This window comes from Aquarana catesbeiana, linkage group LG01, assembly GCF_042186555.1.
Source record: "Aquarana catesbeiana isolate 2022-GZ linkage group LG01, ASM4218655v1, whole genome shotgun sequence".
Taxonomy (NCBI): Eukaryota; Metazoa; Chordata; class Amphibia; order Anura; family Ranidae; genus Aquarana; species Aquarana catesbeiana.
This window is the reverse complement of record NC_133324.1, coordinates 192,001,603-192,145,781: the sequence shown is the minus strand read 5'-3', so window position 1 is coordinate 192,145,781 and position 144,179 is coordinate 192,001,603.

The window sequence follows — 144,179 nt, the reverse complement described above, 5'->3', positions numbered from 1 at the left end:
ACCTAACTAGTTCCTAGAATTATGTTTTTGTTTATTCTAATCTGAAGCAATACAACCTCAATTTTATGAGTTAACATATCTAAACAGTTACATATGAATAAAATATGTAATTGTTTACTCTAAAAGGGTTAAAATCCCAAAATAGTTCAAACTATCTTCATCAATACCAAAGTTATTAACAGTACCTTTCTAACTGAATTATTTAGCCTAGGGCAAGACTAACCATATACAACCACCCTGGAATAAATAATTTCAACAAAAACTATATTCTGCACTCCAATTAATGAAACATCATTTTGATGTCTTTTGACATAGCACTTCTCTCCTGTAAGCGGAAGATCCATGTACCCCCATTAGCCCTCCTCATTCTCCCAACCATATTATGTGGGAGTGTGACGAAGGAACTTATTCCCCTGAGAGAGATATTTATTCTCTTTCACGGGTAAATTGTGATTACTTGCAAAAAATAATTTATACAATGTATCATCTAATCTCATATGTTTTTTGTTTACTCTTTACTCCAGAATTCACTGGTTTCTTTTCTATCTATTCATCTCTTCAGTCCACACAGGTTGATCTGCGCAGTCAGCTCTGCATAACAAAAAGTAAGTCAAAACTATTTGATCTATTGCCATGGCACCACTGAATATACTTTCCCTGAATGTTCAGGGAATAAATGTCCCTCAAAAAAGGACCAAAGCCTTCTGTACTTTCCATAACAAGAAGGCTCACATAGTATGCCTCCAAGAAACACACTTCACCAAAGATTCTACTCCAAAATATATTTCTCCTTTTTATCAACAAATTTACACGGCTTCTGCCTGTACCAAGCAAAGGGAAACTCTAATTGCATTTCACCGATCCACACCATTCACCTTATCATCAGAAATTAAAGACCCAGAAGGTAGATAACTGATACTCATGGGTTATATAATGGATACAGCAATCACGGTGATTTCCTACTACGCTCCTAACAAACAACCTACACCATTCCTCTCACATATATTACAAGTGATTAATACACACAAAATAGGAACAGTGATAATGTGTGGGGATTCGAACCAGATCCTCCTCCCATTTCTAGATAAATCACCTTTTACACCATCCAAAATAACCTCTAGATTACCTTTTTCTCAACTTCTTTCCAAATACAATCTGGTAGATTCATGGAGAGAAAGTAACCCAATGAAAAAGAAATTCACTTATTTCTCGCACCCTCATCAAACCTTCACCAGAATAGATCATATTTTTCTAACAATAGGAATGATACCAGAAATTATTGCATCAGATATAATTCCGATTCCGTGGTCTGACCATAATGCAGTATACACTACTATAGCCTCAGCCATACCAAAAGCGCATGACCCAACGTGGTACTTACCGGACATAATGCTCAAACACCCACTACATCAGATGGCCATTGAACAAGCTTTAAAGGAATACATATCAATTAATAATACAACAGACATCTCCCCAATAACACTGTGGGAAGCTCATAAGCCTGTCTTGCGTGGTACAATACAAAGACAAATGGCACTATTTAAACGGGAACGCAAAAATCTAGCAAAAAAACTAGAACTCAATTTTAATGCAGCCTACATATCATTTCAAGATAATCCATCTCAGAGTACAAAATCTCATCTGGAAAAATCTAGATTGGAATACGATCTATTTCTCACTGAGTCAGTTGATAAATCCCTCAAACGCTCCAAACACAATTTCTACATGAATACAAACAAACCAGGTACATATTTGGCTCGGGCATTAAATTCAACTAACAAATCTTTCAAACCAATACGTTTGAAATTATCAAAAAATGTTTACACTTGTAATCCAGTTAAAATAGTCCATAAATTTCACTCACATCTCGCAACTTTATACAAGACAAACAATGAATTTAATCCTACAGAGGCTGAATCCTTCTTCTCAAAAATAACCTTACCTGAGTTATCTCAGAATCAAAAAAGCAGTTTGGATGAGCCTATAACTATAGATGAAGTTGCTAACGCCATAAAAGACCTAAAACTTAACAAAAGACCAGGCCCAGACGGCTACTCGGCTTTATACTATAAAACATTCTCAGAAATACTCTCTCCCGTTCTCACTAAAACTTTTAACAAACTTCTAGATGGACATTCTTTTCGGCAAGAAACACTAATGGCAATTGTTTGTATGATCCCAAAACCCCTTTCTGATGATACTTCCTGTGTGAATTATCGGCCTATCTCTCTGTTAAACCTCGATATTAAATTATTAGCAAAAATAATAGCAAAACGCCTCAATAGCATTATAGGAAAATTAATACATAGAGATCAAGTAGGCTTCATGCCAAATAGACAGGCAGGCGATAATATACGCAGGGCAGTGTTATTGGCACATATTGCTAAAAAACGGAAAATCCCTTTATGTTTTCAATCTCTCTTATATTATTATATTAAGAGGGCATTTGACACAGTATCCTGGCAATATATGCAATATTCATTACAAAAATGGGGTTTTGGACCCTACTTTTTAACATGGATCAAAGCATTATATAATAAACCCAAAGCCTATATAAAATATGCTGGATACAAATCTGAAGCCTTTAATATCGAAAGAGGTACCCGACAGGGTTGCCCATTATCTCCCTTATTATTTGCCCTTATACTCGAACCCATGGCCCAATACATCAGAACAAACCAAACTATAACTGGCATTGAAGTAGGAGGTATTACACACAAATTATGTATATTTGCAGACGATATATTACTTTTTCTATCATCACCACAGGTCTCTGGTCCTAACTTAATACCAGCTCTTGATGGATTTGCAGCCCTATCCGGCCTTATGATTAATCTTAAGAAATGCCTAGTGCTTAATATTTCACTCACAAACATGGAATTGATCCCGGCTAGGGCTGCACTCCCATTCACATGGGCAGAAAAATCAATCCCATATCTTGGAATTCATTTAACAGCATCTCATTCTGACTTATTCTCAACCAATTATCCTCCTGTATTAAGACAGATCACAAATCTAATAAAACAATGGTCGCAACTTCCTTTATCCTGGATGGGGAAGATTAATGCAATCAAAATGACTATTCTACCCAAATTGCTTTATCTATTCAGAGTCCTCCCTATTCCAATTCCTTCCTATTTTTTGAGAATAGTACAAAAAAGAGCAACTTCGTTTATATGGGGCTCTTCTAAACCACGTATACCTATACACACACTACATCTTCCCAAAAATAAAGGAGGCCTGGGATACCCTAATTTTACTAACTACTACAGAGCAGAACATTTGGCCAGTCTGTCCAAATACCATGCAAAACAGGAAATCCCATTATGGGTATTTATAGAAGCTTCAGAAAATGACTCTCTATTAATATCAAATTTATTATGGCTTGATCCTAAAGACCGCTTTAAAATTCATAATCCCATAACTAAACACTTCTTATCTCTCTGGGATAAACTAAAAACCAAATATCAGTTACAATCTCCACACAATCCTCTCCTTTCTTTTATCAGAAATCCGGCCTTTTATCCAGCATGGATCTACCCAAATTCTTTTAAAGCTTGGACAACATCAGGCATTCAGACACTAAATGACTTCATAGCATCTAAATCATTCCTTTCATTCCCATCGCTTAGAGAAAAATATGATCTACCAAACTCTGAGATATTTAGATATCTCCAAATCAAAAATTTCTATACACCATTCCTAAAGGGGGATACACCATTATCCCAATTATCCATTTTTGAATCAATCTGTACAAAAGATCCATTTGCTAAAGGTACAATTTCATCACTTTATAATCAATTATATGGAGTAGCAAATCTTAATAGACCCTCTTACGTTCAGAGGTGGGAGGAGGACCTGGGACGAACTTTAGAAGACACGGACTGGTCTAACATATGGCTCACATCTAAGTCATCTTCACCCAACATCTTGGAGACAAATTATAAAGTCCTAACTCGCTGGTACCTTGTACCCGCTAGAGTGGCAAAATATTCACCTAATACCTCAGCTCTTTGTTTTCGAGGATGCCCAGAAATAGGCACATATTTACACATATGGTGGACGTGCCAAGTAATCCAAACCTTCTGGAAGGAAGTCTTCGTGATTGCATCTAAAATATTTAAAAAAATAATACAACCAGATCCATATTTAACTTTACTTAATCAAAAACCAGAATGGTTAACACTCTCTCAATTCAAACTAATGATCCAACTAATAACGGCTGCAAAACAAACAGTGGCCAAGGCATGGAAATCTCCTACATTGGTACTAGCAGAAACAATTCACAGAATGAATAATACAATGTCCCATGCTAAGATGGTAGCCATCGATCAAAATCAAATTCCAAAATTTGAAAAACTTTGGCATCCTTGGATAAAACAACAGTTCCTGTCAAACTTCAATGACTCTGTCCTGTTGCCATGGTAACAGATTAAATGACTTACAGAGACACCCATTCTAAGGCTTCAAAGAGAACTAAAAAGAATAATAAACTGATGAACGGGACAACCTTGTGGACCATACCTCTACCTTTCAACCCTTTTTCTTCTTTCTCTTTCCTTTTCTCCACCTTACGATTAAAGCTCATTATCAGAATTTATTTGACCTATATACACTCTACTTGTAAACAATATGTATAGTAGGTATAAATCATTTAAATACCTACAAAAGTAACTAAGGAAATTATATATATCTTTAATTTAGGTTTACGTGAACCCAATGTTTAATATTTGAAATTTCATGATATTTACCTATATAAACCCTACTGTAAAACAATGAGCTTACTTTATAGATCCTTGTAAACTTACTTTATGTATCTTTATAACATTGTATACTCAATAAACTTCTTTTGACAAGGAAAAAAAAAAAAAAAAATGTCCTTGGGCATTTATTTTTGCCAGCAAGACCTATAATACCCCAACATTGGAAGTTCATCATTATGCAATCGTTGGCAGGATGGGCAGTGGGACTAGATGCATGCTATTAGCAATCTTGAATGTCTGATATCTCAGGAAAATGATAGAAAAGTTTTCAAAAAAGTGGACCTCTTTGTCCTTTTTTCATCTCGAGTTCAGCAATAACTAATGATACCATGATGTACAGTATCTCACAAAAGTGAGAACACCCCTCACATTTTTGTAACTGTTTTATTATATCTTTTCATGTGAAAATACTGAAGAAATGACACTTTGCTACAATGTAAAGTAGTGGGTGTACAGCTTGTACAACAGTGTAAATTTGCTGTCCCCTCAAAATAACCCAACACACAGCCATTAATGTCTAAACCAATGGCAACAAAAGTGAGTACAACCCTAAGTGAAAATGTCCAATTTTTCACCAATTAGCCATGTTCCCTCCCCGGTGTCATGTGACTCGTTAGTGTTACAAGGTCTCAGGTGTGAATGGGGAGAAGGTGTGTTCAATTTGGTGTTATCGATCTCACTCTCTTATACTGGTCACTGGAAGTTCAACATGGCATCTCATGGCAAAGAACTCTCTGGGGTTCTGAAAAAAAGAATTGTTGCTCTACATAAAGATGGCCTAGGCTAAAAGAACATTGCCAGGACCCTAAAACTGAGCTGCAGCATGGTGGTCAAGACCATACAGTGGTTTAACAGGACAGGTTCCACTCAAAACAGGTCTCACCATGGTCAACCAAAGAAGTTGAGTGCACTTGCTCAGCGTCATATCCAGAAGTTGACGTATGAGTGCTGCCAGCATTGCTGTAGAGGTTGAAGGGGTGGGGGGTCAGCCTGTCAGTGCTCAGACCATATGCCGCACATTGCATCAAATTGGTCTGCATGGCTGTTCCAGATGGTGTCAAGCATGTGTGGCGGCAACCAGGTGAGGAGTACAAAGAGAAGTGTGTCTTGCCTACAGTCAAGCATGGCGGTGGGAGTGTCATGGTGTGGGACTGCGTGAGTGCTGCCGGCACTGGGGAGCTACAGTTCATTGAGGGAACCATGAATGTCAACATCTACTGTGACATACTAAAGCCGAGCATGATCCCCTCCCTTCGGAGACTGGGTCGCAGGGCAGTATTCCAACATGATAATGACCGCAAACACACCTCCAAGATGCCCACTGCCTTGCTAAAGAAGCTGAGGGTAAAGGTGATGGACTGGCCAAGCATGTCTCCAGACTGGGCCGCAGGGCAGTATTCCAACATGATAATGAACCCAAACACACCTCCAAGACAACCACTGCCTTGCTAAAGAAGTTGAGGGTAAAGGTGATGGACTGGCCAAGCATGTCTCCAGATCTAAGCCCTATTGAGCATCTGTGCGGCATCCTCAAACGGAAGGTGGAGGAGAGCAAGGTCTCTAACATCCACCAGCTCCGTGATGTCGTCATGGAGTAGTGGAAGAGGACTCCAGTGGCAACCTATGAAGCTCTGGTGAACTCCATGCCCAGAAGGTTAAGGCAGTGCTGGAAAATAATGGTGGACACACAAAATATTGACACTTTGAGCCGAATTTGGACATTTTCACTTAGGGGTTTACTCAGTTTTGTTGCCCAACGGTTTAAACATTAATGGCTGTGTGTTGAGGTATTTTGAGGGGACAGCACATTTACCCATTTATACAAGCTGTACACTCACTATTTTACATTATAGCAAAGTGTAATTTCTTCAGTGTTGTCAAGTGAAAAGATATAATAAAATATTTACAAAAATGTGAGGGGTGTACTTACTTTTGTGAGATACTGTATGGTACCCACCCCTCTCCCCTCCCCTAAATATCTGCTTCTTTTTCATTTACACTATATTTAGGTAAATGTAATTCATATCTTGACATCCAGAGCTCCCAGCCTTATCTTCCTTATATCTAGACAAGATAATGATACATCCACCTTCTTCATATTCCTGGTATAGATCTTACTATAAAGGTTGATTTGGATCTATGTAAAACCTTGGGAGCTAATAAAAAAAGCTATTTCTTATAATGGGTAAATATCTATATTTGTCACATGTAATGAGTTCTGTTTTTGACCTGTAAGTTTTTCGTCTCCACTAGAGTGTACTTCCTATTAGGATAGGAAGTGATCAGAAATCTCTGTAATGGGGAAAGAGATTGCACCAAAAGATTTTTAAGACAAATGGGACAGAAAATAAGACCCTTTAAATAGGGAGCTTAAATACCCCCCAGTATAGTGGGACTTTGTAGGCGAACCATACAATTGAAATAGATAAAAAATATTATATTTATTTGAAAAAAGCGTAAAAACAGAATACATTGGACATGAATCTCAACAATAGTACTTATGCAATATAATTCACTTTCACATAACAATTTTGTATACTTCCATTTATAAATAAGATATTTTCTCTAAAGGCCTGACATGTTTCAGGACGATGTCCCTTCTTCAGAGGCGTATTGCAGAGAGAAAAATCGTGTATATAGGAGATACATTCTGAAACAACAAATGAGAATGATTTGCACAATATGACAATATGAACGGAAGAAAGTTCAGCAACCCAGCATACCACAGTGTCCACCATACATACCAGTGAGAAGTTATTCGAGAATGAAAAATATATGCATAAAATATGCACAGACATCCAATTTTGGATGGGGCATCAATTTATATCTTTTGGATAAATTAGGGAAGCTAATAAATTAAGAGAGAGACTCCTCGAACGAGGATACTCGCCCACATGCCTAAAAAAAGCATTTAAAAGACCCCGAGGACAACTAAGGCACAACATCTTGTTCTCCAAAAAAACCACCTCCACCTCCCAATCGGCTATTAGAGTAATTACCACCTTCAACAAGCAGCATGGGATTCTCAAAAGTATCCTACAAAAATATTGGCATCTACTACAAATAGACCCCAATTTAAAACCACACACATCCGCTACACCTACCATCACATTTAGGAAGGCCCGCTCATTAGGGGATTGCCTTGTAAAAAGTGAATATACAGGCACTTTTCGTTCAGATATATGCAAACGACTAGGAACTTTTACATGTGGTGGATGCTCATGTTGCCGCTACATGAACACACAAAACAAATTCAAACTACCTAATGGAAGAATGTACAGGCCGAGACATTTCTCCAATTGCAAGACCCCTGGAGTTGTTTACCTACTAACTTGCCAATGCAAATGCTTCTACGTTGGTAAAACCAAACTAGAGTTTCATAAAAGGGCGGCACGACATATCACCAGCATGAGGCAGGCGGACCCGGACCTTCCTCTGGGGCGACACTTGCGAGATCACCACACGGGAAAGTTTCCCCATGTCCACTTCACCATCCTCGACCGTGTCCATCCGGACACAAGGGGTGGTGATTGGAACAAGGTCTTGCTCCAGAGGGAGGCCAGTTGGATCGCAAGCCTCAATGCAACACAATTCCCAGTTTTGAATACCCAGATGAGCTTTCGTCCCTTTTTAGATGGCTTTGTCTCAGGGGGGTGTGAAAAAGAATGAAAGTTTAACACTGCACACCCGGCATAACGTCGGAAGTGTGTGCTTCTCGTGGGATGTCTCTGGGTTACCCAGAGGTAATGTTTAGTTGATCAGGTTTGATGATAAACTCCTTATAGATATCTCTTTATGATGTCACCTGTATTTATAGAATGCAGCTCCAACATAGCTGCACATTTATAACGATCGATCAAATATGCCTAGCATGTATATGTTTACTAAACATGTATATAGCCCTCATAACCTTTGCCATTTGACTCGATGTATAAAATATATCACATATACGTATTACATTATCTGCCATGTATGTTTATCCATTTAACTGCTTACCCAGCCATGTCCACCATGCCTGATTTACCAGAGTGATGTGTTTTTGATAATCACTTCATTTGGAGATAATTTGAAAAGGGCTTTTACCTAGTGGTAAAAAGCTTTTTTATCCAGTTTGTATACATTTTTTGGTTGCTCGGCTCTTGATCTGCCCTCGCCCGGCACACGTGGGCCACGTCGAACCATCTGTGATGACGGCGTGGCACCTTTTTACACTGCAGACTCGTCCGACGACGGGCTTGTCATGACGGTGTTTTCGTGCGTCGGTGGGGTGGACCTGCATGACGCTCCCCCAGCACTTCGGCTCTGGGTGGGCGCCGTGCAGACCCCCCCTGGGTCCCTCCCTCGTTCTGTTTTCTAAACAGGAAATGAAGGGAAATCAGTTGGGTGATTTCCATTTCATTCTTTTTATTTTTTATTTTTTATTTTCTATTTTTTTATGCAATTTTTTCTTTACACGATCGTTATAATTTTTCTATTTGCCTTTTTTTTTCTTTCTTTTTTTCTTCCTTTTTCCTCTATTACTTTGTTTCATCCTCCCTCTCCCCTTCCTTTTTTCATTTCTCCCCTTTCTTTTTTTATATGACCATGCTCCTTTTTGTCATAACAATGTTTGTTCCTCTCCATTGCTTTTGCTCGATTCCATGCAATTAAACAACATTAGTCTATCAGTATGTGGCTGCGCTCTGCGTCGTGCGTGATGACGCTATTCTCGGTGACGCATCTGACGCATGCGTGCTCCTCAGAGTGGCTTTCCTTCCTCTGCTGACACCTCTGTTATGGATCTCACTGCGCAGGCGCCGGTGGCTATTTAAGCCCTGTATGGACGTCCTGCTCAGTGTGTTATCCCACCATTCAGGCTACAAGGCGCTCGTTCCTCCAGCTGCCCATGCACCATCTCTGCTTCCAAAAAGTGAGTACTCTTGAACCTCTTCCCCCTTACTATGGGCGATACATCTCCCTATAAGATACACTCTATAAAAGACAGAAACAAGTAGACTATCTTGTCTCCCTATGAGAGACAAAAACAAACAAACCTCTTTATGGGTTTTTTTCATTTACTTCCCTTTCTATTCATTTGGTAAATCGGTTCAGCTGCCTAATAATTGTTCCATTCCTATTTATAGGCAAAAAGGCTTCCTTTCTCCTTTTCTTTCTTTTTTCTTTCTCCTTTTTGGTACCAGATGGTGGCACTATCAATCTCTTAAATTTAGCAAGTTTTTCTAAATGGCCTTTCCTGAATACTTGAAGTCTTTTAAGACAGTATGATCTTGTACCACATGAGATACTGGTCCTATACATATATATATTATATATACTTTTTGCTTAAGAATAAATGAAAGAGCAAGTTTTCTATGGTGAATGGGTAATAAAATGTCTGTACAAATAATGGTTTTTGAGTAAATTACTCAAAAGTCTTTCTTTTCTCCTTTTAAGGTCAATTTGGGACCCACCAGGGCCGTCCTTTCACTCGGGGGCCTTTGCGAGGTCATTTCCTGAAGCTGAGGGATAACCATTTCTTTACACTGGTTGGTCAGCCGACAGCCAGTGTTTTTTATCCAAAAGATATAAATTGATGCCCCATCCAAAATTGGATGTCTGTGCATATTTTATGCATATATTTTTCATTCTCGAATAACTTCTCACTGGTATGTATGGTGGACACTGTGGTATGCTGGGTTGCTGAACTTTCTTCCGTTCATATTGTCATATTGTGCAAATCATTCTCATTTGTTGTTTCAGAATGTATCTCCTATATACACGATTTTTCTCTCTGCAATACGCCTCTGAAGAAGGGACATCGTCCTGAAACATGTCAGGCCTTTAGAGAAAATATCTTATTTATAAATGGAAGTATACAAAATTGTTATGTGAAAGTGAATTATATTGCATAAGTACTATTGTTGAGATTCATGTCCAATGTATTCTGTTTTTACGCTTTTTTCAAATAAATATAATATTTTTTATCTATTTCAATTGTATGGTTCGCCTACAAAGTCCCACTATACTGGGGGGTATATAAGCTCCCTATTTAAAGGGTCTTATTTTCTGTACCGATCCGGGATGTTGGCAACCTTTTGAAGGCAACATATTTGACCTTCAGTGGTTCATCTCACTATATACTAAGACAAATGGGAGGTTAGCACCTATGTGATGTTATAATTACAGTCTCTGTCTTCCTGTGCTAGTGACAACAGCTCACATTTATTGTCCTGCTGTCACAAGGACAGGTAGTAATGTGGAATCTTCCCAATCAAGTCACAGGAAGCAATAATAACTTATCTGAAGCATGTACACTTCATATACAAGGGTTGGACAAAAATTTGGAAATACTACATGATTTGTAGGTGTGAAAGTGACTACAAGTTTTGCATTGAAAGTGGAAGTGATGTAACATTCTTTTCCTTCCACTGTGTGATGAGACTCCTAGCTAACAGGTGGGAAGCCTCATTTTCGGCATTTTCTGCGTGCACTGATAGTAATTTGAGTCATGTCAGACCTTGCTGAGTTTCAAATTGTTGGTGTCCCCTTAGCTGGTGCCTCTGTGACTGAATTTATTTGAGGTGTCGCGAGGTACAGTATCAAAGGTTCTGGCGACATATACAGTTACCGGGAAAACGTCTTCTGATAAGCATAAGAGCAGTCGACATGGTCAACTGACCAAAAGAGAGAAAAGGACATTGCGCGGGATGGTGACCCAGAATAGGAGAACATCTGCTGCAAGAGTGACTGCAGAGCTCAATCTCAGTCTTCCAAAGCCAGTGTCCGCAAAAACTGTGCAGAGGGAACTCCATCAGCAAAACATTCACAGGCGAGCTGCAATTGCCAAACCACTAGTGATGGATAATAATGCTCAGAAGAGGAGAGAGTGGTGCAAAACCCATAAATCGTGGACTATTGACCGATGGAAGACTGTAATATGGTCCGATGAATTGAGCTTCGTGCTGTTCCCAACCACCTGATGTGTTTACGTGTGGCGAACACTGTCCCAACCTTACGTCCGGGACTGTCTTGTGCTAACGGTAAAGCATGGTGGCGGCCCAATCATGGTTTGGGCAGCCATATCTTGGTATTCTGCAGGCCCCATCATCACCTTGAAAGGTAAAGTCACTGCCAGACTTTTGGCCGACCATTTGCCCCCCATGGTGAACGCATTGATTCCCGAAAACAGCGCCATTTACCAAGATCATAATGCTCCAATTCACACAGTTGGTGTTGTCAAATCATGGTTTGATGAGCATGCTGAAGAAATCTCGCGCCACCACTATCGTCAATTTTAGAGAACAAGGTTCAGGCTTGTTTTCCGCCCCTGGCATCTTTGCAAGAACTGTAACAATTTTTGCATGAAGAGTGGTATCAGATTCCATTATCCACCATCCAAGACCTATATTTGTCTATTCCCAGGAGGGTTCCCATGCCAAAGGTATTCCAACACCATATTTGGTAACGATTTCATTCTTGTTTCTATAATTTTGTCCAACCCCTATATGTGTAGGTAGGTGTCTGTTTTCTCCACTGCAGGTGGCACTCATCTGCAGCACCAGTGCAGAGGGAAAGGAAGTCAGGAGGAACATGGTCCCTCTATGGTTTTTTGTGTCACTGGGACAGTGATCCTGTTGGATGCTGGTCACCAATGTAACTCTGGTGGCCATCTTAGGTGTGACAGAAGCTATTTAAGACCCTGGCCCCTGGGTTTGGCGTGCATTCACATGTGGGTAGTGTTGGGACAGGTTTCCCATATGTCAGGAACAGTAGGGAAAGGTAGGGAAAGTTTCCACACAAGTGGGGAAAGCTTAGGGCTCCACAATCCATACCTTCCTGTTTGGGCTTGGGCCGGCTAGGTCACATTCCACCCCTCCAGACAGACGCTGTTAATTTAGCTGAAACCTGCTCCGTAATATGGTGTTGGTTTCTGTGAGTGTTCCTGTTTGGGCCTCCTTCCACCAGGTTTGTTGTGAACTGTTTTGCTTTACCTCAATACACGTTCCATTAGTAACTGTACTGTGTGTGTGTTATTGCTGCCTCACCATGCTGCACCCACCCACATATGTATTGAAAGCCAAAAAAAAGGCTTTGGTTGGAGTTGGTCTTTAAACAAAACATAATAAATTTTGGTAGTAAAACTCAAGTAACCTTGATATACTGGTAGACATGAGATGACAATCCTCCAGTAAAGCCTTTGTTGGCTAGTATAGACACAATAATAATGTGTCTATACTAGTAGACAAATGCTTATCAGCCACCCTCTTTATCCTATTCTCCACAGTTCTTTACTATAAAGAGCGATGTCAGTGGCAGGCAGGACATTTCTATGGGCAGCCTAGCTCAACATTTTCTGGTGAAATTGCTAGACCAGAGATCTCAGACCAGTAGCTTAGGTTCCATATCTACAACATAGCTCTGCGCTATCTTCGATGTAACTCTCAGGAGATTATTAGCCATTGCTTAGTTACCTTATGTAAACAGCTGATACTTGTTATATGTGGGAAACATAGTAGGTGATGTCTATTGTTATGAGCTAAACTTGCAAAGATCTTTCATACATGACATTATGATGTGTAGTATATTGCAATTTGTGTTTTTAAAAATATGCTCATCCTCAAATATACTATATATATATATATATATATATATATATATATATATATATATATATATATATATATATATATACAGTTATGCTCATAAGTTTACATACTCTGGCAGAATTTATGATTTCTTGGCCATTTTTCAGAGAATATGAATGATAACACAAAAACGTTTCTTTCACTCATGGTTAGTGTTTGGCTGAAGCCATTTATTATCAATCAACTGTGTTTAATCTTTTTAAATCATAATCACAACAGAAACTACCCAAATAACCCTGATCAATGGTTTACATTCCCCAGTTCTTAATACCGTGTTTTGCCCTCTTTAACATAGTTACATAGTTACATAGTTACCTAGTAGGTGAGGTTGAAAAAAGACACAAGTCCATCAAGTCCAACCTATGTGTGATTATGTGTCAGTATTACATTGTATATCCCTGTATGTTGTGGTCATTCAGGTGCTTATCTAATAGTTTCTTGAAGCTATTGATGCTCCCCGCTGAGACCGCCGCCTGTGGAAGGGAATTCCACATCCTTGCCACTCTTACAGTAAAGAACCCTCTACGTAGTTTAAGGTTAAACTGTCAATGACAGCTTGAAGTCTTTTGTGGTATTTGTGGATGAGGCTCTTTATCTTCTCAGATGGTAAAGCTGCCCATTCCTCTTGGCAAAAAGCCTCCAGTTCCTGTAAATTCTTTGGCTGTCTTGCATGAACTGCACGTTTGAGATCTCCCCAGAGTGGCTCAATGATATTGAGGTCAGGAGACTGAGATGGCCACTCTAGAACCTTCACTTTATTCTGCTGTAGCCAATGACAGGTCGACTTGGCCTTGTGTTTCGGATCATTGTCATGTTGGAATGTCCAAGTACGTGCCATGCGCAGCTTCCTGGCTGATGAATGCAAATGTTCCTCCAGTATTTTTTAATAACATACTGCATTCATCTTGTCATCCATCAATTTGGACCAAATTCCCTCTGCCTTTGTAGCTCACACATCCCCAAAGCATCAGCGATCCACTTCCATGTTTCACAGTAGGAATGGTGTACCTTTCATCTTAGGCCTTGTTGACTCCTCTCCAAATGTAGCTTTTATGGTTGTGGCCAAAAAGCTAAATTTTGGTCTCATCACTCCAAATGACTTTGTGCCAGAAGGTTTGAGGCTTGTCTCTGTGCTGTTTGGCATATTGTAAGCGGGATACTTTGTGGCATTTGCGTAGTAATGGCTTTCTTCTGGCGACTCAACCATGCAGCCCATCTTTCTTCAAGTGCCTCCTTATTGTACATATTGAAACAGCCACACCACATGTTTTCAGAGAGTCCTGTATTTCACCTGAAGTTATTTGTGGGTTTTTCTTTGCATCCCCAACAATTTTCTTGGCATGTGGGGCTGAAATCTTAGTTGGTCTACCTGACCGTGGTTTGGTTTCAACAGAACCCCTTATTTTCCACTTCTAGATTGGAGTTTGAACTCTGTTGATTGGTATTCTCAATTCCTTGGATATATTTTTACATCCCTTTCCTGTCTTATACAGTTCAACTACCTTTTCCCACAGATCCTTTGACAATTCTTTTGCTTTCCCTCAGAATCCAGAAATGTCAGTGCAGCACTGGATGGAAGATGCAAGGGTCTGTCAGGAGTCCAGAAACTCACTGACCTTTTATACACACACACACTAATTACAAGCAAACAGATCACAGGTGAGGATGGTTACCTTTAATAACCATTCAAACCCCTTTGTGTCAACTTGTGTGCATGTTATCAGGCCAAAATCACCAGGGTATGTAAACTTTTGATCAGGGTCATTGGGGTAGTTTTTGTTATGATTATGATTTAAAAAGAGTAAACACAGTCGATTGATAATAAATGGCTTCAGCCAAACACTAACCATGAGTGAAAGAAATGTTTTTATGTTATCATTCATATTCTCTGAAAAATGGACAAGAAATCATAAATTCTGCCAGGATATGTAAACATATGAGCACAACTGTATATATATATATATATATATATATATATATATATATATACACACACACACACACATGGCACTGGTATATACAGAACACACATACTTTAATAATTCTTTTCCCTGTAATCAGTTGTGGTGGACACAGCTACAATTCACAGTGATTTATAGAAGTCTTGTTTTACTCATTCTTTTAGTGGATGGAAATTGCCAGTCAGCAATTGATCCTCTGTCACAATAGTTTTTGCACTAAATGAATTCTTGATTGGCAGTGTAGAGTAGATTGCACCAGCATAGGCTACAGTGGCACAACAATATTTCTGACAGGACTCATTAGTGCATATCATTTAATTTACAGACAGAAGCCCAGCTCCGCTGAGATTTTCTATTAGCTACATCAGTTCTATCTTGACATATAAAAAAATTTTTTTTAAAACTATGTGAAATAGAGTTCTCTTCAGCTTCATGGCTTCTAATTTACCATATAAATCCTGAATGTGAACCTTGTGTGGAAGTTGTGTGGAACAATGACATTGTTAGGTTTCATATTATGCATGGAGTGTCTTATACAGTATTCCTATGGGCCTTACAAAATTCACAGAACTGCGTGTTACTAGTTACTACTTTTTGTTTTTTTATTTGTATTTATGTATATGATGCAAACAGAGTTGGGGAACCCTGACTGGCTACAATAATGCAATGATATCAGTTAAAGAGAGTTCATCTACACAATTTTCATGTTTTATACTATAGTATAGTTTATAGTATATACTGTATATTTTTTTACTAATGGAATCTCATTTACTGTTTAACCACTTGCCACCCGTAGGCCATCATATGACGTTCTAGCATTTCAGTGGTTATACACTGAAGGCATCATCACGGTAACAACATTTTTAGGTAGCGATTCTCATCGCCATGTCATTGATATGTCAAAACCCCCCTTCATGACCAGGCCATTTTTTTGCTAAATGGCACTGGGTTACTTTAACTGGCAATTGCACAGTCGCGTGACGCTGTACCCAAATAAAATGTAAAACAAATTAAAAAAATAATAAAAGAGTATGGGACTTTAAATGAGGCAGGTTCAAACACAAATTTGAGAGTAAAAATAAATATTTTTATTGTATATGAGTATCAAGTTGCGTAAAGTTATATATAACAAATAATTGCTCAATGCATATGCAGGAATCTTGAGAAGTATCTTGCATACATATAAACAGAGTGTGAAACATGATTGCCATAACAGGGGGACAATAATACATATTTCATGAGTATAACTTGTAATATACACTAAAATTCATAAAAATCTTGATGGAAATGTGAGGGGTTACATCCTCAAAAGCTCGATGCGTTTCATCGGTAAACCGACTCATCAGGAGCGGATGTTGAATATCTGTAAATAATGGAAATGTTCTAAATCAAAAAATGGGGCCCATTATATGGAAAGTATTGTATGTAACAAGATATATATAGAGCGAAGAGATGTATTATATACAATACTTTTAACTATCTTACAGATTTATTTGCCACTATTGGCACAATACCCACTATACTACATTTGTTTCCTGGTTGGGGACATTTCGGTGTGGGCCTTTGCTTATGGACAGACTTCTATACCTCAGCTCCCGGGGAGGCTTGATATAGTGACCCCTGCACACCAGGATTATTCGGAGTTCAGTGTTCCAATGGGATGTAAGTTTGTGGATTTAACCATCTCTTCGCTCTATATATATCTTGTTACATATAATACTTTCCATATCATGAGCCCCATTTTTTGATTTAGAACATTTCCATTATTTACAGATATTCAATATTCGCTCCTGATGAGTCAGTTTACCAATGAAACGCGTTGAGCTTTTGAGGATGTAACCCCTCACATTTCCATCAAGATTTTTATGAATTTTACTGTATATTACAAGTTACACTCATGAAATATGTATTATTGTCCCCCTGTTATGGCAATCATGTTTCACACTCTGTTTATATGTATGCAAGATACTTCTCAAGATTCCTGCATATGCATTGAGCAATTATTTGTTATATATAACGTTACACAACTTGATACTCATGTACATTAAAAATATTTATTTTTACTCTCAAACTTGTGTTTGAACCTGCCTCATTTAAAGTCCCATACTCTTTTGTTATTTTTTGAATTTATAATTAGGGATGGAGACGCACTACCCCCCTTTCCTAGTGCGCTTCATTTAAAGTCCCAGTATATGGAGATATACATTCCCCACCCCCTCTGTTCCAAATAAAATGTATGTCCTTTTTTCCCACAAACAGAGCTTTCCTTTGGTGGTATGTGATCACCACTGCACTTTTTTATTTTTTGCGCTATAAACAAAAAACGACCAACAATTTTGAAGAAAAAACTATATTTTTTACTTTCTGCTATAAAGCATATCCAATAAAAAAATTTAAAAAATCGAATTTCTTAATAAGGCCAAAATGTATTCTGCTACATATTTTTTTTACTAGTAATCGCGGCGATCAACAACTTATAGCAGGACTGCAATATTGCAGAACACATTCAGACACTAACTGACACTTTTGACAAATTTTGGGAACCAGTGACACTTTGCAGGGAAAGAAAATCTATTACTTCTGCACTGACAGACAGGGCTCTGCCTTGTTTACATAGACCTGTCCTGTGTAAATTCATGACGATCCTGGGGTGCCGGCGGTAATGCATTGGCCAGCACCCAGTGATCGACATCTTCTGTGTTTAATCACATCAGGGCCAGGTCCCCGGCAGCGCGCCTGTGATCCCCTACCCAAAAGTGCCAGATCACGTACTAGGTATGTGATCTGGTGCAGCCGAGGTGCCTTGCCTCCGTATATCTGGGTTATACAGTTGGCAAGTGGTTAAGAAATTAACTAATTCATTCATAATTTTAAAAAATGCTAACTAATGTGGCAATAATGTATAAGGTTATTCAAAAAAGATAGAGCAGAGTTCAACTTTTTATTTCAAACAAACTGTAAGGAATTCTGCACATCTGTGGGTAGAAGAAGGTTCAAAGTTTTATGGTCATTGAGGTTGTATGCCTTCAGCATGAGCACCATGTGTTGCGCAACAAACATCAAAACAATAAAAGTTACAGGGGGTACAGCCGGTAACCGCCAAGGAAGATGGGGGCACGAGGCATGATGTCTCCCCCAGGGTTGAAACGGGGGAACCCTCCAAGGACGGAGAATAGCGGGGGAGACATCATGCCTCGTGCCCCCATCTTCCTTGGCGGATACCGGACTTGGTCTTGAGGTTGTTAGTAAGTATCCCAATCTATCTCCACCTTGTTGGGACATAATTCCCCTGCCTCCCCCCTTATTCTAAAGATAATGTCATTAATCCCTGTCTTTTCTTTCCTAGTATATTACTTCATAACACTCCTGATGAATGGCTGTAACGCCAGGAAACGCGTAGAGTGCCACTAGATGCCAACAGTTACTTGTTTTTATTACATTTGTCTTTCAATCGATTTATTATACCATGTATATTTGCCATGTCTACTTTTCATTTGTATTGCATGCTATGAGCAGCATATTTAGTGTAAGTCTGGTGACTACCTATCTATTTGATACAAAATATCTGATATGTATTCTAGATTGTAATAAATAAATCATGTAAAATAAACATTTTTATGTTGTCACTTTTTCTCAACATGGCGTGTGTGTCAGGTCACGTCCATTTACTGTTGTCTATCTGTCTGTCAGATCTTAACTTCTTTCTGTGTCTCCTTCCTTCTGTGACCACATTGAAGAATTAGTAAGCTGAAATATATTAAATGTTTTGCTTCAGTGTTTAGATGAATCAAAAGTTAAATATATTGCAGCGTATCAATCCTTAGATAGCTTCTTAGTAAGTCTGTCAAAGATGAAATGCAGCGGCCAGGACTGGGATGTCATCACTCATTGGAATGAACACATTCACACACTATACTGACAATGTGGTGTGTCTCTTCCATGGACAAGATTAATGTATATACCTTAGTGCTGTGTGAGCACTAGTGTTCTGTCAGTGGTCTTACTAATTGTTTTTTAAGTTTAAAAAAAAGGTGGTGTAGCCCTCCTTTTTGCTTGGGGGGGTGAGAAATGGCCCTCCTTAACTACTTGCCGCCCGCCGGCTGTCATATGGCGGCCAGGCGGCGCGGCTCTTGTTCTGGGCGGGCGTCATATGACGTCCGTCCATTTAAACAGAGCATGCGCGCGATCGTGTGCGCGCAGCCATGCACCTTCGGTGGCGGCATGTCACGGAGACACCGCTCGGTACCGAGGGGGGTGAACAGCCATCCGATCACAAATGGTACCACCCCACCTTGCATGGCGCATGCCCAGGATTGCGAGCGTGCTGCTTGTGCATGTTGGTTGCGGCGTGTTCCCAGGAACACTGCTCGTCACCAACGCTGGTAAACAGCCATTGGCTGGCGGTTGTTTACCATGTGATCGCCTGTGATCCTTTCACAGCTGATCACTAAATGTAAACATAGAGCGGTAACGAGATGTTACCGGGTTCTCCTCCTCATATACCGATCGTGTGTGAGAAGGATATTGCGGTAACATCTCGTTACCGCTTACAGTATACACCAACACACAGTGATCCCCCCCCAATAAAGAGGACCTGTCACCACTCATCAAAGTACCTGTCACCACCCATCAAAGTACCTGTCACAGTTAATCTGAGCACTTGTCACACACAGTCCATCTGAGTACCTGTCACAGTTCATCCGAGTACCCAAGTACCTGTCACAGTTCATCTGAGTACCCGAGTACCTTTCACAGTCCATCTGAGTACCCGGGTACTTGTCACAGTTCATCTGAGTACCCGAGTACCTGTCACAGTCCATCTGAGTACCCGAGTACCTGTCACAGTCCATATGAGTACCTGAGTACCTGTCACAGTCCATATCAGTACCTGAGTACCTGTCACAGTCCATATGAGTACCTGTCACAGTCCATCTGAGTACCCGAGTACCTGTCACAGCTCATCTGAGTACCCGAGTGCCTGAGTACCTGCCACAGTTCATCTGAGTACCCGAGTACCTGTCACAGTCCATCTGAGTACCTGAGTACCTGTCACAGTTCATATGAGTACTGAGTACCAGTCACCAGCTCACCAGAGTGCCCGAGTACCTATCTGTAGCCATTCAGAGTACCCGAGTACCTGTCACCAGGCCATCAGAGTACCCAAGTACCTGTCACCAGTCCATCAGAGTACCCAAGTACCTGTCTGCAGCTCATCAAGTTACCCGAGTACCTATCTGCAGCCCATCAGAGTACCCGAGTACCTATCTGCAGCCCATGCCTCATAGAATATACGTTGGGGTGTTTGCTTTTAAAAATGGTTCATTTTGTGGGTAATTCCATTGTTCTGGTGCTCAAGTACCTTCAAAAGTGTGATAGGTAGGAATGAAATGAGATGTGTAATGCATGCTCCTAGAACGCCTGAAGGTACTAATTCAACGTTGGGCCTCTGTATGTGGACCGGCTGTGTAAAAGTCTCACACGTGGAATCGCCATGCTTGGAAAGAGTAGCAGAATGTATTTTGGGGTGTAATTTTTGCTATATACATGCTATGTGTTAGAAACATCTTATAAATTGACAACTTTGTGTAAAAAAATGCGTTTTCATTTTTTTTACACATTTTCCAAAAACTTCTGGAAAAAAAATGAACTCTTCAAAAGACTCATTATGCCTCATAGATTATATTTTGTGAGCAATTCCATTGTCCTGATGCTTCAGGGCCTTCAAAATGTAATAGGTGGTTGAGAAATGAGATGTGTAATTTTTGCTCGTAGAACGTCTGAAGGTGCTACTTCAATGTTGGGCCTTTGTATGTGGCCAGGCTGTGAAAAAGTCTCAGACATGTGGTATCACCATACTCGGGAAGAGTAGCAGAATGTATTTTGGGGTGTAATTTGTTGTATGCATATGCTGTGTGTGAGAAATAACCTGATAATATGACAATTTTGTAAAAAAAAAAAAATCTTAATTTTGCAAAGAATTGTGGGAAAAAATTACAACTTTAAAAAACTCACCATGCTACTTACTAAATACCTTAGAATGTCTGCTTTCTAAAAAGGGGTCATTTGGAGGGTATTTGTACTTTCCTGACTTGTTAGTGTCTCAAGAAATGAGATACACCTGATGTACTGAAGGCCTGATCAGATGTGATCAATTTTCATTGATTGGTACCATAGTTTGTAGACTCTATAACTTTCACAAAGACCAAATAATATACACCAATTTGGGTTATTTTTACCAATGCTATGTAGCAGTATACATTTTGGCCAAAATTTATGAAGAAAAATGACTGATTTGCAAAATTTTATGACAGAAACAAATAAAAATGCACTTTTTTCACAAAATTTACGGTCTTTTTTTATTTATAACACAAAAATAAAAAGCCCAATAGTGATTAAATACCATCAAAAGAAAGCTCTATTTGTGTGAAAAAAAGACGCAAATTTCATATGGGTACAGTGTTGCATGACTGAATAATTGTCATTCAAAGTGTGAGAGCGCTGAAAGCTGAAAATTGGTCTGAGCAGGAAGGGGCTGTAAATGCCCTGTATTGAGGTGATTAACCACTTGGCGACTGCCGCACGACGATGTACGTCGGCAGAATGGCACGGGCAGGCATAAGGACTTACCTGTACGTCCTTGCCTGCCTGCGGTCGGGGGGTCCGATCGGACCCCCCCCGGGTGCCTGCGGCGGTTGTATTATTGTCAGGGGTGATCAAAGGTGAAGGGGAGGCCACTCATTCATGGCTCCCCCCTCGCGATCGCTCCTGGCGAATGACAAGCTTCCTCGGCTTCTGTAATGTAAACAGAAGCGGAGGAAGTAATGTCATCTCTCCTCGAGCCGGTCTTTTCGTTCATGCGCCGAGGAGAGAAGACATCAATGTGAGTTTGCACAACACTACACTTACAGTAGAACACGCAGGCACACTTTTCACCCCCCAGTCACCCCCGTCACCCCCCGATCACCCCCCTGTACCCCCTGTCACAGTGACACCAATAGCAGTTTTTTTTTTTGGATTGGTGTCAGTTTGTGACAGTTATAAGTGTTAGGGCAGTTAGGGTACCCCCCTTTAGGTCTAGGGTACCCCCCTAACCCGCCCTAATAAAGGTTAAACCCTTGTTTACCCCCCGTCGCCAGTGTCACTAAGCGATCATTTTTCTGATCGCTGTATTAGTGTCACTGCTGACGCAAGTTAGGGAGGTGTAAGTATATAGGTTCGCCGTCAGTGTTTTATAGTGACAGGGACCCCCTATATATTACCTAATAAAGGTTTTATCCCCTTGATTGCCCCCCCTAGTTAACCCTTTCACCAGTGATCACCGTATAAGTGTTACGGGTGACGCTGGTTAGTTAGTTTGTTTATTATAGTTTATTATAGTTTCAGGGCACTCGCCGTTTATTACCTTATAAAGGTTTAACCCCCTAATTGCCCGGCGGTGATATAAGTTACGTTTTTAGGGTCAGATAAGGTCTGCGTAGCCCCAGGCAGCGTCAGGTTAGCGCCAGTACCGCTAACACCCACGCACGCAGCATACACCTCCCTTAGTGCTATAGTATCTGAACGGATCAATATCTGATCCGATCAGATCTATACTAGCATCCCCAGCAGTTTAAGGTCCCCAAAAACGCAGTGTTAGCGGGATCAGCCCAGATACCTGCTAGCACCTGCGTTTTGCCCCTCGGCCCAGCCCAGCCCACCCAAGTGCAGTATCGATCGATCACTGATACTTACAAAACACTAAGCACACATAACTGCAGTGTTCGCAGAGTCAGGCCTGATCCCTGTGATCGCTAACAGTTTTTTGGTAGCGTTTTGATACAGTCGCTGACAATCAGGAGCCTTTTTGCCTGTGAGTCTCACTAGTGTACCACTAAATTTAGAGCCCAAAATGGCAAATCGAAGGTACACTAGTGAAGAGGCCTACACTTTTCTGAGCATGACAGATAGTGAAGAGAAAGTCACTCATCTGTCAGATTCAGGCTCAGAATACGATCCTGTAGACGACAGCGCCTCCATGACAGATAGTTCTGACAACGGAGTTGTGGTCCCTGCCAAGGTCAGGGGTACCAGACCCCAAACTTCTTCTTCTGTCCTTGAAGTGCAAGAACCGCAGGGCTCTCGTATGGAGCAGAGCAGTATTACCGCCGCTATTCCTTCTGGTGAACTGGCAAGCACCAGCGGCCTACTACACCCTGGTCGTACATCCAGCACTGCAGTATCACGTGGTGACGTGGCGAGTCCCATAAGTGCAGTTCAATCTGGCAATGTGGCAAGCACAAGTAGTGTCCCGCTGCCACCAAGAAGACGAACACAGGCCCGTTGTGCCCATAGTGCCCTTCCTGCTGCATTCACCAATCCGAATTGGGAGCCCACCACTTCTGCAGCACCCGTACTTCCCCCATTCACTGGCCAACCCGGAATTCAGGTGGAAACAGGTGATTTTACGCCACTGGATTTTTATTCTCTGTTTTTCACCGAAGATCTCTATAGATCTATTGTGGACCAAAGCAATTTATACGTGGTCAACACGTCGCCACTATTCCCCAGTCCTCCCTTGCCAGAGATTGGAGACCAATTACGGTCTCCGAATTTAAGATCTTTCTGGGCCTTTCCCTCAACATGGGCATAACTAAAAAGAGTGAGTTGCGGTCATATTGGTCCACTGACCCAATTCACCATATGCCCTTGTTCTCTGCCTCCATGACCAGGGCACAATACGAGCAGATCTTGTGGTTCAGGCACTTCAACAACAATGAACTCTGTTGTCCTCGTGGAGACCCTGAATACGATCGGCTCTACAAAATTCGGCCCCTCGTAAACCACTTTAACCAACGTTTTGCAGACTTGTTTACTCCCCATCAAGTTGTCTGTGTTGATGAGTCCCTGATTAAGTTTTCTGGCCGCTTGTCAGATACGGGGTCAAGATGTATAAGCTCTGTGACATGGCCACAGGCTATACATGTAGTTTTATGGTTTACGAGGGCAAAGATAGTCACGTAGAGCCGACAAACTGCCCTGACTACACAGGAAGCGCTGGCAAGATTGTGTGGAACTTGGTGTCACCCTTATTCGGAAAGGGGTACCATTTATATGTGGACAATTATTACACAAGCTTGCCACTTTTTAGTCACCTTTTTGATCATCAAATCAGAGCATGTGGCACCGTGCGACCTAATCGCCGGGGCTTTCCCCAGCGGCTTGTAGATTCCCGTCTTAGGCTGGGGGAGAGAGCCTGCTTGCGGTGTAAAAATTTGCTCGCTATGAAGTGGAGGGACAGTAAGAATGTTTTCGTTCTTACCTCCCTTCATGCAGACACGACGGTCCAAATTACTACGGCGACTGGTGTTGTGGAGGAACCCCTCTGTGTCCACGAATATAACCAAAATATGGGAGGGGTGGACCTCAACGACCAGTTGTTGGCATCATACCTAGTTGCCCGAAAGGCCAGGCACTGGTATAAAAAAGTGTCTGTATACTTATTTCAATTGGCTTTGCTGAACGCTCATGTGCTATACAGAGCTACAGGACAGACTGGATCCTTCCTTAAATTCCAGGAAGAGATCGTGAGAGCCCTTCTGTATCCAGACGGTGCTCCACCTCACCTTCCCCAACCAAATGCAGTAAGCCGGCTGCATGAGAGGCATTTTCCTTATGTCCTCCCGAGTACCCCTACCCAACGAGCCCCCCAAAGAAAATGTTGTGTCTGCAGAAAGCGCGGATATAGGTGTGAAGCCCGGTATTATTGACCCTCCTGTCCTGAAAATCCTGGTCTTTGCATTGGTGAAGTTTTGAGCGCTACCATACACTAGTTGAGTTTTACAGCATTGCACAGACTAGGACACACTTTCACAGGGTCTCCCAAGATGCCATCGCATTTCGAGAGACCCAAACCTAGTACCAGTTACAGTTATAAAAGTTACAGTTATAAAAAAAATGTAAAAAAAAAAAAAAAATACACACAAAAAAATATGAAATAAAAAAAAACAAAAATAGTTGTCATTTTATTGTTCTCTCTCTCTCTATTCTATCTCTATTGTTCTACTCTTTTTTACTGTATTCTATTCTGCAATGTTTTATTGTTGTTATGTTTTATCATGTTTGCTTTTCAGGTATAGTTTACTGTGTTTTATTGTTAACCATTTTTTTGTTTACAGGTACGCCATTCAGCTGCAGCGCGGAATTATTTATCTTGACAGCAACAGCGTTTGCTCCCATGATACATAAAGCCGTGACTCCAACGCTGTCGGAGGTGATTTCACCACCACAGTTACATACTTCAGCATATATGCCAAAGCGTGGGGACAGCAGTAGGCGGAGGAGCGATTTGTTCCTACCTTTTGCGGGAGGATGCCCCCATGCTTCGGCATATATATATTTTAGGCACAGGTTGCATTAAATGTTTTATTTTTTACTATGTTTTTTGTATTTGCTTTGCAGGTATGGTAAGTCTTACTGTTATACTGTAATATTACTTTGTTTTATTGTTAGGCATCATTTGCTTAGCAGGTACGCCATTCAGTTGCAGCGCGGATTTATTTATCTTGACAGCAACAGCGTTTGCTCCCACGATACATAAAGCCGTGACTCCAGCGCTGTTGGAGGTGATTTCACCACCATAGTTACATACTTCAGCATATATGCAGAAGCGTGGGGGGGCAGCAGTGGACGGAGGAGCGATTTGCTCCTACCTTTTGCGGGAGGATGCCCCCATGCTTCGGCATATATAAACGGTGCATATATGCCCATCATTAGAAGTGGGTGGATGAAGGGAGGTATTCTAATGGTGGGCATACCCACCGATCAATCTCTTTTTTTCGTTCAGCCCACAGGCTGCATGAAAAAAAAGTTTACAATATATGCCCAACAAGGACCAGCAAGGTACTGGTATGTTGCTGGACTGGTGGTTATACCAGAATGATGCCTGCAGGTTTAGGTATCATCTTGGTATCATTCTTTTCAGCCAGCGGTCGGCTTTCCTGTAAAAGTAATCCTATCAGCTAATTAGCCTCTAGACTGCTTTTATGCCCCCCCACCGTCTTCCATGTTTTTCTCTGGCTCTCCTGTCCCAACAGGGAACCTGAGAATGCAGCCGTTGATTCGGCCAGCTGTCCATAGAGCTGATCAGAGACCAGAATGGCTCCAATCATCTCTATGGCCTAAGAAACCTGAAGCTATGATTTAGATTTCGCTGGATGTAAACAGCGCCATTGGGAAATTGGGAAAGCATTTTATCACACCGATCTTGGTGTGGTCCGATGCTTTGAGGGCAGAGGAGAGATCTAGGGTCTAATAGACCCCAATTTTTTCAAAAAAGAGTACCTGTCACTACCTATTGCTACCATAGGGGAAATTTACATTCCCTGAGATAACAAAAAAATAAATAAAAATGAAAGGTACAGTTTAAAAATAAGATAAAAAAAGAAAAAAAATAAGAAAGAAAAAAAAAAAAAAAAGCACCCCTGTCCCCCCAGCTCTCGCACAAAGGCGAATGCAAGCGTCGGTCTGGCGTCAAATGTAAACAGCAATTGCACCATGCATGTGAGGTATCACCGCGAAGGTCAGATCGTGGGCAGTAATTTTAGCAGTAGACCTCCTCTGTAAATCTAAAGTTGTAACCTGTAAAGGCTTTTAAAGGCTTTTAAAAATGTATTTAGTTTGTCACCACTGCACGTTTGTGCGCAATTTTAAAGCATGTCGTGTTTGGTATCCATGTACTCGGCCTAAGATCATCTTTTTCATCAAACATTTGGGAAATATAGTGTGTTTTAGTGCATTAAAATTTTAAAAAGTGTGTTTTTTCCCAAAAAAATGCGTTTGAAAAATCGCTGCGCAAATACTGTGTGAAAAAAAAATGAAATACCCACCATTTTAATCTGTAGGGCCTTTGCTTTAAAAAATATATAATATTTGGGGGTTCAAAGTAATTTTCTTGCAAAAAAAAATATTTTTTCATGTAAACAAAAAGTGTCAGAAAGGGCTTTGTCTTCAAGTGGTTAGAAGAGTGGGTGATGTGCGACATAAGCTTCTAAATGTTGTGCATAAAATGCCAGGACAGTTCAAACCCCCCCCCAAATGACCCCATTTTGGAAAGTAGACACCCCAAGCTATTTCCTGAGAGGCATGTCGAGTCCATGGAATATTTATATTGTGACACAAGTTGCGGGAAAAATATAAATTTTTTTTTTTTTTTGCACAAAGTTGTCACTAAATGATATATTGCTCAAACATGCCATGGGAATATGTGAAATTACACCCCAAAATGCATTCTGTTGCTTCTCCTGAGTTCGGGGATACCACATGTGTGAGACTTTTTGGGAGCCTAGCTGCGTACGGGACCCCGAAATCCAAGCACCGCCTTCAGGCTTTCTAAGGGCGTAAATTTTTGATTTCACTCTTCACTGCCTATCACAGTTTCGGAGGCCATGGAATGCCCAGATGGCACAAACCCCCCCCCAAATGACCCCATTTTGGAAAGTAGACACGCCAAGCTATTTGCTGAGAGTTATGGCGAGTATTTTGCAGACCTCACTTTTTGTCACAAAGTTTTGAAATTTGAAAGAAGAAAAAAAAAATACATTTTTCTTGTCTTTCTTCATTTTCGCAAACAAATGAGAGCTGCAAAATACTCACCATGCCTCTCAGCAAATAGCTTGGGGTGTCTACTTTCCAAAATGGGGTCATTTGGGGGGGTTTTGTGCTATCTTGGCATTTTATGGCCTACGAAACTGTGGTAGGTAGTGAGGAGTGAAATCAATAATTTATGCCCTTAGAAATCCTGAAGGCAGTGATTGGTTTTCGGGGCCCCATATGCAGCTAGGCCCCCAAAAAAGTCCCACACATGTGGTATCCCCATACTCAGGAAAAGCAGCAGAATGTATTTTGGAGTGTAATTCCAAATATGCCCATGGCATGTTTGAGAAATATATCATTTAGTGACAACTTTGTGCAAAAAAAAAAAAAAAATTGTCATTTTCCTGCAACTTGTGGCAAAATATAAAATATTCCATGGACTCAACATGCCTCTCAGCAAATAGCTTGGGGTGTCTACTTTCCAAAATGGGGTCATTTGGGGGGGTTGTGCCACCTTGGCATTTTATGGCCTTCAAAACTGTGATAGGTAGTGAGGAGTGAAATCAAAAATGTATGCCTTTCGAAATCCTGAAGGCGGTGCTTGGTTTTCGGGGCCCCGTACGCGGCTAGACTCCCAAAAAGTCCCACACATGTGGTATCCCCATACTCAGGAGAAGCAGCTAAATGTATTTTGGGGCACAATTCCACAAATAACCATGGCATGTGTGAGCAATATTTTATTTAGTGACAACTTTTTGTAAAACAATTTTTATTTTTATTTTTTTATCATTATTCAATCACTTGGGACAAAAAAATTTTAATATTCAATAGGCTTAACATGCCTCTCAGCAATTTCCTTTGGGCGTCTACTTTCCAAAATGGGGTCATTTGGGGGGTTTTGTACTGCCCTGCCATTTTAGTAGCTCAAGAAATGAGATAGGCAGTCATAAACTAAAAGCTGTGTAAATTCCAGAAAATGTACCCTAGTTTGTAGACGCTATACCTTTTGCGCAAACCAATAAATATATGCGTATTGACTTTTTTTTACCAAGGACATGTGGCCGAATACATTTTGGCCTAAATGTATGACTAAAATTGAGTTTATTGGATTTTTTTTATAACAAAAAGTTGAAAATATCATTTTTTTTCAAAATTTTCGGTCTTTTTCCGTTTATAGCGCAAAAAATAAAAACCTCAGAGCTGATCAAATACCATCAAAAGAAAGCTCTATTTGTGGGAAGAAAAGGATGCAAATTTCGTTTGGGTACAGCATTCCATGACCGCGCAATCAGCAGTTAAAGCGACGCAGTGCCAAATTGTAAAAAGTGCTCTGGTCAGGAAGAGGGTAAATCCTTCTGGGGCTGAAGTGGTTAAACAAGATTTTGCACTAAACTTCTAGGTAAATACATGGAGAAAAAGAAGAGAGCTGCTACAGATGGCACATCTTTGGATCATGTGGGGAACTATTAGGTAAGTATTTAGGAGGGGGTGCAATACAGATACTGGGACAATTTTTACCTTAATGTAGGGAATGCATTATGTAAAAAAAAATATCTAGCCTTTACACCCACTTTAATCAGTAATCTAAACAAAGTAATTGGGAGCAGATCAGCAGAATGACTAATGCAACCAGCATATAACATTAACCATAAGCATACAGATGCACGCTATATATATATATATATATATATATATATATATATATATATATATATATATATATTCACAAGCTTTATATAAGAAGGGATTAATAACAGTACATACAGTATCTCACAAAGGTGAGTACACCCCTCACATTTTGTAAATATTTTATTCTATCTTTTCATGTGACAATACTGAAGAAATTACACTTTGCTACAATGTTAAGTAGTAAGTGTACAGCTTGTATAACAGTGCAAATTTGCTGTCCCCTCAAAAAAAACTCAACACACAGCTATTAATGTCTTAACCACTGGCAACAAAAGTGAGTACACCCCTAAATGAAAATGTCCAAATTGGGCCCAAAGTGTCAATATTTTGTGTGACCACCATTATTTTCCAGCACTGCCTTAACCCTCTCGGGCATGGAGTTCTCCAGGGCTTCACAGGTTGCCACTGGAGTCCTCTTCCACTCCGCCGTGACAACATCACAGGGCTGGTGGATGTTAGAGACCTTGTGCTCCTCCACCTTCCGTTTGAGTATGCCCCACAGATGCTCAATAGGGTTTAGGTCTGGAGACATCACCTTTACCCTCAGCTTCTTTAGTAAGGCAGTGGTTATCTTGGAGGTGTGTTTGGAGTCGTTATCATGTTGGAATACTGCCCTGCAGCCCAGTCTCCAAAGGGATGGGATCATGCTCCTTCAGTATGTTACAGTACATGTTGGCATTCATGGTTCCCTCAATGAACTATAACACCCCATTGCCAGCAGCACTCATGCAGCCCCAGACCATGACACTCCCACCACCATGCTTGACTGTAGGCAAGACGCACTTGTCTTTGTACCCTTCACCTGGTTGCCGCCACACAGGATTGACACCATCTGAGCCAAAAACGTTTATCTTGGTCTCATCAGACCACAGGACATGGTTCCAGTAATCCATGACCTCAGTCTGCTTGTCTTCATTTTGTAAGCTTTCTTGTGCATCGTCTTTAGAAGAGGCTTCCTTCTGGGATGACAGCTATGCAGACCAATTTGATGCAGTGTGCGGCGTATGGTCTGAGCACTGACAGGCTGACCCCCCCACCCATTCAACCTCTGTAGCAATGCTGGCAGCACTCATACGTTTATTTCCCAAAGACAATCTCTGGATATGATGCTGAGCATGTGCTCTGGACTTCTTTGGTGGCGAGGCCTGTTCAGAGTGGAACCTGTCCTGTTGAACCGCTGTATGGTCTTGGTCACCATGCTGCAGCTCAGTTTCAGGGTCTTGGCAATCTTCTTATAGCCTAGGCCATCTTTATGTAGAGCAACAATTCTTTTTTTTAGATCCTCAGAGAGTTCTTTGCCATGAGGTGCCATGCTGAACTTCCAGTCACCAGTATGAGAGAGTGAGAGCGATAACACCAAATTTAACACACCTGCTTCCCATTCACACCTGAGACCTTGTAACACTAATGAGTCACATGACATCGGGGAGGGAAAACGGCTAATTGGGCCCAATTTGGACTTTTTCACTTAGGGGTGTACTCACTTTTGTTGCCAGCGGTTTAGACATTAATGGCTGTGTGTTGAGGTATTTTGAGGGGACAGCAAATTTACACTGTTATACAAGCTGTACACTCACTACTTTACATTGTAGCAAAGTGTAATTTCTTCAGTGCTGTCACATGAAAAGATATAATGTAGGGGTGTACTCACTTTTGTGACATACTGTACATCCAATGTACTAGTGGGTATTATCAGCAAAGAGCTAGAGTCCTGGTGGAATTGTGCACATATACCCAGGTATATATACAGTAGTTATTAATAGATACCTCCAGATGAGTGTTGCAGCACAGTCCATTTTTAGGGGCCCCTGAGGATGATGCAGCATCTGTGTTTGTGTTGGAGACCTGAGGACAAGATCTGAGGTCATAGGAAGATCCTTAACCTGTTGTCCAACCAGCCTGGAATGGAGCTGCTCATGGCAGGAACTGTAGTGTGGCACTGGAACCGTGGCATTGGAACTCAGAGTCAGCCTCTACTTTGCACTTTAGTTCTTGCCTAATCTTTTCTAATTTGACATGCAACTGGGCCTCTAAGCCTATGATTCTGATGTGGCCACTGGAAGCCTATTAAAGCCAAACTTCAATTAACACTTTTGAGCAGTCGCAGAAACATTATATTTCCTTTTGGTATAAATATTTTCACTAATTGAAGCTGACCATTGTAAGCACCCCTTGCAATGGTGTTAAATGGGTTATCTCAACCTTCTAACTGCCACTTTTTACGGATATCTTGGCATGTTTAAGGAAGTAAAGAAAAAAACAGACTTTCTGGCAGGATTAACAGAGGCAACTCAGAAAAAACAAAAACTTCTGTGTTATTGACAGACTGCATTATATATGCAATTTTTTATACTGCCCATAATTCCACTTCAATGAGGATTTTTGTCAAACATTTTATTAGGATCAAATTTAATTAAACCACTAAATCAGGATAGAAACACAACATGAAAACATGATAGTGGCAAAGGGATTTGAATTTCATTTAGAATTTCATTAGAGGTGTTAATGAGTGCAATCTATAGTTGTTTATGGGTGGGCAATAATTAATTTGTCTGTTCATTAACGCGCATCAAAATAGTTGTAGTGTCACAAAATACATTACACCAAGATAATTTAGTGCATGCAAACATATTGATTGTTTTCAGTTAACTTTAATAAATTATTTTTTTCATATACTAACTAGTCTGACAAAGCTATGTCTATTTTTCTTGCAGTGTTAATGGAAGGAAAGCTTGGTAGATTTTATGGTGTTGTCAATGCTTTCCATAATGTAGACTTGGATTCCTGCTGATGTAGGGACCCTGCGCACTGTCTTTGCAGGAATGTGAATGATGCTAATAGGCTGGAGGTACTAATAATCAGCAGCATGCGTCTTGTGTAAGCAATTTATTTATAGCACCTCCATCCACATGATAAAACTATAGAGTGAATTGGAGGTATTGATTAGTGTATCAAAAGATGACTGTGAATTTCAATGTCAGCAGATGCATTATCTAAAGCACATACTTGTAGGACCGACACTTGAGTAGAACAAAGCAAAATGCAGTACATCCCAGTCAAACATGGGATTTTTAAATTGGAGAAAACTCAAGAGTATAGCTGCCAATATCCTTATCTTCTAAATGGAAAACATTTATTTTGGGGTGTTGTCTTTTTCCATCATCACCCGCTCTCTAAGCTCACCAACGTCTTAGCCACACACTTGTAATCTAAGGCTGGGTTCACACTGCAGCAAGGAGCGGCACACAGCAGGGTGCTGTTCTTTATGAGCTATGTATTTATATGAACTTATCCTATGCAATATAACAATGAACTGTTTTGAATTACTATACCTATGTAATTTCTTACCCATACCACACCTGTATGTCTTGTGTGGGTGGATCCAATATGAATCAGCATATTTACTGTACATGTGGCCTTGAACCATTGCCATATTTTATTGCATATAATGTTCTTTATTAATAAAATTTGCATTTTTTCAACTTGCCTCCACAAGGTCATCCATCTCATCTAAAGTCCCACTTTTCCTTCCTTTTCTATATACAATAGGGATGGAGGCACACCACATATGTGCCTCATTTAAAGTCCCACTCCCCCCCACATTTTTCAGGATACGTTTCCTGTTGGTGACGACAATGGATCATCAATTATTATTTGAATACAAGCTGAACATTTTAAAATATTGAACATTTATTTTGAAATTACATACATTACAAATCTTAATCTTATATGATATTTTAGTGATTGGGTTTACATACACTTGAAAGGAATTAAATAAGAGATGCATACAAACTCCAGTGCATCTGATCAAAGGTTGATGGCAGCCTGCACACAAACTGATTATTAAAGCGGATCTTCACTGCACCTGAGCACCATAAGCCAAGAATTTAGTTAATTTTTAATAATCAAAGCAAACTCCCCCATCCATCCATGTCTCTTTGCTTGATTTTATTGGAAAACAACTTAAAAAAAACAGCACCCTAGCATTTCTGGAGATGGCCATCTTGAGTAAGGGCAAATGATTCATGTAGCATTTACTTCCTGGAATCCATCTGCCCTCAGGCATGCAGACAGGAGAGTGTGCTTAGCTGAGAAAACCCCTACTCCCCTGCTCCCCTCCTGAAGACTCCTGGGTTGCCTAAAAATTAACCCAGTTGTTGACCCTCCTGAAGACTACAGCGATTTATGACATCATTTGCCTAGGCAAGAAACCAGGAAGTAGTTAAAGAAATGTAAATTAAAAGTTTAAAACAAGCAAATATGATATTCTTTCCTGTCTATTTCTCTCAGAAAGCAACGATATCACGAACCCTACTTTGCTTCTGTCCGTGGGAAACGCCTGGGGCAGCATCTCAAAGTATATCTCAACTTGGTTGAGAAACCCTCTGCATTGAACTGGATCGACCCCCAAATCGCTGGGGAAGCGGGGCAGAACCAGACATACCTCTTATAGAGGTAATACTCAAGGCAGGTGCCTGCACAGAGACTGGCGCAGCAGCAGGGACGGCCTGCAACTCAGGTTGGACTGGAGCAGCCACAGTGGGGGAATCCAGGTGAGCCGTGAGACTCAGGAGCATTTGTAACGCCATGGCAAACTGATCCATGTGGTGATCTTGCTCATCCAATCTGGAAAAAATATTACCAACAAGTGGATTGACTGTATCTTCTGAATTCATGGCCTTTGCCTACTGTCAGAAATCATGAACCAGACCGAGACAGAAGTACAGTAAAATCACACTTGTTTATTAATAAAAAATAAAAAGGTAAACAGAGTAAGCGTAGTCAAAGCATAGCCAGAGTCCAGTAACCAGATCGGGTAGTCAGCCAAGCCAGAGTTCAGTAACCAGATCGGGTACTCAGCCAAGCCAGAGTTCAGTAACCAGATCTGGTAATCAGCCAGGCCAGAAGTCAGGGATCCAAGTAGAGAAACAGCAAGCAGGATAAGGAGCCAGAAGGGATGTCAGCAAGCCAGTCTTTAAACAGGAACACAGGAGATGGTTTCTTGTGATGTGACCAAGGCGAAGGCAGAGATTAAGTGAGCTACTCTTTAAGTAGGCAGGACTGATGAGTAGATCCACAACAGCTGGTTAACTGTGGAGAGAGAAGAGAGCTGGCAATTAGCCGACAGTGGAGCGGCCAGCTCAGAGAAGGAAGGGCTGAGCCAGCCCTGACAATGAGCCCCAATTCATGCACCTTCATACCTCAGATCACTGTCCCCCCTGCAAATCTGTTCCACCACTGTAACCTCCTGCTCATCTGCCCCACCAATATACCCCCTTTCTCATCTGCCCCACCACTGTAACCCCCTGCTCTTCTGCCCCACCAATGTACACCCTGCTCTTCTGCCCCATGACTATACCTCCTGCACAATCTGTCCCACCTTTGTTCCCCCTGCTCTTCTGCCCCACCACTTTAACCCCCTACTCATGTGTTCCACCAATGTACCTCCTTTCTCCTCTGCACCCCTCTGCACATCTGCCCCACCTCTGTACCCCCTGCTTCCCTGCTCCACCGCTGTAACTCCCTGCTCATCTGTCCCACCAATGCCCCTCCTTTCTCCTCTGTCCCAACACTGAACCCCCTGCTCATCTTTCCCACCACTGTTACCCCCTTCTCATCTGGCCCAACACTGACCCCCCCCTGCTCAACTGTCCCACTGCTGAACCCCCTTCTTATCTCATCCACCACTGTACCTCCCTGCACATCTGGCCCATTGCTGTACCCTCCTGCTCTTCTATTGCACCTCTGAACCCTTCCTGCTCATTTTCCCCACAGCTATACCCTCCTGCTCATCTGCTCCACCACTGTACCCTCTTCTTATCTATGATATGTGTGATATGCAGAGTGGTGAAGGGAAGCAGAGATGAGACACATCTACCTGTCCTAGCACTCTCATCCCTGCTGATCTACCGCTCGCATCCAACCCACGTGCTTGTATGTGATGTATGTGATGTCATGTACAAGCATATGGAGTGGATGCGCAATGATGAGTTCAGGTCAGGGGAATTTTCTGAAAGCAGTGGGCCTGTGTGCAGGATCATCATTTGGGCTCCCGCAGCTGAAAAAAAGTGGTCGGATGTGATTTTCATTGCGCTGAATACTGGTTGCGTCTTAACCACTTAAACCCCGGACCTTTTGGCTGCCTAAAGACCAGAGGATTTTTTTCAATTTGGCACTGCGCTGCTTTAACTAATTGCACGGTCATGCAATGTTGTACGAAATTTGCGTCCTTTTTATCCCACAAATAGAGCTTTCTTTTGATGATATTTGATTGCCTCTGTGATTTTTTTTGGGGGATATAAACGGAAAAAGACTGAAAATTTTGAAAAAAAATGATATTTTCTACTTTTTGTTATAAGAAAAATCCAATAAACTCAATTTTAGTCATACATTTAGGCCAAAATGTATTCAGTCACATGTTTTTGGTAAATAAAATGTCAATAAGCGTATATTTATTGGTTTGCGCAAAAGTTATAGGGTACATTTTCTGGAATTTACACAGCTTTTAGTTTATGACTGCCTATCTCATTTCTTGAAGTGCTAAAATGGCAGGGCAGTACAAACCAATGTTTGGGGTTTCAAAGTAAATGAATTTTTCATATAAACAAAAAGTGTCAGAAAGGGCTTTGTCTTCAAGTGGTTAGAAGAGTGGGTGATGTGTGACATAAGCTTCTAAATGTTGTGCATAAAATGCCAGGACAGTTCAACCCCCCCCCCATGACCCCATTTTGGAAAGTAGACATCCCAAGCTATTTACTGAGAGGCATGTCGAGTCATGGAATGTTTTATATTTTGAGATAAGTTGTGGGAAAAAAGACAAATATTTTTTCCTATGGTAGCAATAGGTAGTGACAGGTACTCTTTTTTGAAAAAATTGGGGTCTATTAGACCCTAGATCTCTCCTCTGCCCTCAAAGCATCGTACCACACCAAGATCGGTGTGATAAAATGCTTTCCCAATTTCCCAATGACGCTGTTTACACCCAGCGAAATCTATTTTATATTTTTCCACAAGTTGCGGGAAAGTGACAAACTTTTTTTTTTTTTTTGCACAAAGTTGTCACTAAATGATATATTGCTCAAACATGCCATGGGCATATGTGGAATTACACCACAAAATACATTCTGCTGCTTCTCCTGAGTACGGGGATACCACATATGTGGGGCTTTTTGGGAGTCTAGCCACCAAGCACCGCCTTCAGGATTTCTAAGGGCATACATTTTTTTATTTCACTCCTCACTACCTATCACAGTTTTGAAGGCCATAAAATGCCAAGATGGCACACCCCCCCCCCCAAATGACCCCATTTTGGAAAGTAGACACCCCAAGCTATTTGCTGAGAGGCATGTTGAGTCCATGGAATATTTTATATTTTGCCACAAGTTGCTGAAAAATTACAAACTTCTTTTTTTTTTTTTTGCACAAAGTTGTCACTAAATGATATATTGCTCACACATTTACACCCCAAAATACATTCTGCTGCTTCTCCTGAGAACGGGGATACCTCATGTGTGAGACTTTTTGGGAACCTAGCTGCGTACAGGACCCCGAAAACCAATCACCGCCTTCAGGACTTCTAAGGGTGTAAATTTTTGATTTCACTCCTCACTACCTATCACAGTTTCGAAGGCCATAAAATGCCAAGATAGCACAACCCCCCCCCCATTTTGGAAAGTGGACACCCCAAGCTATTTGCTGAGAGGCATGGTGAGTATTTTGCAGCTCTCATTTGTTTTTGAAAATGAAGAAAGAAAAGAAAAAATGTATTTTTTTTTCTTTTTTCAATTTTCAAAACTTTGTGACAAAAAGCGAGATCTGCAAAATACTCACCATACCTCTCGACAAATAGCTTGGGGTGTCTACTTTCCAAAATGGGGTCATTTGGGGGGGGGGGGTTTGTGTCATCTGGGCATTCCATGGCCTCCGGAACTGTGACAGGCAGTGAGGAGTGAAATCAAAAACTTACACCCTTAGAAAGCCTGAAGGCAGTGCTTGGTTTTCGGGGTCCCGTACACGGCTAGGCTCCCAAAAAGTCTCACACATGTGGTATCCCCATACTCAGGAGAAGCAACAGAATGTATTTCGGGGTGTAATTCCACATATGCCCATGGCATGTTTGAGCAATATATCATTTAGTGACAACTTTGTGCAAAAAAAAAAATTTGTCCTTTTTTTGCTAACTTGTCTCAAAATATAAAATATTCCATGGACTCGATATGCCTCTCAGTAAATAGCTTTGGATGTCTACTTTCCTTTTCCAATGTTTTTATTGAAATCAAATTTTAACAGATAACAAGGTTCACATTGATACAGGTTTTGTGTCTACAGTAATATTACAATAGTGAATCTCAAATTAGCGTAAATGGCTCATTATATAACTGTGCTAAGGCACCTAAGACACCTAACACACATAGAAGATATTGCAGTGAAATTCCCTGAAGAGGGACTGTCATGTAATGTGGTTCATTTCCCAACTTGGGGTTATAACAGAAAACTTAGGTATTAGGTATACTTCTAGGATTAATATACTGTAGAGCCCGATGTCATGCGTATAGTAACCCCTCTGTGGGGACAAAGTTTAATAGTTTGTATGTAGAGAGAAAAGAAAAAGAAAGGGAGAAAGAAAGAAGAGGAAGAAAAGAAAAGAAAAGGAGAAGTAGAGTGTGCGAACGATCTCCACGCTCCAAGCCGCTGACCCCCCCCCCGCCCCTCACGGCGACTGGAGATACCTAATCCAAGGGTTCCAAACCCTTTCAAATCTATCTTGTTGGTCGCGAAGAATACTAGTTAATTTTTCATTTATCATAATCCAAGAAATTTTGTTTTTAACTAATGCCAAATTTATCAAGGGGGTTTTCCATGCTCGCGCTATGGTTATCTTAGCTGCTAGGAGGATAAAAAAGATAAGGGATCTGAGATGCCTGGGTAGTTCGCTCGAGAGATCCGAAAATAATGCCGTCTTAACATTTTTAGGTATGTTCACTCCAGTCACTGAATAAACCAAGTTAAAAAGTCTTATCCAAAATCTCTTGACCTTCGGACATGTCCACCAGATGTGGAGCATTGTGCCCTCTTGGCCACACCTCCTGAAACAGAGAGGCGATGCATCTGGGTAGATTTTGGTTATCCGTGTCGGAACTAGGTACCATCGTGACAATACCTTATAGTTCGCCTCTACTAGGGAAGTGTTCAGAATTCCCCTGTGTACCATGGCTGACCACCTGGACCAAATGTCCTCATCAATCGTCTCCCCCAGGTCCGCCTCCCAAGCTAATTGGTAGGGAAGTTTAGAGCCCTGGTCTGTTAGTAGAACATATAACTCTGAAATACTACCTCGCGTTTCAGGCCCTCTTAGGCATTTGTTTTCATAGGGTGTTCTAGTGGTGATGTCCTCCTGGTTTCTGCATAGTGAGTGTAAGTAATAAGTAATTTGGGAGAGTCGAAAGGACTCGGCCAGGGGCATATCTAGAGTGTCTCGAAAATAGGAGGGTTTTCTGATGCCCTTATGATCTATAAAATGTGCTATCTTGTACAAGCCTTTATTGATCCACCAAGCAAACTGTTGTGGATGTTGTCCTGGGGGAAAGTGCGGGTTCCCAAAAATGGGGGCAACTGGAGTATGTGGTGACCTAAGAGAGTATATTTTGCACATCCTATCCCAAAGGCTTAGTGAGTGAGATAGAGAGGGGCTCATAATGGCTCTGCGTTCCTTAGAAGGCAGCCACATTAGAAGGTCCATAGGGAGAGGAGAGCTCGCTTGTGCCTCTAGGTTGACCCAATCAGGGCGATAGGATGTAGAATAAATTTGGTAAAGTTGTGCCAACTGGGCCGCTCTATAGTAACGCAAAAAGTGTGGTACCCCTAATCCACCCTGTCCCTTTGAGACATACAAGGAAGATCGAGCCACCCTGCAACCTCCCCGGCTCCAAATGAATTTAAAGGTTAATGATTGGAGTTTTTTAAAAAATGTTGTAGGAACTGAAATCGGAAGGGACCTAAAATAATAAAGAATTCTAGGAAGGGTCATCATTTTGACGGTACTTATCCTGCCCAACCAAGAAAGACTATGGTTCTGCCAATTCTTTAAGTCCTCCATCGTGGAAGAGAGAAGAGGGGTGTAATTAGCCTTGTATAGAGTAGATATGTCTGGGGTGAGTTTTACACCTAGGTAAGGAAGGGCCTGTTTGCACCACCTAAATGGAAAAGAAGCGCGTATAGAGGTCAGGGTTGAGGTAGGTAGATTAATATCCATTGCCTCTGATTTAGACTGATTGACCTTCAGGCCTGATACTATTCCAAAGTCAAAAAGTAGTGAAGCCAAGTTAGGCAGGGTCGTAATAGGATCTGTGATAAATAATAAAAGATCATCTGCAAATAATGCACATTTATGATCTCTGCCTCCACTGTATACGCCATGTATATTAGGATTAGACCTGATGGCGATCGCCACCGTTTCTATGGCAACTATAAATAAGAGTGGTGAAAGGGGACAGCCTTGCCTGGTTCCTGTTCTAATTTGTATCAGGTCTGATTTGTGGCCAAAAGCTACAATGTTAGCTGAGGGGGTAGAGTACAGTACAGATAATAGAGAGAGGAATTTAGATCCAAAATTCCATTTTCTCAAGATATGAAACAAAAAAGGCCAAGAAAGGGAATCAAAGGCCTTATGAAGGTCTAATGATAGCAACATTCCCCGTCTGGTTCCTAAGCCATCCCAATCTGAGTGGAGCAAAGATATAATGTCTACGGCCCTGCGGATTTGATCTGCCGCTTGTCGCCCCGGGACAAAGCCCACCTGATCTATATGGACATATTTTGCTAGGAAGGTATTAAGTCTATTAGCGTAAATTTTGGTTAATAATTTCAAATCCATATTAATAAGCGATATAGGGCGATAATTTGTCACCTCACTGTGGTCTTTGTCAGGCTTTGGTAGTAGGCAGATATTGGCTCTATTTAGGTCTCCCCCCAAGTGAGCCCCATCACGCAGGGCCATGAAAAATTCCAATAAGTGGGGTGCTAATATTTGGGCAAATTTCTTATAGTAAGAGGCGGAGAACCCGTCTGGACCTGGAGTTTTTGAGGCATGAGCTTGTTTTATTGCCGACATTACCTCTTCTAAAGTGATGGCCTCATCCATTATTTCCTTATGTGAGTCAGATAGGGATGGGAGAGGTAGGTCCTTAATAAAATCATCTATAGCACCAGGTTGTAAATTCTCCGGCTCTTTATATAAGGAGGTGAAATAAGAATGGAAAAGATTTAGTATCTTTTGCGGATTTTGTGTAAGGGACCCGTCAGGCTGTCTAATCTTTGGGACTGTCCTGCGACGAGGCCTGGGAGTCAGTCTGCGTGCTAACAGTGTTCCCGGCTTATCTGTTTGGGTATAAAATTTTGCCTGTGTCCATCGAAGGTTTTTTTCTGCCCTGGTTGTTAAACAAAGGTTTAGGTCCAATCTAGCCGAGTCAATCTGAGTCCTTAGATCCAGATCAGGATTATTTTTGTGTCGGGTTATCAGGTTGGACAGCTCGCGATCCTTTTGACTAATTATTGAATCAGAGGTTTTCTTCAGCCTTGAGGCAGTCTGAATGAAATATCCCCTGATAGTTGCTTTATGTGCCGCCCAAGTATTCACTACAGAAGTGTCCCTAGGGTCATTCTGAGCAAAATACTCTGTGATCTTTTGTTCGATATCAAAGCAGATTGAGGGATTACTGAGTAAAGAGTCATTCAATCTCCAAGGGGCCGGGCCTGAATAACATTGTAAGGAGTCACATGCTGTCCAAACTGCTGAGTGGTCAGACCACGTCACGTCTATTATTTTACTAGTGTGGAATATAGAGATTGTCGGTGAAACCGTGAAAAAGTGATCTATTCTAGAGTAGGTGTTATGGACGTGTGAGTAAAAGGTGTAGTCTTTCTTGGATGGATTAAGTTCCCGCCATAGATCAATTAGATTATGATAGTGTAACATTTTGGCCAGTTTAAAGCCGATTTTGGGGAAATGGCTCCGGGGAGTTGAGAGCCGCCTCGTCTTATCAAGTATGGAGTCTAGGGCCACATTGGAGTCACCCCCAAACAGGACTGTGCCCTGTAGTTCCGGGGTCGTTTTGTGTAAAAGTTTCCGAAAGAAGGGCAATTGCCCTGAGTTCGGAGCATAATATGAGATTAAAGAAACTAAATTGCCCTCCAGATGACCCACCACCATGAGGTAACGGCCCTCTGGATCCGCCACAAGCTTCTCCAATGAGAAGGTCACTCGCTTAGAAAAACAAATGGCCACCCCTCCAGTTTTCCCGGGTCCGTTCGCTAAGTAGAATTGGGGATAATAATGGTGTAAGAAAGTAGGGTTATAGGTTGGAGAGAAGTGCGTTTCTTGAAGAAATAGCACATCGGCCCTAAGTGATTTATAATGTTGAAAGGCCATTCTGCGCTTAACTGGCGAATTCAGGCCCTGTACATTATGGGAAATAAATCCAAAGGGGTGATTCTTATTGGTGGTTGCCATGATACACAAGGGAAAAAAGGTTATCACCTACCAGTTCCCAGAAAGTCATGAGGCATCTTTCCTCAAGAGGTGGAGTCAGCGGGACGGCCAGAGCCCGGAGCCGTGGGATCGCAGCGAAATGGAAAAAAAATACAGAAAAATTAGTGGAAAAATTAGTGGAGAGAGGAAATGAGGGTGAGTGACCCAAGGGAGAGTCACTCAGGATAAGTAGAGAACTAGTATACAATTGTACCAGTCGTAATTGTAAAAGCATAGTAAACAAATGGGGAAATCTCCCCTACTCCTTTTGGAAGTAGTACCGGGTCGATAGACCCTGTACCCAGTTTGGTTTCGGTCCCGCCACTCTGTGGGAGGACCGGAAGCAAACAAGGCGAATGACTGCCACAACTGGCCTCCGCCATACCCTGCAATATACTTATAAATGTTCATGGCACATACTAATAGCATATTAAGGGAGTCCCAAGATTCAAATTAGTGAATTAGTAGATAAAGTGCAGTGGAGAGTCAACTTGTCATTATTATTGGTAAAGGACTGGCTCAGTATTGGGATATGCCCATAAAGTTGACCTCCAAATTAACCAAGGGAGTTTTATAACTGTGAAATAAAAATGTTATAGAAAAAATTCTTAAACGGATTTAACTTTGATCCCGCCCACGGATCAACACAAAAAGTAAAATGGTGACAACTGTCACAAAGGTAGGTTTATGAAGCAGAAAGGTATCCATCATTCTCAAGGGGGTTTAGCTTTCAGCTTAGCCTTGCTTCTGGTTGAGCGCCAAATTGGTGATAGGGGGCACTTGGGTGACCTGTCTGGTGGAGTACGAGGCTGTGATGGACGTGGGGAGTCCTTGTGTTCCACGGAGATCAAACCCAGCCTTTTCAACATCGCTTCGCCCTCCTGAAAAGTGGAAAATGAGTGTTTCTTGCGTTGGTAGGTGAATGCCAGGCGGAAAGGAAAGGCCCAATGGTATTTAATGCCATTTGTTATAAGAGGCTGTAGTAGCGGTTTGAGTGCCCTGCGTTTTTGGACAGTGGCGGGAGAGATATCTGCAAAGATTTGGATAGGGTGTTCACGGAGGTGAAGATCCGTTATTTCTCTGGCCTTGAACATCACCTGTTCCTTAACTGAATAATAATGCGGCTTCACAATGATGTCACGTGGCAAACCATCGGCGCGGGGCTCAGCTAAGGCCCTGTGAGCCCTATCCAGCTCTAATTTATGGGAAGGGAGATCTGGTAATAAGTGAGAGATCAGTTCTTTGCTCACCGCCATTGTGTCCGCGAAGGACTCAGGGATCCCGCGTATTCTAAAATTGTAACGGCGTGAGCGATTTTCCAAATCGTCAATTTTATTAAGGGCTTCTTCCAAACGTTGTTGTACAACTTCAATGCAGTCGGTATTTTGGTTAGTTCTGGCGATGGTCTCGTCTAGTTTGGACTCTATGGTCCCTATGCGAGTTCCCAGCTCCTGGAATTCACCCTTCAAATCAGCTGTAATGCGTTTAGTCGCTTTCTCTAGCCCCTGATCTAGCAATGCAGAAAAGCGTGCTATTATGGTTGGGTCCCCTGGATAGTCCAGCGGTGAGGCATTAGAGAGACAGGGTGTGGGGGGAGGACTGTCTTCCATATTTCCCTGGCTGAGCATTGCCTCACAAAAGGCTTTGTCTATTTCAGAGCTCTGGGAAGAGAATAAATCTCCTGCAGGTGATGGTACAGTGTGGTGAGTGGAGTAATCAGCCTGCTCACCTGTCCCAGCTGTTAACAGGGCTTCTCCAGGCTGGATGTGTGGGGGATCCTGTGTGATCCGTTGTGTACGCTGTGTCGGCGGCGGTGCCGGCGCCATCTTAGCCGTCTGGGCGCCCTCCAGGGATTTCCTCCTGTTGCCGCTTTAAGGCTGGGTAGCGTCTTTTGGGGGGTTTATACCGGCCCCTGATCGTGTCGGGAATCGGACCGGGTCTGTGGTGAGAGCGGGCGGGACCGCTGTGAGCAGGGATCGGCGGAGTTATGCCAGCGTGGAGCGGAGCTGCAGATTTAAGCGTCCGCCATCTCCAGCCGCGCGCATGCGCCCTGATGTCTACTTTCCAAAATGGGTCCATTTGGGGGGGGGGGGAGTCCTGGCATTTTATGCACAACATTTAGAAGCTTATGTCACACATCACCCACTCTTCTAACCACTTGAAGACAAAGCCCTTTCTGACACTTTTTGTTTACATGAAAAATTAATTTTTTTTGCAAGAAAATTACTTTGAACCCCCAAACATTATATATTTTTTTTAAAGCAAAGGCCCTACAGATTAAAATGATGGGTGTTGCAGCCTCTTTGTGTCTCCTGGCTAGGACGAGTGGCAGCTGTGAAAATGTCCTTATTACCGAAATTACTATATCTATATAGGGTACTCCCTATAGCGATCCCCCCTTACTATCACAGAACCATACAAAACCGAGTTTTTAAATACATTTGGGGCCCCATTAAACCTAGAGTGGCCAGACCAGTACTACTCCGTCATAAGTTAAATGGAGGTCTGGGAATACCCAGCTTCTTACACTATTATCACGCAGCCCGACTAGCCCAGGCTACTCTATATCATTCTAGGAATGAAACTCCAATATGGGTCAGTCTGGAAGCCATAGATCTCCACCCAATCACAGTTACCAATTTGCTGTGGCTCCCCCCAACTGCACGCGGCACCATAACCAATCCAATTACACAATGCACTCTCAAACATTGGGATAGGTTACGTACCCCCTACAAATTGGTCTCATCACACTCCCCACTTTTATCATTCTTGGGCCATCCACAGTTCTACCCTGCACTCTCTGAACCAACCCTGTTCCAGGCTTGGGCTCAAGCGGGTCTGACTCGCATTTGTGATCTACTTAGTGGTAACTCTATAAAATCTTTCCCGGTCATACAAGCGCAAGCACACCTCTTACCTAAAGAGTGCTTCTGTTACCTCCAAATCGCTCATTTTGTTAAAACAAACTTAAAATCCAGTGCTGAGCTGGACACTCAGACTGAGTTTGAGGATATATGCGACTCAGACGATAGGTTACCAGGCATCATCTCTCGCCTCTACACTCATCTCACGACATCGACCACAAATCTTCCCACTTATGCGAGACAATGGTCTAAAGATTTAAACATCGTACTTGAAGCAGATGACTGGTCTACCATATGGACTAATACGAAAAACTCATCTCAGAATGTTGTTGCCTCAGAAGCAAACTACAAGGTGCTCATGCGATGGTACCTGGTCCCGTCCAGAATTGCCAAATACCTACCCGAATACCCCCCAACTTGCTTCAGGGGCTGTAGGGATGAGGGAACGCACACCCACATTTGGTGGACATGTCCAATGGCTTCTACCCTCCATCAAGTCACATTAGAACCTAACCCAACTATAGCCTTACTCAACCTTATACCCCAGGACTACACCAAAGCCCAGCGATGTCTCCTTCTTCACCTATTCACGGCTGCCAAGCAAACGATTGCCAAAGCCTGAAAATCACCCGCACTCAACACAATTGAAATGCGAAACAGAATTACCCAGGCAATGATCCACAGCAAAATTGAAGCAATAATACTAGATAGAGTCCCACAACACTTCAGAGTCTGGCAGCCGTGGATAGAAAACTTTTTACCCCCAGACATTGACATGAGCCTGCTGGAACCCTGAGAAGTTTTGGTAACCGATTCCTTCTGTGAAACCACACCGGTGCCCGCGCGTCCCGACCGCCTCCCTTCCCTCTCTCATCTTTACCCCTCCTGATTCTTTCTCATCCCTATCTCTCTATTCCCCCCTCATTCTTTCCACTCCTCCCCTTAATTACCCCTGATAATGTGGGAAGTATACTCTGTTTTATTTCTCCTTTTTCTTCTGTTGGGTTGGTCCCGATTGTTTGCTGAGACCGACCCCTCCGTTATAATCTTCAGTTATATATTATGTCCAAACCAAGGACCACGATCCACCTTAATACTACTATATCCAGTCTTACTGGATCTTGAAATATTTGACAGAGTGTAAATTGTCTGCAAGCTTTAACCACTATTAGGTCAACATGCTCCTAACTTGTTAAGTTGTACATTACCTGATAACCAAATGAAACCTTGTATTGTGAAGCTTGTAACTAATGTTTGTTATTTACCAATAAAATATTTGAACAGAAAATGATGGGTGTTTCATTTTTTTTCACACAGTATTTGCGCATCGATTTTTCAAATGCATTTTTTTGGGAAAAAACACACTTTTTTTAAATTTTAATGCACTGAAACACACTGAATGAATGATTTGTATAGCGTTGCAAATGTGAACTGAATCGCCTCAAGGCGCTGGATCCATCCTGTGTTGTCCAGCTTCTTAGAAGAGGTAGGTCTTGAGTTTTTTCCTGAAAGCCTGATGGTTTTCTTCCATGTGGATGTAAGTTGGTAGAGCGTTCCATAGCCATGGTCCTTGGACTGCGAATCTTCATTCTCCCTTTGATTTGTAGTGGGATTTGGGAATGAGGAGGAAGTTTTGGTTAGATGATTGAAGACTGCGATCGGGTGTGTAGTGTTTTATTTGCCCAATATATATATATTGGGCAAATGTTTGATGAAATAAAAAAGATGATCTTAGGCCGAGTACATGGATACCAAACACGACATGCTTTAAAATTGCGCACAAACATGCAGTGGCGACAAACTACATACATTTTTAAAAGCCTTTTTTTAATATTTTTTACGTATAACTCTTTATTCAAAGATTTTTCCAAATATAAACAATCATGTAGAAAAAGAAGACAAACAAAGAAATAAACCTATTACAAAACCAACTTCGCTAAGCATATACATCTAATAGGCCAACATTGACACTTATTAAATTTATAAAATAAAGATATAAACTAGAGATAGGAGATTAATGCAGAATATAAATTAATACGTCACCTTAATGCAAATTCACTTTGAATCAAATAATAACCTCCAAAATATGTCGATATGCATCAATTACTGCAATTGTTAACCTATATGCTTATACCTTAACTTATCAATGGGGGTCCGGAGACAAAATCTACTAAAAAACGGAGAAAAGGAAAAGAAAAAAAAAAAAGAAAAAAAAGGAAGAGAAAAAAGAAGGATTAAATATAACTAACTCAAAGTCAGAAACTTCACTGCCTCTCACTCACCTTCTTTCTATATTGGTGAAGGGGTTGTTCATTTAAATGCAAGAGATAGCCCAAAGGGTCCGAACCAAGGTCAAAAAGTGTACATTTTTTAATCATCTCCCCCACATCCTTCCAGAATGCTGTAATTAAAGGGCACTGCCAAAAAATGTGTAGTAATGTCCCAGTCTCTTTATTACATTGCCAGCATAGCTTAGAAATTTGCGGGTAGAATTTGTTCATTAAGGCAGGAACCCTATACCACCTAACCAATAGCTTATAACACTGTTCTTGAAAGAGGCTTGCTATGGAGGATTTATGAGCCAATAGAATAATCCTGTTAATTTGTGATCTTGTAAAAAAGATCTGGAGGTCCTCTTCCCAGCGTCTTATGTACACAGGAATCTGGCCTTCTGGAGGCTGAATAATCTGTTTATACAAAAGTGACAACATGTGTGGTACATGTTCTCCCTCCGCACATAAACGCTCAAAGGGTGTCAGTGGCCTTACATATAATTCCACATCTGCTATAGACCTTAAAAAGTGTGACAATTGAAAGGCAGACCACGGGCTCAAGGAAGGCTGGGAAAGAGTGGAAATGTCTTGCGTTGACATCCAACCCTGTTGGGTAACAAAATGCATGCATTTGGTTCTACATATTCCTATCAACGCCCGAAGCTGTTTATTATCAAGCCCAGGCGTGAAGTCTGAAATCTGGATCACTGGTGTTAATGGGGATGGGAAGGGAGAGAGACCTTTTGTTCAAAATATGTGAGTAAGAACTGCAATAGTAGGATGCCTCTTCAATCCCCGATAGTATTTATGAGCGACCCATGGAAGTACAGACAGAGCAATCGGTGAAGCATGTTATTCCACTCATACCCACAGTTTAGTCTGTGAAGAGGTGCACCATGACACTACTCTGGACAAATGTAAGGCTCGATAGTAAAAGATCAGATCAGGCAGACCAATGCCCCCGTTGCCCCCCCCTCCCCCCCCCCCCCATGATTTAGGCAAAACCAACAGTGAATAGCGAAGTCTACCAACTTTGCTGCTCCAGAGAAATTTAGTTAACAGTGTCCGGCATGAGAGAAAAAAAGCTTGGTAGTTTAATAGGAATTGCTTGCATTAAATATAGGCTCTGAGACGGGAGAGTCATCTTAAATTCATTACACCTCCCAAACCATGTGAGGGTAAGGGTCTGCCATAGTTGAAAATATGATCGGATTTTCGATAATAATGGGCAGAAGTTTGTCCCCTATAGTAGGGCCGTATCCGGGGTCAGTTTGACCCCCAAGTATTTCAAAAAGGACTGGACCCATTTAAAGGAGTGTATGGTTATCCCACCTTGTAGGTTAACAATACACTCTTTGGAAAGGAGGATACTCATCGCTTCACATTTAACGTCATTTATAGAAAAATTAGAAAGATCCTCATACTGAGCTAGACATTGAAGTAAACGAGGTAATGAAACCTCCTGATTGGTAAGAAAAAATAAGAGGTCATCCGCATATGCGGCAATTTTATGCTCCGTATTTGAAACCCGAAGACCACTGATCAGGGGGTCCGATCTAATTTTGCAGAGAAAGGGTTCTAGGGTTAACACAAACATTAATGGAGAAAGAGGACAACCCTGTCTCGTCCCATTAGACAAAGAGAAATATTCTAAACAGGCCCCATTGCCCAGCATAGCCGCAGTAGGACCAGTATATAATGCCTGAATCCATGACAGCATTCGCTCTCCAGGCCGATATGTCTAAGAGTAAATTGAAGATATTGCCAATCCACCCGAACAAATGCCTTTTCAGCATCTGTTGATAAAAGAAGAAAGGGCCAGTTCTCTGAATGAGCAATATGAATCAAGTCTATTGCCCTTACAGTGTTGACCCTGGCCTCTCTCTGTGGGATAAAACCTACCTGGTCTGCGTGAATAAGATGAGGAAAGTGTGGCAATAACCTATTCGCTAGGATGTTTGTGAATAATTTTAAGTCAACATTTAAAAGAGCTATAGGACAATAGTTCCCACATTGAGTAAGATCTTTATCCTGCTTGGGAATCACAATAATGTGGGCCCTCAAAGCCTCCTCTGTTAGCTTACCATTAGCTGAGATGGAGTTGTAAGCATGTAGAAAGTAAGGAGAGAGAACATCCTGGAATGTTTTATAGTATATAAGATTTAATCCGTCGGGACCAGGGGCCTTCCCTGGTTTAGAGGATTCTATTGCCAAGGCCAGTTCTTTATTTGTTATAGGGGCCTCCATCCCTGCAATTACCTCTGGCGGAAGTAGGGGCATACCTGATGCTGTCAAAAAGGAAGAAATCAAATCTGCCCGGGTAGAGCATTGCTGGGTTTGGGTATTTTGCAGATTATAAAGCCTCCAGTAAAATTTTTGAAATTCCTGAGCTATAGCCGCAGAATCTGACAGCTTAATGTCAGAGTCGGCCGTGATTTGGGTGATATGTGATTTTGTTTGTGATCCTTTCAGTGCCCTAGCTAATAGAACACCCGGTTTATTTCAATACTCGTATATAGACTGTTTATATCGACCCAGTTCCTCTCTTACTTCTGAATTCACAATTTGATTATACTGCTGACGTAGGGAGAATAATTCTTCCTGTGTCTGCTTAACGAGTGTTTTTTGTGAATGGACTCAAGTTTACCAATCCTCACAAGTAACATCTCAGTTTCCAACCGTCTTAGTTTTTTTTATCCTGGCTCCGTGTTTAACCACTTGAGCCCCGGACCATTATGCTGCCTAAGGACCAGAGGTCTTTTTCCAATTTGGCACTGCGTCGCTTTAACTGCTAATTGCGCGGTCATGCAATGCTGTACCCAAACGAAATTTGCGTCCTTTTCTTCCCACAAATAGAGCTTTCTTTTGATGGTATTTGATCACCTCTGCAGTTTTTATTTTTTGCGCTATAAACGGAAAAAGACCGAAAATTTTGAAAAAAAATGATATTTTCTACTTTTTGTTATAAAAAAAATCCAATAAACTCAATTTTAGTCATACATTTAGGCCAAAATGTATTCGGCCACATGTCTTTGGTAAAAAAAAATGTCAATAAGCGTATATTTATTGGTTTGCGCAAAAGTTATAGCGTCTACAAACTAGGGTACATTTTCTGGAATTTACACAGCTTTTAGTTTATGACTGCCTATGTCATTTCTTGAGGTGCTAAAATGGCAGGGCAGTACAAAACCCCCCCAAATGACCCCATTTTGGAAAGTAGACACCCCAAGGAAATTGCTGATAGGCATGTTGAACCCATTGAATATTTATTTTTTTTGTCCCAAGTGATTGAATAATGACAAAAAAAAAAAAAAAAAAAAATATTTACAAAAAGTTGTCACTAAATGATATATTGCTCACACAGGCCATGGGCCTATGTGGAATTGCACCCCAAAATATATTCAGCTACTTCTCCTGAGTACGGGGATACCACATGTGTGGGACTTTTTGGGAGCCTAGCCGCGTATGGGACCCCGAAAACCAATCACCGCCTTCAGGATTTCTAAGGGTGTAACTTTTTGATTTCACTCTTCACTGCCTATCACAGTTTCGGAGGCCATGGAATGCCCAGGTGGCACAACCCCCCCCCAAATGACCCCATTTTGGAAAGTAGACACCCCAAGCTATTTGCTGAGAGGCATATTGAGTCCATGGAATATTTTATATTTTGACACAAGTTGCGGGAAAGTGACACTTTTTTTTTTTTTTTTTTTTTTTTTTGCACAAAGTTGTCACTAAATGATATATTGCTCACACAGGCCATGGGCCTATGTGGAATTGCACCCCAAAATACATTTAGCTGCTTCTCCTGAGTACGGGGATACCACATGTGTGAGACTTTTTGGGAGCCTAGCCGCGTACGGGACCCCGAAAACCAATCACCGCCTTCAGCGTTTTTAAGGGCGTGAATTTTTGATTTTACTCTTCACTGCCTAACACCGTTTCGGAGGCCATGGAATGCCCAGGTGGCACAAAACCCCCCCAAATGACCCCATTTTGGAAAGTAGACACCCCAAGCTATTTGCTGAGAGGCATGGTGAGTATTTTGCAGCTCTCATTTGTTTTTGAAAATGAAGAAAGACAAGAAAAAACTTTTTTTTTTTTTCTTTTTTCAAATTTCAAAACTTTGTGACAAAAAGTGAGGTCTGCAAAATACTCACTATACCTCTCAGCAAATAGCTTGGGGTGTCTACTTTCCAAAATGGGGTCATTTGGGGGGGTTTTGTGCCACCTGGGCATTCCATGGCCTCCGAAACTGTGATAGGCAGTGAAGAGTGAAATCAAAAATTCACGCCCTTAGAAAGCCTGAAGGCGGTGCTTGGTTTTCGGGGTCCCGTACGCGGCTAGGCTCCCAAAAAGTCTCACACATGTGGTATCCCCGTACTCAGGAGAAGCAGCAGAATGTATTTTGGGGTGTAATTTCACATATTCCCATGGCATGTTTGAGCAATATATCATTTAGTGACAACTTTGTGCAAAAAAAAAAAAAAAAAAAAAAAATTTGTCTCTTTCCCGCAACTTGTGTCGCAATATAAAATATTCCATGGACTCGACATGCCTCTCAGCAAATAGCTTGGGGTGTCTACTTTCCAAAATGGGGTCATTTGGGGGGGGTTTTGAACTGTCCTGGCATTTTATGCACAACATTTAGAAGCTTATGTCACACATCACCCACTCTTCTAACCACTTGAAGACAAAGCCCTTTCTGACACTTATTTTTTACATGAAAAAGTTTTTTTTTTTTGCAAGAAAATTACTTTGAACCCCCAAACATTATATATTTTTTTAAAGCAAATGCCCTACAGATTAAAATGGTGGGTGTTTCATTTTTTTTTTTCACACAGTATTTGCGCAGCGATTTTTCAAACGCATTTTTTGGGGAAAAAACACACTTTTTTAAATTTTAATGCACTAAAACACACTATATTGCCCAAATGTTTGATGAAATAAAAAAGATGATCTTAGACCGAGTACATGGATACCAAACATGACATGCTTTACAATTGCGCACAAACGTGCAGTGGCAACAAAATAAATACATTTTTAAAAGCCTTTAAAAGCCTTTACAGGTTACCACTTTAGATTTGGAGAGGAGGTCTACTGCAAAAATTACTGCCCTCGATCTGACCTTCGCGGCGATACCTCACATGCATGGTGCAATTGCTGTTTACATTTGACGACAGACCGCCGCTTGCGTTCGCCTTAGCGCAAGAGCAGGGGGCGACAGGGGTGCTTTTTTTTTTTTTTTTTTTTTTCTTTATTATTTTTTTGCTTTTTTATCTTATTTTTAAACTGTTCCTTTCATTTTTTTTTTTTTTAAATCATTTTTATTGTTATCTCGGGGAATGTAAATATCCCCTATGATAGCAATAGGTAGTGACAGGTACTCTTTTTTGAAAAAATTGGGGTCTATTAGACCCTAGATCTCTCCTCTGCCTTCAAAGCATCTGACCACACCAAGATCGGTGTGATAAAATGCTTCCCCAATTTCCCAATGGCGCTATTTACATCCGGCGAAATCTAAGTCATAAAATGCTCGTAGCTTCCGGTTTCTTAGGCCATAGAGATGTTTGGAGCCACTCTTGTCTCTGATCAGCTCTATGGTCAGCTGGCTGAATCACCGGCTGCATTCTCAGGTTCCCTGTTGAGACAGGAGAGCCAGAGAAAAACACGGAAGACGGTGGGGGGGGGGGGCATTCCCTCCCACGGCTTGTAAAGGCAGTCTAGAGGCTAATTAGCCGCTAGGATTGCTTTTACATGAAAGCCGACCGCTGGCTGAAAAGAATGATACCAAGATGATACCTAAACCTGCAGGCATCATTCTGGTATAACCACTCAAAGTTGTGAATGGCGTACCTGAAGACAAAAAAATGGTTAACAATAAAGCACAGTAAACAGTAAAGTATAAATAATTACATACCTGAAAAACAAACATGATAAAACATAATAACAATAACAATAAAACACTGCAGAATAGAATACAGTAAAAAAAGAGCAGAACAATAGAGAGAGAGAATAGAGAGAGAGAACAATAAAACGACAACTATTTTTTTTTATTTTATATATATATATTTTTTTTTTACACTTTTTTTGTAACTAACTTTTATAACGGTAACCGGTTCCAGGTTCGGGTCTCTCAAAATGCGATGGCATCTTGGGAGACCCTGTGAAAGTGTGCCCTAGTCTGTGGAATGCTGTACCCTACGCTAATACTCAACTAGTGAATGGTAGCGTTCAAAACATTCACCAATGCAAAGACCAGGATTGTCAGGACAGGAGGGACAATAATAGCGGGTGTCACGCCTATATTCGCGCTTGCTGCAGACACAACATCTTTTTGGGGGGGTTCGTTGGGTAGGGGTACTCGGTAGGACATAAAGAAAATGCCTCTCATGCAGCCGACTGCATTTGGTTGGGGATGTGAATGAGGGAAGTACGGGCGCTGCAGAAGTGGTGGGTTCCCAATTAGGATTGGCGAATGCAGCAGGAAGGGCACTATGGGCACGACGGGCCTGTGTTTGTCTTTTTGGTGGCAGCGGGACACTACTTGTGCTTGCCACCTCACCAGCTTGAACTGCACTTATGGGACTCGCCACGTCACCAAGTGTTACTGCAGTGCTGGTTTGACTACGACCGGGGTGTACTAGGCCGCTGGTGCTTGCCAGTTCAATAAAAAGCTTCCAAAAAAACTGTTAGCGATCGCAGGGATCAGGTCTGACTCTGCGAACGCTGCAGTTATGCGTTTAGTGTTTTGTAAGTGTCAGTGATCGATCGATACTGCACTTGGGTGGGCTGGACTGGGCCGGGCGGAGGGGCAAAACGCAGGTGCTAGCAGGTATCTGGGCTGATCCCGCTAACACTGCGTTTTTGGGAACCCTAAACTGCTGGGGACGCTAGTATAGATCTGATCGGATCAGATATTGATCCGTTCAGATACTATACCACTAAAGGAGGCGTATGCTGCGTGCGTGGGTGTTAGTGGTACTGGCGCTAACCTGACGCTGCCTGGGGCCGGTGCTTGCTAGTTCACCAAAATGCTACCAAAAAAACTGTTAGCGATCGCAGGGATCAGGCCTGACTCTGCGAACGCTGCAGTTATGCGTTTAGTGCCTTGTAAGTGACAGTGATCGATCGATACTGCACTTGGGTGGGCTGGGCTGGGCCGGGCGGAGGGGCACAACGCAGGTGCTAGCAGGTATCTGGGCTGATCCCGCTAACACTGCGTTTTTGGGAACCCTAAACTGCTGGGGATGCCAGTATAGATCTGATCGGATCAGATATTGATCTGATCAGATACTATACCACTAAGGGAGGTGTACGGTGCGTGCGTGGGTGTTAGCGCTACTGGCGCTAACCTGACGCTGCCTGGTGCTTGCTTGCCAGTTCACCAAAATGCTACCAAAAAAACTGTTAGCGATCGTAGGGATCAGGCCTGACTCTGCGAACGCTGCAGTTATGCGTTTAGTGTTTTGTAAGTGACAGTGATCGATCGATACTGCACTTGGGTGGGCTGGGCGGAGGGGCAAAACGCAGGTGCTAGCGGGTATCTGGGCTGATCCCGCTAACACTGTGTTTTTGGGAACCCTAAACTGCTGGGGACGCCAGTATAGATCTGATCGGATCAGATATTGATCCAATCAGATACTATACCACTAAGGGAGGCGCATGCTGCGTGCGTGGGTGTTAGCGGTACTGGCGCTAATCTGACGCTGCCTGGGGCGACGCATATCACCGCCGGGCGATCAGGGGGCTAAACCTTTATTCGGTAATAAACGGCGGGTGCCCTGACACTATAAAAAATAAACAAACTAACCAGCGTCACCCGTAACGGTTATACGGTGATCAGTGGTGAAAGGGTTAACTAGGGGGCAATCAAGGGGTTAAAACATTTATTAGGTAGTATATGGGGGTCCCTGTCACTATAAAACGCTGACGGCGAACCTAAATATTTACCTCACTAACTAGCGTCACCAGTGACACTAATACAGCGATCAGAAAAATGATCGCTTAGCGACACTGGCGATGGGGGGTGATCAAGGGGTTAAAACTTTATTAGGGGGGGTTAGGGGGGTATCCTAGACCTAAAGGGGGGTAATACTAACTGTCCCAACACTGTAACTGTCACAAACTGACACTATGCAGTAATCAGAAAAAAAAAAAAAAAACCTGCTGGTGTCAGTTTGTGACAGGGGGGGGGGGGTGATTGGGGGGGGATCGGGGGGCGATCGGGGGGGGGATCGGGGTGTTTTGTATGCCTGGCATGTTCTACTGTGTGTGTAGTGTGTTGTGCACTTACATTGATGTCTTCTCCCCTCGGCGCTGGAACGGAATACCGAGCTGAGGGGAGATGACATCATTTCCTTTGCTGCTGTTTAGCATACAGCAGCAAAGGAGTGTTCCCATTGGCCGGCGGCGATCGCGAGGGGGGGGCCACGAACGGATGGCCTCCCCCTCATCTCGGATCGCCGGGGAACAGAACGGGACCGCTTCGGGCACCGGGGGGGGGTCCGATCGGACCCCCCACCCGCGAGAGGCAAATCACGTACATGTACGTGATTTTGCCTGCCCGTGCCGCCTTGCCGACGTAAATCGGCGTTAGGCGGTCCTTAAGTGGTTAAGAAAGATTCCTCTTATAAAGCATTTATGCGCCTCCCGCAATGCAGTCGGAGATGTATTAGGTTGGTCATTCTGGCTAAAATATTCTGCTAAACCCTGTAGAACCTCAGTCATGGTAGTTGGGTCCCTTAACAGTGTATCATTAAGCCTCCAAGACAGGGTCCTTATAGCCACTATATTTAGATCTATATCTAAGTGAGCTGGTCCATGGTCAACAAGCAAAATTGGATCTATCGAAGCTGCTCGAACTCTGTCCAGCTCTTTTTGTGGAAGAAAAAAATAATCGATTCTTGAGTATGATGAATGAACTGAAGAAAAAAAAGTATAGTCTCTGACATTGGGATGTTGTAAACGCCATACATCTACCAGTTGAAGAAGATTTAATTCTGCTTTTAGTCACTTTAAATAAGAGAATGATAGATGAGATACACCCCTTGAGACATCTAGGAGTGGATCATATGCAAAAATCCCCTTCTAAAATCAATACCCCATCCCTATGCTCCAAAATCAGAGCAACCAAAGACCTAAGGAAAAGCAACTGATTCGAGTTAGGAATATATACATTAACCACTTGCCGACCGCTTAACGTATATATACGTCGGCAGAATGGCACGGGCAGGCAGAATCACGTACCTGTACGTGATCTGCCTCCCGCGGGCGGGGGGTCCGATCGGACCCCCCCCCGGTGCCAGCGGCGGTCGGCATCTGACTGGGAGCATCGGGAGGCGAGGGGGAGACCATCCGATCGTGGCCCCCCCCCTCGCGATCGCTCCCAGCCAATGGGAATCCTCCTCTGCCTGTGTGTAGTTTCACACAGGCAGAGGATGTGATGTCATCTCTCCTCGGTCTGGCAGTTTCCGTCCAGCGCCGAGGAGAGAAGACATGTAAGTGCACACAACACAAACACACACAGTAGAACATGCCAGGCATACTTTACACCCCCGATCCCCCCCCGATCGCCCCCCGATCCCCCCCCAATCACCCCCCCCCCTGTCACAAACTGACACCAAGCAGTATTTTTTTTTTTTTTTTTCTGATTACTGCATAGTGTCAGTTTGTGACAGTTACAGTGTTAGGGCAGTGAGTATTACCCCCCTTTAGGTCTAGGATACCCCCCTAACCCCCCCTAATAAAGTTTTAACCCCTTGATCACCCCCTGTCACCAGTGTCACTAAGCGATCATTTTTCTGATCGCTGTATTAGTGTCGCTGGTGACACTAGTTAGGGACGTAAATATTTAGGTTCGCCGTCAGCGTTTTATAGCGACAGGGACCCCCATATACTATCTAATAAATGTTTTAACCCCTTGATTGCCCCCTAGTTAACCCTTTCACCACTGATCACCGTATAACTGTTACGGGTGACGCTGGTTAGTTCGTTTATTTTTTAAAGTGTCAGGGCACCCGCCGTTTATTACCGAATAAAGGTTTAACCCCCTGATCGCCCGGCGGTGATATGCGTCGCCCCAGGCAGCGTCAGATTAGCGCCAGTACCGCTAACACCCACGCACGCAGCATACGCCTCCCTTAGTGGTATAGTATCTGTACGGATCAATATCTGATCCAATCAGATCTATACTAGCGTCCCCAGCAGTTTAGGGTTCCCGAAAACGCAGTGTTAGCGGGATCAGCCCAGATACCTGCTAGCATCTGCGTTTTGCCCCTCCGCCCGGCCCACCCAAGTGCAGTATCAATCGAACACTGTCACTTACAAAACACTAAACGCATAACTGCAGCGTTCGCATAGTCAGGCCTGATCCCTGCGATCGCTAACAGTTTTTTTGGTAGCGTTTTGGTGAACTGGCAAGCACCAGCCCCAGGCAGCGTCAGGTTAGCGCCAGTACCGCTAACACCCACGCACGTACCATACACCTCCCTTAGTGGTATAGTATCTGATCGGATCAATATCTGATCCGATCAGATCTATACTAGCGTCCCCAGCAGTTTAGGGTTCCCACAAACGCAGTGTTAGCGGGATCAGCCCAGATACCTGCTAGCACCTGCGTTTTGCCCCTCCGCCCGGCCCAGCCCAGCCCACCCAAGTGCAGTATCGATCGATCACTGACACTTACAAAACACTAAACGCATAACTGCAGCGTTCGCAGAGTCAGGCCTGATCCTTGCGATCGCTAACAGTTTTTTTGGTAGCGTTTTGGTGAAGTGCCAAGCACCAGCGGCCTAGTACACCCCGGTCGTAGTCAAACCAGCACTGCAGTAACACTTGGTGACGTGGCGAGTCCCATAAGTGCAGTTCAAGCTGGTGAGGTGGCAAGCACAAGTAGTGTCCCGCTGCCACCAAAAAGACAAACACAGGCCCGTCGTGCCCATAATGCCCTTCCTGCTGCATTCGCCAATCCTAATTGGGAACCCACCGCTTCTGCAGCACCCGTACTTCCCCCATTCACATCCCCAACCAAATGCAGTCGGCTGCATGAGAGGCATTTTCTTTATGTCCTCCCGAGTACCCCTACCCAACGAACCCCCCCAAAAAAGATGTCGTGTCTGCAGCAAGCGCGGATATAGATGTGACACCCGCTATTATTGTCCCTCCTGTCCTGACAATCCTGGTCTTTGCATTGGTGAATGTTTTGAACGCTACCATGCACTAGTTGAGTATTAGCGTAGGGTACAGCATTGCACAGACTAGGCACACTTTCACAGGGTCTCCCAAGATGCCATCGCATTTTGAGAGACCCGAACCTGGAACCGGTTACAGTTATAAAAGTTAGTTACAAAAAAAAGTGTAAAAAAAAAAAAAAAAAAAACACATACAAAAATATAAAATAAAAAAAAAAAGTTGTCGTTTTATTGTTCTCTCTCTCTCTATTCTCTCTCTATTGTTCTGCTCTTTTTTACTGTATTCTATTCTGCAATGTTTTATTGTTATTATGTTTTATCATGTTTACTTTTCAGGTATGCAATTTTTTATACCTTACCGTTTACTGTGCTTTATTGTTAACCATTTTTTTGTCTTCAGGTACGCCATTCACGACTTTGAGTGGTTATACCAGAATGATGCCTGCAGGTTTAGGTATCATCTTGGTATCATTCTTTTCAGCCAGCGGTCGGCTTTCATGTAAAAGCAATCCTAGCGACTAATTAGCCTCTAGACTGCTTTTACAAGCAGTGGGAGGGAATGCCCCTCCCCCCCCAACGTCTTCCGTGTTTTTCTCTGGCTCTCCTGTCTCAACAGGGAACCTGAAAATGCAGCCGGTGATTCAGCCAGCTGACCATAGAGCTGATCAGAGACCAGAGTGGCTCCAAACATCTCTATGGCCTAAGAAACCGGAATCTACGAGCATTTTATGACTTAGATTTCGCCGGATGTAAACAGCGCCATTGGGAAATTGGGAAAGCATTTTATCACACCGATCTTGGTGTGGTCAGATGCTTTGAGGGCAGAGGAGAAATTTAGGGTCTAATAGACCCCAATTTTTGCAAAAAAGAGTACCTGTCACTACCTATTGCTATGATAGGGGATATTTACATTCCCTGAGATAACAATAAAAATGATTAAAAAAAAAAAAAAATGAAAGGAACAGTTTAAAAATAAGATAAAAAAATAATAATAATAAAGAAAAAAAAAAAAAAAAGCACCCCTGTCCCCCCTGCTCTCGCGCTAAGGCGAACGCAAGCGTCGGTCTGGCGTCAAATGTAAACAGCAATTGCACCATGCATGTGAGGTATCGCCGCGAAGGTCAGATCGAGGGCAGTAAGTTTAGCAGTAGACCTCCTCTGTAAATCTAAAGTGGTAACCTGTAAAGGCTTTTAAAGGCTTTTAAAAATGTATTTAGTTTGTCGCCACTGCACGTTTGTGCGCAATTTTAAAGCATGTCATGTTTGGTATCCATGTACTCGGCCTAAGATCATCTTTTTTATTTCATCAAACATTTGGGCAATATAGTGTGTTTTAGTGCATTAAAATGTAAAAAAGTGTGTTTTTTCCCCAAAAAATGCGTTTGAAAAATCGCTGCGCAAATACTGTGTGAAAAAAAAAAATGAAACACCCACCATTTTAATCTGTAGGGCATTTGCTTTAAAAAAATATATATAATGTTTGGGGGTTCAAAGTAATTTTCTTGCAAAAAAAAATTATTTTTTTATGTAAACAATAAGTGTCAGAAAGGGCTTTGTCTTCAAGTGGTTAGAAGAGTGGGTGATGTGTGACATAAGCTTCTAGATGTTGTGCATAAAATGCCAGGACAGTTCAAAACCCCCCCAAATGACCCCATTTTGGAAAGTAGACACCCCAAGCTATTTGCTGAGAGGCATGTCGAGTCCATGGAATATTTTATATTGTGACACAAGTTGCGGGAAAGAGACAATTTTTTATTTTTTTTATTTTTTTTTGCGCAAAGTTGTCACTAAATGATATATTGCTCAAACATGCCATGGGAATATGTGAAATTACACCCCAAAATACATTCTGCTGCTTCTCCTGAGTATGGGGATACCACATGTGTGAGACTTTTTGGGAGCCTAGCCGCGTACGGGACCCCGAAAACCAAGCACCGCCTTCAGGCTTTCTAAGGCCGTAAATTTTTGATTTCACTCTTCACTGCCTATCACAGTTTCGGAGGCCATGGAATGCCCAGGTGGCAAAAAAACCCCCCAAATGACCCCATTTTGGAAAGTAGACACCCCAAGCTATTTGACGAGAGGTATAGTGAGTATTTTGCAGACCTCACTTTTTGTCACAAAGTTTTGAAAATTGAAAAAAGAAAAAAAAAATTTTTTTTTCTCGTCTTTCTTTATTTTCAAAAACAAATGAGAGCTGCAAAATACTCACCATGCCTCTCAGCAAATAGCTTGGGGTGTCTACTTTCCAAAATGGGGTCATTTGGGGGGGGTTTGTGCCACCTGGGCATTCCATGGCCTCCGAAACTGTGATAGGCAGTGAGGAGTAAAATCAAAAATGTACGCCCTTAGAAATCCTGAAGGCTGTGATTGGTTTTCGGGGTCCCGTACGCGGCTAGGCTCCCAAAAAGTCCCACACATGTGGTATCCCCATACTCAGGAGAAGCAGCTAAATGTATTTTGGGGTGCAATTCCACATATGCCCATGGCCTGTGTGAGCAATATATCATTTAGTGACAACTTTGTGCAAAAAAAAAAAATAAAAAATTTGTCACTTTCCCGCAACTTGTGTCAAAATATAAAACATTCCATGGACTCAACATGCCTCAAAGCAAATAGCTTGGGGTGTCTACTTTCCAAAATGGGGTCATTTGGGGGGGTTTTATGTCATCTGGGCATTTTATGGCCTTCAAAACTGTGATAGGTAGTGAGGAGTAAAATCAAAAATGTACGCCCTTAGAAATCCTGAAGGCAGTGATTGGTTTTCGGGGCCCCGTACGCGGCTAGGCTCCCAAAAAGTCCCACACATGTGGTATCCCCATACTCAGGAGAAGCAGCTAAATGTATTTTGGGGTGCAATTCCACATATGCCCATGGCCTGTGTGAGCAATATATCATTTAGTGACAACTTTTTGTAATTTTTTTTTTTTGTCATTATTCAATCACTTGGGACAAAAAAAATGAATATTCAATGGGCTCAACATGCCTCTCAGCAAATTCCTTGGGGTGTCTACTTTCCAAAATGGGGTCATTTGTGGGGGTTTTGTACTGCCCTGCCATTTTAGCACCTCAAGAAACGACATAGGCAGTCATAAATTAAAGGCTGTGTAAATTCCAGAAAATGTACCCTAGTTTGTAGACGCTATAACTTTTGCGCAAACCAATAAATATACACTTATTGACATTTTTTTTACCAAAGACATGTGGCCGAATACATTTTGGCCTAAATGTATGACTAAAATTGAGTTTATTGGATTTTTTTTAGAACAAAAAGTAGAAAATATCATTTTTTTTCAAAATTTTCGGTCTTTTTCCGTGTATAGCGCAAAAAATAAAAACGGCAGAGGTGATCAAATACTATCAAAAGAAAGCTCTATTTGTGGGAAGAAAAGGACGCAAATTTCGTTTGGGTACAGCATTGCATGACCGCGCAATTAGCAGTTAAAGCGACGCAGTTCCGAATTGTAAAAAGTGCTCTGGTCAGGAAGGGGGTAAAACCTTCCGGGGCTGAAGTGGTTAACCAAGGTTACCCGAGTAGCGCCGATTACGCCCTTAACTATCAAAAATCTACCTTGCTCATCGCTAATGTTTGTACCTAGCGACCATGGAACAGACCTTGCTATAAGAATACTGACTCCCTTAGCTTTAGATATTGGGGATGGGCTATGATATACCACTGGGTAAGCTCTATTACTCAATTTAGGGATTTTCCCAGCCTGGAAGTGTGTTTCCTGGAGGAAAGCAATCTGACTTTGCATTTTGGTCAAGTCTCTCAGTAGTCCAGACCTTTTTTCAGTGACATTAAGGCCCTTCACATTAAGGGAGGTTAACCTGACCAGAGTGGGCCCAGAGAGTGCAGTTGTGCCCCAAGCGGGAATAATGTCATGTTTCCTCTTAAAAGAAAAAAATTAGGGACGGGGGGTGGGGGGAGCGGAGGGGATACAAAAAGGAAGCAGTAGATGAGAAAAGGAAGAGAAAAAAAAACTCTCCCAACTAAGCCCAAAGGGACTGGGAGAAGCCTATTTGGGGGTGTGTCTATGGCCTGCTGTGCTGCCCTAAAAAAAAAAAGAAAAAAAAAAAAAAAACGAACCAAAGCTCTTCCTCCTCCGAGGGCATTAATGCTAAATAGTTACCTCTAGGCCTATTGTAGAAAAACTGGGGGTCCAAAAATTTTCCAAAACTATCCATGGGGAGCTCAAACCAACATAACCCACATAGATATACTCTATAAAGTAATACCAACACATTAACACAAACAAGAAATGTGTGTATTGGATCACACCCTAAAAAACTAAATAGTTCTTGAAGCTGATCCTGTTTGTGAAGTAAAAAAGACTGACTGTCTTTTTTAACCCTCAGATGGAATGGGTGTTCCCAGGAGTATGTAGCCCCCGAAGCTTTAATCTGATCTAACAGTGGACGCATGCATCCTCTCATGCGTCGTGTATTCCTAGATAAATCCGAGAGGACCATTATCCGTACTCCTGCATGTTCAATCTGGCCCAGCTGCCATGCTCGACGCATAATCTCATCCTTTATATTAAAAAAATGAATGCGACAAAGAACATCTCGTTGACCCGACCACTGGTGACTCCTATACGCAGTGACTCTATGTGCTCTGTCTATTATAAGCTCAGCTGATGAGGGTTTGCCCAAGATTTTATTACAAATAGACTGTATTGTTGGTCTCAGTTCTGTGTCGTCGACATTTTTGGGAATACCTCTAAAACGGATATTGTTCCTTCGGCTATGGTTTTCCAGCTCATCTACTTGTAGAAGAATTGAGGAATACTGTTGCTGCGCTGCAGAATTCGTTAATACCAGTTCATCCATGCGCATATTCACATTATCTACTGCAGATTCTAGGTTAGTAATCCTGGTCTCCACAATATCCAACTGTTCCCGAACCTCAGAAATCTCTTTCCGTAAGGCCCCTTCTAAGCGTAATGCCACTGCTTCCAGATCTCCTCGATTTGGTAATAATGCTAGATCTTGTTTTGTGGGAAGTGAAAGCAATATTGCCCTCAACTCCGGATCTTCTGTCCATCGATGACGAATACTCAGTTGAGCTGAATTTAGAGAAGCGGATATACCTGATTGTATATTGACTATACTCCCGGTCTCATCTTGAGATACTAAGGCACGTGATTGAGCGACAGTTGCTGTGTGTTCGGGTGCCTCCATTATTGCTGGCGTGGTAGCAGAGGGGGCATTAGCCAATAGGAGGGGTTGGTAGGATAAATGGCAAGTTCACCGGTCATCCCGTTCTAACTAAATTATCCACCGGTACCAGAATCGGGTAGAAGTTATCTCCACTGTCGCTGCTGATGGTTCCTGTTTCCGAGGCTACCATAAGTCCCTGGTTACCCTCCCCCCCCTCTGAGCCCTCTGAGCCCTGCTGGACCTCTCTTGAACTAACAGCTATATCTCTCCTGTTATCAGAGGGGTTTCCAGAAATGTTCTCATTTTCCTGATGTTCCATATCAACCATGTCTGCAGGGGGGCCTATAGATTTAGCGTTCCGGGTATTTCGAGCTATTGCTGAGGAAGGGGTAACTTTTATTTTTGTTTTTCCAGAGTTTAAAGAAGGAGCGGATGAGGAGGTAGAAATAGAGGTGGAGGTAGAAGGAATAGAGGACATATACCGATGAAGGCTATTTGGCCTAGACAGTTTGGGCTGTTCTAAAAGCCTTTAAAAGCCTCTACAGGTTACCACTTTAGATTTACAGAGGAGGTCTACTGCTAAAATTTAGTGTAAGTGAATAATTGCGCTAATATTAACCTCTCATAGGTAACCCTTGGTGTATACCTTAATATGTGACAGAAAATTACATAAATATATAAACTCCGTATAAATACACCTATGACAAAAACTGTGAAGTAAAATACCACAATAATCCTAAAATTCCCAAAAAACTACATAAATCACTTATGTGCATCACTAATACAAAATGTGTCCAAACGGAGCGGTGAAAGTGACAGTGAACTTGCTACTATTATAATTAACTCACTTATATGCAATAATTTATTTATTGATCACTTATGGTTGATGCATATTAGCTATTATACTATTATAATTAATAGGAGATTCAGCACTGAACTCACCTATTTGCAATTCACTTATTTATTTTTTATTGTTCAAATGCACTGAACTCACTTATATGCAATAATTTATTTATTGATCACTTATTGTTGATGCATATTAGCTATTATAATTTTGACATTTTATCCAGGAGAATCAGCACTGAATGCACCAAGGTTTTAAATTTTGGACACATTTTGTATTGGTGATGCACATAAGTGATTTATGTAGTTTTTTGGGAATTTTAGGATTATTGTGGTATTTTACTTCACAGTTTTTGTCATAGGTGTATTTATACGGAGTTTATATATTTATGTAATTTGCTGTCACATATTAAGGTATACACCAAGGGTTACCTATGAGAGGTTAATATTAGAGCAATTATTCACTTACACTAAATTAATCACTTATCACATACTAATTATTTGGCTATCTCTCATTTATCACATGTTGTTTGGTTATTTATTCACATCAGCGCTTTAGTACTCCTTTAATCTATTCTACTGCTAAAATTACTGCCCCCGATCTGACCTTCTCAGTGATACCTCACATGCATGGTGCAATTGCTGTTTACATTTGACGCCAGACCGACGCTTGCATTCGCCTTTGCGCGAGAGCAGGGGGGGACAGGGGTGCTTTTTTTTTTTTTGCTATTTATCTTATTTTTAAACTGTTCCTTTCATTTTATTTTTTTTTAATCATTTTTATTGTTATCTCAGGGAATGTAAATATCAATAGGTAGTGACAGGTAGTCTTTTTTGAAAAAATTGGGGTCTATTAGACCCTAGATCTCTCCTCTGCCCTCAAAGCATCTGACCACACCAAGATCGGTGTGATAAAATGCTTTCCCAATTTCCCAATGGCGCTGTTTACATCCGGCGAAATCTAAGTCATGAAATGCTTGTAGCTTCTGTTTTCTTAGGCCATAGAGATGATTGGAGCCATTCTGATATCTGATCAGCTCTATGGTCAGTTGGTGGAACCACTGGCTGCATTCTCAGGTTCCCTGTTGGGACAGGAGAGCCAGAGAAAACCATGGAAGATGGTGTGGGGGCATTCCCTCCCACTGCTTGTAAAAGCAGTCTAGAGGCTAATTAGCCATTAGGATTGCTTTTACATGAAAGCTGACCGCTGGCTGAAAATAATGATACCAAGATGATACCTAAACCCACAGGCATCATTCTGGTATAACCACTCAAAGTCCAGCAACATGCCAGTACGTTGCTGGTCTTTGTTGGGCATATATTGTAATCTTTTTTTTCATGCAGCCTGTGGGCTGCATGAAAAAAAGAGATTGATCGGTGGGTATGCCCACCATTAGAATACCTCCCTTCATCCACCTACTTCTAATGATGGGCATACATGCACCATTTTGTTTTTAACTGTGGTGGTGAAATCACCTCCAACAGCACTGGAGTCACGGCTTTATGTATCGTGGGAGCAAACACTGTTGCTGTCAAGATAAATAAATCTGCGCTGCAACTGAATGGTGTACCTGCTAAGCAAATGATGGTTAACAATAAAACAAAGTAACATTACAGTATAACAGTAAGACATACCATACCTGCAAAGCAAATAAAAAAAAAACATAGTAAAAAATAAAACATTTTTTAACGCAGTCTGTGCCTAAAATATACATATATGCCGACGCATGGGGGCATCCGCCCACAAAAGTTAGGAGAAAATCGCTCCTCCACCCCTGCTGCCCACATGCTTCGGCATATATGCTCTTTTTTTAACTGTGGTGGTGAAATCACCTCCTACAGCGCTGGAGTCACGGATTTATGTGACTTTTTTTTTGTGGGCGGATGCCCCCATGCGTCGGCATATATGTATATTTTAGGCACAGACTGCGTTAAAAAATGTTTTATTTTTTACTATGTTTTTTTTTTATTTGCTTTGCTTTGTGGGAGCAAACGCTGTTGCTGTCAAAATAAATAAATCCGCGCTGCAGCTGAATGGCGTACCTGAAAACAAAAAATGGTTAACAATAAAACACAGTAAACAGTAAAGTATAAAAAAAGATACATACCTGAAAAGCAAACATGATAAAACATAATAATAATAACAATAAAACATTGCAGAATAGAATACAGTAAAAAAAGAGCAGAACAATAGAGAGAGATAGAGAGAGAGAACAATAAAACGACAACTATTTTTGTTTTTTTTTATTTGATATATTTTTTGTGGTTTTTTTAACTTTTTTTTTTTTTTACACTTTCTTTTTTTGTAACTGTAACTGTTGTAACTGTAACGGTTCCAGGTTCGAGTCTTTCAAAATGCGATGGCATGTTTGGAGACCCTGTGAAAGTGTGTCCGAGTCTGTGCAGTGCTGTACCCTACACTAATACCCAACTAGTGTATGGTAGCGTTCAAAACATTCACCAATGCAAAGACCAGGATTGTCAGGACAGGAGGGACAATAATAGTGGGTGTCACACCTATATCCACGCTTGCTGTAGACACAACATCTTCTTTGGGGGCTCGCTGGGTAGGAGTATTCGGGAGGACATAAGGAAAATGTCTCTCATGCAGCCGGCTTACTGCATTTGGATTGGGAAGGTGAGGTGGAGCACCATCTGGAAACAGAAGGGCTGTGACAATCTCTTCCTGGAATTTGAGGAAGGATCCAGTCCATCCTGAAGCTCTGTATAGCACATGAGTGTTCAGCAAAGCCAATTGAAATAAATAAACAGACGCGTCTGGCCTTACGAGCAACTAGGTACAGCGCCAACAACTGGTCATTGAGGTCCACCCCTCCCATATTTTGGTTATATTCGTGGACACAGAGGGGTTTCTCCACAACACCAGTCGCTGTAGGAATTTGGACCGTCGTTTCTGCATGAAGGGAGCTAAGAACGAAAACATTCTTATTATCCCTCCACTTCACAGCGAGCAAATTATTACACTTGAAGCCGGCTCCCTCCCCCAGCCTAAGACGGGAATCTACAAGCAGATGGGGAAAGCCCCAGTGATTAGGTTGCACAGTGCCACATGCTCCAATCTGATGATCAAACAAGTGACTAAAAAGTGGCACGCTCGTGTAATAAAAGTCCATATACAAATGGTACCCCTTTCCGAATAAGGGTGACACCAAGTCCCACACAATCTTGCCAGCGCTCCCTATGTAATTGCGGCAGTTCTCCGGCTCTACGTGGCTATCTTTTCCCTCGTAAACTATAAAACTACATGTATAGCCTGTGGCCCTGTCACAGAGCTTATACATCTTGACCCCGTATCTGGCATGCTTGCTGGGAAGATACTTTTTGAAAGACAAGCAGCCAGAAAAATTAATCAGGGACTCATCAACACAGACAACTTGATGGGGAGTAAACAAGTCTGCAAAACGTTGGTTGAAGTGGTTTACGAGGGGCCAAATTTTGTAGAGCCAATCATATCCAGGGTCTCCATGAGGACGACAGAGTTCATTGTTGTTCAAATACATGAACCGCAAGATCTGCTCTTATCATGCCCTGGTCATGGAGGCAGAGAACACGGGCATATGGGTAAATTGGGTCAGTGGACCAATATGACCGCAACATACTCATTTTAACTATGCCCATGTCGAGGGATAGGCCCAGAAAGATCTTAAATTCGGAGACCGTAACTGGTTTCCAATCTCTGGCAAGGGAGGACTGGGGATTAGCAGTGATGTATTGACCAGCATACAAATTACTTTGGTCCACAATAGATCTATAGAGATCTTCGGTGAAAAACAGCAAATAAAAATCAAGTGACGTAAAATCAACTGTTTCCACCTGAATTCCGGGTTGGCCAGTGAATAGGGGAAGTACGTGTGCTGCAGAAGTGGTGGGTTCCCAATTAGGATTGGCGAATGCAGCAGGAAGGGCACTATGGGCTCGACGGGCCTGTCTTTGTCTTCTTGGTGGCAGTGGGACACTACTTGTGCTTGCCACCTCACCAGCTTGAACTGCACTTATGGGACTCGCCACGTTACCACGTGTTACTGCAGTGCTGGTTTGACTATGACCAGGGTGTACTAGGCTGCTGGTGCTTGCCAGTTCACCAGAAGGATGAGCGGCACTAGTACTTCTCTGCTCCATATGAGAGCCCTGCGGTTCTTGCACCTCAACAGCAGAAGAAGATCGGGGTCTGGTACGCCTGACCTTGGCAGGGACCACAACTCCGTCGATAGAGCTATCTGTCATGGAGCCGCTGTCGTCTACAGGATCGTATTCTGAGCCTGAATCTGACAGATGAGTGACTTCCTCTTCACTATCTGTCATGTTTAGAAATGTGTAGACCTCTTCACTAGTGTACCCTCAATTTGCCATTTTGGGCTCTAAATTTTGTGGTACACTAGTGAGACTCACAGGTAAAAAAGCTCCTGACTGTTAGCAACTGATTCAAACGCTACCAAAAAACTGTTAGCGATCGCAGGGATCAGGCCTGACTCTGCGAATGCTGCAGTTATGTGTGTTGTGTTTTGTAAGTGACAGTGATCGAACACTACTGCACTTGGGTGGGCTGGGCTGGGAGGAGGGGCAAAATGCAGGTGCTAGCAGGTATCTGGGCTGATCCCGCTAACACTGCATTTTTGGGAACCCTAAACTGCTGGGGACGCTAGTATAGATCTGATCAGATCAGCTATCGATCCGTTCAGATACTATACCACTAAGGGAGGTGTATGCTGCGTGCGTGGGTGTTAGCGGTACTGGTACTAACCTGACGCTGCCTGGGGCGACACAGACCCTAAAACCTAACTGATATGACCCCCCGGGCGATGAGGGGGTTAAACCTTTATTAGGTAATAAATGGCAGGTGCCCTGACACTATAAAAAACAAACTAACTAACCAGTGTCACCTGTAACAGTTATACGGTGATCACTTGTGAAAGGGTTAACTAGGGGGAAATCAGGGGGTTAAAACCTTTATTAGGTAGTATATTGGGGTACCTGACGCTATAAAAAGCTGACGGTGAAACTAAATACTTACCTGGCTACCTAGCGTCACCTGTGACACTAATATGGCGATTAGAAAAAAGATCGCTTAGTGACACTGGCTGGGGGGTGACACTTAACTGGGGGATGATGAAGGGGTTAAACCTTTATTAGGGGGGATAGGGGGTACCCTAGACCTAAAGAGGCCTACCACTAACTGCCCTAACACTTATAACAGTCACAAATTACACCAATGCAGTAATCAGTAAAAAAATAAAAACTGCTATTGGTGTCACTGTGACAGGGGGTGCAGGGGGGTGATTAGGGGGTGATTGGGGGTGATTGAGGGTGATTGGGGGGTGATTTGTGTGCCTGCGTGTTCTACTGTTAGTGTAGTGTTGGTGCAGTCTTACTTGGATGTCTTCTCTCCTCGGAAGCCAGAACAAAAAGGCTTCACGAGGAGCGATGACATCACTTCCTCTGCTTCTGTTTACATTACAGAAACAGAGGAAGCTTCTCATTTGCCAGGAGTGATCGCCAGGTGGGTGGCCATAAATCAGTGGCCTCCCCCTCAGCACGCATCCCTTCTGGAACGATGCCTACCACCTCGGGCATCGGGGGGGTGGATGGGGAGTAACGTACCCATAAGTTACTCTGCCTGCCCATGTCATTCTGCCGCAGTATATCTGTGTGAGGCGGTCGGCAAGTGGTTAAAGGGACACAGAGTGCAGGGTTCAGTAGTAAGTGACGCAAAGGTTCAGGAATAATTTCAACAAAATTCCCAAATGGTGGTGGACTGGGCTAGCAGGACTGTGATTGGCTTTAGCAGTGGCCAAGACAGTCCTCCTCCTCCTGGAAACAGGGACCCCCCCAGCAGAACTGTACCCAATCTCTTCCCCATCACAAAAGCTGATGATCGCGGCTACAACAAAGTTAGAGAACCAAAAATCTTTCCCATCTTTTACCATGTGTGGGGGCATAGTGCCTGCCCCTCAGTGCAGGTGCAGCGTGGGGAATTTTGAAACTGGAATGCATTAGTGTATCACTGACACTTCCCTGCACCTCTTTGCTGATGATAAGGGAGTCGAGTGCCAAAAGATATAGAGTGGATATAGATATAGATATAGATATAGAGTGGATAGAGTGGCCATTGCCTGCTTTATACCATAAATTATATAGACTGGCTCTATTATGCAACAATAAGTGCATAAATGACCATAACTGAAATATTATCAGTACCTTATTTAGACATATCCAAGATAGACTTTCTAACTAGTTTTTGAATAAATTGTGATTGATCTACTGTATATGGAAGTTGTAAATAACATTAGTAGCTTTTTCACATCTTGTAACTTTTGTTTTTGTTGTTTAGTTGTTGTATAAGCCTACAGATAATGACATGCAGTCCATGACCTAAAGATGATGTAGGCTGCTAAAGCCACACACAAAAAAAGGTCAAGTTGATGGCCAAAGATTGGTCACCAGTATTGCCTGTAGGCCTCCTGAAGTAGCATACTTGCCCAGGATTAACTTACCATGCTTTATCCTGTGTGTCAGTGGCCATGTTTCCTTCTCATGTCAGACCTGACCCCTGAGGAATAGTGATCTAATTTATAGTTTCATAGTTGGTAAGGTTGAATAAGGACACTAGTCCATCCAGTCCAACCTGTGTAATTTGTGTCTGTGTTCATGTCGATAATTAACAGATAGATATTAAACTGATGATCAACAGACTGAAGTAGAGATGGAGGAAGAACAGATCCAACTGTCACTATACTGTTCTGGAAGACACTCCACATCTCATTAGAAAAGCAGTCATGCAGCTATGCAGTCATGCACTGCAGCTATGCAGCTATGAGGCTACAGAAACAGGAGTGCCTAGGCAATGTCACATAACAGGAAGTGCAGTTCTTTTTCCCAAAAGGAAGGCAGTAGATGCTTTGAAGGTACTACTTAGCCAAAATTGACCTCACTAGATAGATATGCTCTATAAAGATAGCAAATCTTCATTTTTGAACACAGGTTCACTTAAAGCAGAACTTTAATCCAAAATCAGGATTTTTTACAGTAAGTTTAGAATCTGACCATATCTTATAACATCTGTTTTTTTAATGGCCATTTTTGAATTGTTATGTTTCAACTACCAGTTCTTCTTTTCCAGTGAATTTAAAACTTACAGATACTTTATATTTAATTCCATGCAACAAAGAACAGGGATGTATCCATAACATAGTTAAGGTCTCCTTCTCCTGTGTTGTTTTGTTCCGTAAGAGGAAAGACAAATGACAGCCCATTCTACAATGCACAGGAAGATGGATGTCTTGTTTGACACGAGCTTAATAAAACAAGAAGAATTTGGTTAAATAGTTTAGAGATTACATACAAGGATGCTTGAGCACTGCTGGAGTTTGCCATGCAATAAACCATTATAATAGAGTTTTCCCCTTCTTTTATTAAAGAACATGCCATAAGTACCCTGTAGTGATAATAAAAATCATAACAGAAAGGTGGATTGTGGGGTTATGATGGCTATAAATTGCTAATCCTATTCTACTGCACACTTATGAGTTTTAGGCTTTTCACACACCAAGCAATTATTAATTGAAATTATTAAAACAGGGGGGGCAGGAGGCGGAGCCTAGCCGAGCAGACATGCATTGTTAGAGCTCCACACCGCTGAGGAGAGAAGAGAAGGACAAAGCGGAGCCTGCAGACTCAAAATGTATCCATTTGAACCTTTTTGCCCCTGGGAACAAACTGTGAAAGTTTGGGCAGGAAATATGGTACTGGGAGGAAACCGTGGCAGAAATAAAAATCACCTCACAAAGAGCTCACAGGCACTCACTGCAGCTGAAGCAGCTCCAGTCACCTCACAAGATACAGCATCAGGGCGCTCTCACAGACAGAAAATGTCACAGCAAGACTCTCTATTTGAGTCAGATACAGAACAAATCCTCTCACAAACTTCTCCACAAGCCTCCTCAGTATCCCCAGTAATATTATTACAATTTGAAAAGATGCTTCATAAGGCTTTAAAACAAACCTCAGACCAAATAACAAAAAGCCTAACCAAAGAAATAAGAGAGCTGGGAAACCGCACCGCAGCCTTAGAAATAAAAATGGATGAAATTGAAATTACAACCCAAGAAAATATAACAGAATTGGAACAATTAAAAAAAGAGAATTTAATACTTCAAACTAAGCTCGAAGATTACGAAAATAGAGCCAGACGTTCAAACTTGCGCATAAGGGGAATACCTGAAACTGTGACAGACCTGCAATCTACTATTACTGCTCTATTACAAGAACTAAAGCCAGATATCCCTATTGAACGTTTAGAACTGGACAGAGTACACAGAGCCCTCACAGCCAAAAAGAAAGTTGGACCCCCACGTGATATAATCACAAAATTTCATTATTACAGAACGAAAGAACAAATACTAATTGCTGCAAGAGAAAAAAAGGAACTTAATTTTCATGGACACAATTATCAAATTTTTGCTGACCTATCCCAACTTACTATTACTAAAAGACGATCCATGAAACCCCAACTAATGGAACTGCAACACCACAACATTATGTATCAATGGGGCTTCCCCTTTTCAGTCAGATTTAACTACCAAGGTACAATTTACAGAAGCAGATCAGCAGATGAACTACAACAAACCCTTTTAAAATTAAATCTGACAGAACCCACAAGCAGCAACACTTCCACACGCAGAAGAATGGCATCATCTTCACCTTCAGGCAGCACCCAGAAAATTTCAGAACAAAATGGGAATCATCATTCTCACAAAAGAGGCCGTTATGCCACATCATCCATGGACCAAGAAGATTCAATGGACTGACATCCTAATTCCTGATATCTCTTCATTTATTATACTAAGAGATGGTTCTCTATAAAAAAAACCTGTATTTATAACTGAATGTAACTGCATTCTGATAGTCACACACTGTGTGGGATCATGTTACATTCCAGTTATATTTCTTATTACTTCTGATTCATATAGCCTTAGAATATATAAGTGAAATAAGGAAATTCTTGTTCAGTTATATATTATCAGGTAATAATAATAGATTTATTACTTTTTAGGACAAATATGTTCAATAATCCAGAAGTAATGGAAGCTTTTTCTTTCTTTTCTTAAAACAAATATATTATTACCTAACTAGTTCCTAGAATTATGTTTTTGTTTATTCTAATCTGAAGCAATACAACCTCAATTTTATGAGTTAACATATCTAAACAGTTACATATGAATAAAATATGTAATTGTTTACTCTAAAAGGGTTAAAATCCCAAAATAATTCAAACTATCTTCATCAATACCAAAGTTATTAACAGTACCTTTCTAACTGAATTATTTAGCATAGGGCAAGACTAACCATATACAACCACCCTGGAATAAATAATTTCAACAAAAACTATATTCTGCACTCCAATTAATGAAACATCATTTTGATGTCTTTTGACATAGCACTTCTCTCCTGTAAGCGGAAGATCCGTGTACCCCCATTAGCCCTCCTCATTCTCCCAACCATATTATGTGGGAGTGTGACGAAGGCACTTATTCCCCTGAGAGAGATATTTATTCTCTTTCACGGGTAAATTGTGATTACTTGCAAAAAATAATTTATACAATGTATCATCTAATCTCATATGTTTTTTGTTTACTCTTTACTCCAGAATTCACTGGTTTCTTTTCTATCTATTCATCTCTTCAGTCCACACAGGTTGATCTGCGCAGTCAGCTCTGCATAACAAAAAGTAAGTCAAAACTATTTGATCTATTGCCATGGCACCACTGAATATACTTTCCCTGAATGTTCAGGGAATAAATGTCCCTCAAAAAAGGACCAAAGCCTTCCGTACTTTCCATAACAAGAAGGCTCACATAGTATGCCTCCAAGAAACACACTTCACCAAAGATTCTACTCCAAAATATATTTCTCCTTTTTATCAACAAATTTACACGGCTTCTGCCTGTACCAAGCAAAGGGGAACTCTAATTGCATTTCACCGATCCACACCATTCACCTTATCATCAGAAATTAAAGAAGGTAGATACCTGATACTCATGGGTTATATAATGGATACAGCAATCACGGTGATTTCCTACTACGCTCCTAACAAACAACCTACACCATTCCTCTCACATATATTACAAGTGATTAATACACACAAAATAGGAACAGTGATAATGTGTGGGGATTCGAACCAGGTCCTCCTCCCATTTCTAGATAAATCACCTTTTACACCATCCAAAATAACCTCTAGATTACCTTTTTCTCAACTTCTTTCCAAATACAATCTGGTAGATTCATGGAGAGAAAGTAACCCAATGAAAAAGAAATTCACTTATTTCTCGCACCCTCATCAAACCTTCACCAGAATAGATCATATTTTTCTAACAATAGGAATGATACCAGAAATTATTGCATCAGATATAATTCCGATTCCGTGGTCTGACCATAATGCAGTATACACTACTATAGCCTCAGCCATACCAAAAGCGCATGACCCAACGTGGTACTTACCGGACATAATGCTCAAACACCCACTACATCAGATGGCCATTGAACAAGCTTTAAAGGAATACATATCAATTAATAATACAACAGACATCTCCCCAATAACACTGTGGGAAGCTCATAAGCCTGTCTTGCGTGGTACAATACAAAGACAAATGGCACTATTTAAACGGGAACGCAAAAATCTAGGAAAAAAACTAGAACTCAATTTTAATGCAGCCTACATATCATTTCAAGATAATCCATCTCAGAGTACAAAATCTCATCTGGAAAAATCTAGATTGGAATATGATCTATTTCTCACTGAGTCAGTTGATAAATCCCTCAAACGCTCCAAACACAATTTCTACATGAAAACAAACAAACCAGGTACATATTTGGCTCGGGCATTAAATTCAACTAACAAATCTTTCAAACCAATACGTTTGAAATTATCGAAAAATGTTTACACTTGTAATCCAGTTAAAATAGTCCATAAATTTCACTCACATCTCGCAACTTTATACAAGACAAACAATGAATTTAGTCCTACAGAGGCTGAATCCTTCTTCTCAAAAATAACCTTACCTGAGTTATCTCAGAATCAAAAAAACAGTTTGGATGAGCCTATAACTATAGATGAAGTTGCTAACGCCATAAAAGACCTAAAACTTAACAAAAGACCAGGCCCAGACGGCTACTCGGCTTTATACTATAAAACATTCTCAGAAATACTCTCTCCCATTCTCACTAAAACTTTTAACAAACTTCTAGATGGACATTCTTTTCGGCAAGAAACACTAATGGCAATTGTTTGTATGATCCCAAAACCCCTTTCTGATGATATTTCCTGTGTGAATTATCGGCCTATCTCTCTGTTAAACCTTGATATTAAATTATTAGCAAAAATAATAGCAAAACGCCTCAATAGCATTATAGGAAAATTAATACATAGAGATCAAGTAGGCTTCATGCCAAATAGACAGGCAGGCGATAATATACGCAGGGCAGTGTTATTGGCACATATTGCTAAAAAACGGAAAATCCCTTTATGTTTTCTATCTCTCGATATTAAGAGGGCATTTGACACAGTATCCTGGCAATATATGCAATATTCATTACAAAAATGGGGTTTTGGACCCCACTTTTTAACATGGATCAAAGCATTATATAATAAACCCAAAGCCTATATAAAATATGCTGGATACAAATCTGAAGCCTTTAATATCGAAAGAGGTACCCGACAGGGTTGCCCATTATCTCCCTTATTATTTGCCCTTATACTCGAACCCATGGCCCAATACATCAGAACAAACCAAACTATAACTGGCATTGAAGTAGGAGGTATTACACACAAATTATGTATATTTGCAGACGATATATTACTTTTTCTATCATCACCACAGGTCTCTGGTCCTAACTTAATACCAGCTCTTGATGGATTTGCAGCCCTATCCGGCCTTATGATTAATCCTAAGAAATGCCTAGTGCTTAATATTTCACTCACAAACATGGAATTGATCCCGGCTAGGGCTGCACTCCCATTCACATGGGCAGAAAAATCAATCCCATATCTTGGAATTCATTTAACAGCATCTCATTCTGACTTATTCTCAACCAATTATCCTCCTGTATTAAGACAGATCACAAATCTAATAAAACAATGGTCGCAGCTTCCTTTATCCTGGATGGGGAAGATTAATGCAATCAAAATGATTATTCTACCCAAATTGCTTTATCTATTCAGAGTCCTCCCTATTCCAATTCCTTCCTATTTTTTGAGAATAGTACAAAAAAGAGCAACTTCGTTTATATGGGGCTCTTCTAAACCACGTATACCTATACACACACTACATCTTCCCAAAAATAAAGGAGGCCTGGGATACCCTAATTTTACTAACTACTACAGAGTGGCACATTTGGCCAGTCTGTCCAAATACCATGCAAAACAGGAAATCCCATTATGGGTATTTATAGAAGCTTCAGAAAATGACCCTCTATTAATATCAAATTTATTATGGCTTGATCCTAAAGACCGCTTTAAAATTCATAATCCCATAACTAAACACTTCTTATCTCTCTGGGATAAACTAAAAACCAAATATCAGTTACAATCTCCACACAATCCTCTCCTTTTTTTATCAGAAATCCGGCCTTTTATCCGGCATGGATCTACCCAAATTCTTTTAAAGCTTGGACAACATCAGGCATTCAGACACTAAATGACTTCATAGCATCTAAATCATTCCTTTCATTCCCATCGCTTAGAGAAAAATATGATCTACCAAACTCTGAGATATTTAGATATCTCCAAATCAAAAATTTCTATACACCATTCCTAAAGGGGGATACACCATTATCCCAATTATCCATTTTTGAATCAATCTGTACAAAAGATCCATTTGCTAAAGGTACAATTTCATCACTTATAATCAATTATATGGAGTAGCAAATCTTAATAGACCCTCTTACGTTCAGAGGTGGGAGGAGGACCTGGGACGAACTTTAGAAGACACGGACTGGTCTAACATATGGCTCACATCTAAGTCATCTTCACCCAACATCTTAGCACTGGAGACAAATTATAAAGTCCTAACTCGCTGGTACCTTGTACCCGCTAGAGTGGCAAAATATTCACCTAATACCTCAGCTCTTTGTTTTCGAGGATGCCCAGAAATAGGCACATATTTACACATATAGTGGACGTGCCCAGTAATCCAAACCTTCTGGAAGGAAGTCTTCGTGATTGCATCTAAAATATTTTAAAAAATAATACAACCAGATCCATATTTAACTTTACTTAATCTAAAACCGGAATGGTTAACACTCTCTCAATTCAAACTAATGATCCAACTAATAACGGCTGCAAAACAAACAGTAGCCAAGGCATAGAAATCTCCTACATTGGTACTAGCAGAAACAATTCACAGAATGAATAATACAATGTCCCATGCTAAGATGGTAGCCATCGATCAAAATCAAATTCCAAAATTTGAAAAACTTTGGCATCCTTGGATAAAACAACAGTTCCTGTCAAACTTCAATGACTCTGTCCTGTTGCCATGGTAACAGATTAAATGACTTACAGAGACACCCATTCTAAGGCTTCAAAGAGAACTAAAAAGAATAATAAACTGACGAGCGGGACAACCTTGTGGACCATACCTCTACCTTTCAACCCTTTTTCTTCTTTCTCTTTCCTTTTCTCCACCTTACGATTAAAGCTCATTATCAGAATTTATTTGACCTATATACACTCTACTTGTAAACAATATGTATAGTAGGTATAAATCATTCAAATACCTACAAAAGTAACTAAGGAAATTATATATATCTTTAATTTAGGTTTACGTGAACCCAATGTTTAATATTTGAAATTTCATGATATTTACCTATATAAACCCTACTGTAAAACAATGAGCTTACTTTATAGATCCTTGTAAACTTACTTTATGTATCTTTATAACATTGTATACTCAATAAACTTCTTTTGACAAGGAAATTATTAAAACAAACTTACAATCTGTAATACTTCATTATGGTCATATAGCAAGCCATAATTCCTGTTGTTTAACATAGTAGTAGTATCCTTGCTAAGCTTTATTGCTTGGAATAACATTTACTGAGTCTGGTTTGTTTAGTTCTTATATTGAGTTATTTTCTCTTGTATAGTCAACAATATGATTAAAAAAACCTATTGCTGGAGACATTTGAAGTTATAATGAGGTACTCACTGTACGTTTACTGTTACGTAGTTAAAATAACATGTTCTGTTGTTGGTGTATAGAAAATTCCAGAATACAATTATAAACCAACTCCATCCAACTACACGACCAGCTCTAGCAGCCTATTGTTGTTTTTGCTAATTAGAACTATAATCTGATGACCCATAATCCACTCACAAAATGGTATAGAGAAGTAGCAAGTAGCACCTGCAAGAAAGAACTGCAGTTTATAAACTTTTGCGAAGCTGCAGCAGAACGAGATATCCAAGCCAGGTAACTGTCATTGACATTTGAGTAACTTGTCTATCTTCATAATTGGAGTGATGGATCTGACACTGTGACTTTGACCCAGAGCGTCACTGCCTTCTTTTGAGACCAAACAAATCTTCTTCTGAGTTTTTCTAGCTCCTATTCGCGTAATTTCTGGCACAAGCCAAAGCAGCACTGCTGGCTGCCTTTCAACAAATGCCAGAGTCAAGAAGAAAGATAGGGAAGGTGGAAATGTGAGGGCAGTTGCTGAAGCTGACCAATACACGTGAACACCCAAAGGAATTGAATGGACTGTCTCGGTACTGATACAATGACAAGATTAATATAATAAAATATAACTTTTTATTCTATAACAATATACAAAAAATATACAAAAGATATTTTAAAATGAATGTATGACCAGATATACACCACATATAACTAACTCATAACAGGTTCCCCTGTAAGGTTTCTGTTAAGGTGGGGTATAGAAAGTTCCTCAAAATTCCTCTACCGGTTTTGCGGTGTAAACTGCTTCTTCAGGAGGATAGGAGGTTTAAAAGGAAACAATACATTAAAAAGCAGACAATGCATAAAAATGCATACAAGATATACAGTAATTGTAAGGCTTACTATGTGTTACAATCAAAGTTAATATAAAGAAGCCTGTTCACCCGGATGGACCCAAAGAAACGGATAGCGACAGGATCCCAAAGTTTTCCCCCAGGGGAAATGGTAAATGAAATGTGATAAAATTAGACTTACTGTAGAAGCAGAATGTGATAATGAAGACATTATTTAAATTTAGAGATTTATCTTGGTGGTGGCTGTGGGGGCATACTGTATATTGCGCCCCATGACAAATCTAGGGATCTAAAAAGTTAAGTGTGACTCCAGTCGAATTCTAACTACACATATTGCTGAAATCTAAGACTGTGTGTTAAAATGAATTCCAAATACGAATTGAATAAATCAAACAAATTTAACTAAACAAAATAACTAGAACAAATTTTTTCATCATGTACATGTCTAATAGGGAAATAAAGGGAGGCCATCATTTGGACCTGAGGTTTAAGGGTTAGACTCACTAAAAACCTTGAGGCGGGGGGTACCTCTCTAGGGAGGCAAGGGGTGTTGCGTTAAAGTAGAAGGAAGATAGAGGGGTGGTGGAGGAAGTAGATAGGAGGGCGATGGTAGGCACTACATAGAGTAAGGAAGCAACGGATCTGGAGGTCCAAGGGTGTAGAAACTTCTACTATACCACTGTACCTAAAGAAATTGGGTAGTCCAAGGAGTACCCGGTGATGAAAAAAAAAACAATAATAATAATAAAAAATGTGGCGGTAAGGTGCTCGAGGACTAGGTGGGGGAGCAGTTAAATGTCTCCGGGACTATAACAGCCTAAAAATAAGACATAAACAAGGTACTTCAGTACTGACAGATTAACAAGTTTCAACAGTGCATAAAACATAAGGGTCCCATACCGACAAGTGGAAAGCCGCCATGGGCTACCAAGTTGACCGGGGGGAGTGTTGGTATAAATATCCTTAGTAATCTATGGTTTGTAAGAACAAAGATAAACCATTGTGTGTAGATCATAAATGAGTAAATAGAGGCATGGAAGCCCCTAGGTCTGGGCACAAGAGTAAGATAAATCTATAAGCTAGTGTATCTGTTTGAGAACATTATAAAAAATGCAGTTGGCAGTAGGCCAGGTTTTGCGAGTAATAGTTGTGGCCGGGGTGGACCTGAGTCTCCTCATCCAACATGGACAGAGAGGAGCGTATGGTTACAGGGGGTGACCACGAATTAGCTTGGGGGATTAAGGACTGTGGATGCCTTGGAATTAAGGGAGTCCTAAGTTCCTCCGTGTGGGGAGGGGTAGAAACTTTCTCCATAGGAGGAGGTACTGAAGCCAAAGCATCCAGAGAGATTGAATCACCCTTGACAACATACAATATTATTAGTAGAATAACCTTTACCAATAAAGGGAAGGGGTGTTGGGGAGGTGGAAGGTGAGGGTGTCACAGCTCAGCTGCGGAGCTGATCTGTGTCTCACCTTTACTGGCACCTGTTGTTCCACTAGCTTGTGTTCAGCTCTGCTGCACTCTGCAGCTATGGGTGTCACCGGCTTCACCTGTTGCTTAATATATGATTCCTTCCTGCTACTTCCTGTCCAGCCCCTCATGTGCTTCTCTATTTAAATCCCTCTCAGACCAGTTTTGGTTGCTTGAGCAACATTTGTTTCTGAGCTCCCTTCGTGTAACCTGCCTTAACCTGACCTCTCGTGAACTGATCTCTTGTGCACCGACTCGGCTTGTTCTGATTACATTCTATGCAGCCCGCCCTGACCTTGGCTCGCTATCCGGCTCTCCTTTGCTTCATCCTTCCATCCTTGTCTAACAGTGTCTTCTGGTACTTTCCTAGCGAGCGAGTGAACCCGGGGGTCGTGACCTGGGGTCAGCACGCAGCTAAGCCCAAACCCTCGTGAGGGGGTCCCTGGCAGAATACAGGCTGGCCCTTAGACTCCACGCCCTGGGGGATCCCGTGTCACCTGCTCGCATGTGGGCTTACTGTAAGTAGTACTGTGACAGAGGGGTAGTGGACATGGGTGGAAGGGGTAGGGTTTGGGAGAAGGGACGGGGGAGCTGTAAGCCTACAGCTAGCAGTGTGTAACCCTAATAAATAAATGAACTGGAGAGTAGAGTTCAGATGTTTCAGAAGGGAGAACAGTAAATGGATACTGTTCAAGAAGCATCACCTAATGGATTTGTCATAAGGCAAATGAAAGGAGAAAGATAGATAAACAAGGTGGGGGGGATACCCCTAATTACCAGGGCCATAGTTTCAGTCCATGGAATCTTCTTCTGGGGCTGGGCCCGGGGAGAGGAAGCGTCCACGTTTGTTGACACTGGATGCGGCCTGAAGACCTGAGGAGGTTGGTGGTTTCATGGGGGAGCTGGAGGCTGCTCTGTGTCGAGATCCCTCGGCTATCGGTTCAGTGGGCAGGAGGTGTAGATCCTGAAGCCTGGCCTGGAGGTCTTCTATAGATTTAGATTGGTATGAAGATCCCTTGTAAGAGAACCGAATGGCAAAGGGAAAATGCCAGCAATAGGCGATGCGGTTTTGTTGTAAAACCTGTAAGTGGGGCCTTATTGCTTTCCGTTTGGAAAGAGGGATCTGGGAGAGGTCTTAGAATATCTGGTAATGGTGACCCTGGAACATCAGTGATTCCTTATTTCGGGATGCTGTCATTAACTGTTCCTTTGTACGAAAGAAGTGGAGTTTTATCACAATGTCTCAAATGGGGCCATCTTCTGTATGCGGTGCTAGGGATCTATGTATTCTGTCCATTTCCAACCTTTCTATGGGGATTGAGGGGTAATGGGGGATTGGAGGTCTATCACTGACTCCACAGATGTGGAGATTTGAGCGTCTGTCTCTATTCTCAAAATCCTCCAGGTGTGCTTGGAGGGTTGCTTTCTTCACAGATGATTTCTAGCTCCTCAGCATGGGTGCCTGTAGGGAGTTCTTGATCATCCATCCTCTGCTTTAATACTGAAGTACGGTGGTCTACTTCACGTATCTCTTGAGTTAGTTTGTCAGTAATGGTATCTGAAGTTTTCTTTAGAGCTCTAGTGAGCATTATCTCAAACTGCATAAGTAGGTTTGGTGGTGGTTTATCTGGTTGGAAAGCCAGGGGGGTCGTTTGTAGCTCTGTATCCGACTCACTCATGAGATATGCGGCTGTAGCTCTTGCATGGAGCCTGGAATGCTGTAGAGTATGTGAAGCGCACGAGGAATGCCCCATACACACGGTCGGACATTGATCGGACATTCCGACAACAAAATCCTAAGATTTTTTCCGACGGATGTTGGCTCAAACGTGTCTTGCATACACACGGTCACTAGGGATGAGCCGAACACCCCCCGGTTCGGTTCGCACCAGAACCTGCGAACGGACCGAAAGTTCGCACGAACGTTAGAACCCCATTGACGTCTATGGGACTCGAACGTTCGAAATCAAAAGTGCTCATTTTAAAAACTAATTTGCATGGTATTGTCCTAAAAAGGGTTTGGGGACCCGGGTCCTACCCCAGGGGACATGTATCAATGCAAAAAAAACTTTTAAAAACGGCCATTTTTTCGGGAGCAGTGATTTTAATGATGCTTAAAGTAAAAAAAAAAAAAGTGAAATATTCCTTTAAATATCGTACCTGAGGGGTGTCTATAGTATGCCTGTAAAGTGACGCGTGTTTCCCGTGTTTAGAACAGTCCCTGCACCAAATGTCATTTTTAAAGGAAAAAATCTCATTTAAAACTGCTTGCGGGTTTAATGTAATGTCGGGTCCTGGCAATATGGATGAAAATCAGTGAGACAAACGGCATGGGTACCCCCCAGTCCATTACCAGGCCCTTTGGGTCTTGTATGGATATTAAGGGGAACCCCACACCCAAATTAAAATAAGTAAAGGTGTGGGGCCACCAGGCCCTATATACTCTGAACAGCAGTATACAGGCGGTGCAAACAAGACAGGGACTGTAGGTTTGTTGTTAAGTAGAATCTCTTTGTAATTTTGAACGGGTACATTTTTAACGTGTTTAGCTCCAGCCAAAAAATCTTTTTTAAGCTTTTTGGAAAACATAGGGAAGGGTTATCACCCCTGTGACATTTGTTTTGCTGTCTTTCCTCCTCTTCAGAAGATTTTACCTCACTTTTTGTCCCAATGGATTGGAAAGCATCAGTGGAAAGGAGAAATGTTTTTCCCATATTAACTCTTACAGGAGAGAATTTCCCTTCCTAGGGGTAGATTTCATCTCACTTCCTGTTGTCTCCTTCCGTTTGCAAGTAGGAGTCGTTTGTAAGTTAGTTGTTTGAAAGTAGGGTCCTGCCCTATATACTCAGCAGAAATTTGGGCCTTAGGTGTTGCTGTGGCCACAACACTGTAAGCCCTCACAGGGCCCTGCTGTGAAATATTAGATCAAGAATTGTAATTACATGCCCCTGTTGAACAGGAGCTGAAAAATTAGGCCTTAGGCACTGGTGCTGGTGCCACAACACTGCAACCCCTCACAGACACTCTAGTTGGAACGCAGGAACGAGCCCTGCTGCAAAGTATTGCATCAAAAATTGTAATTACACGCCCCTGTTAAACAAGGGCTGAAAAATTGGGCCTTAGGCACTGGTGCTGGTGCCACAACACTGCAACCCCTCACAGACACTCTAGTTGGAACGCAGGAACGAGCCCTGCTGCAAAGTATTGCATCAAAAATTTTAATTACACGCCCCTGTTAAACAGGGGCAGAAAAAATGGGCCTTAGGCACTGGTGCTGGTGCCACAACACTGCAACCCCTCACAGAAACTCTAGTTGGAACGCAGGAACGAGCCCTGCTGCAAAGTATTGCATAAAAAATTGTAATTACATGCCCCTGTTAAACAGGGGCAGAAAAAATGGGCCTTAGGCACTGGTGCTGGTGCCACAACACTGCAACCCCTCACAGACACTCTAGTTGGAATGCAGGAACGAGCCCTGCTGCAAAGTATTACATCAAAAATTGTAATTACACGCCCCTGTTAAACAGGGGCTGAAAAATTGTGCCTTAGGCACTGGTGGTGGCGCCCAGAACCAAAAATGTTCTTACAAGCTATCAGCGTGATGATTGAGGAGGAAGAGGATAATTACTCAGGGATAGTCACTCGCATCAGCATAGGCAGTCTTTGAAGGGATCTGAGATTTCAAAAAAAATTATTCGGTTACATCAGCATCAGGTGCTTGGTAGCTGGTGGTGATCCAAGACTGATTCATTTTTATGAAGGTCAGTCGATCGACCAAGTCAGTGGACAGACGCACCCTGTGATCGGTTACCACGCCTCCAGCAGCACTGAATGTGCGTTCCGAAAGAACGCTGGATGCAGGACAGGCCAGTAGCTCAATTGCATACTGTGCAAGCTCTGGCCAGTGATCCATCCTCAAGACCCAGTAACCCAGAGGATTTTCGGTGGGAAAGGTGTCCAAGTCTGATCTTGCCCCTAGGTATTCCTGCACCATGTAAAACAGACGCTGGCGATGGTTGCTGGAACCGATCATACCTTGGGGCTGCGGACCAAAAAATTGTCTGAACGCATCGGTCAGACGGCCACCTTCTCCACCGCTCCTTCTTTGACTGACCGAAGCCTCAGCAACACGTTGTCCAGAAACAGGAGTTTGTAACCTCCCAGTCTCTGGGAACGCGTTGCACAGACCTTTCTGCAAGGCCTCCCAAAGATGTTTCATCCTCTGCTCCCTCTGCGATGGCAAGATAAGGTCCGCAACCTTACCCTTGTAACGTGGATCAAGGAGGGTTGCCAGCCAGTATTGGTCCTTCTCCTTGATACCACGAATACGAGGATCCTTACGCAGGCTTTGCAGGAGCAGGGAGGCCATGCAGCGTAGGTTTGCTGAGGCATTCGGTCCGGAGTCCTCTGGGTCACTAAGGACGACATGGTCCGCAGCCACCTCCTCCCAGCCACGTACAAGTCCATGTGTTTCTTGGGACTGATCCCTTAAAGACTGCTGCTGATGCTGAGTGCCAGGCTCCACCTCCATACTGACACAATCTTCCTCCTCCTCCTCCTCCTCCTCGTCCTCTTCCTGTGTGATCGGCGGGCACGCAGGAACACTGTCTGGATAAAGGGGGCCTTGAGAGCTAAGGAAGTCCTCCTCTTCCTGCCTCTGTTCTGCCTCAAGTGCCCTGTCCATTATTCCACGCAGCGTGTGCTCCAACAGGTGGACAAGGGGGACAGTGTCACTGATGCATGCACTGTCACTGCTCACCATCCTCGTGGCCTCCTCAAATGGTGACAGGACAGTGCATGCATCCCTGATCATGGCCCACTGCGTGGGGAAAAAAAAACAAGCTCCCCTGACCCTGTCCTGGTGCCATAGTCGCACAGGTACTCATTGATAGCCCTCTGCTGCGTGTGCAGCCGCTGCAGCATGGCCAACGTTGAGTTCCACCTGGTGGGCATGTCACAGATTAGGCGGTTCTTGGGCAAGTTAAACTCCTTTTGGAGGTCCGTCAGCCGAGCACTGGCATTATATGACTGGCGGAAATGCACACAGACTTTCCTGGCCTGCCTCAGGACATCCTGTAAGCCCGGGTACTTGCCCAAGAACTGCTGCACCACCAAGTTAAGGACGTGAGCCAAACAGGGCACATGGGTCATTTGTCCCTGTCGGAGGGCAGAGAGGAGGTTGGTGCCATTGTCGCAAACCACCATTCCTGCCTTAAGTTGGCGTGGCGTCAGCCACCTCTGAACCTGCCCCTGCAGAGCTGACAGAACCTCTGCCCCAGTGTGGCTCCTGTCCCCCAAGCACACCAGCTCAAGCACCGCATGGCATCTTTTGGCCTGCGTACTTGCGTAGCCCCTTGAACGACTACGGAGCACCGCTGGTTCCGAGGAAGAGGCCATGGAGGAAGAAGAAGAGGAGGGGGTGGAGGAGAGAGGTGTGTCACAATCATTAGCATTTTGGAGGCGTGGTGGCGGAACAACCTCCAACACTGCTGCACCTTGTCCTGCATCCTTCCCAGCTGCCAGCAGAGTCACCCAATGCGCCGTGAAACTTAGGTAACGTCCCTGTCCATGCCTGCTGGACCATGAGTCAGCGGTAATATGCACCTTACCGCTGACCGCCCTGTCCAGCGAGGCATGGACATTGCCTTCCACATGCTGGTAGAGAGCCGGAATCGCCTTCCGTGAGAAAAAGTGGCGTTTGGGTACCTGCCACTGAGGAACCGCACATTCCACAAACTCACGGAAGGGGGCAGAGTCTACCAACTGAAAAGGCAGCAGTTGAAGTGCTAGCAATTTTGCCAAGCTAGCATTCAACCGCTGGGCATGTGGATGGCTGGGAGCAAACTTCTTTCGGCGGTGCAGCAGCTGGGGCAGGGAAATTTGCCTGGTACAATCTGATATCGGTGTACCAAAATCAGATTGCCCACAAGTACTTGGCTGTGACACACCTAATTCTACACCTTCATTCCTCTCAGTGCAGGTCTCAGAGAGGACTGAAGGTCTAGTGGGGTTGGAAATCTCAGCTGATGAGGAGCAAGGAGAGGTCCTCTTTGTTCTTTGGTGTGGGACTTTTAGATACGCTTGCCAACGAACTGCATGGCAGGTCAACATATGTCTGGTCAAGCATGTGGTACCCAAGCGGGAGATGTTTTGGCCACGCGAGATACGCTTGAGACATATGTTGCAAATAGCAGCGGTGCGATCTGATGCACTCGTCTCAAAAAAGGCCCACACCAAAGAACTTTTTGAATAATGCGCAGAGACTGCAGCGCCCTGCACATGTGGAGCTTTGGGGGTGTGATGCAGTCAATGTGCTGCCCTTAGGCTGGCCCCTGGAGGGCATCCTGCCTCGTTGGTGATGTGCCACCTCCTCCTCCTCCTCCTCCTCCTCTCTACTATCAGGCACCCACGTTGAGTCAGTGACCTCATCATCCCCTCCCTCCTCATCACTGGAGCAAACCTGGCAGTATGCTGCAGCAGGGGGAGCATGACTGCCAGATTGCTGTCCTTCTTGGGCACCCCCTCTGTCCGTGCTCATGTTACTGCCTTCATCGAGCTCAGTATCATCATCAGAGCCTTACAAACACTGGGCATCCTCCTGGAGTATGTACCCAACACTGTGGTCAAACAGTTCGAGGGACTCCTCAGGAGGACATGGTGGGGCTAGGGAAGGAGTCACTGATGACATTGAGCCGAGGGAAGAGGCCGCTGCTTTGCCAGACAAAGTACCCTGGGCATGGGTGAGAGAGGATGAGGAGGATGAGGACGGCTTGGTCATCCACTCGACCAAGTCTTCCGCATGTTGCGGCTCAACATGGCCAGCTGCCGAAAAAAAGGCCAAGCGTGTCCCATGGCCACGTGCTGATGAGGATGCACCGTCTCCACGACCAGCACTAGACACAGAGCCTGCTTGCCCTCTCTTATTGGCTTGTGACTGTCTGCCTCTCCTTCTTGGCCTTCCAGACATACTAATGGCCTGTAGCTGCACTAAGCTGGGATATATATATATATATATATATATATATATATATATATGTACTGATACTGCAGCTAGCAAAATCAACTGCCTGCCTTTAGTATGAGAACACCACCAACCTTCTACAGGTAGCTTTAGCTGAACACTGTGAGGTGGACGCACCCCACTAACTTGTAGGTTTAGCTGAACACTGTGAGCAGGACGCACTGCACTAACTGTAAATAGTCTAGCTGCCTGACTGTGGTACTAATAGGATCAAAAGAACACCAGCAATTTTCTTCAGGTAGCTGTATTTACTGTAACAAGACAAGCCTGCCTGTCAGTAAGAAGATAACAGAAACGGATCTAGCTGAACACTGTGAGCAGGACGCACCCCACTAGCTTGTAGGTTTAGCTGAACACTGTGAGGTGGACGCACCCCACTAACTTGTAGGTTTAGCTGAACACTGTGAGCAGGACGCACCCCACTAACTTGTAGGTTTAGCAAAACACTGTGAGCAGAACGCACTGCACTAACTGTAAATAGTCTAGCTGCCTGACTGTGGTACTAATAGGATCAAAAGAACACAAGCAATTTTCTTCAGGTAGCTGTATTTACTGTAACAAGACAAGCCTGCCTGTCAGTAAGAAGATAACAGAAACGGATCTAGCTGAACACTGTGAGCAGGACGCACCCCACTAACTTGTAGGTTTAGCAGAACACTGTGAGCAGGACGCTCTGCACTAAATGTAAATAGTCTAGCTGCCTGACTGTGGTACTAATAGGATCAAAAGAACACCAGTAATTTTCTTCAGGTAGCTTTATATACTGTAACAAGACAAGCCTGCCTGTCAGTAAGAAGAGAACAGGAACGGATCAAGCTGAACACTGTGAGCAGGACGCACTGCACTAAATGTAAATAGTCTAGCTGCCTGACTGTGGTACTAATAGGATCAAAAGAACACCAGTAATTTTCTTCAAAATACTGTAACAAGACAAGCCTGCCTGTCAGTAAGAAGATAACAGGAACGGATCTAGCTGAACACTGTGAGCAGGACGCACTGCACTAAATGTAAATAGTCTAGCTGCCTGACTGTGGTACTAATAGGATCAAAAGAACACCAGTAATTTTCTTCAAAATACTGTAACAAGACAAGCCTGCCTGTCAGTAAGAAGATAACAGGAACGGATCTAGCTGAACACTGTGAGCAGGACGCACTGCACTAAATGTAAATAGTCTAGAAGATAACAGGAACGGATCTAGCTAAACTGAATACAGTGTATATATATATATATATATATATGCAACACCTGGGATGCATATATATAGACAATACACTTTAAGTGCAGCTAACTGACTGACTGTCCTGCCTAATCTAGCTAACTCAAATGAAATGACACTGTCTCTCTCTCTCTCTATTTCTCAGCACACCGGAACACACTGCACAGGGCCGCCGTGCAGGCGGCCTTATATAGTGTGGGGCGTGTACTAAATCCCCTGAGCCATAATTGGCCAAAGCCTCCTTGGCTTTGGCCAATTACGGCTCTCTGTTAAGGCGGCGCTGTGATTGGCCAAGCATGCGGGTCATAGTGCATGCTTGGCCAATCATCAGCAAGCAATGCACTGCGATGCCGCAGTGAATTATGGGCCGTGACGCGCCACACGAATTTGGCGCGAACGGCCCATATCGTTCGCAATTCGACAAACGGTCACACAAAGTTGTCGGAAAATCCGATCATTCTGAACGCGGTGACGTAAAACACGTACGTCGGGACTATAAACGGTGCAGTAGCCAATAGCTTTCATCTCTTTATTTATTCTGAGCATGCGTGGCACTTTGTGCGTCGGATTTGTGTACACACGATCGAAAATTCCGACAACGGATTTTGTTGTTGGAAAATTTTATAGCCTGCTCTCAAACTTTGTGTGTCGGAAAATCCGATGGAAAAAGTCCGATGGAGCCCACACACGGTCGGAATTTCTGACAACACGCTCCGATTGCACATTTTCTGTCAGAAAATCCAACCGTGTGTACGGGGCAGTAGAGGGTCGGGAAGATGGAGCCATTTTAGGTGCAGCCCTGATGAGAACATCCCGTATGGATCACGGCTTGTTCTTCGGTTTAACTCTTGAAATCCATCGCAGGTGGCTTCTGAGGTTCCCAGCTAATTGTGGATTTGGAGGGTGCCAGCGGGCTGCTCGTCGGTACGGTGCTATGAGGCTGTATTGTCCTGGTAGGTGCGGAGCCTCACTCAAGCATAACTTGCTTGGACTGCTTCACGCATGCGCCCTGTTAAAAATATTTAAATAGTTTAATCACTGTGGTCTAGGCACAGGTGCACTTTAAAGTACAAGTTCACCTTTTCGGGCAGAATTTAACTTTTCATAATAAATAGAAGTGTTTTCGAATGCCATTTTTGGCCCAGCCATCCTAATGTGCTTTTCTCTCACTTACCTTATCCACAGGAGGTTTAAAATTTTGTCAGTTTATTTTAATGTTTGAACTGATTTTCAGATTTCATCACTTCCTGTAGATCGTCTTTCAGCATTCACTTCCTGTAGGTCATCTCTCTGAAGCCTTCACATCCTTGTTGCATCACAGAAGAAGGCAGGATAGGGTGTGTTCACCAGGGCCAAAACTAGGGGGGAGGCAGGGGGGCCATGTGCCCCAGGCGCCAGCACGGGGGGGCGCCGCCCACCCTGGTAAACACATTGAAAGATCAGATGACTGTTGGCACTTGGCAGCTGCCAGCTAGCTTAGCTTACACTAGCAGGGATATAGTGGCCCCCAGCTGGTTGTCACTAACCGCTGGAGCTGAGCGCTGCTGCCTGCACCAGAAGAGAGCACCGAGCGGGCAGCTGCAAGATCTGTGACAGCGAGCCTCGGAGCCTGCATCGCACTGCCGCTGATCGCAGGGCAGGGGGAGCCGGAATCCGTCCTGCCTTCTGGCTGCTGGTGGGGGGGAGCGAGAATCAGCCGCCCTGCTACTGAACTTTTCATCCAGGCAGGAAGTGGCAAGCAGCAGTACCAGGGGCTTACACAATGTCAGTGATACCGTCTGTCCACAGCCCATCAATTTCATTGAGTCTCCTGAGTCTGGCAGTGGAAGTGGCAAAGAGAAATCAGTCCAAAATTGTACAGCAGTCAGTCAGGCAGCAGCACTAGGAAACCGAGAGGATAACTTAGGCTACTTCAGCAGATCCCCCTTCTACTCCCTCCAAAGCCAGTGGGTGCTGCTGTAACCCGCCCCTTCCAAAGCCTGCCATGTTTGATCAAGAAGAGGAGATCAGAGATGTGCTGCTGAAGATGCCAAGTTGCTTGGGGAGGGGGGAGAAGGAGCAGTGCTGGGAGGAGAATCGGAGCCATTGATTTAGCACTTACATAGCAAGTAACTAATCTTAAGAATGTGAACAGGGAAGAGACTTATTTTTTTGAATGTAAGGATTTTTCTCTCTTTCTCTTTCTCTGCCTCTGTCTCTTTCACTGCCTCTGTCTCTTTCTCTGTTTCTTTCTCTTTCTCGATCTCTTTCTCTGCCTCTGTCTCTTTCTCTGTCTTTTTCTCTGCCTCTCTCTCTGCCTCTCTCTCTCTCTCTCTGTCTCTTTCTCTGTCTCTGTATCTTTCTCTGTCTCTTTCTCTGCCTCTGTCTCTGTCTCTTTCTCTCTCTGTCGGTTCCTCTTTCTCTGTCTCTTTCTCTGCCTCTTTTGCTTCCTCTTTCTTTGTCTCTTTCTCTGTCTCTGTGTCTTTCTCTGCCTCTTTCTCTGCCTTGTCTCTTTCTCTGTTTTTGTCTCTTTCTCTGCCTCTTTCTCTTTCTGTCTCTTTCTCTGCCTGTCTGTCTCTTTCTTTGCCTGTCTCTTTCTATGCCTCTTTCTCTGCCTATTTCTCTTCCTCTTTCTCTGTCTCTGTCTCTTTCTCTGCCTCTTTAACTGCCTCTTTCTCTGCCTCTGCCTCTGCCTCTGCCTCTGCCTCTTTCTCTTTCTCTGTCTTTTTCTCTGCCTTTGTCTCTTTCTGTGTTTCTGTCTCTTTCTCTGCCTCTTTCACTATCTCCTTCTCTCTGTCTCTTTCTATCTCTTTCTCTGCCTGTCTGTCTCTTTCTTTGCTTGTCTCTTTCTGTCGCTTTCTCTGCCTCTTTGTCTCTTTCTCTGCCTCTTTCTCTGCCTCTGTCTCTTTCTCTGCCTCTTTCTCTGCCTCTTTCTCTGTCTCTTTCTCTGCCTTTGTCTCTTTCTCTGTCTCTTTCTGTCTCTTCCTTTGCCTGTCTGTCTCTTTCTTTTCCTGTCTCTTTCTGTCTCTTTCTCTGCCTCTTTATCTGTCTCTTTCTCTACCTCTCTGTCTCTTCTCTGCCTCTGTCTCTGCCTCTCTGCCTCTTTCTCTGTCTCTTTTTCTGCCTCTCTGTCTCTTTATCTGCCTCTGTCTCTGTCTCTCCCTCTCTCTCCTCTTTCCCATCCCCCTCTCCCTCTTTCCCTATCTCCCCAAATATCTCTCTCTACCCCCCATTATCTTTATTCACCCCTCCCTCTTCTTTTTCCCCTCTTGCCATACCCACTGTTCCCTGATCCTTATGTTCCATTCCAGGGTGCTCCAGGTCTTCATACTCCTAGTCATGCTGACATTTTTTTTACACTGTTTGATGTTTTAAATTTTAAGCTGGGATGATAACTTGTATGGGTATTGTTAATATTTGCATGGTATTTATATTGTTTAAATATTTATTGGTTTAGTTTCTACTAGGATTTTCCATCATATATTAGAATGTCAGTAAAAAATGCTCTGTAAAATGGCAACACAAGCACGATGCACATTTGCAGCGTCTCTGAAACGCATGGCAAACTGAACATTTTCTGTGCAGTTTGACGTGCATCTATTCAGGCTCTATTCACACCTATAGTAGTGGGAGCGCATGTTTTTTGGCCCGTTTTTCCAGTGACACACATAGGGCAGCCCATTGATTTTAATGGGTTGCGATACATAAGGCAAAGTAGCTCATGGGACATTTTGGCGTTGTGCACATTGCACGTTTTTTACTGCTGTGTTTCTCCCCTGTGTTTTCATGTGGCAAAATGTGTTTGCTTCTGTGTTTGGTGTGCCGTTAATGCCGTGGATAAAACCAATATACTCTCGCGCTATTAATCGCCCTTTCAGCATAATGGTATAATCCATCTTTAAATAACCCATGTCTCCCCTTTTCCCCAGTAAACAGACATAATCACCATCTCAGCTCTATCGTTCCTCCATCTGCCCAGCAGGGCAGAGGCTCTCGGCTTTTTATTCACACATAAACAGGAAGCAACAAACAGGATGTGACAACACAGGATGTGAATGTCAACACAGGACATGACCAAACAAGGATATGAGTTTATACAACAACCAATGACTAACGTTCCAGCTGATGGGAGCTTATCTGCAGGCACCATAAATATGTTGATCAAGCATACAGGGGTGACACGAGCGCACATCCGCTAAACCGATAATGTCTTTGCAGAGCGAACACATCCCCCCAGACGAATGTCTGTGCATCACACAGGGGCCCTTTCGCCGGCAGACATATCCTCACTCTGCAAACACCTCTCTCCAACCTCAGGAAGTTTTCCACTAATGTATCTCAACCAGGGTCAGTCTGCCCTAGTCAGCTCTTTAGAGTGGGTTGCCGGAGAACTAACACTGCGAGACACTATAACAATACATATTAAAATACATCTTCATAAAATTTCCACAACAGTCTCTCCTCTTGTCATATGCTCCCATGTGTTCCTCGATGAATCTTGATCTTTTTCTTACACCTGGAAATGAATCAGTCCTTACAGTCCATATGAGTCCATAAAAAGGAAAACACGGCTTGACATGTAGGTTCTTCGGGAGGGGTGACTTAGAGGAGGACATGAAGGCCGGTCGGTCTGGATCCTCTGTGTCTTGAACTTGGGTTGGGCTTCAGGGCGTCATCATCTGCTCGGCTCTGTTCACTCATCCAATCAGGCAACAGTAGCACCTCATCACGGCATATAGAAGGAATACAAACAAAAATAACATGAGTATATATACCTCTACTTCCTTCAACTATGATCAAAATAAAAAATTAAATCCCCAAAGATTCCCAGACCCTTAAAGAGACTTCAACCTTCACTAGCTATAGCTCTAGCTTTGCCTTGCAGGGATTTAAACCTTATCCATATGGGCCTGAACTTTGTCATTAGTATCCCCGATCCAGGTATAACAATCTTTTCCTATGATTTCACAGAAACCCCCCTTGGATGCCAACAGATAATCATGGGCCATCTTTTAATAAAAAAGGTCTTGATTTGCCATTATTCCTGTGGGAACTTCCTTGTAGCTTCAACAGTTACATGAATTATCCCATCCTCAATGGATGAGAAATTGTTCAATCGTTTCATAAGCTCAAGCCCCCACCGTGTACAAGCAGGAAACCATGCCCAGACCTGGTCGGGGTTGGTGAGCAATTTCCTTCTAGCTGTCCCTGTCATTCTTACCTTCTCTCACACCATCAGATCCTCACGATCGGCCGTGACATAAGAAGCTGGGATGAGTTTCACAAGCACGCATGAACCTCTTGCATTAGGGGAATTACCTTATAAGCCATAGTTCCTCATTAATTCCAAACTAAAATTGAAGCACACTTGTGGGCTACCTAGTTGTCCTGATACCAAAGCTGGCAAGAGCCAGAGCTTTTGCTAAAATTATAATTCATTTTACCCTCTAGAAATGTATTGTTAAATTCTATTGACAAGTTTCTGTTTGAATTTTACTAGTTTGTCAAAACTCCTCATATCAATATGAACATCACATAAAATGTACCGCCGTCATCACTGGGGCACTAGAGCTCGGTGGAGACTCAGAGTAGACCCAACCATGTGTCCTGTTCGCTTTCTTAGCTAGTTGGGAAATACACTTTAAAAATATAAATAAACAAAGATACTCCTCATCCTTTGGTGTAGTTGAGCAGCTTCTTGCAGTGGCTGGCCTGGTCTCGTCCCTCAAGCTTCTTTACAATGACCCAGTCACCTGGTTAGGAGGAATGGAAACTGGTTATTGTGTCAGGGTCCAGGAGGGACTCATGAACCCTGTGGTGGACCTTTTGAAGTTCGTGTTACAGTGACTGCACCTACTCCATCAGCTGAGAAGGAAAGTACAACTCTGGTTTTGGTTGACCTCCAAACAAACCTCCTATGGCAATAACCCAGACATGTGGGAACTTAATGACTGTGGTCACTGCATCTTACCATCTGGGGTATAATACCTAGAACCATTGACAAAAAGGTTCTTATGGCAGCATCCTTCACCAGACTGCTGATTCAAATTCCGTCAAAGGAAGAAAGTCTTGGAACCTGTCGTTTCTACTAGGTCACAAACCTGGCTGGAATTAGAGCCGTTAGTATTATTGGTTTGTAAATTTGTCATTTTCACCACTATCATCCCCCCTTTTCCTCCTCATTACAAACTGGAGGAAGACATGCAGAGTTTAGAATGGTGCAGAAAAAAAAATGAAACAGTGAAATAGCCTATGATACTTTTACCTTCTTATACACCTGCTTTCTATGTACATATACTTTCAGAAACTCCTTGGACCTGAAAAGATACTTATAAACAAAAGTTATTACTTTATCCTTCAAATTTAACTTGCAAAGAATGGTAAACAATACAACATTCATGTATATTGGTAAATTGTCACTGACATTCCTTAAAACCAATAATAACTAAACCCTCTGTAACCCTTACTTTCACGTTCCTACTAAAATACAACACCGGCGACACGTAAGAGGGATGTCACAGTAGGTTCAAACATATTCTTGTTACTACATACAAACAATGAGAAGACTAAAACATGAAACAAACATTTAGATACAAATGTGGGGGAGATATTTCATAGTTCCCAAACCAAAAATGAAAAAACAAAACAACCAAATGCCTTCACTCTTTTAGCGATAGAAAAAAATACAATGGGAAAAACACGAGAGCATCTCAAAATTTTGCATAGACCAGCCACACAAAGTTCAAAAAAACAGGCAAGAGGGCATTAATAATTTTACCACACAAACATGTACTACACTACACAACTCACTCATCATTACAGATTTCTGAAGCCACAGCTGAACTACTTCCAAGGTATTTTTATTCTGGGGTCCCGTACCTCCAGACATTAAAAGTACCTTCCAAAGGAATACACCTTACTGTACCCTCTGACCATATATGCCAATCTTTAAGGGGTCTAATGGCCTCAGTCCCATACCCAGATTTCATGTATTGTGCAGCTGTCTGACTGGGGTGCATGGACGACCCATTGCCCATGACGATTCAAATCGCTTTTTTTTGGCGGACTCTGCATCCAGAGAACCCTGCGCTTTACTTTCAGAGCGGTTATTGTTTGCGCCTTTATCACCATAACCAGCCCCCGCTTCCCGATTCTCCCACTCTACAAGGCTCTGGTCCGGCCGCACCTGGAGTATGCTGTCCAGTTCTGGGCACCAGTCCTCAGGAAGGATGTACTGGAAATGGAGCGAGTACAAAGAAGGGCAACAAAGCTAATAAAGGGTCTGGAGGATCTTAGTTATGAGGAAAGGTTGCGAGCACTGAACTTATTCTCTCTGGAGAAGAGACGCTTGAGAGGGGATATGATTTCAATTTACAAATACTGTACTGGTGACCCCACAATAGGGATAAAACTTTTTCGCAGAAGAGAGTTTAATAAGACTCGTGGCCACTCATTACAATTAGAAGAAAAGAGGTTTAACCTTAAAATACGTAGAGGGTTCTTTACTGTAAGAGCAGCAAGGATGTGGAATTCCCTTCCACAGGCGGTGGTCTCAGCGGGGAGCATTGATAGCTTCAAGAAACTATTAGATAATCACCTGAATGACCGCAACATACAGGGATATACAATGTACTACTGACACATAATCACACACATAGGTTGGACTTGATGGACTTGTGTCTTTTTTCAACCTCAGCTACTATGTATGTAACTATGTAACTATGTATATACGGCCTGAGCGGAGCTGCTAGCGTACTACTCACGTTTATGCCAATACAATCGCGCACTGGAATTCTGATTATCATACAGGGCCCGACCAGTCTCATGATATACAGCCTTCTAAATGTGTTTGTCCGACAACTACAAAACACCATGAAAATCCTCCATTATTCAAAACAATCTTATGGCTTCTATCTGTACCTAGATGTTACAACAATAACTTGGATGCCTCCTCCCACCAACTTCCTGTTGCACACCTGAAAGACCTTCCTGTCTTCTCAGCTCTAAAAACCCATCTAACTGGTTTATTTAAATATCAATGAACAGGAGGAGGGAGGGGGAGGGGAAGCCTAGTTTCATATTATGTCTATCAAGACATTAAAAAAAATCTATGGCGCAACAAAAGCCAAAAACTGAAACTCCTGCAAAAAGATGGATCAAGGAGGTTAACCAAAGCCTTTTTTCTACTGCAGGCTATAAACAATTTAAAATAAAAATAACACACACACACACACAGCTAAAAGTACAAAAACTTAGTTAAAGCTAGTAAATTCAGTGCAAAGTAGAGATTTCATAAAAAAACAAAATTCAATACAAGAAAAGGCAACAGTTTCACTGAAAAGTATATTAAAAGTACAAAAACATCCAAACATGAAAAGATTGAATTCACTTAAAGGGAAACAGTGCTCAGACCGCAGGGCTACACACACACACAAAGGAATTGGAACAGCTTCCACTCTGGGATGACCCACAGGCCAAACAGCACAAAATGGCAGACGACAATGACCGCATGGTGAATGGTGCCATCATCCCGCCAAAGCCAAGCACTAGAAACATAAACTACACATTTGAGACACCACATGAACACTTACAAACATTTTAGGCTACATACCACTAGGGACCTTGGCACACAACAACATTACATAAAACACACAATAACACAGCTCAAACATACACTCTTGTCCCAAAGTTCACACACTTATTCTGGCATCAGCAACCCATAGCAACAAGACATTTCAGAAATACCCACAGTGATGCTTGCATCATGATCTTTTCATCTCAAAACAAAAGAGCTCCCTTCATGCTATTGTCCACAGGGTGTAGCCAACAGTTCCCATTGTAAATGGTGGGACAGCCATATCTGGCTGCCCCTCCCCCACTAAACCTCATGGCACTTACAAACAATCATCAGTTACTTACAAACATCAGTTACTTACAAACTCAGTTACACACACATTCCTGGTTGCATTAAATGGGTCCCATAGCAGAGGCAAATAATCCCAATTCATACATTTCTGTTTCTCATATACATCACAAACTTATTACACAACATACACATAACATACAATTAAAAATTCCAGCATTATACCAGAAGATGAAAAATTTGTTCTTTTGCTAAGCAGAACCTACCTAAAGCATCAGACCAAGATTGATCTGATGTGGAGGAGGTTCTGTTCACTTGTACCATGGCCCGCCAATGAACTGTCGTGGATAAAACCACTATACTCTTGCGCTATTAAGCGCCCTTTCAGCATAATGGTATAATGCATCCTTAAATAACCCATGTTTCCCCTTTTCCACAGTAAATAGACATAATCACCATCTCAGCTCCATTGTTCCTCCATCTGCCCGGCTTTTTATTCACACACAAACAGGAAGCCACAAACAGGATGTGACCTCACAGGATGTGACAACACAGGATGTGAATGTCAACATAGGATATAACTAAACAAGGATATGAGTTTATACAACAACCACTGACTACCGTTCCAGCTGATGGGAGCTTATCTACAGGTGTTTGCTCATGGCACCAAAAATATGTTGATCAGGCATACAGGGGTGACATGAGCGCACATCAGCTAAACTGATAATATCTTTGCAGAGTGAACACATCCCCCCAGACGAACATCTGTGCTTCGCACAGGGGCCCTTTCTCCGGCAGACATATCCTCACTCTGCAAACACCTCTCTCCAACCTCAGGAAGTTACCCACTACCTAACGGATCTCAACCAGCGTCAGTCTGCCCCAGTCAGATCTTTAGAGCGAGTCGTGGGAGAACTAACACTGGGAGACACTATGACAATACATATTAAAATACATCTTCATAAAATTTCCACAACATTAACAATTAATGACACTGAAAGCGCAACTAGGTCATTTTAGGTGTATAAATGTGGCCATACACTATACAAACTTATTGTTCAGTCTTTGTACAATTTCCTTTAGATTTACTAAAACTATATAATAGGAGGACACACCATCTATCCAATCACTCTGAATCCAGTCAGGCAGGCCCAGGCCACTGGTTTCCCTACTCTCCGCCTGCTTCAAATGTATGAAACAGCTCCAAGGCATTGACCTCATGACAGCCCCATCTCATACATCCACAAAACAGACTTGTGGCCAATCCATTCATTCACAGAGATACCCAGCTGGCCTGTGCACTGACGTCATTAGCCAGCGGAGACCGAGACTGGCATGCATGTGACCTCCTCTCAGAGCTAGGAACCGAACCATGGGAGACGGAGAGAAGCTCAACATAGACTTCATCATACAGCACCTGCGGGATGGTGAGTGTGAGCAGGGTGGCCTGTCCTAGGAGGAGGGCTTCTATATATGGAGAGATGGTGTGCAGGGCAATGAGAGCTATAGGGGTATAGAGATCTACAATATATGGGGGCATAGCCCTTTTATTATGTGTATATCTACAGTATGTGGGGGCATAGCCCTTTTATTATGTGTATATCTATTGGTGTCTAATGTATAGTGATCTATAGGGGGAGGGAGGACATGGTCTTATTATACATATACCCCCTATAGGTGTCTGCCTGATGTATGGAAATCTATACGGTGCACATCCCTTATATTGTACATCTATCTATAGGTGTCTAATGTATAGAGATCTACATGGAGGGCATAACCCTTATATTAAATATACATCTATAGATGTGTCTTATTTGTAGAAATCTATTAGACATAGCCATATATAAACATCTATAAGTGTCTTATGTATGGAAATCTAGAGGGAGGACACAGTCTTATTATACTATACATTAGGGATGAGCTTCGAGTTCGATTCGAACTCATGTTCGACTCGAACATCGGCTGTTCGCAAGTTCGCTGAACAGCAAACAATTTGTGGTGTTTGCGGCAAATTCGAAAGCCGCGGAACACCCTTTAAAAGTCTATGGGAGAAATCAAAAGTGCTAATTTTAAAGGCTTATATGCATGGTATTGTCATAAAAAGTGTTTGGGGACCTGGGTCCTGCCCCAGCTGACATGGATCAATGCAAAAAAAAGTTTTAAAAACGCCGGTTTTTCGGGAGCAGTGATTTTAATAATGCTTAAAGTGAAACAATAAAAGTGTAATATTTCTTTAAATTTCGTACCTGGGGGTGTCTACAGTATGCCTGTAAAGGGGCGCATGTTTCCCGTGTTTAGAACAGTCTGACAGCAAAATGACATTTCAAAGGAAAAAAGGTCATTTAAAAGTACTCGCGGCTATATGAATTGTCGGTCCGATACACATAAAAGTTCATTGATAAAAACGGCATGGGATTTCCCCACAGGGGAACCCCGAACCAAAATGTTTAAAAAAAAATGGCGTGGGGGTCCCCCTAAATTCCACATCAGGCCCTTCAGGTCTGGTATGGATATTAAGGGGAACCCTGCACCAAAATAAAAAAAAGGCGCGGGGGGGTCCCCCTCAAAATCCATACCAGACCCTTCAGGTCTGGTATGGATTTTAAGGGGAACCCCGCACCAAAATTTTTTTTAAAAATGGCATGGGGTCCCCCCAAAAATCCATACCAGACCCTTATCTGAGCACGCAACCTGGCAGGCTGCAGGAAAAGAGGGGGGGACGAGAGAGTGCCCCCCTCCTGAGCCGTACCAGGCCACATGCCCTCAACATTGGGAGGGTGCTTTGGGGTCCCCCCCAAAGCACCTTGTCCCCATGTTGATGAGGACAAGGGCCTCATCCCCACAACCGTTGCCCGGTGGTTGTGGGGGTCTGCGGGTGGGGGGCTTATCGGAATCTGGAAGCCCCCTTTAACAGGGGGACCCCCAGATCCCGGCCCCCCTTGTGTGAAATGGTAAGGGGTACAAATTACCCCTACCATTTCACAAAAAAAGTGTCAAAAATGTTAAAAATGACAAGAGACAGTTTTTGACAATTCCTTTATTTAAATGCTTCTTCTTTCCATCTTCTTTCTTGTATCATCTTTCTTCTATCTTCCTTCGGTTTCTTCCTCCATCTTCTTCTTCTTCTTCCTCCGATCTTCTGCTTCTTGCTCCGGTGTTCTCGTCCGTCATCTTCCTCCGCAGCGTCTTCTTCCCTTCTTCGTGCTTGGGCCGCTCTGCATCCATGATGGGAGGCTCCCGCTGTGTGACGCTTTTTGTCTTCTAGTGGTTTTCAAATAACGGAGGGCCACCTGGTGACCCCGCCCCCTCTGACGCACGGGGACTTGACGGGGAGTTCCCCGAGGCTTTCCCCGCAACATAACGGGTGACCCCGCACCTCTGACGTCACAGGGAAAGCCACAGGGAAGTCCCCGTCAAGTCCCCGTGCGTCAGAGGGGGTGGGGTCACTCATTATCACACTGCTACCACAACAATAAAATAGTGATGCAATAGTCCATTAAGTTAGGATAAATATGAGGGCTTAAAAAAGTGAATGGAGGAAAGTGCTTAAACAAAGTGCAGAAAGTGCTTCAAATGTGCTCTTCAATAGAAATCGCCAATGTGACAGTCTTCGTGTACATCACTCAGTGTTCGCTAGACTCTTACCTCCATATGGATAGTAAATGGCAGTAGGGATGAGTATAGCTGGAGACCTTTCTGGGATGCAGTGATGGTGGATACCCTCTCAAAGCGCTGTATACCAGATGATGGCTTCGGATTAGTCCATACGGATGTTCACACACAGCGGGTATATGCAGGGGTTGAAAAAGAATCTTCCATCCAGATCCAGATGAGAAGAGGCCAATCTGGCTCAGGAAGGAAAGGTGGATCCACTCCTAAGGCATCCCCCGCAGCAAAAGAAGCAGGCCCCTATAAGCACATAGCGTCTCAGACTGCCCCAGCAGATCCAGCAACGGTGGAGGAGGACCGCTTACAAGCTCTTATGCAGGCCATCTACAGCTGCAACTACCCTGACGGTCAAGATTGACCTCCAGACGGATTTCAGGCTGATACAGAGGAACATGGATATATTCCTCTGGAGTAGGGATCGGAACCAGGTGACCTGCACTCCTGCAATTTGTTGAATATCATTCAACAGACTCAACTAGATGAAAACACCCCATAGGGCATTCACTACAAGTGCTCCAGCAGTTCATCGTGCTCTGGTACTGATGCCCCCCCAATCTCCTTGCTCGGTACGTATCTGTATGACTCTGGGTATATGATGCCTTCACTGAAGATGGGAATCCTTACACTTTCCTCATTTCCTGTTCACTATACATTTTGAATTAGTAGAGCAATAGCCATTCTTCAATTGTAACATACAAATCAACTGCTGAATATATGATACTGTCTTAAAGGGGTTGTAAAGGTAAAAATATTTTTTTTTTTAAAAATAACAAACATGTTATACTTACCTTCACTGTGCAGCTCGTTCTGCACAGAGTGGCCCCGAACCTGGTCTTCTGGGGTCCCTCGGCGGCTGTTTCAGCTCCTCCCCGCAAGCATTCACCACCTTAATGCGAGCTCCCTCGCATGGTGGTGAGTGCTTGCGGGCGCGCTCCCGTGATACAGCCGGCGGCTATAGCCGCTCACTGTATCACTCGGCCCCGCCCCCCGGCGCGCCGCGTCATCGGATGTGATTGACAGCAGCGCGAGCCAATGGCTGCGCTGCTTTCAATCCATCCACTGCAGCCAATCAGCGACCAGGCTGAGCTGCAGTGGAGATGACGAGAACGAGCAGCGAAGATTCGAGGCGTCAGGTAAGTAAAACGGGGGGGCTGGGGGCGGCGGTATTGTCAAAAGTTTTTTCACCTTAATGCATAGAATGCATTAAGGTGAAAAAATTTTTACCTTTACAACCCCTTTAATGCTCTTTCAAATAGCTTACCATTTTTTGTACCATCTGCATTGATCTTTACCGGTTTTTGTTTTTATTGAAAATAAATAAACCTTATGTTAAAAAAAAAAATTACCCACATCTTTGCTCCCCATCTGCTGCAAGTATTCTAACCTTGGATTGGTTAAAAATACAGGCCACCAGAAAAGTAAGTATATTGTCACTTCTTTTACAAGTGACCTATTGAGCAAAAGTGATGTGATGAGAGGGTCAGTACACCTATTAATTTTTTAATGCTTTTTTTTTAACAGGGGAGGAGACCTGGCATGAAACGAATAAAGACCCAATGGAATACTTTTTTTGCAAAGCTGGTAAACATGGAGGTTTTTGCTTGGTTTTATATCTAATCAACTTTTTTTGAAGAAATTACATCCCAGGGGTCAGAGGAAGCATTTTACATTGTTCCCCAATATATGCAGATGAGTTGCACATAAACCACCCTTCTGCACCACTGTCTAAAGTACACTCCCAAAGCAGGAGGGCATGTGCGTGGGTATCTGCAGGACATTCCTCCTGTAACATAACATGAATCTATTGAAAAGAATGGACTTTGGCAAGTAAAATTTCCTTTTAATCTTTGCTTCTCTATTTTTTATAAATATAACCAGCCATAGGCAGAAAATACCAGCAGTGTATAGCTAAACATGGGCATTCATTATTCCCTTTATATTTGTTATTTCTATATCAAGTTCTGCCTTATTGAATTATACAACTATATCTATGAACTAAATATAAATGGAAAACTATTCTAACAAATTGTGAAGTTGTGATTTTAGTTCAAGTGGATATAAACCCACTCTCATCCTTTCTAAACTACTGCCATTGTCGTTATCTTTAACAATATACATGCCTCATGCATGTGTCTTTACCTGTCAAATGTCTCCCCTCTGTCTGTTACGAGACCCAAAAAACTGCAGATTCTGCGGGCAGGTCTGTTGTCTGGAGCTCAGTGGGTGGAGTCGTGATGCCAGTAGACTCCCCACCCACCTCTACACTCCCCTTGGCCAGGCATTGATATTTCTTACACTGAACTTCTGCTGGTCTTGTGGATTATGCCCCATGATCACTAACGTCCAGTCATAACCCAGGAAAGTCACCACATGACTTCAGCATGCCCAATCATGCTAAGGTGTGGAGCAGCCAATACTGGGAGAGCTGGAGAAGAAAGGAGGGGGGATGGGATGTACACAGAATGCCTCTTTCACACTCGTGCATGAGATATGTAAATCACCTGTCACTCACAGCAAGGGGGAGAAACAGACATCTATTTCTCTGTCTGACCATTTCTATCTCACTGAAAAAAGATAAGAGGACTGCTCAAAGCTGGATTAACTCTTCGTGGCAAGACTGGACACAGATGACATGAAATCCTATACTGTACAATGTACAAGCCTTAATTAAAAAAAAAAAATTGGGTTTACATCCACTTTAATACATGTTTCTCACATATCTTTCAGCGAATGAAATGATGTACAGTATTTTCTGCCATCGAAAGGGATTGTCCAATAATATCATACAAATACACTTGAAAACGTACCTATGTCTACTTTACGACCGTTCTCCACATGTAAAATGAAATGACCCTTAGTTGTATTCATCTCTGTGGACCAATTGATGTTTTCTGTAATAAATGTGGGCATTTGGCAGTGTGTAATCACTCAATGACCACTGCTTCTGCAAATCCAATCATTACATCAATGGCTTTGTTATTATTGTGTGTTAGCGGTATTAACTTTCTATTTTTCTTCTTTATAAGCAACAGAAGAACAGCCTGGACAGTTAATCGTTATGCATTGTGATTTGCAATTGCATTTCCAGCTATAAAAAAAAAGTCAAAGGCCTGATCTCTGTGGTCATTCTTTGTATTGTGCTGGTATGCTTTATGTGGTAATTCACAATCAAATGAATATAAAAGTCTATTCTAGAAATGGCTAAGGCTATTTAGGCTAATGGGTCATTTACATCATAAGTAATACTCAATGTACAATTTAAGAACAAATTGCTTTAAATTGAGCAAAGACGCTTTACATTATGCAAGGGAAAATGGCTGAAAACATTCTGTAGTTTTCCAGTTATGTTTAATATTTACTGTGTTTTCAACTTCATAGGAAAAAATCAGTTAGCATCATGCCAAATGTCTGTGTTGTTGTCATAAATTGTCACATTGAATTACAATGTAAAAGATAAGTTCACCCAAAATTGTTTCTTTCCAGGTGCAAGTGGATTAATAGAAACTCAACTTTCTTCTTCTTTAAAACAAACCCCTGCTTTGTCCATGTAGAATAAAACAATAGGTTTGATTTAATGCTATCCTACCCAGCAACACATTCCATTTACCTTCTGTTTTCTTCCTCTCTACTATATTCAACTACCAGAGGTAGAAAATAGGTAAGACAGTACTCTTGTAAGTGAGGAACTATTACATAAGGGTGGGGAGGGGAGACAGTTCTCATCCCTGTGTAAGCTTCAACAAAAGCAATTCAGAGTTTACAAAGGGCTTCCTTACCTTCCATGTGTGAACTGTATGTCAGAAACTGAAGCTAGTTCATATGTGTGTGTTTCAGGAATGCGCAAAAAATCATGTGCTTTCCCGCAATGCACAAAAATGCACAGCCCTCTTGCAGACACATGAATCAATGCCCCCCCCCCCCCAATGCACCTTGCTACTGTGCACGCATGCCAAAACACATGGTAGCAATTTATCATGTGTTTTGGTGTGGTGAAATTTTTCAAAAGGGTTATGCACTTGTTTTCTGCATAAGGCAACCTAATTAAATCAATGGGCTGCCCTAAATGTAAAGCATGAAACCTTGTGGAAAAGCACATAAATGCATATACTTCAACACATCTGCATAGGTGTGAACCAAATTTAACCTAAAGAAGAAGTTTTGTGTAGATAAAAAAGAAACATACATACTCACCTCCATGCTGTAGCATCAGACTCATGCTGCAGATGTCCCCCCCCGCTGGATATAAGCCCTGAAACAATCACATGACCACTGATAACTCAGTTCTCAGTCAGCTCTGAGCAAAGACCAGTGACTGTCTGCCACCAATCTCGGCTCTGCCCCTCCAGTGCTCACTGGAATTCCAGGCTGGGGAGGGGGCAGAAGCAGCTGGATTTGACTCTCATCTGTGTGCTGAGAGCCTGAGCCAGCTGTCAATCAGGCAGCTGGGCAGATACCAACAGTATGGTTGGGATCCTTCCAGAGCCTGATTTAGTTCTGTGATTTCAGCCGACAGCGGGCTTTAGCCCACTGTTGGCTGCTTCTGGGTCACAGGAGTGCAAAAGTAAGTGCACTCCTATGACTCAGAAGAGAAGTATGACCAATAAAGCTTTGGCCATACTTCTCTTTTAAGCATCTGCTGCTAGAAAGGGCACTATTAAAATATACTTGTTTTTTTCCTCCCACATGGGACCCCTAAGCAAAATTAAACCCTAGAAATAATGCCCCTTTTCTCCTCATGGCTACAGCAAATCTTAAGATGTATACAAAAACAAAATAATCCATACCCATTACAATCAGATCTGATGATATCCATACACAAATATTATTATTAGGCCAACTTGAATGTGTGTAGTACAGCCAGTGATAGGAAAAGAATCCAGGGGGGTTCTCCTCTCTGAAATCCATCTGCCTCCACCTGAAACGGATTTGTTTTACATAGATATACCCCTTCTAAAACAAAATGCTGAATAGCCATTATGGCTTAACATACCTAAATACAAAATTGTACAACTATATACTAGCAAACAATTCATAGATAATTTACTAAGTTATGAACAAAAGTAAGTTCAATGTGAAAGTGAATTGCAGCAAGATATGCTAGAGTATAATGCAGATAATAGGAATTCTGTACTCACTGTAAAATCCAAATCCTTTTCTCTGCATTCATTAGGCACAGAAGAAATCTTGAATCTCTGGCCATTTGGTTATAACATAAAAAGAAAACTGCCTGGATCAACCTAGACTGAGTAAATTTAGAAAAAGTATTGCGAGTTAGTATGTAACATTCACCCATATGATATCCTTATAGGATGTAGTTCTGATAGCCCTAAAGACATACAAGAAAAACAAAGAGAATAAAGTTCTCTTAAGAGGGCAAAAACAGAACACTTGAGTGACTACAAAACTAGCTTTATTTATGCAAAAAATACCACAATACCACAACAAAAAATAGAATCACGGGTAAATGGCTGACAAAGACTATTAAAAAATTGGACAACGTTGTCAAATTATTAAAAACAAAGGAAGCCACGGCTGCATATCCAACACATACACATCAGACATCACCATAACCACTTGCATACACTGGTACGAAAGTAGGACTAATTAGGATATAGGAATAATCATGAAGATTCTTTATAAAGACTGCCTATGAATATCCATAGTCAAGCTGCCTGTCACACCTGCTACACTGCCTGATTACATATCTATGCTGATGGTCTGTTTTCTGATCCCTTATGCCGCGTACACACGAGCGGACTTTCTATCCTACTTGGTCCGGCACACTTTCCGACGGACTTTGTCCGCCAGGTGCGCCGGACTTTAAAACGAACGGACTTGCCCACACACGCCGGGATTTTCCGGCGGGCTAAGTCCGCCCGTCTTTCCGACGGACTTTCGCCGGAGTTCCGGCGGACTTTCAGAATGAACGGACTTGCCCACACACGGACAAGTCCGTTCATTTTGAACGTGACTCAGGTGCGACGGGACTAGAGAAGGATGTCAATCTTGCCGCTTTTATCGGCGAGATTGACACCTTGCTAGCCCCGTCGCGGGGCATACCAGGCCCTTAGGTCTGGTATGGATTATAAAGGGGAACCCCGCTACGCCGAAAAAACGGCGTGGGGTCCCCCTAAAATCCATACCAGACCCCGATCCGAGCACGCAGCCTGGCCGGTCAGGAAAGGGGGTGGGGACGAGCGAGCGCCCCCCCCCCTCCTGAACCGTACCAGGCCGCATGCCCTCAACATGGGGGGTGGGTGCTTTGGGGGAGGGGGGCGCCCTGCGCCCCCCCCCCAAAGCACCTTGTCCCCATGTTGATGAGGACAAGGGCCTCTTCCCGACAACCCTGGCCGTTGGTTGTCGGGGTCTGCGGGCGGGGGCTTATCGGAATCTGGGAGCCCCCTTTAATAAGGGGGCCCCCAGATCCCGGCCCCCCACCCTATGTAAATGAGTATGGGGTACATGGTACCCCTACCCATTTACCTAGGAAAAAAGTGTAAGTAATAAAACACACTACACAGGTTTTTAAAATATTTTATTAAACAGCTCCGGGGGGGGATCTTCCTCCGGCTTCGGGGGTCTTCTTCCGGCTTCGGGGGTCCCTCCGCTTCATCTTCTCCCGGCGTCCGGTTGGTTCTTCTCCGCTCTCCGGCCTCTTCTCCCGGTGTCGCAGGTCTTCGGCCGGCCCCTCCGCTCTCTTCATGTAGCTCTATTGCGAGCGGAGGTCCGGACTTCTGGGCTTCTTGGCTTCTTGGCTTCTCTTCTCTTCTCTTCCCCCAGATGTTGACACGACGCTCTCTCCGGCTGGACTGGTCTCTGAGGGCTGCGTTGTGACTTATATAGGCGGAGACCCCGCCCCCATATGATGTCACAGTCCTTGGGCATGCTGGGACTGTGACGTTTTAGGGGGCGTGGTCGACCACGCCCCCTAAAACGTCACAGTCCCAGCATGCCCAAGGACTGTGACATCATATGGGGGCGGGGTCTCCGCCTATATAAGTCACAACGCAGCCCTCAGAGACCAGTCCAGCCGGAGAGAGCGTCGTGTCAACATCTGGGGGAAGAGAAGAGAAGAGAAGCCAAGAAGCCAAGAAGCCCAGAAGTCCGGACCTCCGCTCGCAATAGAGCTACATGAAGAGAGCGGAGGGGCCGGCCGAAGACCTGCGACACCGGGAGAAGAGGCCGGAGAGCGGAGAAGAACCAACCGGACGCCGGGAGAAGATGAAGCGGAGGGACCCCCGAAGCCGGAAGAAGACCCCCGAAGCCGGAGGAAGATCCCCCCCCGGAGCTGTTTAATAAAATATTTTAAAAACCTGTGTAGTGTGTTTTATTACTTACACTTTTTTCCTAGGTAAATGGGTAGGGGTACCATGTACCCCATACTCATTTACATAGGGTGGGGGGCCGGGATCTGGGGGCCCCCTTATTAAAGGGGGCTCCCAGATTCCGATAAGCCCCCGCCCGCAGACCCCGACAACCAACGGCCAGGGTTGTCGGGAAGAGGCCCTTGTCCTCATCAACATGGGGACAAGGTGCTTTGGGGGGGGGGGCGCAGGGCGCCCCCCTCCCCCAAAGCACCCACCCCCCATGTTGAGGGCATGCGGCCTGGTACGGTTCAGGAGGGGGGGGGGCGCTCGCTCGTCCCCACCCCCTTTCCTGACCGGCCAGGCTGCGTGCTCGGATCGGGGTCTGGTATGGATTTTAGGGGGACCCCACGCCGTTTTTTCGGCGTAGCGGGGTTCCCCTTTATAATCCATACCAGACCTAAGGGCCTGGTATGCCCCGCGCTCGCCGCAATAGGAAGATTTGTTTTTCCTATTGCAGCGAGCGCGAGATGCAATACCATCCCCTCGTGTCGTATTTGGTCCGTCGGACCAGCCTACACACGAGCGGGCTTTCCGTCGGACCAGCACACACACGAGCGGACTTTCCGCCCGAAACTGAGTCCGACGGAAAGATTTCAAACATGTTTAAAATCTAGGTCCGGCGGGCTTTTGGGAAGAAGTCCGCCGGAAAAGTCCGCCGCCGCCCACACACGGGCGGATTGTCCGGCACACTCTGGTCCGCCGGACCAAGTATGCCGGAAAGTCCGACCGTGTGTACGCGGCATTATAGACCTCACTATATGGCTATCTTCATGTAAACAGGACTAACACACTCAAGTCGCCCACCTACTTATCAGCACCTAACCTATGTGGCCTATATAATGGACTTCAACACTTGTAGTCTTTATAAAGGATCTTCATGCTTATTCCTATATCCTAATTAGTCCTACTTTCGTACCAGTGTATGCAAGTGGTTATGTTGATGTCTGATGTGTATGTGTGGGATATGCAGCCGCAGCTTCCTTTGTTTTTAATAACTCTTCTTGAGCTGGGACTAGGACAAGCCCCAGATACTCCAAGTAATTGAGTCAGATCCAACCCTGATTTCTAGTATTCAACTGAAACTCTTTCAAGGTCTTGGCCGTCCACAATATGCTGTTGGTTAGAACCTGTACTGACTGTTCCTTTAATAGGAGGTCTTCCAGATGTTCCACAATTATAATGCCCTGAGTGAGTTTCAGGTCTAGCATGGGAGCCATACTCAGGTGAACATAGAAGATGGATCAGGTATCTCTCGACTGGGATGCCCTAGTTGCATAGTAAGGCTAGTACCGTGGCTAGAACCTTGGTGAAAATTCAGGGTGTAGCAGATAGGCCAAAGGGTAGGACCACAAACTGGTAGTGTTAAAGGTCCACAGTAAAGCAGCAAGGTGGTGTGCTGGAAAGATTGAGATATGCAAAAATACAGCCTTGATCTCCATGGAAGCTAAAATGACATCCTGGTGCAAGAAATCTATGATAGACCTGATGGATTCTAAGAAGATATTCTGAGCCCCAGAGAAGATATGCAGGGCCTGCAGATCCAAGATAGGAGCAGATGCCCACTTTTCATTTAGGGCCAGGGACAAGGTTGATCCTGGGTGAGTGCATGGTGTGCACTGCACTGAGGCACCGCAGGAGGGGGGACACCAAAGTGTCAGGGCACCGACAGTCCCCAGTGTGCTGCCTCAAGCCCAGTTAATATTGTGTGGTCCACAGCAGCTGCTCCTGGCTGCCTAGAGTGCATGTCAGTTGAGGGCGCTGTGGCCTTGCACAGTGCATCCCCCGCCCACTCACCCGCCCAACGTAGTGTGCACATCCCCCACCCACCGGCGCGTCTGCTACACATCCCCGCACGCTGTATAGCCCATACAAGGAGGAGGTAGGCTAGGTCTGCCTCATCTCCTCCCCATGTCTTCCCTGTGCCAGCGCACAACCCCTTCATGCAGCCAATCTATGCCTGGGAATCGGGTGTGGCCGGAAGATTTTAAAGCAGCCAGTGATCCTGCTTGATGTCACTGCCTGAGTGCCTGTGCCTCTGAAGACAATTCAGCCCAGGTGAGTGATCTCTCCCCTCTCTCGCTTCCCTAAATGTGCCATACTCTTCCAGCCTTCCACATGCCATACACTTCCAGCTGTCCACGTGTCATAGTCTTCCAGCCTTCCACGTGTCATACGCTTCCAGTCTTCCATGTATTGGATGGGCACTGGTAGGCTGCAATTGGGGACTGGTAGGCTGCATATGATGGCCACTGGTAGGCAGCATATGATGGGCACTGGTATGCTGCAATTCGTGGACACTGGTAGACTGCATTTGATGGGTACTGGTAGGCTGCATTTGATGGGCACTGATAAGCTGCATTTGATGGGCACTGATGAGGCTGCAATTGGTGGGCATTGGTAAGCTTCAATTGGTGGGCACTGGTAGGCTGCAATTGGTGGGAACTGGTAGGCTGCATTTGGTGGGCACTGATGAGTCTGCAATTGGTGGGCACTGGTAGGCTGCAGTTGGTGGGCACTGGTAGGCTGCTCTTGTATCATGTCCGCAGTTTCTGACCATCTCTTGTATCATGTCTGCAGTCTCTGACCATCTCCTGTATCATGTCTGTAGTCTCTACAATTTCCTGTATCACGCCTGCAGTCTCTGACCATTTCCTGTATCATGTCTGCGGTCTGCGGTCGGCGGTCTCTAACCATCTCCTGTATCATGTCTGACCATCTCCTGTATCATGTCTGCGGTCTCTAACCATCGACTGTATCATGTATGCGGTCACTAACCATCTCCTGTAGCATGTCTGCAGACTCTCTAATAAAAGCCCTCTTTGTGTCCATTAGAGAGACCCCCCTCCAGGTCCCATTAGACTACTCTTCTTCTCTTCCTGTATTTTGTTTATTGTTAAGAGATTGTGGGAGGATCCCAGGGTAATGAAGACTCCTTTATGGGAGCATCTCTGTTTTTGAGTCGTTGCCATAGAAACATTTGTAAAGGGGAGGAGTTAGCACGATGACCACGCCCATGTGAGGGCAGCGCAAATATTTCTTCAGCCAGGCGTCTGTGACTCTAGGATTGGCCCTGGCCAGGGAAGAGGATGAAGAAACATCTTCCTTTGTCAGGGACAACAACTCCTTGATCCACAGATCTGCAGGAGCAGCCTGGAGATCCGTTGGTCTGTGCCAAGACACAGGAAGAAAAGAGTCAAAGGAAAATGACAAAGAGCAGAGGTCTAGCTAGTAGCCCTAGGAAATCTAAAAGTCTGCTGGACCAGATGCCCACAAAGGCTAATAGCCAACCCTGCTCGCATTATTAGAGTGAGACTGTTCCCGCATGCTAAGGAGAAGTTGTCCTCAGGCTAGGAGAATTTATTGGCCTAGGATTTGCATTGAAGTGGAAGTGCAGACCTATGTTTCCTTGTTGGGGTAGAAGAGAACTCCTGCCCCAAGTGACATAGGTAATAACGCTTTTCCACAAAGGGCAAGTGCAGAAAGGCCTTGTACATGCCTGCCTCACAGCCCAAGAATTTAAACCAAAGGGTAATCCACATGTTAGATAGTTACATAGTTACATAGTAGGTGAGGTTGAAAAAAGACACAAGTACATCAAGTTCAACCTATGTGTGTGATTATATGTCAGTATTACATTGTATATCCCTGAATGTTGTAGTCGTTCAGGTGCTTATCTAATAGTTTTTTGAAACTAGCGATGCTTCCTGCTGAAACCACCACCTGTGGAAGTGAATGCCACAGCCTTGCCACTCTTCCAGTAAAGAACCCTCTACGAAGTCTAATGCCCGTACACACGGTCGGATTTTCCGACAGAAAATGTGTGATAGGACCTCGTTGTCGGAAATTCCGACCGTGTGTAGGCTCCATCACACATTTTCCATCGGATTTTCCGACACACAAAGTTTGAGAGCAGGTGATAAAGTTTTCCGACAACAAAATCCGTTGTCGGAATTTCCGATCATGTGTACACAAATCCGACGCACAAAGTGCCACGCATGCTCAGAATAAATAAAGACATGAAAGCTATTGGCTACTGCCCCGTTTATAGTCCCGACGTACGTGTTTTACGTCACCGCGTTCAGAATGATCGGATTTTCCGACAACTTTGTGTGACCGTGTGTATGCAAGACAAGTTTGAGCCAACATCCGTCGGAAAAAAATCCTAGGATTTTGTTGTCGGAATGTCCGATCAATGTCCGACCGTGTGTACGGGGCATAAGGATAAACCTCTTTTCTCCTAATCTTAATGAGTGGTCACGTGTCTTAAACTCCCTTCCACAGAAAAGTTTTATCCCTATTGTGGGTTCACCAGTATGGTATTTGTAAATTAAAATCATATCCCCTCTCAGAGAAAGAGAGAGAATAAGTTCATTGCTCATAACCTTTCTTCATAACTAATATCCTCCAGTCCCTTTATTAGCTTTGTTGCCCTTCTCTGTACTCGCTCCATTTCCAGTGCATCCTTCCTAAGGACTGGTGCCCAGAACTGGACAGCATACTCCAGGTGAGGCCGGACCAGAGTCTTGTAGAGTGGGAGAATTATCACTTAATCTCTTGAGTTAATCCCCTTTTTAACCGCTTGCCGACCGCCACATGTACTTATACATCTGCAGAATGGCACAACTGGGCAAATTGGCCCACCACGAGCTCCGTGAGTAGGATTGTGGGTCCTGCGGACTCGATGTCCACGGGGTTACCCGCGATCGTCTCACAGAGAGGAAGAACTGGGAGATGCTAATGTAAACAAGCATCTCCACGTTCTGCCTAGTGACACTGTCACTGATCATAGCTCCCTGTGATCGGGAGCTATGATTAGTGATGTGTCACACACAGCCCCTCCCCCCCACAGTTAGAACACATCCCTAGGACACACTTAACCCCTCCCTAGCCCCCTAGTGGTTAACCCCTTCACTGCCAGTGTCATTTTTACAGTAATCAGTGCAATTTTATAGCACTGATCGCTGTAAAAATGACAATGGTCCCAAAAATGTGTCAAAATTGTCCGATGTGTCTGCCATAATGTCGCAGTCATGATAAAAATCACAGATCGCCGCCATTACTAGTAAAAAAAAATATGAATAAAAATGCCATAAAATGATCCCCTATTTTGTAGACGCTATAACTTTTGCGCAAACCAATCAATAATTGCTTATTGTGATTTTTTACCAAAAATATGTAGAATACGTATCGCCCCAAACTGAGGAAAAACATTTTTTTTATAATATTTTTGGGGGATTTTTATTATATCAAAAATTAAAAAATAATGCGTTTTTTTCAAAATTGTCGCTCTATTTTTGTTTATAGCACAAAAAATAAAAACCGCAGAGGTGATCAAATACCACCAAAAGAAAGCTCTATTTGTGGGAAAAAAAGGATGTAAATTTTGTTTGGGAGCCACGTCACACGACCGCGCAATTGTCAGTTAACGACGCAGTGCCGAATCGCAAAAAGTGCTCTGGTTTTGGCCAGCAAAATGGTCCGGGGCTTAAGTGGTTAATGCATGCCAATATTCTGTTTGCTTTGTTAGCAGCAGCTTGGCATTGCATGCCATTGTTGAGCCTATTATCTACTAGGACCCCCAGGTCCTTTTCCATCCTTGATTCCCCCGGAGGTTCTCCCCCCAGTGAGTAGATTGCATTCATATTTTTGCCACCCAAATGCATTATTTTACATTTTCCCACATTAAACCTCATTTGCCATGTAGTTGGCCACCCCATTCATTTGTTCAGATCTTCTTGCAAGGTTTCCACATCTTGCGGAGAAGTTATTGCCCTGCCTAGCTTAGTATCGTCCACAAATACAGAGATTGAACTGTTTACCCCATCCTCCAGGTCATTTATGAACAAATTAAATAGGACTGGTCCCAGCACAGAACACTGGGGGACCCCACTTTCCACCCCTGACTATTCCGAGTACTCCCCATTTATCACCACCCTCTGAACTCACCCTTGTAGAAAGTTTTCAATCCATGTACTCACCCTATGGTCCATGCCAATGGACCTTACTTTGTACAGTAAACATTTATGGGGAACTGTGTCAAATGCTTTTGCAAAATCCAGGTACATCACATCTACGGGCCTTCCTTTATTTAGATGGCAGTTCACCTCCTCACAGAATATTAATAGATTGGTTTGGCAAGAACGAATCTTCATGAATCCATGCTGATTACTGCTAATGATACCATTTTCATTACTAAAATCTTGTATATAGTCCCTTATCATCCCCTCCAAGAACTTGCATACTATTGATGTTAGGCTAACTGGTCTGTAATTCCCAGTGATGTATTTTGGCCCTTTTTTAAATGTTGGAGCTACATTGGCTTTTCTCCAATCAGCTGGTACCCTTCCAGTCAGTAGACTGTCAGTAAAAATTAGGAATATAGGTCTGGCAATTACTTGACTGAGTTCCCCCAGGACCCTCGGGTGCAGGCCATCTGGTCCCGGTGATTTATTAATGTTACGTTTTTCAAGTCTATTTCTAATTCTGTCCTCTGTTAGCCATGAGGGTGCTTTCTAGAATGTGTCATGAGTAGGGATGAGCTGAACACCCCCCTGTTCGGTTCGCACCAGAACTTGCGAACAGGCAAAAAAATTTGTTCGAACATGCCAAAACCATTAAAGTCTATGGGACACGAACATGAATAATCAAGAGTGCTAATTTTAAAGGATTATATGCATGATATTGTCATAAAAAGTGTTTGGGGACCTGGGTCCTGCCCCAGGGGACATGGATCAATGCAAAAAAAAGTTTTAAAAACGGCTGTTTTATTCGGGAGCAGTGATTTTAACCACTTAACAACCGGCCCATAGCCAAATGACGGCTACAGGGCGGTTGTTTAACTCTGGGAGGACGTCCAGGGACGTCCTCCCAGAATTCTGCTCTCGCGCGCCCCCTAGTGCGCGCACTCGAGAGCATCCGTGATCGCCGGGTCCACAGGACCCGGCGCATCACAGATCCCGGTAAATGGCCGCTGATCGCGGCCGTTTACCATGTGATCGCTCCGTCAAATGACGGAGCGATCACATGTAAACAAACCGGCGTCATCTGATGACGCCGGTTCCTCTCCTCCCCCTCTCCTCCCCTCCTGTGTACCGATCGGTACACAGTGACCGAAGAGGCGGATGGATGGATGGCTGCAGCGTTGTGGGCTGCATGTGTAGTGCCCACAGCGCTGCACAGAGACATCCAGCCATCCATCCATCCATGCTCAGCCATCCCTACTACTCTGCATGCCCTGCAATGCTGTGCAATACTCTGCAATTCCCTCTGCCATACCCCGCAATACTCTGCCATACCCTGCAGTACCCCGCAATACTCTGCCATACCCCGCAATACTCTGCCATACCCTGCAATACCCCGCAATACTCTGCCATACCCCGCAATACTCTGCCATACCCTGCAATACCTCGCAATACTCTGCCATACCCTGCAATACCCCAAAATACTCTGCCATACCCCGCAATACTCTGCCATACCCTGGAATACCCCGCAATACTCTGCCATACCCTGGAATACCCCGCAATACTCTGCCATACCCCGCAATACTCTGCCATACCCTGGAATACCCCGCAATACTCTGCCATACCCTGCAATACCCCGCAATACTCTGCCATACCCTGCAATACTCTGCCATACCCCGCAATACTCTGCCATACCCCGCAATACTTTGCCATACCCTGCGATACTCTGCCATACCCCGCAATACTCTGCCATACCCTGCAATACCCCGCAATACTCTGCCATACCCTGGAATACCCCGCAATACTCTGCCATACCCTGCAATACCCCGCAATACTCTGCCATACCCTGCAATACCCTGAAATACCCTGCAATACTCTGCCATACCCCGCAATACTCTGCCATACCCCGCAATACTCTGCCATACCCCGCAATACTTTGCCATACCCTGCGATACTCTGCCATACCCCGCAATACTCTGCCATACCCTGCAATACCCCGCAATACTCTGCCATACCCTGGAATACCCCGCAATACTCTGCCATACCCTGCAATACCCCGCAATACTCTGCCATACCCTGGAATACCCCGCAATACTCTGCCATACCCTAGAATACCCCGCAATACTCTGCCATACCCTGCAATACCCTGAAATATCCCGCAATACCCAGCCATACTCTGCAATACTCAGTGATACCCAGCCATGCTCTGCAATACCCCACAAAAATCTGCAATACTCTGCCATAACTCGCAATACTCTGCCATACCCAGCCATACTCTGCCATACCCAGCCATACTCTGCAATACCCAGCCATACTCTGCAATACTCGGTGATACCCAGCCATACTCTGCAATACCCAGCCATACTCTGCAATACTCGGTGATACCCAGCCATACTCTGCAATACTCGGTGATACCCAGCCATACTCTGCAATACTCGGTGATACCCAGCCATACTCTGCAATACTCGGTGATACCCAGCCATACTCTGCAATACTCAGTCATACTCGGCGATACTCTGCAATACCCAGCCATGCTCAGCCATACCCAGCCTCTGTATGTGGCCAGGCTGTGGAAGTCTCACACATGTGGTATCGCCGTACTCAGGAATAGTAGGAGAATCTATTTTGGGGTGTAATTTTTGGTATGTACATGCTATGTGTTAGAAATATTGTATAAATGGACAACTTTGTGTTAAAAAAAAAAAAAAGCGTTTTAACCACTTCCCGCCTTCCGTCATACGACGTCCTTGACTTTGAGCGGGGATATCTGAATGATGGGTGTAGGCGATTCCCTACACCATAAGAATGATCGTAGCGGCTGTTACACTGCTTGATCGTTCTTACGGGAGGCGAGAGGGGACGCCCCCCCTCCCGCCGCCCTCCGGTGCTTCTACCGACTCACCGCTATGATCGAAGCCAGGATCTTTTTTTTTTTTTTATTTCAGGAACAGCCTAGAGGTGAGATGTGGGGTCTTATTGACCCCATATCTCACTGTAAAGAGGACCTGTCGTGCCATATTCCTATTACAAGGGATGTTTACATTCCTTGTAATAGGAATAAAAGTGATCAAAAATTTTTTTTTTTGGGGAAAAAGGGTCAAACTAAAATAAATAAAGTAAAATGAACAATAAAAAAAAATAAAATTTTTTTAAAGCGCCCCTGTCCATGTGCTCGCATGCAGAAGCGAACGCATACGTAAGTCCCGCCCACATATGAAAACGGTGTTCAGACCACACATGTGAGGTATCGCTGCGATCGGTAGAGCGAGAGCAATAATTTTGGCCCTAGACCTCCTCTGTAACTCAAAATTTGTAACCAGTAAAAAATTTTAAAGCGTCGCCTATGGGGATTTTTAAGTGGTGAAGTTTGGCGCCATTCCACAAGCGTGTGCAATTTTGAAAGGTGACATGTTAGGTATCTATTAACTCGGCGTAACTTCATCTTTCATATTATGCAAAAACATTGGGCTAACCTTACTGTTTTGTTTTTTTTTTAAAGCAAAAAACATTTTTTTTTCAAAAAAAAACACGTTCCAAAAATTGCTGCTCAAATATCGTGCGAGATAAAAAGTTGCAATGACCGCTATTGTATTCTCTAGGGTCTTTGCTAAAAAAAAATATATAATGTTTTGGGGTTCTATGGAATTTTCTAGCAAATAAATGATGATTTTTACATGTAGGAGAGAAATGTCAGAATTGGCCTGGGTGCTCCAGAACGCCTGGAGGTGCTCCCCTGCATGTTGGGCCTCTGTATGTGGCCACGTTGTGTAAAAGTCTCACACATGTGGTATCGCCATACTCGGGAGTAATAGCAGAATGTGTTTTGGGGTGTAATTTGTGGTATGCATATGCTGTGTGTGAGAAATAACCTGCTAATATGACAATTTTGTGAAAAAAAAAAAAAGAAAAAAAAAAAACTTGATTTTGCAAAGAATTGTGGGAAAAAATGACAACTTCAAAAAACTCATCATGCATCTTTCTAAATACCTTGAAATGTCTTCTTTCCAAAAAGGGGTCATTTGGGGGGTATTTGTACTTTTCTGGCATGTTAGGGTCTCAAGAACTGAGATAGGCCGTCAGTACTTCAGGTGTGATCAATTTTCAGATATTGGTACCATAGCTTGTGGACGCTATAACTTTCACAAAGACCAAATAATATACACTAATTTGGGTTATTTTTACCAAAGATATGTAGCGGTATGAATTTTGGCCAAAATATATGAAGAAAAATTACTAATTTTCAAAATTTTATAATAGAAACGAAGAAAAATTTATTTTTTTACAGATTTTTCGGTCTTTTTTCTTTTATAGCGCAAAAAATAAAGAACCCAGCGGTGATTAAATACCACCAAAAGAAAGCTCTATTTGTGTGAAAAAAAGGACAAAAAATTCATATAGATACAGTGTTGCATGACTGAGTAATTGTCATTCAAAATGTGAGAGCACCAAAAGCTGAAAATTGGTCTGGTTATTAAGGGGGTTTAAGTGCCCAGTGGTCAAGTGGTTAATAATGCTTAAAGTGAAACAATAAAAGTGTAATATCCCTTTAAATTTCGTACCTGGGGGGTGTCTATAGTATGCCTGTAAAGGGGCGCATGTTTCCTGTGTTTAGAACAGTCTGACAGCAAAATGACATTTCAAAGGAAAAAAAGTCATTTAAACTACTCACAGCTATTAATGAATTGCCGGTCCAACAATACACATAAAAGTTCATTGATAAAAACGGCATGGGAATTCCCCACAGGGGAACCCCGAACCAAAATAAAAAAAAAAATGACATGGGGGGTCCCCCTAAATTCCATACCAGGCCCTTCAGGTCTGGTATGGATATTAAGGGGAACCCCGTGCCAAAATAAAAAAAAAGAAAATGGCGTGGGGTCCCCCTCAAAATCTATACCAGACCCTTCAGGTTTGGTATGGATTTTAAGGGGAACCCCGCGCCAAAATTTTTTTAAAAAATGGCGTGGGGTCCCCCTAAAAATCCATACCAGACCCTTATCCGAGCAAGCAACCTGGCAGGCCGCAGGAAAAGAGGGGGGGACGAGAGAGCGCCCCCTCCTGAACCATACCAGGCCACATGCCCTCAACATTGGGAGGGTGCTTTGGGGTAGCCCCCCACAACACCTTGTCCCCATGTTGATGAGGACAAGGGCCTCATCCCCACAACCCTGGCCTAAGCCCCCCGCCCGCAGACCCCCACAGGGATGAGGCCCTTGTCCTCATCAACATGGGGACAAGGTGTTTTAGGGGGCTACTCCAAAGCACCCTCCCAATGTTGAGGGCATGTGGCCTGGTACGGTTCAGGAGGGAGGGTGCTCTCTCGTCCCCCCTCTTTTCCTGCGACCTGCCAGGTTGCATGCTCAGATAAGGGTCTGGTATGGATTTTTGGGGGACCCCACGCGTTTTTTTTTTTTAATTTTGGCACGGGGCTCCCCTTAAAATCCATACCAGTCCTGAAGGGTCTGGTATAGATTTTGAGGGGGAACCCTACTTCATTTTTTTTGGCCGGGGTTCCCCTTAATATCCATACCAGACCTGAAGGGCCTGGTATGGAATTTAGGGGGACCCCCCAAGTCATTTTTTTTTTTTTAAATTTTGGTTCGGGGTTCCCTTGTGGGGAATTCCCATGCCGTTTTTATCAATGAACTTTTATGTGTATTGTCGGACCGGCAATTCATTAATAGCCACGAATAGTTTAAATTACTTTCTTTCCTTTGAAATGTTATTTTGCTGTCAGACTGTTCTAAACACGGGAAACATGCGCCCCTTTACAGGCATACTATAGACACCCCCCAGGTAGGAAATTTAAAGAGATATTACACTTTTATTGTTTCATTTTAAGCATTATTAAAATCACTGCTCCTGAAAAAACGGACGTTTTTAAAACTTTTTTTTGCATTGATCCATGTTCCCTGGGGCAGGACCCAGGTCCCCAAACACTTTTTATGACAATACCATGAATATAAGCCTTTAAAATTAGCACTTTTGATTTCTCCCATAGACTTTTAAAGGGTGTTCCGCAGCATTCGAATTTGCCACGAACACCCCAAATTGTTCGCTGTTCGGCGAACTTGCGAACAGCTGAAGCTCATCCCTAGTCATGAGGATAAACACTGCAATTTTGGTTACTGAAGCCCCCCGATTCCCTCGTGAAGACTGAGGGAAAGAATAAATTCTATACCTTTGCCACCTCCCCATCCTTTGTAACCAGATTTCCTACCTCATTCTTTATGGGGCCAATATGGTCTGTCCTCCCTTTTTTACTGTTATTAAAGAATTTCTTTGGATTTTTTCGCTCTCCTCCACTAAGTGTCTTTCGTGTTCTAATTGTAGCCTTACATTCCGGGGTGGTGGGACACTATGTACGGACTTGTCCTGCTAAGGGACGTGGATCCCCCTCTGTTTCTCCAGCAAGTCAGGCAGTCCTGCCAGCAACCTCTGCTCAATTGGCACTTCCTGTCACCTTTCAGCTCCCAGGGAGAAGCGTGTCAGCTACCGCAATTGTGGACTCTGGGGCATGCAGTTGCTTCGTTGATCTGGCATTTGCTGCCCAACAAGGTATTCCTCTTCAATCCAAAGAGCAGGGACTTACTGTGTTTCTGGCTGATGGCTCTCGTATAAAGTCCGGACTGATGACCCAGGAAACCCCTCCACTGTTAACAACGACCTCTACCGGTCATAAAGAACTTTTGCATCTAGATGCCATTTCTTCACCTCTGTACCCTGTCATTTTGGGTCTACCATGGCTACAGGCCCATAACCCGGTGGTTGATTGGAAATTAGGCAGTATCAAGTACCAATCATCTTACTGCCAGAAGCACTGTCTGTCCAATAACACTGTTGCACCCACCACTCTGTTGTGTATGGACGTTGATGCTGAGCTCTACCAAAAGGTGCCTGGGGCCTATCACGAGTTCCTTGATGTATTCAGCAAATGGGGAACAGACACCTTACCTCCACACAGGGCCTACGATTGAGCTCCTTTCTGTGGCTGCTATTCCGTTTGGTCGGATCTTCCCACTGTCTGAGAAAGAATTAGCAGCTCTAAAGGAATATATTGATGAGAGCCTCCAGAAAGGCTTCATTCGCCCTTCTACCTCACCTGCCAGGGCGGGAATATTCTTTGTGGAGAAGAAGGACCATTCACTACGGCCATGTGTAGATTACCGGGACCTGAACAAAATTACGGTGAAGAACCGTTACCCTCTTCCCTTGGTTCCTGAGCTTTTTCAAAGACTTCGTTCTGCTACTCTTTTTACTAAACTTGACCTGAGGGGAGCTTACAACCTCATCCGCATACGGCAGGGGATGAGTGGAAAACCGCCTTCCGTACTCGTCATGCCCTTCGGCTTGTGTAATGCCCCGGCTACCTTCCAACACTTTATCAATGACTTTTTCAAAGACTACCTGGACACTTTCGTTATTGTTTACATAGATGACATTCTTGTGTTCTCTACTTCCCTTGCTGACCATCGGGAGCATGTCAAGAATGTTCTCTGCCATCTCCACTTACATGGACTCTATGCCAAACCCGAGAAATGCGAGTTTGAGCGGCAGAGTATCCAGTTCTTGGACTTGATCATTTCTACCGGAGGGATTGAAATGGACCCTCAAAAAGTGTCTGCAATCCTGACCTGGCCTGCGCCCACTGATAAGAAGGGGATCCAGCGGTTCGTTGGGTTTGCTAATTTTTACCGCAGATTTATCAAGAACTTTTCAGCTATCATCTCACCAATTACCCAAGTCGCCAAACAGGGTACTCGTTTCCGCTGGTCTCCTGAAGCCCAGGCAGCCTTTGAAACTCTTAAAGGACTGTTTACAACGGCTCCTGTACTAAGTTACCCAGATCCAGCACTACCCTACATACTGGAGGTAGACGCTTCCGAAAGTGTAGTTGGGGGAGTTCTGTCCCAGTGCCAAGGTCCCAAGGATTTAGTCCATCCGGTAGCTTTCTTCTCTAGAAAACTTGCTCCAGCGGAGAGAAACTATGACATGGGAGATCGGGAGCTTCTTGCCATAAAGGCCGCCCTGGAAGAGTGGAGGTATTTGTTAGAAGGAGCCGCTCACCCAATATTGATTTATACAGACCACAAGAACCTCGAATATTTAAGGACTGCCAAAAGACTAAAACCTCGCCAGGCCCGATGGACACTTTTCTTTTCGAGGTTCTTGTTCCACATCACCTATAGACCCGGATCAAAAAACGTCAAGCCTGATGCGCTGTCACTTATGTTCGAGGATCCAAAAGTCTTACCGGTACCTGACACCATCCTACCAGCAGGAAATTTTCTGTTGCTGCAGTCCGACCTCATGTCACAGCTGAAGCAGGCGTCCGCAGTTCCCCCTGATCCTATCGGGGAGACGTTACAGGCAAGAGATGGACTTCTTTGGAGAGAGAACCAAGTCTTCGTCCCAGAAGCAGTCCGGTTATTAGTTCTAAGATTCTGCCATGATCACCCCCTAGCTGGTCACTTTGGCATTCGCAAAACGATTGACTTAATGCAACGCACATTTTGGTGGCCTAATTTGGAAAAGGACTGCAAGGAGTACATAGACACCTGCATTACCTGCATCCGGAGTAAGAGCACCCGAAACAAGGCGTGGGGTTTGCTCAGGCCCTTACCTGTGCCCGACAGGCCTTGGACCATGAGCTCCATGGATTTTATAGTTGAACTACCACCCTCTGAAAACTGTACAGCCGTCTTCGCCATAGTGGCCCGGCTGACTAAAATGGCTCATTTCTTACCCTTGAAGGGTACACCCTCTGCTGCTGAGACTGCTCGAATATTTATCAAGGAAATCGTTAGACTCCATGGGGTACCCATCGACATTGTCTCTGACCGTGGAGTCCAATTTACTTCAAGGTTTTGGAGGGCACTGTGTGAAGCCTTAAGAATTAAACTTTCCATGTCATCTGCATATCATCTGCAATCTAACGGCCAGACTGAACGGACCAATCAGACGTTGGAAGAGTACACCTGTTGTTTCATCTCGTTTGTGCAGGATGACTGGGTATCACTCTTACCCTTAGCTGAGTTTGCGTATAACAACTCCTGTCATGCAGCTACTAAGCAATCTCTGTTCTTTTCAAATTATAGCTTCCATCCCACCTTTTTGCCTGACCTTGTCCCTGAGTCCTCAGTACCGGCTGTCCAAAGCACTGTGGACTTCTTCAATCGCAACAACAAGCTGTTGAAAGAGAGTGTAACCAAGGCTCAACAGGATAATAAAAGAGCTTTCGATAGGAAGAGGAAAGGGGAACTCATTCTGCAACCAAGGGACCGGGTTTCGTTGGCAACAACCAATCTGAGACTGGCCTGCCCGTCAAAGAAGTTGGCCCCTAAATTCCTTGGGCCGTTTCCTGTGAGGAGAAGGATTAATGATGTTTCCTACGAACTATCCCTACCAGAATCCTTCACCATACATCCGGTATTTCATGTATCTTCGTTAAAGCCCGCATTGCCCGATCCTTTCCCTAATCGGGAGTCTAGACCACCTGAACCAGTGATGATCAGTGGGGACGAGGAGTTCGAGGTGGAAGCGATTATAGACTGCAGAAGGAGAAGGGGTCAACTACAATATCTGATCAAGTGGAGAGGTTATGGACCAGAGGAGAACTCCTGGGAACCAGAGCGGAATGTACATGCTATGGACTTAATACATGCCTTCTTCCGCAGTCATCCCCTGAAGAGGAACCAACTGGGCATCCGGAGGCTGCCCGTAAGGGGGGGGCAATGTCAGGGAAGTCGTCCGCAGAATACAGCTGATGCTCGCAGGCGCACACCTGTGCGCAGGCGCCAGCAAGGGATTAGCAGAACAACCACGGGCGCATCAATAAATGTGCATGCATGAGCGCGTCCGTGTATTCGTATGCGCGCGAGCACGCCTATCATCAGAACTGGCACCAGACGGCCTATTTAAACACAGACTTAGTACTAGCTGGTTACTGCTTGGTCTACAGCGTGTACCTGAATTCTTGCTACCTGTGTTGACTCCTGATTACTGTTCCGGCCTGCTACCTGACTTCTCTCCTGCCTGCTGTTATACCTGATCTGCCTACCTGCTTCCGAACCTGCCTGTGACCTGACCTCTCTCCTGCCTGCTGTTGTGCCTGATCTGCCTAGCCGTTGCCAAATCTGCCTGTGACCTGACTATGTTCCTGCCAGCTGCGTCATCTGATCTGTCTCTCTGCTGTTGAGACCTGCCAGTGATCCAGCTACGCTCCTGTCTGCTTCCAGTCAAGTCCAGCTGTCCACCTGTGTGTTTCCGGCAACTTCCTGCACAGACTTTGGGACTTCCATAGGCACTCTTACTCCACCGTGCTCCAGCGCCAGCTGTTCCACTACCAGCGGCCCTTGAGCCGGAGTTGTACAGGAGGCTTTCTTCTACACGTCAGGCTCGCCACCAGGTATGTGACACATTCTTTGTAATGTCTGAATGCTGATGATGATCCCTCAGCCTTGTATTTTTGAAGGCCTTCTCCTTTGCTTTTATCTGCATTTTTACATTGGAGTTAAGCACTCCAGGACTTTTTTTTCGCTCTTTTAAATTTTTTCCCAATGAGATGCACTGGCTACCGCCCTTATTTAATATGCTCTTAAAGCAAACCTATTTTTCCTCCGTGTTCTTTGTTCCTAAGATTTTATCCCAATTTATATCTTCTAGCAAGGTTCGTAGTTTGGGGAAGTTTGCACCTTTGAAATTCAATGTCTTTGTATTGCCCTTATGTTTCCTATTTGTGTGATTTATACTGAAGCTAATTGACCTGTGATCGCTGTTTCCTAAATTGCCCCTTAAGTCCATATTTGTGATGAGGTCTGTATTGTTGGTTATCAGTAGGTCTAGTAACGCTTTGTTTCTAGTTGGTGCGTCTACCATCTGACCCATGAAATTGTCCTGCAAGACATCCAGGAACTGGCGAGCCTTAGACGAATGCGCAGTTCCTTCCGCCCAGTCTATGTCTGGATAAAATACAATTATTATTGGGATGTTCTAGCCCAGGATCGGCCTCCCTGGCACTTTCCCCTCTAACCTTCCTAACTGTCACCCTGTTTCTAGTGCCTTCACCTCTTTGTCTCCACCCGCCTCTGTGCTGGCCCCTGCCGGAACCTGCCGTATACGTTCCTGGCTCTCCTTTAGTATTGAGGGACTTCTCAATGCTGACAGTTGCTTCCCTAGATTGAGAACCTGGGCTTCCAGGGAAACCATGTGCTTACATTTTGCACAGCAGTATTCGTCCTCGATCAGATGATCAAGGAACGCATACATGCTGCAAGATGTACACCGAGTCACATCTCCACACCCGCCGGGCATCGTACCTACTAATTTAATGAGGATTGGGGATTATACCCTGTCCAACTTAACTGACAACTAGCTTCCTGACAATAATACTCAACAATACACAGGTACTCAACAACACAACACACAGGTACTCAACAATACAATACACAGGTACTCACAGCCCGCGTGCACTCGCAGCCCGTGTGCACTCACAGTCCACGTGCACTCTCAGTCCACGTGCACTCGTAGCCCACGTGTACTCGCAGTCTAGGTGCACTCACAGCCCACGTGTACTCGCAGTCTAGGTGCACTCACAGCCCACGTGTACTCACAGTCCACGCGCACTCGCAGTCCGCGCGCACTGGCAGTCCGCGCGCACTTGCAGCACTCGTGTACTCACTGCCCATGTGCACTCACAATACACAGGTACTAACAATACTCAGATAGTAACAATCCACGCACACACTACTCAGATACCCAATACACAGTTACTCCCAATACACAGTTACTCCCAATACACAGGAACTCCCAATACACATGTACTCCCAATACTCAGGTACACACAATACTCAGGTACTCCTAATACTCAGGTACTCCCAATACTCAGGTACTCCCAATACTCAGGTAATCACAATACTCAGGTACACACAATACTCAGGTACTCACATACACTGTCAGTCAGGTTTTGTGTCTCTGTGCCACTCAGCCACGGCCTCCCCTTGTAATCTGACACTAGCAGTGTCAGATTACGCAATAAGCGTTTATTGATTGGTTTGCGCAAAAGTTATAGCGTCTACAAAATAGGGGATAGTTTTATGGCATTTTTATTAATAATTTTTTTTTTTTTTACTAGTAATGGCGTGATCAGCAATTTTTATCATGACTGTGACATTATGGCGGACAAATTGAAAACTTTTGGTGCTATTTTGGGACCATTCCTGAGAAAAGTATTCTTTAGATCCCTGTATGAAAGAAGAGATGCATCTGACTCAGGTGACCCACTTCTAGATGCAGATGACAAGAAGGTCCTAGACATTCTGAACTCCTTACTGGATGAGAACGAGGATCCCTCAGAAGTAAGCTGTTCAACGAGGAGAATAGAGGACCTCAAAATACGGTCTAAAAAGATGCCCCCCCTTAGTAAGAACCCACGGCTAAGCCTTTTCCTTGAAATTATGTAAATGGACCTAAATAGTATAGAGTGGGCACAGGAAGGCCCTGACAGCTTATCACGAGAAGAACGACAGGCCCTGACAGAATTCAAAGAAGCCAAAAACATTATAATTAAGAAAAGTGACAAGGGGGGCAATGCCGTCCGGATGGAAGAAAAGCTTTATGAGACAGAAGCTAAACGACTGTTGGGGGACCCGTGACCTATAAGAGACTTGACCAAGACCCCTTCCCTGAGGTAGTGCGTGAACTGAACAGGAAACTCAATGAAGCAAGAGATGGAGGTCTCCTTAGCCAATGTGAATTTGAGCATCTGCTTGTTGGGGAGTTCTATATACCCACATTTTATATTATCCCAAAGGTGCACAAATGCCCGGAGAAGTCACCTGGGAGACCGATCGTCTTGGCAGTACAGGGACCTTTGGAAAAAATTGGTGAATATCTGGACTCTCTTCTCAAGGGGATGGTCACGGGCCCAAAATCCTACGCCCAAGATGCGCCCCATGTATTGTCAAAGATCTCTGATCTGCAGATAGGTGATAATGCCTGGTTGATCGGTGTGGACGTAGAATCTCTATTCACCTCGATCCCACATAAGTGTGGTATAAGGGCAGTAGAGTGTTTCCTGGAATCATGCCATCCTGAATTTGGCCCACAAAACTAATTCCTGATAGAGCTGCTGGAATTCACTTTATCAAACAACTTTTTTCAATTCTCCTCGCACTGCTACCAGCAAATTAGAGGACCCTCCATGGGGGCAGCATGGGCACCAGCATATGCCTGCCTATACCTAGGCTTATGGGAGGAAGAGGATGTATTCACATCTACAAAGTATGTGGACCACGTGCATACGTGGTTAAGATATATTGATGACGTGCTTGTAATATGGAAATGTGATATTTCGGATCGGCATATATTCATTGATCATTTGAACAACAATGATCGCAATATCCATCTAACATATACATTTGATAATAGACAAATCTCCTTCCTTGATCTTTGGATTTCGATTGAGAATGGTAGATTATGTACCCGTACCTTCAGCAAAGAAACTGCGGCTAATATCCTGCTGAGGGCTGATAGCCATCATCCCCCCTGGCTTAAAAATGGGATTCCAGTGGGCCAATTCCTTAGGATCAAAAGGAACTGTACCAAAAAAATGACTTTAGGAAGGAGGGAGACGAGTTTTATACTAGATTCTGCGAATGCGGATATTCCCATAAGCAAATCTGTAAGGCTAAAGGCAGAGCAGCACTCCAGAGTAGAGAAAATCTTCTCACTCTGGACTCTAATGATAAAAGTAAATAACAAATTGAACCAGGCCAGGTGAGACTAATTACAGCTTATGGTGCTCAATGGGACTCGGTTCGCGGAATACTTGCAGAGCATTGGGGAATACTGATGAACAGTCCAGGACTATCTGATATTGTGGGAATGTTTTAGCATGTCCAATACATTTTTGGCTTACTTCAATATGGGAGTTCTTTACTCTTTTCCTCCCCATTTATGACACTAATGGTCTTTAATGACCCATCTCTATTCGGGAGTTCACTTGCATCCATCCAAGCAGCTACAGCGTTATCTGAGTTCCAGCACCTGAACCAAGCCGTGATCGTGTGAGCTTTCTGGCTGTACTTGAAGCGCTTTTGACTCCTGTCATGGGAGTCACCACAATCTGGTGAGTAGGCTGTGTGGCCGGTGATGGTGGTGTATTACTGTTTTGCTGAACTCCAGGAGGATTTAGCCAGAAGTTTGATTTCTACACCATTTTTGAACACTGTTTTTGATTTTTTTCATATTTTGAACTGTTGCTTTCACTTGATTTTGACCTTTTAAATTTTTTTTGATGTTTGATTGCTTTCTGACTTCACTCAGTCGAAAGCTATTTATTAGTGTCATTTTGACACAATTTTTATTTACACCAGTGTGTGATATTTGCACTTGCACTTTAAAGGGAGCGCGGTTTGTAATTAATTAGTTAATTATTGTTGGAACGTCACCTAAGATGGTTGCCCGAAGGGCCAAAAACCTGGTGGACATTCTGATACACTCAGAATTTGTCAAAGAGCTGTGCTGTAACTGGCTATCTGAATACCCCAGGAGCAAAGTAATGTTGCTTTGCAATAAATGCCAAGTTTACCCCTTTTTGGACAGAACAGCCACCTTTTCTGACGCAGTGGGACAAAAATCCTATGGATTTGAGATCTAATTAATTGCTCTACAAGTAGAGTAATCTATATGCTTACCTGCCCATGTCCCAAGATCTACATTGGTAAAACTAAAAGATGGCCTAAAAGTTAAGGGGATATATGTGCTCAAACTGCCAGTGAGGAGAGGGGAATTCAACCGTATACTGCTTCAGAAGGAGAAGTGGTGGATATATCGGTTGAGGTCCCTCATCCCCCTGGGACTCAACACTGAGTTAAACCTCCAGGTCTTCCTTGAAGCTTGAGAAATAACTTCCTCATGTAATACCATATCCGCAGCCATGAACCCTACATATTTAGACCTCTACTAATACCTTCTCTCCATATACATGTCCATACTTAACCTTCCTCCCATCCCTCCACCCCATTTCTCTCCTGCTCGCCTCCTTTTTCCCATCTTTCCTTCTTTCTCTCTCATTTGTGCCTCTTTATCTTTAACTCTAATGTCTCTCCCTCCATTCACTGTGAATTCCCTGGCTATATAACGGTGTATGAATCTGTTCTTTCTCCTCCTCCCCTCCCCCCTTGACTGGCAAAAGTGTGACTCCTATGCATCAAATGCTGTGACTGAGTGTGAGAAGTGTTGAATCTATTTGCACTGCTTTATTTTTTAATTTCAAAGCCCTAAAACTGAAAATGAAAAATATGATACTCAACCATAGGAATAAGGGAGGGTAGAAAGAGTCCTCTGTTCACTAACTAAATAAATGAGATCACCCAGAAGGGGAGCTGTTTTATTCAGTGCCTTAGAAGAGCACTACTGACAAAAAGATGGTAAATCACACGTTTGTCCCTTTTTTTAAAAAGTCTCCTTAGGAGGGGTGGTGATACCAAAATGGACCTGCCGTTATAAGAAACAGGTAACTCCTAACCCCTCCCTGTCCAGACGAAGCTACGCTACTCCTCTAGCGAAACACGTTGACTCCACCACAGTCACTTAACGCCAGCCCCATTCCAACTGAGATCGTAGATCAGAAGTCGTCCATCCCTGCAGTATATCCCAAGCGGTGATTGCCGTGGACCATGCAGCTGACCATCTGATCACCCGCTTCTACCAAAGGGTCCTTGTAATACAAGTACGGTTAAAACCAAACCCCAGCTCAGCACTGATAAAGCGGGATAAGATAAACAGCTGAACCCATGGGATGGTAATGTATGGACGCAAGCTTCCTTGAAACAGCTGATCTGACCGCTAATTTCCTAAAAGGTGACCGGAAATGCCATGTGAAATGCCCTGATCTATAGTAAGAACTGCACAGTAGCTCTTTCCTATGTCCACCCATATTGCAGCCAACCTTGATTACCCTGTAAATGGTAGAGCAGGCTGTGTCTATTCTCTCAGTGATCTCCTGAAAGAAATGAATGCTCAGATTTTTTGATTCCCTGCTGCCATTGTCTGGGCTCAAGCAATATAGCACACATATTGTGGAGCACTCCATTAGGGGTTTTGACACTGTATAGGAGGAACACATGTTAAACGTCTTTGGTACCTGATCAACACCATTTTTCAACCACTGCATTACTCTCACCATCTTCATCATAAGATGATATGTTCCTATTCATTGCTTTGTACCATCCACAGTGAATGTAAATTGGACTGAGTATATTTAAGGAGCCCCTTCTAAAAACCTTGGTCGCCAACTATATCCAATTCTTACAGCACCAGTGGACTAACATCAAATCTAATGCTCCAATAAACTCACATAACAGGACCAGGTCATCGTTCAGGTTGTTTTATATCAATTACTTTTAACCAAGTTATATAGCAACTGTTTAGCAGCTTGTTTCAATATTAGTGAGATTAGGAAGTGCCTTTGATCCCCCAGGGGCCATTCACATTAAAACTGTCAGAATTTTTTTTTTTTTACTATATACTGTATATTTTTTTCACATTTCTAATTATCATGACAGCTCTTTTGTGAATGGTAGCTGGCTTCCGCGTCCGGACTTTTGTTTCTTGAATTTGTGTTTGTATTCTTATGTGTTTTTCCTGCTTCTTGTCTGTTTTCATAACGCTACTCTCTAGTGCTTTTTAACTTCTGTAGTATTGTGTGTGAAGTTGCCAAGATATCTATAGTTGCACTACTAATTATCTTATTCTGTGCAATCTATGAAACCAATAAATTTTGTGTTTTTAGAATAACCCTGACTAAGACCCCCTGTTGCCTAAGTAGCCGCTTTGTGACCTGGGTAGCCTTACATGGGTCTCACTCTGTTTGCTCTGCTTGGCTTATGCTTTTATAGGACCCGTTATTCTTCTCTTGTTTATGCCTTTAGAAAGAGTCTGTAAGTACAAGTGCAGTCTCCCCAGGAATTATATAGCTACATAGTAAGTCTGGTTGAAAAAGGACACAAGTCCATCTAGTTCAACCAGAATTGCAGAGTTCTATTAAGACAAGAAGCCGTTTCGGCAATAGGAACAGCCCACCAACTAAAAAAGCATTTATCACATGCTACTGAATTTGAAACACAGTGTAGGGTGTAAAAAATCAGGAGTCTTCCAGTCCCCACATAATATACCTTGCATGTGCATTGGATAGGTGTTATAAGTCTAATGCCCCATACACACGGTCGGACATTGATCGGACATTCCGACAACAAAATCCTAATATTTTTTCAGACGGATGTTGGCTCAAACTTGTTTTGCGTACACACGGTCGCACAAAGTTGTCGGAATTTCCGATCCCCAACAACGCGGTGACGTCAACCACGTACGACGAGACTAGAAAAGGCCAGTTCAGAACCAAGCGCGGCACCCTTTGGGCTCCTTTTGCTAATCTTGTGTTAGTAAAAGTTTGGTGAGAGACGATTCGCGCTTTTTCAGACTCGTGGCTTTCAGATCGTTTTCTGTGGTTCAGTTTGTGCTTGTGGGTTTGTATCTGCTCTTCAGTGCGTGCAGTCAGTTCGTATTGGAGTTTTCTGTGCGATCTTGTCCGCTCGTTGCTGTTTTTCAGGTCACTCTTCACAGGCCTTGCTGTTCTTCAGTGCGTTCTGTTACTTTGTTCTGAGCAGCCGACCGTTTTCTAGCCATGTTGCGTATACATACTCCTCCTAGAGTTCGTGCTGTGCGGGGGCTTGGTGTTGGGGTCCTGACCTTGACACAAGTCCAGTCCATGAACAGGGTGGGGAGGAGTTCATGGACCAAGAATTGGTTGCTTCACCGTGACTAGTTCTGTCATATGCCTTTGCTCCGTGAGATCCGTGAGAATAATCCTGATGATTTCAGGAACTTTCTCAGGATGACGGACCCCGTATTTCACCGTTTGTTGGCTTCGCTGACCCCCTATATCAGCAGGCAGGATACCTGCATGAGGCAAGCCATCACTCCGGAGCAGAGGCTCGTCGCTACCCTGTGGTACTTGGCGACAGGGAGAAGCCTGCAGGACTTGAAGTTCTCGACAGGCATCTCCCCCCAGGCTCTGGGTATCATTATCCCAGAGACCTGTTCTGCCATCATCCAGGTCCTGCAGAAGGAGTATATGAAGGTAAGATTTTTATCCTTTTATATCACATTTTATTGTATTGAATGTTTGCTAATATGTTGTATTTCTTTCCTCATTCCCTAATTACCATGATTGTAATATTCTGTGAATGTCCCCTTTCTCCTCATGCATGCTGGAATTTTATGTTTTATTTTTTTGTCCTTCATACATATTTGTCTTCACTTACCTCCCCAGCATGTTCTCCTGGCCCTATATTCACCTCATGTAGTCACTTAACAATGTATTTTATCAGCTCCATAGTAGTGCTTTACCCCAAACACCCCTAAAATGTTTAGAAATGTGATTTGTGCTTTAAATTCAGGCAGAGTGCCAGAGGCTTGTTTTTGTGGTGTCCCCAAATCATTTTGAACCCTCCCTCCCCCCCAACTGCTAAGTCAGCTGATCCCAATTCTCTATCTATCCTCAATCCTCTATCTGCTGACTTTGCCAAACCCATACACACTATACCCATCTCTTTTGTAGTCAGATTTATGGATGAATTCCCCAAAGCATGTAGTGCAAGGGCCTGCCGGTATACTTTCAAATGGTACTGTTTAAAGTTTTTGGATACTATTATTATCTTGATAGGTAATAGCAGAATGTCCAAATGTTCTCAAATGTGTACAGTGTGTATTTATATCTTTGTATTATGACACTTCTTACCTGTCCAGTGGGCTGCCAATAGTGTAACTAAGGAGGGGCTGTTCCAAGTAATACCCATTATTTAGGCATTCATCTCTCAATGAAGTGAAGAGGGTTACCTGTCCAAGATCCCCCCCCCATAATGTTAGAAATGGCCCATGAGAGGAGGGGGAGGGGGAATATGATAGGTGTACCTTATACTTTGGTGTTGTAAAATTCACCTTAATAAATGTTATCTGGATGTTGGCCAAGAATGTTTGTGTCTAATCTGCTTTCCATATTTATGTGCAAAAATACTACGTTTTTTTGTTTTCCTCAACAGTTTCCTTCCACGCCACAGGAATGGCAGACTGTGGCCTCCCACTTTGCCCAGCGGTGGGACTTTCCTAACTGCGGAGGGGCAATTGATGGGAAACACATCCACATCGTCCCACCACCCAACTCAGGGTCGTACTATTATAATTACAAGGGGTTCAATTGTATTGTGATGTTGGCGGTGGTGTCGGCTAAATACGAGTTCCTGTATGTGGACGTGGGGAAGAATGGCCGGATGTCCGATGGTGAAGTCATCGCCCAGACAGAGTTTTACAGGTGTCTCCAGAATGGCAGCTTGGACTTGCCACCTCCAGAAGAGAATGTGGAAGGACTCCCATTCGTCTTCGTTGCGGATGAAGCATTTGCACTGGGGGACCATATTATGCGGCCATTCCGATGAGGACCCTCACCCCGGAACAGAGGGTTTTTAATTACCGGCTGGCCAGAGCCAGAAGAGTGGTGGAGAACACATTTGGAATCATAGCCAGCCGGTTCCGCCTATTTCTTACACCCATCCATATGGCGGAGTATAAACTTAATCATATAATCCTGGCGTGCTGTGTTCTACATAACTTTTTACGTCAACATTCTGCCAACTATGCTAGCTCAGTTGGGCCTGAGGCCGGAATGATAAATGAAACAACCCTGACGGCGCTTGAAAGTGGCCGTCCTGGCTTGCCCTCCCTGAGTGCCTGTGATGTCCGGTTAAGATACCTTGAGTTCTTTGCGGGTAGGGGGGCCATCAATATGCCAGACAATTTGTGAAACCTTGATCCAATAAAAAAAACGCAAATCTTTGGTGACATTTACTGCTTGTGTTTGTTTTAGCTGACCCTGACAGAAATGTGGCGAGTCCAGAAAATGGCGTGATTGTGTAACCTTATACAAAGCACTGTTGGGTGTTATTTACTAAAGGCAAAGACACTTTGCACTACAAGTGCACCTGAAACTGCACTGAAACTGCACTTGTAGTGCAAAGAGGATTTGCCCTTAGGAAATAACCCCCATTGTCCCAGAAAACAGCAATTACATCACCACAAAAGTGTTGTAGCGTTGAGACAATAATCCACACATTCTTGATTAACAATCTTTTTAATACCTGCACAATCACATGTGCATTTAGAAAAGGTTTTTAAAACAAACCAACATGTTTGTTGTATAAAAATTTTTGGGGTGGCATTTTCAAAGATAGAACTGTCAATTTAAGATAAAACAGGCATGTGTAAAACCAACAAGAAAGACACAATTCTTGAACTTACAAAGTTCACATTTGGTAGAACTTGAAGGCAACATCAGACATGATTATTTAGGAACTGTGTTTGATATTGCGTTCAGATGGGGTGAAGTCACCCCAGGAAAAGCCAAATTTGGAAGATTTCCCAATGTCAACATGTGCTACCTGCCATCACGGGGGATCAAGGGACGTGTTTTGGGGGAGAAACCCCTTCCTCTCAGCTACTTTATTATTGAGGAAGGGGTTGCACCCCCAAAACGCCTACATTGATCTCCCGTGATGGCAGATAGCACATGTTGGCACACTGTGTTCATCCTCCAAATTTTGCTTTTCTAAAAATCGCTAAAATATTTTGAACTTTGTAGCACACAAAAAAAGAAAGTGATTTGGAGGGGTTTTAAACTCGCCCCAAAACATCAATGAATTTTTTTGAATAACATCATTGATGTTTTTCTTGAGGTTTTCCAAAGCTAAATTACACCCCATGATCTCCCCGATCAGGATCTGGGCACTTTCTGATGTGAAAGGATCTGGATCCACAACATCACGATCACCTAAAAAGAGAGAAACCAAACAAAAACAGGTATCAAAAATATGCCGGTATCCATCTCTTACCTGAGCCTGTGGTCGCAGACACCCACCACATCTTCTTCCTCCTGCTCTTCTTGTGTTGGGGGGATTTCCCCTTCTTCCAGGGGGGGGGGCTCTGGTCTCCTCGGATAAGGGGTGTCCTCCGAGTCTTTTCTCCCCTATGTAAAACAAAAATGCTAGGAAACATTGCTTGTAAGTGGGGTACAATTGTCTATTTTGGCAGAGTTTCAAAATGTAGCATTTTCAGTGTCCTTTGTCAAGCTGCAATACTTTACCTGTTTGGTACAAGCTTCACAGATGGAGACCCCCCTATAGTAGACCCCCCTATAGTATTCACTGGAGCACCTGTGTGCCCCCCTAATAAAAATGGTGTTCTGGTGTACCACACTAGTGCTCCAGTGTCCAGATTTGAAAACAGCTGCTCAGTGTCCTCTCCTTACACAGAATCTAGTTTGCATTTCATTCTAGTAACAAAGCCATCTACACAACCAAATTAGTTTCATACAAGTAGGGCGTAAAAAATGTGGCCAAATGCATATGGCCAAAACAATGGTGTTTTATAGGCCGAAAGAAAAATGTTTGATACGAACGAATAATGTGCCCATGAACATGAAAGTTGCCATTTTAAAATGTACACTTTTAAGAAAAGCACATGGAGCAGCACGAACGTAATAAACATAAAGAATAGGAACACAGCAGAACTACTTACTTTTTTGCAGCACTCTCCGGATCTTTCTGTACTGCTCATGTTCTTGTAATTTGAGGCCGACCACCGCTTCCTGAGCTGATCTTTGGATCGTCGTACCCCGAAATTCCGGTGCAGACTCCTGACCACTTTCGCCATGATCTTGGCCTTTCTGACATTGGGGTTGGGGTAAGGTCCATACTTTCCATCATAGTCGGCCTTCTTCAGGATGTCGACCATCTCCAACATCTCCCCAAAGGACATATTTGAGGCTTTAAATCTCCTTCTGGATCAGGACGTCTCCGGATCCGGGCTTTCCTCCTCCTCGTTCCTGTAATTAGCACACACCTGCTGTGTCTCCGCCATGTGCTCTTCCCCCACTGCGCAGAACGAAAAGGGGCGGGGAATAGACTAGAAAGAACGTCAGGGGTGGGCGGAGTTACACGCATGCGCAGTGTGTATAAAGCGTAACACGCTGTTGTAATATGTTCACCGATTTATGTGGGACATTATATTATTATATGTATGTACACATACAGTCAATATTAACCAGGCCAGAATTGAGTTGACAATGGTCGATTTGTCCAAGCCAACTCAATTTTAATATAACAGCTGAAGACCCTTTGATGTGTTAGTCTTATGCAAGTCTACCTAGGGGTGTGAGGTATGGGCTGTTAACCTAATTGAACATTTCAAAGGGTACAATGTTTAAAGGACCATAGAAGAAGTATTTATTGATGGTAATTAGACTTGAGGGGGTAACAATGGGATCAAGGAGTGTTTTGGGTTGGCCTAGAGGAGGCTCCCTCCTGAGGGGGCTAATATATCAGGGGGACTTCTTGATATTAGTATGCAAGAATACAGATTAGGAATGTAGGTATTCCAAGGGCTCAAAAGGGTGTTCAGGTGGTATCTGTTAATCTAATCTAATTACACATATCTAAGGGGACTTGTTGATGTTGATATGCGGGAGTGCAAATTGGGGCGGTTTATGACTACAGCTGTTCACGGCTGGGGGTTGTTGTCTGTCTGAAAGAATGAAGCTAATCAAAGTCCTAAATTGAAACGGCCAATCAAATTGCTCAGCCATTCAGTGTCTAGTGAATATAACACGGCATTCAGTCTATAGTTTAAGTTAGGCTTGTCTGTGTATGAACACACAGACCTAGGAAATGGGATTCTGAATTATATCTACTGTCGGATTTTTTTTGTCATCTGTGGACTTTGGACTTTGTTCTGTGTTGGAAGTCAATAAAGTGCATCTCTCTGGAAGAATTGGGTTGCTGCGGAAGAGTACTTACTAATTAATTATCATACCCACGATACTACTATACCACCCCATATTATTATCAAATCACTACATTGGTGCCGTGACCCGGATAGGGGGTTGAAGGGGGTACACGATACCACTATACGCTATATACATTATTTCACTACATTGATACCACTATCCACCCAATACATATTTAAATCACTACATTGGAGCTGTGACCCGTTCTTTGAAGGACAAATCACTACATTGGTGCCGTTCAAGTGACCAGAAGAGCATTTTCGGACTTAGTAACAGAAGTCGGTGGTGACAACAATCCTGTGAGGTGACAGAAGACTGTGAGGACCCAGGAAGGAAGTTCTAGGAAACCTAACAATTGGTAAGTGTGCCTTGTTCATTATTTTTTAAATAGCAATTTTTTTTTTTTGTCATTATATTCTTTACAATGGCTTTGGCTGTGTCTGGTGGTGACAATAGCACTAAGGGAGAGAATGTGAATATATGGCTGCTAAATTATATAAAAAGTCATGTGGGGCCTTATGAGATTCCCCAAGAATATAGACAGTCATGGGATTTAATGAAATGCTTTTTATCCGATAATGTCTTTGATAAGAAAACTAAAGAAAAGAAACGTAAGGGTATCATTATTCAGGGACTACTGTCTTGTTGTACAGAATTAATCGAAATTTAGTTTTCATATTTATCATTACCATTATTGTTGAATTTTACATCATTTAACATTCCAGAGAGTTGTCCAAAATCAATGGGATTATGGTTTAAAACGTTTTTTCAAACACATGTAAACTTATTTTGGGATGCTACACAAGGGCTTAATTTTAAGAAAGTTTCAAAGAGGGATCTGGGTACTGATATCATATCAGGCCTCAGTTTGGGTAGTTCGATTTGGAATAGGGTTGATATAGAGAGTTTAAATATAAGAGAACAGAATTTTGTGGGTGGATTACAGCAGATACTGCTTAAAGGGGGAAGAGTGGATTTAAACACTCTAGCTGAAATGAAAATAGATATTCAGAACATTCACACCATTGCTGCAGATTTGCAGAACATCCAAATGTCGGTGAGTGCACTGAGTAAAACCCTTCAAACCAATAATGTATCTAAGTCTATAGTCTGTGGTATTATAGGAAACTTGCTGAGTGAACACCTGAGCCTAGGGCTTCAAGAAATCAAACAAGGAGAATGGCCAAGGATAATGAACTCAACTTTATCCCAACTCAATCTTATCAAAGACAGTGGTGTTACTTGTAGGAACTTTGCCCTTGCTAATGTAAGGAGCCTGGATACTCTTTGTAATAGAGATCGCATTGCAAAGCAGGAAATACCTCTTACTGTCAACATCCCTACATGGTCAACAACACCCTTACCCGTATACAAGATGATCGTTCTTGGTGAGGTGGAGGTGAGAAATGGCACTAATATACTGAAACAACTGCTACCAGAAAGCAAACTCGTCGTCAAGGACAACCAAGAGTGGAAAACCATGGACCCCAACTGCTGTACCAGGCGTGCCCAGGCTTGGCTTTGTTCCTGTTCTTTTGAGCGATTGGAGTACATAGAGGGCTGTGCTGCTGCACACTCTGGAAACTGCCTGGTTCGATTGCAAAAATTTGAACCAGCCTGGAAGAGAATAATTCATGGAGAAGGCCCAAGAGTCTGTGCATTGGGGGTTCCCTCATTCACTTGGCAGAAACAAGTTCAGTGCCGGACCCCTATCACAGGATGGTGTGTGAATCTCACAGATGGACTGCTAACAATTGGAGAGGAAGACATTCGAGCCAATATCCAGATGAATCAAGTATATATGGACATTGAGCAAACTGATCTTGGCAATTGGGATGCTATGATTTCTCCTCTATTTAAGAAAATACCACCACTTACGGTTGAATTGGATACATTATTTAAGAGGGATAGTAGGAAAATTATAGCATTACAAGAACTGGTAAAGGAAAATCTCATTAGTTCTAATAAAATTGCTAAAGAATTTCAGGAGCCTTGGTGGAGCATACCCAATAACACTTTTACTCACCCGCTATTGAGAACTCTGTCCATAATTTTTGTGTTTATTCAATTTATATTAATATGTTTTTTGTTTGGTTTATATTGTTGTGGTAGAAGACAACTAAGAACAATCCAGAGGAAGAAGGAAAGCATAGAGATGGCTTCAATCTTAAGAGCCAGGGATGTCTGAGCAGTTTGGTTGTGAATCGATTCTGATTCGAACCGATCCAAGTGGGGGTATATGTTGTAATATGTTCACCGATTTATGTGGGACATTATATTATTATATGTATGTACACATACAGTCAATATTAACCAGGCCAGAATTGAGTTGACAATGGTCGATTTGTCCAAGCCAACTCAATTTTAATATAACAGCTGAAGACCCTTTGATGTGTTAGTCTTATACAAGTCTACCTAGGGGTGTGAGGTATGGGCTGTTAACCTAATTGAATATTTCAAAGGGTACATTGTTTAAAGGACCATAGAAGAAGTATTTATTGATGGTAATTAGACTTGAGGGGGTAACAATGGGATCAAGGAGTGTTTTGGGTTTGCCTAGCGGAGGCTCCCTCCTGGGGGGGCTAATATATCAGGGGGACTTGTTGATATTAATATGCAAGAATACAGATTAGGAATGTAGGTATTCCAAGGGCCCAAAAGGGTGTTCAGGTGGTATCTGTTAATCTAATCTAATTACACATATCTAAGGGGACTTGTTGATGTTGATATGCGGGAGTGCAAATTGGGGCGGTTTATGACTACAGCTGTTCACGGCTGGGGGTTGTTGTCTGTCTGAAAGAATGAAGCTAATCAAAGTCCTAAATTGAAACGGCCAAACAAATTGCTCAGCCATTCAGTGTCTAGTGAATATAACACGGCATTCAGTCTATAGTTTAAGTTAGGCTTGTCTGTGTATGAAGGCACATATCTAGGAACATGGTATTCTGAATTATATTTCCTCTGTCGGATTTTTTTGTCATCTGTGGACTTTAGACTTTGTTCTGAGTTGGAAGTCAATAAAGTGCATCTCTCTGGAAGAATTGGGTTGCTGCGGAAGAGTACTTACTAATTAATTATCATACCCACGATACTACTATACCACCCCATATTATTATCAAATCACTACACACACGTGCGTATTACGTACGATCTGTGAGTGGAGGAAGGAGCATCGGAGGCGCCGATCGTGATAATGAAGGTAAGATCTAAACTTGGGCCTATACTGTTTCGAAATTGAAGCCTATATTGTAACATGATTAGGAGAGTTTGGCCTGACCTTAGGGTTTGTCTTGTGTCTTGCAGAGAAAATGGATGGCTTCAATGACCACAATTTCCTCCCCCTGTTCATAGACAAGTACAGGGAGCTGCCCTGTCTGTGGCAGGTGAGTCATCCTCATTATAATAATAAACAAAAGAGGCAGGCAGCGCTGGAGAAACTGCTGGAGTTGGTGACGCCGGTGGTCCCCACAGCAACCATCCCTTATTTAAAAAACAAAATTGGTGGCCTGAGGAGCACTTATCTAAGGGAGCGCAAGAAGGTCACGGATTCCCAGAGATCTGGAGCTGCAGCAGATGACGTTTATGTCCCCAGGCTGTGGTACTATGAGAGACTGCGATTTCTGTCAGACCACACTGAAGTCAGGGAATCCCTCTCCACTCTTCCTTCCACTCTTCCTTCCACCCCAGCTGAGGCTTCCGATGTCCAACCTGGGCCTTCCAGCCAGGAAGAAGTGGAGGAGCCCAGCTGGAGTCGGGTATAGCATTGTTCTACTGATTTCTGGTCAATAAATAAATTATGTTTATTAGATGTTATTAATGATCACTAATTGCTGATTGAAAAAAGTGTTTTACATATCAATAGACAGTAGTAGGCACCCAAAATTGGGACAAGAATGAAAAATGCTGGGCTCGGAATGATAGTCTGTTATATTTGTTAACATTCAATTTGCAACAGTCAGGAGGTGAAAAATTGTGTGTGATTGATGAATAAAAAACTAAAACAATGTCCCTTTTTCATACACAGGAAGACCTCAGCCAGGAGGAGGCTGTGGAATGTGGCAGCCAGGAGGAGGCGGGGGATAGTGGCAGCCAGGAGGAGGCGGGGCTAAGTGTCAGCCAGGAGAAGCCTGGGACCAGTCGCAGCATGACCGAATCGCAGGTTCCTCCCCTCTGCCTTCCATACAAAGACCCAGGAAGGGGAGTCACGTTCAGGATTCTGCACTCAGGCTTATTCAGGAGGCTTCTGCGTCCCTCCGAGCCTTACCCACTCCTGAAGAGGCCTTTGCCTGCATGGCTGCCACAAAACTGCAGGGCATGCAGGAGGGTCAACGCCTCATGTGTGAGCAACTTATTTATAAAGTCCTAACTAAGGGGGTGAGTGTCAGTCTGGTCTGACAGAAGATGCAGTCTCTTGTATGACCACAGCCTGGGGACACAGATGTCATCTGCTGCTTTCCGGATCTCTGGGACTTCTGGACCAGACTGCACTCCCTTAGATAAGGACTCCTCAGGCCACCAATTTTGCTTGAAAATAGTTGATGTGTGCCCTGGGGGTCCAAGGCTTCACCCATTTCTGCTGTTTCTCCAGCGTTGCCTCCCTCTTTGTTTAGTTGTGAGCCCTTAATAAATGAATTTTTATGGAAAACTATACTCTCCTATGTGTGTTTTCATCCAAAAAGGACAGTTTGTTGGTGACGATTCAGGTACATTTCTAAAGTACAATGTGAAATTAACAAGAGACAACAACACCAAACAATCTCCTACAGATTAAATATAACAACATATCAATGGTGTTGTGGTAACTTGACACACAAAACACACACAAAAATATTCTGGAGTAAAAATAAAAATACAAACAAAAAAAAAAAATCTGCCTTAAAACAAAAAAAAAAAAAAACAATACAACACAAACATAATGTTGTCAGATTTGACAAATCAAAATATATTGAGGGAATCCCGATAAATAGTAAAGAAAGAAGTTTGTGAGAAGTCTGTGTGAATATGAGCAGCAAAACTACTTCATTTTTCTCACATTATAAAGAAGAAGAGAGTGCGCTGTATTAAACCATTTTTAACATTGCAGCGTGACGAAAGTGCTGTATCCATTGCAAACGCTAAGTTTACCAGACCGAGCTGTTCCGTCTCGGAATTTCTTCTGAGCATGCGTGGCACTTTGTGCGTCGGAACAGACCACACACGGTCGGAATTGACGCGATCGGATTTTGTTGTTGGAAAATTTTATAGCCCGCTCTCAAACTTTGTGTGTCGGAAAATCCAATGGAAAATATCCATGTCCAATGTCCAATGGAGCCCACACATGGTCTGAATTTCCGACAACAAGCTCCGATCGGACATTTTCCATTCGAAAGGCTCTCTAATGCTGTGTACACACAAGCAGAATGTCCAACAGGAGCTTTTCATCGTAAATTCTGATCGTGTGTATGCCCCATCAGACTTTTTACTGCGAAAACTCTGACGGAACTAATTACTATCAGGAAACCCGCTCATCTGTATGCTGTTTCGACGTACCAAAAATGATGCATGCTCTGAAGCAAGTACGAGGCGGAAGCTATTGGCTACTGGCTATTGAACTTCCATTTTCTAGTCCCGTCTTACGTGTTGTACATCACCACGTTCTGGACGGTCGTAATTTGGTGTGACCGTGTGTATGCAAGACAGCTTGAGCGGAATTCCGTCGGAAAAACCTTCAGAGTTTATTCCAACGGGAAAACTAGTCATGTGTACAGGGAATAAGGGATCCCAGAGAGGGAGCAGTACTTGTAGAAACCACATACCACTGTGCAAATTTTATGGTAGGACACATCATAGCACCAAGAATAGGAATAGTCTCTCCAATCTGGTAGCTAGTGCAACTGCCTGTAACTCCTCAGGAACAACATTAATCAACAAGGAAATTTGAGACCTAGCATCAGACAGAATCTCCACAGCCAAAGGCTCAGTGGCAACTAAGGCTACAGGTCAGTCAGGCATTGATTCTGTAGTGGAAGGTGTAGAGGTACAATAATGGCCTTTGTTACTGGAGTCAGTAATCCAAGTTGCAAATTGGCCCGCACAGCAGTGAAGTTCTCCCAGGTTAAAACATGGTTGCAAAGCCTGAAGAATGAATGTACAGTGTCCCAAGCTTTCAAGATCTTAGAGAGGGAGCACTGCAGGTTGCCCTGAAGGTAGAGGTGCCTGAATAGCCATTGACCACAGTAG